This window comes from Balaenoptera musculus, chromosome 11 (genome assembly GCF_009873245.2).
Source record: "Balaenoptera musculus isolate JJ_BM4_2016_0621 chromosome 11, mBalMus1.pri.v3, whole genome shotgun sequence".
In the NCBI taxonomy this organism is placed as follows: domain Eukaryota; kingdom Metazoa; phylum Chordata; class Mammalia; order Artiodactyla; family Balaenopteridae; genus Balaenoptera; species Balaenoptera musculus.
Window position 1 is genome coordinate 10639533 of NC_045795.1, and position 144179 is coordinate 10783711.

General features: G+C 45.1%; 1 long non-coding RNA gene across 1 annotated transcript; it reads left to right on the forward strand.

Annotated features, from left to right (window-relative positions):
* Positions 1–4151: 4151 nt before the first annotated feature.
* Positions 4152–106151, forward strand: LOC118903041. Its single transcript, XR_005021699.1, has 3 exons — positions 4152–4269; positions 6334–6524; positions 106056–106151. It is a non-coding gene; the product is annotated as an uncharacterized LOC118903041 (long non-coding RNA).
* Positions 106152–144179: the final 38028 nt, after the last annotated feature.

Here is a 144179-nt window from a genome sequence, read left to right on the forward strand (position 1 = left end):
GACAGTTAAGTATAGCAAGTCTCCGAGGCTGATGTTTTTATTTATTTTTACCTTAAATGTTTTGCCATTCCAAGACCAACAAGGAGTTTTTATTTTGTTTGTTTTGTTTTTTTTAAAGCCATTACAGTGAGAGTCAAACTGTACCAATTTGTGTGGACTGTGAGATTAACCTAAAAGAGCTGCCTGTAGACAGGATCATGGCATTAGAGGTCACAAAGAAGGCAGATCATGTGCATCAGTTGGGTACCATATTGTTTACTGCTTGGGACAAAAATCCCCTCTGCTCCCACTTTTAGGCACAGCTTCATACCTATTACTCAGGTCCAAAGTTTACTTCTGATTCCAGCCTTAACAGACCAGTGCTGAGCCCATCAAGTTTTATTGCAGTCAATACACCTCCCTTCTAGAAGCAACTGGTCACAGCCATTTCCGACACAAAGCTGCTTGGGCCACCCTTTCTTCTTTTTATAGTCTGTTTCCAGACACTCGGTGACCCATAAAGTTAACTTATAACCAAGTCACAGCCCTGACCAGAGCTGTTGTTCTTGTGTCCACCCCTGAGGTTCCCTGGCTTCCCAAGGCAGGGCCTGTTGCCTTTTCCCAGGACGTGCATGCTTGGAGGCAATGAATCAGACTGCTTGTCTCTTGTGGGGTCCTTCCTCTTGGTCCAAGCCCAGGTCCTGGATACTTAACCCAGACTGTTTCCTTGAAACATTCCCCAAACCCTGGGATTTTCTGGTTTGCCCTCATGAACGCCCATACTGCATCCAGTGCCTAGCAGGACCCTTATTAACGGAGACGTGGATCCCGCTTGGTGAGTTGAGGTCGAGGCACGTTGTGAGCTCCAACCACCTGGGCGAACACAGCAGTGGTTCAGTGGATATTTCTAGCTCGATGTCCTGATGGTGTCATTTACAACCTAATTTGTCTTCTTTCCCACCCGCCTCCCCTTCCTCTCCAAATAGAGTGAGTGTATATACCAAGGAGCATGTGATGGAGAGACTTGGCCTGTAGGCAGGGTGGAATGTGAACGTTATTGAATTTAGAGAAACTCATTAGGGCATGGAGTCCAGAAATGATCAGGAGCAATCCTATGATTACTAAGTCACCCAGCTTCTTAATTTTATTGATTTGGCTGGGTTAGTAAGTTTCCTTGACTTGACCGAGGGTGGGGAGCTAGTTAAAGGCAAGGCCAGGGTTAGCACACACATCTTGTCACTCCCAGTCTGGGGTTCTTCTCATTACAGGATACGATGTTTCATCAAAATCTAATTTCGTTTTGTGACAGAAAGATTGACTTCACAGATAGGAAGAGAGTAATGAAATGTATTTTGGTTTTAGTAAAGTTGGTGCCTATCTCCCACAACATATTAATTAATGAAGGAAGAAAATGGGGGTTAAATCTTATCATAGAAACACACGATATTGGAACATTCTGATTTGTAGAATTTTAGGACTGGAAGGTACTTTAAACATAATCATCTAACACAGCAGGTTTCACACTGTGCTCAGTGGAACCCTAGGGTCCCACACAGGTGCCTCAAGGGCCTTCTAAGGATGGGGGAAGAGAGTATGTAGGACTCTGCGCCTTCTCCCTTAGGGCCACTAGAGCAAGCCTGTCTTCATCAGTTTTATATGTTGGGGTTTTAGGTTAGATTTTATCTCAAAAGGGGAATCCACTTCTAAAGAAAGTATGCAAGCTTTAAATCTACGTCAAACCCCTCAATTTACAGATGAGAAAACCGACGCCTCGAATCTTGACCCTGTGGAGTTGCAAAGCAAGAATCATCCCATTCTAGGGATGTGGGAACCAAGATTCAAAGCTTAAGAGATTTGTAGAGACGTATGGATTTCATCAAGTGACAGAACCAGGGCTGGAACCAGGTAGAGTTGTTTTTTATTCCCAGCCCGTGACTTTTCCTATTGTGTCACATTGTTTAATAATATTGAACATGTGGGTGACCTAATTACTCCATGATTCAAGAAGTCCCCCCAAAGAATGTGGGGCTGAAACAGAGGAGTTTGAGGGAGCAGAATAAAAGGGAGCAACAGTCAGCTAGCGTGGGGCAGGGGACTGACTCCTGGACCATGGAAACGGGTGCCTCCATCCTTACTTCCTTTCCTCATGAGTCTATTTCTTTATGCAAGTTCCTTGCTGCAATGCTGTATCCCCAGTACCTAAACGAAGGCCTGGCACTTAGTTAGAGCTCAATAAATATTCGTTGAATCTTCTTGACATCTTCAAAACCCTTTCCTGGCCAAGGACTTGAGAGTATGATACATTAAAAAACCAAATACTGTATCAAATTTGCATAAATATAACCATCAAGTACAGTAGATTTATTTCCACACACAGTAATGCACAAGGGCTGTTCACTGAGTGAATCAATGAACTCAGCTGGCAGCGTTGGACTAAAAGAAGAAAATATGACTCAGAGTGGATCTCCTTCTCAGAGCTGCCCTGGCAAATCCCCACAGGGCCTGGGCACCAGGCAAGGTTCCCGGTGGCAGCTGGCACCACTGATCTCTGTTCCTGACAGAGGGAAGTGCACATCCTGCCCATAAGCTGCTGGGCAGATGTTCGACTGCCCTCTGGGGTAGCCTGACCCTGAATGAGCTTAAATAGAAACAAATAAAACCTGGGATCAGAAAGTTCTTATTATATCTTACCCAAAGTGGTTAGCATTTGTAGTAGGTTATTAAAGAGTACCGTACAACATCTTTCCTTAAGTTACTTTAAGAATAGGAATGGCTAGATCCTGCGGGTTTTGAGATATTTTTGTCTCTACAATAACACTTTACAACAGTATCACAGTTTATAGTCTTTCAAAGTGCCTTGAGGCAGGGCAATGGATTAGATGCCCTTCTGAGGCCATCTACGCCCTGTATTCATTTCAGAGGAAGAAAACACGAGGTGAACTCCCAAACAACAAAAATGAAGTAAAAGAGCTTCCAGGAGAACATTATAAGGCAATAAGAGAGAGACACACACACAGAGAAAGAGAAATGCCCTGTTACCGAGATCAAGTGTGTGCTTGACCATGAAACCAGAAGAGCGAGAATCTGATGGAAAACATGCTTGTCTCTGTTGGTCCTGGGTTCGCCCATGCTCTGGAATACACCTCTGACATTTTGTGTTATGGTCTTCTCTGCGTTTAGGGGTGGGCTGGTTTATGTCGACATGGTGGGATTACGGTAAAAGTCATTAGATGTACTTTTGGATGTGGCTTTTCCATTTATAATAATTAAAACCAACTACTAAGCTGACATTTTCTTTTGACCCCATTCCCGACTTTCTTCTGCTTCGGCCTCTTGGGGCTAAGTCTTCGGTTCCGTGAGGGCTTCAAGACCGTGCGTGTCTTCCCTACCTGTTACAGGCAGGGCGAAGTTGCCAACAGGGACAGGGCACTGCCAGGAACCTCATTATTCTTTTTGTTTTAATCCCCTTATGTGGATCCAAGTGGCAATTCCAGCCCCAAGGCTTTGGCAAGACAAGTGGCTGATGCAGGGGGTGCACCCGGACCCAGGCTCGGGGCGGGGTTTCTGCTGCTCTTCCTCTGCTTCCCACCCCGCCGCCGCCCACCGCCCTCCAGGGTCACTGTTTTGGGTCCTACGAGTGGGAAAGTCCTATTTTAAAGCTCTCTGCTATTTTCAGTCTCTCGCCCGCCCCTCCACCGCCAGGGGCTCCCCGCCCGAGAGGCGCACCCTTTTAGGAAGCCTTTTCCCGGCCCAACTCAGCCCCGGGCGCACGGAAGCCTCCACTCCCGCCTGGCCTCTCCGGCGGCGGCGGACGCACGCACCACCTGACTCGTGCTCCCATTGGCTGCTGCCTGTTGCTAACCCACGTGACCGGCGCCGGCGCGCCCCGCCCCCGGCCCCGCCCCCGCGGGCTCCCGCGGCTCCGGCTCCGCGGCGCGTTCCTGCGGGCGCCGGACGCGCGGGGCTCCCAGCCGTCGCCCGCCCGCCCCGCCAACTGCAGCCTGCGCTCGGCGCCCGGCGCCCGGGCGGCCGGCGCCCACAAGGTGGCAGTGCCGCGCTGCTGGTGCCCTGGCCGGGATCTGCGCGGGGCGCGAGGGGAGGCCGGAGCCCGCGTATCCCTCCTGCAAAAGTTTTAATGAACATAGACACACCCGGGCCTGGGGCGCTCCCAGGCCGGCTGCCCGCGCCGCTCCGATTTCGGGATTCCTCTGGGAGAGTTGCACGCCTCGATGGCGTCTCTCTTTGTCCCCCACTCGGAGAATCAGGATTCGGGGCCTGTAACTGAAGCAGGTATATTGATGTTTTCAGCTGTGTTTTGTTGTTGTTGTTTTTTGTTTTGTTTCAGAGCCCCTCTACTGGGAATTGATTCTGAAAGAGGCATATTAACACAAACACATCGACAATTATTCTCTGTCTCTCTTCTTGAGAGCCTCCCCCCTCCAGAGAAGCAATCTGCAGCCTCCTTTTGGGGGGTAAAAGACCTATACCACCACCGTTTCGGAGGATTCTTCCCTGCACCCGAGTCCTGGGATCCTAACCCGCTAGGTGGAGGAGGACCCGGGGAACCTCCCGGCCCGCAGCTGTCCTGGGATGCCCTTAATTCCAGGCGCGCACAGAGAGCAAAGCTCCTCTGACCTCGTTTGACCCCGCTGCACGCCCGGCGTCCTCATTTAGTGTGTGAGGGTTGGAGGGCCGACTTTTCTCTCTGCTCACTGGAATTTTTTCTCTGCCTTCACTTTTCTCCTTGGCTCGTGGCTGGTCTCACGTCCCCCACCGCAGTCCAACCCCCCACTACACTCACACACACACACAAGCACGTGCTTGCCACTCCTTTTCGATTTTAAACAAAATGTTCTGAGGGTTCCCTGGGGCCACCTGACTCCGGGAAAGAGAAAGATCAGAGGATGTGAGGGCAAGATGGTGACTTGGGGCACTTTCCTACAACGGAGAGGGAGAGAGAAACACCCCTAGGCTTCCCATTGTCTACACCACCAAGCCCAAATTCCATTCCCTGGTAGTCAAGCCCTTCCCTTGGGCCCCCTAAGCTGCCCTCCGGGGAATTTCCCACAGTGCTTCTAGGCTGCTCCAACCTAGCATTCATCCACCTGTGACAGGACGATAGAGGGGGGGACTCCTACGCACACGTGCTGGAGTTTCTGCTCAGACTCAAACACGGAACAATCTAAGAGCCCGCTAACTGCTGCCCACGTTCTCCAGTGAGGTGCAGGCCATCTCTGTGGGATTGCTGGAGGGACAGTGCCACCCCTCAACTCCAGGCTGTGCGATGGGAGGCTAAGGACCCAGGTAAGGCCAGCAGGGAACATTTTATTAGAAAAGTGTCGACCTGTTGTGCTTTCGCACCTATCTTCAGATAGGTAAGGAGGGCTCCAGAGAACCACCTGGAGACCTTGCAGGTGTCTCCTGGAGTCTGGGGGACACGGGGACCAAGGTGACTTCAGAGTAGAGAGAACCATTTGCAGCGGCTAGAGAAGGAGGTATTTGGACCAGACTCTCTTCCAAGAGCTGGCAAGGCACACATCACCAGCTAGTCTTCCTGTTGGCAAAGTGGACCTATTTCCCCAGGCAGGGCCGGGGCCACAGTGAGAAGTAGGAACAAGGACCCGTGCGGGCAGGGTGGCCTGCCAGCCGAGGCTGCCCATGGGAGGGAACCTCCAACCGTGGAAAAAACCCCACAGAAGGACCCCACAAGAGAAAGAGCCAACATCTGAATGTCTGCCACCAACCCCTAATTACAACTGAGCCTTCCCTGAAGAACTTTGTTCTTTGGGCCCTGAGAGACCTGAACCACCAGCCAGTGATTGGAGGATCCGAGAGGAAGAAACAAACACTGACTACGTTCCCCGACCCCCAACCACAAGTCCCCAAACCTAAGCCAGCTTCCAGTTGGCAGAAGGAGAGAGGGCTGATTTAAATGAAAGGGTCAGGTTTTTTATGTTGATTGGACTAAACTTTTTAATATCGGGGACTAATAATACTGACAACAGCACACATTTACGTCATATTTAGTGTTTTACCTGTATTAACTCATTTAATCCTCAACAACAGCCTTGAGAGGTAGTCTTATTATTCCCATTTCATAGATGAGGAGGTTGAGGTCCGGAGAGGTTAAGTAAATAGTGCACAGTCCACAGCTAGTAAATGGCAAAACCAGGATTTGAATGGAGATTTCAGAGTCCAGGTGTAGAATTAAAGTGCTTCTCCATCTCTGAATCTTTATTCCTGTTCTTAATCAAACCTCACCCGAATTCAAGGCCCACCTCTACCCGTTACAGTCTGAGACCCCTCCTGGGTTGGGCCAGCTGAAGAGGCTTCCCTGCTCTGTCATGTTTTCAGGAGTCCGGCCATGGCTGCGGAGATGCCATCACCCTAAGGAAAGAGGGAGGCATCTTCTGAGGAATCGCCTTCAGAACCCGAGGCACGTCTGTTCATACCTTCAATCCTGACAAGCTGTTTTTGAAGGCGAATATGATGTTTGGAACCATCCAGAAGTCATTTGGAGTCCAGTGAAAAAGCCAGCGATCAAGGTAAGAGAAACTGCTTTTGGTAAAAGGAAATAGGAGACACTCTAACTGAAAGAGTCTGGTTTTCTTCTGTGGCTTGAAAACTGGATCTAAATGTAATTCCAAAAGAGAAAATTCCCCCAGGAGGTGAGTCCTGGCCGCCGTATTGGAGAGCATGTACTCCCAGGGACGCAGGCAGGGTAAAACTCATTTGGAAGTACACATTGTTTTTCTAAATATATATATTCTAACCATGCTCATCACCTTATCCTCAACTTTCATTTATATTCTTTCTGTACAACCAGATTATGAAATGTGAGGAAAGAGACTGTGTCTTTTACTTCTATGTTCCCTTTCACACCAAGTGTGTTACATGCAAAATGATTGTGTTAGGCTGACAAGGAGCCTTGTATGTTGGGGAAACTTTCTGTGTGAGGAGAATTAAGAGGGGAGTCCTGGTCTGCACATGAGCTGGGGGGCAAAGTTGAAGGAAAGGGAAAAGGGTGGAATAACTTGAGAAATACTTGCCTCCATCTCCTGGGGGCAGAGTTTATTTAATAAAATCATGGGAGATATAATTAGAAAGGGATGTCTTATGGGTCGATAGGTCTTTATCTTTTAGGCTTTTATCTTTTTTTATTAGAGATTTTCTCCTGCTCCCTCCTATAAAGGCCCCACAAACAGAAATGCAATACAGGCATAACTCTTTTTTTCCCCCCGCTCTACACTTTATTACCCTTCTCAGGTGTTGTGTTTTTTACGAATTGAAGGTATGTGGCAATCCTACCAGCAAGGCTATCAGTGCCATTTTTCCAACAGCATTTGTTCACTCCATGTCTCTGTGTCGTATTTTGGTAATTTTTGCAGTATTTCAAACGTTTTCATAATTATTATATTTGTAACGGTGATCTGTGATCAGTGATCTTTGACACTACTCTTGCAAAGCTTACAACTCGCTGAAGGCTCAGATGATGGTTAGTATGTTTTAGCAATAATGTATTTTAAAATTAAGGTACATACGCTGCTTTTTTAGGCATAATGCTTTTGCACACTTAATAGACTACAGTAGTATAAACATAACTTTTATATGCACTGGAAAACCAAAAAGTTCCTGTGACTTGTTTTATTGCAAGACTCGCTTTATTGCAGTGGTTTGGAGCTGAACCCGCAATATCTCTGAGGTGTGCCTGTATGTAGAACAGATAAAAGTAAGAGGTCTCTGGCCAGAGTTGCGGAGGCAGGGGCCTGCGGCTGGCTGCCTCACTGTGGTCCCTTGTGTACATGCCCCAGGCACCTCTGAGGAATCCTAGGGCTCTTCCAAAGCAGTTTGAACCACTGGTGTAGACAACGGGGGCGGGGGGGCCTTGAAAGTGTGCACCTGCCCATCTCTGCATCAGTGTAACCTCTAGCTTCCTGACAGTTCCATCCTGCTCCTCACGTCTTCAGATTTGTCCTGTTCCCCAGAGTCTTATAGGACCACTATCCCTGAGGCATAGCTTGCCTAACACCCATTCTCCTTTTTTCCTTGCTAATGGAAGCCAACTTTCATCTGGGTGACCATGTACTCAAGTGACACCCACCAATGAATCATGATTGGTCCAAGGGAGGACTTGTCCAAATCCAGCTGCTGACTCTTTTGATAAAATTTTATTGGAACACAGACACTCATTTGTCTACCTCCTGTCTACAGATGCTTTCATGCTTCAACAGCAGAATTGACTACTTGTGGCAGAGACCATATAGTTTGCAAAGACTAAATTATTTACTATCTGACCCTTTATAGAAAAAGTTTGTATGCAGCCATGGCAATCCCATTCTCCTTTGCCAGACATATGATCACCTTTGACCAAGGATATATAATGTAAAGTCTGCAGGAAGCAACTGAAAAAGGTTTTCCTTCCTGATAAGAGAGAAGAATATGAGGAGAACGTTGTTTTTGTCCTTTTCCTTTCCATTCTATCACATGAAGATGTGATGTCTGGAGCTGTGGCAGCCATAATGAGCCTGATTCCCCGATGGTATCATTAAATCACCAAACCTACCTTAGGACCATCTACTTTCAAACTTCTTGTTGAGCAAAGAATAAAAATCCCTATGGTTTATGTAACTCTTCATTGGGTTTTTGTTACTTTCTACTACATATAGACTAACTAAGGTATTTTGTTTAAAGCCTAACAGCAAAAGGCCGAGTGTTCTTGTGGAAGTTGTGCACTGGAGTGGTATATAGCAAATCTAGTGGATACTAATAACGATAGCTTATAATTATTGAAAACTTCCAGCACGCCAGTCACCCTACCAAGTACTTTACCTTTATTTTCTCATTATCACAAAACCCTGTCGAGACACTTTTATCATTATCTCCATTTTACACATCAGGAAAGTGAGGCTTAGAGAAATTTAATGATTTGCCAAAAGTGACACAGTTAAGTGGCAAAGTTCAAATTTGCACCTAGCTCTGCTGACTTCAAAAGCCAAGCTCTTAACCATGACTTTACATGGCTACTTCTGTCCTCAGACCTGAATTCAAATTCCAGCTCAGCTACTTGGCAGGCAGGTTACTTAATATAAGGGGATAATATGTTCCTTAAGGAGAATGTTCCTGCCACAGTGCCCGAGACACGGTGTTTCACTGTATTTTCTCGCGTGCTCGTTTCCTTAGGGGTAAGTGGATGGCAGTCAGTGAGCTGGGTGAGTAACCAGGAGGCAGAAAAGAGAATAGCCAGGGAAGGGAAAAGACACACCCGTTCCTGGAAAATTAAAGGAGGCTGGCCTCGGGCCCGGAGCGGGTTCTATGAGGAGGGGGGGAGGGGAGGGAGAGAAAGAAAACCTGGAGACTCCCACCTCATGGCCACACCTTGTGTTTGACCAAGGACTTGGCGACCTTATGGTCAGCTGTGACCTGAGAGCAAGTTCTAGCCCATTGTCCTGTCTCAAGGTGCTTTGAAAAATTGTAAGGAACTAAACAAAAAAGAAATTCCTTGAGGTGTAGGTATCATTCCCCTTTGTGTAAAACTGAGCCACTGGGCAGAAGCAAGTGTTCCTCAGAGTGGAGGTCATTGGCGGCTTCGGCCATTGGCACGTTTTTATCTTCCTTACTGTTCTGAGCTGCTTGCCCGTGAGGAACGGACCTCTGAAGACGCTGCGGAAGGATCAGAGGTTCCCTTCTTGGTTCTCAGCTTTATTTTAGAGGTTTCCGCTCGGAGCATTACTGTACGGGTTTTTAATGGACAAGAATAATCAAGACCAGTCCACTCAAAGAGCTTATGGAAAATATATGAAATTTTGAGTTTAAAAACCAGATTTAATTGTTAGGCCTATTTTTAAAAAGCGAGCAAAGGAAAGCAAGAAAAACGACCCCAGTGGCTTATTATGTAACACCAGATGTTTGGCAAAGAACAGAGCAGATGAGGGGGTGATGTTTTTCGCTGTTCGTCTGGTTGCTTTGGCCTCACTGTAGAGGCAGTGAGAGAGGCTTATATAAGAAGCTCTCTGGAGCGGCCTCGGCCATGCTCTCTGCTTGCCCTTCAAGAGACCCGTGAGCCTTCAGCTGCATTTTTAAGCTCCAATGGGGCAGATTCTTTTTTTTTTTTTTTTTTTAATTTATTTTTGACTGTGTTGGGTCTTCGTTTCTGTGCGAGGGCTTTCTCTAGTTGCGGCAAGCGGGGGCCACTCTTCATCGCGGTGCGCGGGCCTCTCACTATCGCGGCCTCTCTTGTTGCGGAGCACAGGCTCCAGACACGCAGGCTCAGTAATTGTGGCTCACGGGCCCAGTCGCTCCGCGGCATGTGGGATCTTCCCAGATCAGGGCTCGAACCCGTGTCCCCTGCATTGGCAGTCAGATTCTCAACCACTGCGCCACCAGGGAAGCCCGGGGCGGATTCTTAATGAACACATTCCTTTGACCCAGCACGGGCTTGAGAAGCTTCTGGAAATCATCTAATGATGACTCCAGGTAGACAAAGCAGTGGGGGGGAAGGTATTTTCCCTTCTCATTCAGGTCTCCTAGGCTCGGGGAGACCTAAAGTCGTTTCATCTTAAATGTACGTATCTAACATAATATTAACACATGCCCGTGGGCTTTGAAAAAGTGACAGCTGCTCTTCAGTGTGATAGAGAGACGTCCACACTTCGGCTTGCTTTGTTTGTCAGCGTGGATGTTTGTTCTTGCCAGAAATGCCAGCGAAGGGCAGCAAGCACGTTCTGCTAGAATGCGAAAACCAGGACCTGATTAGTAGGCGCATTTGTTGCAAAAGCATTTTCGCTGCACGCTAATCTCTGCATATCCCGTGGGGAAATCCTCTCAATCCCATACCTGAGAAGTGAATCTGGGAAGTGAATAAACACTCTGGAAGTCTCTTACTGATACATAATTCCACGTGTTATGTGGGTTCTGCCAGCCTCTGAGCTGGGGCAGCCTGGTGTACCTTTCAGACTGACCTGGAACAAAGCTTGTCGAGGAGAAGATGTCTGTGCTTCCGCCCTGCCCAGCACTGAGCACTTGGCTTCAGCCTTTCACAGGAACCAAGGGGGTGTTCAGGGCTGATGCTGACATCCTGGATTACAGTTTTTATTGTCTGGTGCTTTTGTTGAACTTGAATACTCCACCAGGCGTTGTGTAATACTGCAGATCAGAAACACCACGCTCTGTGTTCTTCTGGTTTTCCACTCAGGGCCAGGATAGGGGGATCCTGAAGCTGCTACAAAAATCCTTTTCAAAAGTTAGAATTGAGTCTGCGCAAACATTCTCTCTTCTTGAAAGCCCACGCGGTCTCCCTACCCTCCTCCAGGGGTCTTGGAATGCTACTCCAAAATGGTTGTACATGACTATGTAATAGTGATTTTCCTGAAGGTTCTTGAGGGCACAGGCCATGCCTTTTCATCTTTGTAAAGATTGGTGCCTGGTGCGTCCATTAGTAATTAACTCGTTATCAGTAATTAATTAATGCTGAGTGAATGAACTGCAGCCCTTGGTAAGTTTGTGGGCCCGTGTATGTGAGACATTGCCAGAGAATGACAGTTAGGTCTTGTTAAATTAGGGATTTATTTAAAAGTGAATGAGGGAGATTTTCTGAAGTCCTTGATAGGACCTTCAAAGATGAAAAAGTGTCTGCTGGCGAAATGTAGTAACAGGGCTACTACACCAGCACCATCCCAAGGCATGTCTGCGTATCAGAAGGAAGACTGTACAAAGAGAACGTCCTAGATGTACCCCCAGGTCTCTGGGCAGTACACATGCACAAGTCGAAAATACCTTTATAAACTCCAAAGGATTCAGGTTCACTGCCTGCTATGTATAATCAGTCATATATGCATGACGTTGAAACATGTTTCAAGATGCTGCTGGTGAAAGAATCAGAGTGTTTGTTTGATGTCTTATCAACAAAAGAGCTTTACTGTTTTTTACTGCTGCATAACAAATTACCTCTAAACTTAGGGATTTAAGACAACAAACATTACTCTTAGTTTCTGAGGGTCAGGATTCTGGGCATGGCTTAGCTGAGTGGTCTGGCTCAGAGTCTCTCTTGAGGCTGCAGTCAGGATGCTACAGGGGCTGTATTCATCTGAAGGTTTGCTGGGGCTGGAAGATCTGCGTTCAAGATGGTGCTCTCACACAGCTGTGGGCAGGAGGCCTCAGTTTCTCCCTCTGTGGGTCTCTCCATAGGCTGCTTGAGTGTCCTCACGATGTGGCCATTTATTTCCCCCAGAGTGAGTGACCCAAGAGAAGGAACAGGGAGGACCTTGCAGTGCCTTTTATGATGTAGTCTCCAAAGTTACACACCGTCACTTCTGCTTTATTCTATTCATTAGAAAAATCCCTAAATCCAGCCAGTACCCCAGGGGAAGAGAATTAGCCTTCACTTCTGGAAGGGAGGTGCATCAAAGACTTTCTGAACACATTTAAAATCCATCACAGAGCTGTTGCTTTCATTCGACAGGTATATTTTGAGCACTAGCTGGCCTTTCCATACGTGCGTGTTAAATATGTAAATCCTGCTTGGTCTGGAGGAAGTCCTCATCGAGTTGCCCGCTGTGAAAGACAGGTTGTCTGAAGATCAGGACCTGTGGTTCTGAGTGCTTGACCTTGTAACTTCCCTTGGAAACCATTTTTGTTTTCCCTGTCTGCAGCATGGAGAGGCTTTTCACTGAAATCCACTTGCAACCTCTTAAACAAGAATAACAATAGCGCTCACTATTAGCCATGCTAAGAGTTCCACAAATACAATTTCATTAAATTCTCTGTGAGCTAGATGTTCTTATCATCATGCCTGTTTTACCGATGGGGCCACAGAGGGCTGGCGTGATTTGTCTGAAGTCACCTAGCCAGTAAATGGTAACACCGGGATTTGAACCCAGGCAGTCTGGCTCCAGAGTCTGGGCTCTTACTTTCTCCACTGTGTTAGAGTGTCACCTCCTTCAGCTGGCCTCTCTCTTTCTCCACCCAAGACCCCTAAAGTTAAGTTTATTTGTATGTTGTGTAGCTTCTACTTTAAATGAGCCCATCTCAAAAACACTCTGCAAAGTAGGAAGGGATTGGGTCTGGTATTTATTACCATCACGGGTCCCCGTTTAGACCTCCCCACCACCATAACTCATTCTGGGTTTGGGAAACCATTCCCTTTTCTTCCCCTTCGGGTCTGGGAGTAATAATAGCTCCTACATTGCAGCAGGCAGAAAAATGAGTCCCTCACCCCACCCCAAGATGTGTGTCCTAATGCCTGGGACCTGTGCATGTGGTAGAAGGAATTATGTGGTTGTAATTAAGTTGAGGATCTTGAGATGGGGAGATGATCCTAGATTATCCAGATGTGACCCATATACCAGGTTCCGTATGCATGAGAGTCAGAATTGGATGTGGATTTGAGGAAGCTATGCTGCTGGCTTTGAAGATGGAAAAAGGGGCCATGAGCCAAGGAAAGTGGGCAGCGTCCAGCAACTGGAAAGGGCCAGGAAACAGATTCTCCCCTAGAGATTCCAGGAGTGCCAACACCTTGATTTTAGCCCAGTAAGAACCATTTCAGACCTCTGACTTCCAGAACTCTACGGTAATAAATTCATGTTGTTTTACACTCTCCACTGCCCAGAAAAAAAATTCCATGGAGTGGCTGAAAATCCACCCTGCTGTTTTTACATAATACAATAACAGAGGAAGAAATTACAAAACGACATCTTATTAGAGATTATATGATTATATAAACTGAGCACATACTTAAGTTCCAGGCTGTGGGATACAAGAAATTCACTGTGGGAACTTAGAAATTCATTCAGAAGAAAAGGCATACACACATCAAGCAAGCAGCAAATCTTTATTTAAGGGAAAATGTGTGCAGGACCAATAGTGAGCCCTGGAAAAGTACGGAACCAGGTGGGGTCAAGGACGCTGCTGCAGATAAGCATCTTCTGGAACTCTACCGTTATCTTACCATGTCTAAAAGACCACGTAGGGAGCAAGAAAATAATCTTACTGATAGGCGCTCTCAGACACACAGCGTTCTAGAAGGTGTGAGACAGTTCTCTGCTTTCCCCATTGGTCACCCTCTGATTGACTTAGAGCAGCCTCAGATGAGCCCCCACTTTCTCTGCTCTCCCCACCTCTCTTTTTTATGCCCCCAGTCTCTCCTCAGGGTCTGTGCCATCCTGCCAGTACCTAGAATGGTCCAGAGGTGGAGATGCTGCAAGCTCTATGTGGATGGGCAGCAGGGGTTCTGACACCCACTGGTCCCCCACTGAGCATCTTTGCATTTGACGTAGGCTCACCAGTCTTCAGAGACGAGCATCCACGAGACAACAAAGCTCTCTCTTTTTAATCACAGTCACCTCCCACAACCCAGGGGTGAGAGGGGGTGAGTGGGATGAGGACAGACAGGCAAGCAGATTCCAGGGTCCGATGGGCTCTGAAGAAGGGCTGGGGTGTGAGTATAGGGGGAGGGGTTAAGAGCATTCCAGGCCTGGAGAAAGCATTTGCAGAGGCCAGGAGGGAGGAAAACACGGGCGGACGTGTGCTATAGAAGTAGGTGCAGATATATGTTCTTGGGGCGGAGTGTCCCTCTAGGGTAGATGGAAGAAAACTGCATGGGGCGAGAGGGGCGAGATTGTGGTGTGCTGGGACAACTGTAGAGATGGGTGTATGTTTGGGGAGCCCTTCAAGGGAGTGAGTGAATCATTCCATTTTCAGCCCTGTTTTGGACGTTATTTACCTGTGGCTAAAGAAATGAGGGGTGGCTGCTGGGGGGAACCCTGGGGCCACACGTGGGAAAATTCCCACAGCTCCGCATGCCTCGTCTTGCAGAGCTCAGAGCGCTGCCCTGGATAGTCTGCTACGGAAACCCTAAGAGTTATTGCCAGGCCTTGGAAATAATTAATACACGCACTAGTCAGAGTCACATCTCCGTGTACACGGGTATGTCCCAGGGTGGGCCGCCCGGCTATGTGTCACATTTTCCGGGAGGCTGCCAGGAGCCCCGTGCGGGCTGTGATTCTCGCGGCCGATCGCGCAGGTGTCTGACCCCGTTAGCGTCGATCCCGGGCCTGGCTGTCGCATCGCACTCCCCCCAAGCAACATGTTTCTGTTTCTCTAGTGTTTAGAGCTGAGTTCTGTGCTCTCCGCTATGTGGATATCAAATATAAATGATTTCAAGCCTGGGCTATGGGTGTGTGGAGACTGCCTTTTTCTAGGCGAGTATTTCATGAGGTCTTTTCTGACGTGCTGTTTCCACGCTGTTCCCCTCCAATATATCACGGCATTTCTTTGGTTCCCGATACTGATAGGGAGAAGATTCTCTGCCTTGGTGGCAATATCTCATCCAGAATTTCTATCACTTTTGTAAGTGGGAAGAGGGATATTCACACCTACTATAAATATTCTAGGTCCTTACTAAAATGTTTTTTTCATTTAGAGTAGAATTTGGTATTCGAAGTTTCCTTCTTGGATTCCAGCCAGTGAGTTTTAGGGGATTACCCAAAGGATTTCATTATGAGGCTGAGCCACTTACAGATTGCTCCTATGGATAGGGGCTCCTGTGACGTAATGTGGCTGCAGAGTAACTGAGAAATGAGAAAAGAACTTTGGGAGCTTGTCCCAGTTTATATTGCAGTGAGAGGGGGAGATCCTGCTAGGTAGGACTGGGTTTATTAGGTAAAATGGTTTACTGCTTAAATGGTGAATTTTCTGCTCTTTTGCTTTCTGTTCTGCCACGTGGTTTCCATAGCGAGACAACACCGGTGTCTATCTAAAAGCTTGGGCCCTGGAGTCAGGTGACTGGGATTTGAAACTCAAGCACAAGTTATTTAAATCACAAAGCCTTGATTTCATAATCTGGAAAATGGTAATAATAATAATAATAACAGCAACATGACAGCAATCATATCTAACTCAAAGGGCTATTTTAAAAATTATATCATAAAATTCACATGAATCATTTAGTATCTGGCACATAGCATAACAAGCAGTCAGAATGCTGTCTTTTGTTGTTAGTGATAGTAATATTTTTCTATTGTTTGTAATGAATTGGAAGGTTCAGAGTACATAAAATTGAGATAATGCCGAGGATGGCAAAATTTTAGAAAAGAGTACAAGACATCTCAAGTTTTGGATAATAATCAGGAATGAAGTATTTGCTTAGTCCCTTACAGGCATTATCACTGTATTTCTCTGTATAGAGGTTTATTGCCAGCTCACAGAAGAAGCCCTTCCATTCTTTGGCTTGCATACACATGGGAGTGTGTGTGTATGTGTGTATGTGTGTGTATGTGTGTATGTGTAAGTACATATGCATATTGCTTCATGGGATACCCCCTTGCAAAATGTAGACAGAAGCATTGTGGGCTGTAAAGGAGACCATCACAGAAAAAAAGAGATTTATCTTCTGTCCTTTCAAATGGACCACTGCCCACTGAAGCATTTTTTCTTTTCTCTAAAGCCAAGTAAAGGCATTGGGGCCGATCGTCTTTCAACAGCACTCTTTTTTCTTCTTCTGTTTGGATTTCTCTAAGCACGGTTCCCCAGGCGTCTGGAAAATTAAATGAAAGAAATAAAATAGTTCATCTTTTTTTCCCCCTTGGAGTGAGGACCTGCAGAAATAAAGGAAACCAAGATACTTATAATAGGATCCATGTAGGTGTTAGGGAACAAAGAGTGACAACAATCATATGGATGGCTTAAAATAGCTACACTTCAGGGTAGACCTATTATGCAAGAGAAACTATGCTGGTGGTAATTCCAGCCACTTAAAGGAAGATACGATCATCTTACAAAGGAAGATACTCACCACCGTAAAAAGATTTGCTTTTTGGTTGCAGATCTCTCATTTTGGTGATATAGACAGTACTAGACAGCAATATGGGGGAAAACTGAATTGGGAAGGGCCAGAAAAGGTGGAAAACAAAGAGGGGTATTAGTGATATTAATCGGAGCTGGCACCTCCGATTCATGAGGTGGTTTGCATCGGCATCGGTCAGGCCTTTTCAGAGCAGGCGTGGTGGTAACCTACAGGCAAGGGTTTGAGAAAACCTGAGCGAGGGTGGAGAGGGCTTCCCCGACCCTCTTCTCTGCTTTACTGTCTATCCTGAGAGCTGATAAGCATGTGAGCTGCTGAGAGCCTGATGTTCAGAATGCCCTTCCTCAGGAGAGCCCCAGCTATTCAGGCAGGGTCTTCTATGCTTTGGAAAATCAAACAAGAGAAGGATCAGGAAAGTTCTAAGAGGAAGAAACAGCAATTGCATAGTCTGTAACATAGGAAAGATTTCCATGTGTTTGGGAAACTGAAAGGAAACCAGTAGGGATGGAGAAGAGAGAACAAAGGAGGAGAAAGGCTGGCCGTGGGGGAGAGAGCCAGGCAGGGGCCAGTTTATGCCGAACCTTGCAGGTTGTGGGAAGGAATTTAGATTGTTATTATCAGTGCATTGGTAAACCACTGGGGACCTTTAAGCTGGGGAATTACAAAGTATGTGATGTGTATTCACCTTTAGGAAGATCTCTAAGTAACTCCAGGACACTCTCTGAAATGATAAGCTATTGAAAGTCCTCATCAGTATTCAGCCCAGGATCTGGGAGGCAAGCTGGGATACTTGAGATCAGCCCATCTCCCCTAGCGTCACTCAGTCTGCTGGCAGGCACAGCATTCCAGAAATCTCTCTTCACCACCTTCTTGTGTCAACAGGTTGTTATTCAAAACTGAGCTTACTATTTTCAAGAGGATGGGGAAATAGTCTGTATTCCTGCCCCAGGTTAAGATTTTGAAGAGGAAGGTCACAAATGAGATTTCACCTCGGAGATTTTCTGGATTAGAAAAATCCCCAAAGTGTCACAAAAACTGGAGAGAACATAGTGATCACCTGAGATCTTAAGAAATCTTCAAAATGCCAATAAAGTTTTCTTCAGGTCCTTTATGCAAGTCCAAGTCAGGCTATAGTGATTTGTGAGAAAGAAATGACCCTACTCTAAGGCTCCACCTATTTGAAGTGGGTAAAATACAGGTATATACTTGTAGCAGTCAGCTGAGGTTTAGTTATGCTGCAGTAACAAAGAACTCCAACTCAGCGTCTTCACAAAAACAAGGTCTTTTTCTCCCTAAGTTACAGTTTGCAGGCCACCTGGGCTCTGCTCTGTGCTGTTTTTATTCCAGAACGTAGGCTAAAGGAGCAGCCCCCTCTGGGACACGTCAACCTCACGGCAGAGGGAAAGAGCAGTGGTGAGACCCTGTATTAGCTTTGAAAGCTCCTGGCAGAGATGACACTGGCCACATTCATTCACATTTCATTGGCTAAAGGAAATCAAATGGTCAAGCCCAGCGTTAGTAGGAGGAGAAGAATTATTGTTCTGCAGGAACTGGTCTGCGGAGAGGGGCACTGAATATTATAAACAAATAATACAATGTGTAACAATGCCATATTTTGCTCTCTCCATTTTTTAAAAACTGATTTCAAGGTGAAAATTCAGTAGCAGTCTTTTGTTAATCGAGATGAAAACTTTCAGATACTGTAATTCAGGATATGATCCAATCCCTGAAAATTAGCATCACAAGCATTCTTTTGAAGGCTAACTTGTGAAAGTCTGAAATATGCAGTTTGGAAGTGATTAAGCCCAATTCTACTAGAAGAAAAGAACATTTAATAAAACAGAGTTCTCAATTCCTCATCTCATCTTGTACCAATTCCCCAAACATTTGAGACCAACTGCTAGGAGGACTTGTATGCAGAGAAAAGAAAAAAAGAATCTTGTATTTCTTCTGTCAAGTTGGGGTGAAAGGGATGAAAAGAATATATTGGTAACATAATTTTAGTTAATGTTAGGTTCCATTTAAGAAAGTCTGTATCATGTGGTTAGCTATGGAGTAAGAAACTTTATTTTCACCAAGGAGGACAAAAATCCCAGTTTATGTAAGCCAAGGAGAATATAAGCCAAACATCAAATATGTTACTTCTGGTAGAGGATCCACCCATTCTCGCCTGGACTATTGCAATGGCCCCAACTGACCTCTGGTTTCTGCCCTGGCCCACACTGACATCTGTTCTCCACGCAGCAGTCAGAGTGGGTCTTCTAGAACTTAGAGTATATCATGTTCTGCTCAGAACCTGCACAGAACCCTCTAAGGAGACTCCCAGCTCACTCTGAACCGTATCCAAAGTTCTATCCATGGTCTGTGGGATCCTGCAGGATGCAGCCTCTGACGGCCTTTCTGACCTCATTTCCCACCACTCACCTCCCCCCTCACTCCACTGCAACCACACTGACCTCCTCGCTCTTCCTCTTCCTCTAACCTGCCAAGCCTCTGCTGTCTTAGAACCTTTGCACTGACTGTTCCTCTACCTGGGACACTCTTGACTTCAAAAATCCACATTCCAAATATGTTTGCTTTATTAGGAGGCCTTCCCTGACCACTTTACCTAAAATAGCACCCAGGCCTTCTCTGCCTACTTCTCCTGCTTTATTTTTCCTTCTTCACATGTGTCACCCCCTGACATCATATCCATGCTCATTCTCCACCTCCTTTTACTAGATTATAATCGCCAAGAGAGTGGGGTCTTCATTTCACTCACTGTTTTATCCCTGGTACTAAGAACAGTGACTGGCACTTAGTAGGTGCTTAATAAAATTTGTTGGATAAATGAAAGAAACTATTGCTATTATTCCTGATTTCATCAGATTAGTGTAAATACTAATGTGCCATTAATACAGAAACTAATAGAAATGTGTTTCCATGCATAGAAGATTCATTCCATAAAACTCTGATGAAAAACCCTACACACTAAATGTTTTAAAACAGAAGACCACAATCCCATAATTTTCTCTGCTTTTTGTCAATTTTCTTCTGCGAAGTCTCAGAGTTTATAGTACCGGGAAGCACAGCAGGCGATCACAGAATCCTGCATAATGGACTAGGTGAAAAAGTCATCAGATACATTTCCACATGAATGATGAACTGTCCTTTGTAAACTGAACATGGTGGATTATAGTTACAGCAGCAGTGATGAGAGTAAAATGAGAGCACATATCGGGGTGATGGGAAAACAAAAGCAAACACGGAGCCTAAATGGGCTGATAAGACAAGTATCAGGATGACTAAACAGAAGTATTGGGTTGGCCAAAAAGTTCGTTCGGATTTTTCCGTAAGATGTTATGGAAAACTCCGAACGGAACGAACTTTTTGGCTAACCCAATAATAAACAAACCACCTGGCTCAGAACAGCCTGGTTTCTAGTCAGCCCACACGCTAGTGATCAGGACTTCTGTAATCTTGGAAAACCATGTCCCAAGTTCCCCTATTCTTCTGTTTCCATGAAGACAGCTGGGGCCACCGTGATGACACACAGTAAGTCCTCATGTACTCTTTGAAAGAATGCATGATGGAAAGAGTGAGTTGGATTTTCTTTGGAGACTGAATGAACCCTCTGCAATGATGATGAGTGATTAAGATGCTTTAATGGTTGAGAGTGGAGATGGCTGATTATGACCCCAGAGCCCGAAGCTTAGTGAAGTACCACCCCAAAAGGGAGGCCTTGCCCAGCAGGATGAGTGTGGATTCTCAAAATTCGGCCTCAAGGAAGAGATCCCAGGTCCCGCAGGCCTTTGTGGCCTTCCTTGCTAAGTTAGAACACACGCCTGCCAGCTTTATCCTTGGCTGGAGATGGTTGCCCAAGTCTGTATCACACCCACGAAGCACCTGCTTCTCCTCTAGCTGTGAGCTGATAAAAGCATCTTCTTCCAAGGCCACCCAGGCTGCCAGGTTGGGAAGCTCGGTAGCTCAGGGAACCTGGACCCTGGCGATGGGCTGCAAGTTCATCATGGCCCTCATCCCTTTCAGAAAGCCCAGGGGCAAGGTGTTTGTCGTCAAAGGCAGAGAAAAGGAATTCACACGTGTAAAATTTGTAACTAGCTCCAGGCAAGCAGTAGGTGCCCCATAGACATCACATTAGATTGTTGCCTTGGAAGAACCTTGCCCACTAGTATCATCATCCTCATTTTAGAGGTGAAGGAGTCACCACTCAGACAACTGTCCCATCAGTCAGGACCTGCGCGGGAAACTCAGACCCACTCAAAAGGCTTTAACAGAAGAGAATTTAAGGAAGGGTGCTATTTACTGAGGCGCGAGCAGGGCTGCAGCAGGGGGCTGGGAACGGCAGCTCTGGGGATGGACGGCCGTGGGAAGCCATGGCTGGTCCTCGGCCTGAAGGGCCAGAGGGGGTTGGTGCTACCAGAGGCTGTGAGTTTGGGGGCAGCGGATGGGAGCTGGCCCTGTCCGGGTATGCCACGCGGCCCCTCTGACCATGTCCCCACTGCCGAAGCAGGGAGACAGCGAGGGGAGTGAACACTTCTGCTTCTCTGAATTCCTGTCCTCCTGTCACCGCCCTTCATCCTCCTCCCTCCCTCCTTCTCTCTGGTCCTCCTTTCTCCATCCCTCCCCTCCCCCACCCTTCCTTCCCCTTCTCTTCCTCCTCCTTTTCCTCTCCTTCTCCTCTTCTCTTCCTCCTCCTCCTCTTTCATCTTCCTTTGTCTCTCTCCTTCTCTCGCCTTCTCTCTCTCTCCCTCTCTCTTTTCCCTCCACTCTTCTTTCCTTCCATCCTTCCTCCCTCCCTCCCTCCCTTCCTCTGCCACAGACCCACCAGGCATTAGGACATCACTAAATAAGACCCGAATCCCTCCCCGAGGTACTTACTGCAGCGTCAGGCTATTAGGGAGTTTGTTCCATTAAGGACACTCTGTGTTTTCAAGCCCTAAGCACAATGTACTTTGGAATTTTATTTTTTAAAAAGGCTCCATCTGTGAAGTCCTTGGAGATCCCCCAGGCAGGAGGGCAACCTAAGTTTACAGCCTTTTTCCTAGGGCCCTGCACATCCGAAGCTGCCCCCATTCAGCTGACCAAGCCCCAAGCTTTTGCTGCTGTGCTTGTTCATTTATTTTTAAATATATTTTCCACTATGCCTCAGACCAAAAAGGACCTATGTCTTTCTGCTGTCTCGTTTTGAAGGCTCCTACACCTGTGAATTTTCTTGGGAAACTGGGGTGCCTGGGACCAAGCCCTGTGACCAGTGCCCCCTGTTTGGGCCAGGAAGACCCTCCCCACGTGGGAGCTGGGGGGCGTCAGGCCCCCATCTGGGCTTCCCTGCCTCCTTGTGCTGTGGACTGGGGCAAAGCACTGGTGCCTTCTCTGCGCCTCTATTTACAAAATGGACATAATGACCCCTTTTCCTTTAAATGGGAGTGCCGAGGGAGGCTTTTGTGCATTTTGAAAGGACTTGGAGCCCCCCATTTGGCGAGCGGAGAGTGCAGGGTGCGCTGTGGTTCTCATTATTCACAGAGAGATGCCTTCACTTCAGCTCGCCCTGCGCTCTCGCTGTCTTCCCTGGTGTTATTGACTAAAGTACTCTTCAAGAAGAATTTCTCTGAGGCTTCCATGTTGACATCCTACTAGTGTTTCAAGAGCCAGGCTTGCTAGCTGTTTAGCTGTTTGTTCCTTTGGATGAAGGCCTGCGATCGCTCTATTAAACACTCTCCATTCAACAGGAAGAAGGAGGAGAGGTGGGGGGCAGGGGAGGGGAGCAGAAATCCAGTAACTGCTCACAAAAAATAGGTGCTTCTCAGCGTTCCCCCTGCCATCTCCCCACCCTAGACCTCCGCCCTCGTATGCTTTGAGAAAATAAATCTGGGGCATATATATCTGCTGCAAGGGGGATTGGGGTTTTCCACAGGATGGGTTGGTGTGAGAAGTATTCTAGTGCTGGGTGGGGCATGATGCTGGACTAACTCGTTGTCTGGGGTGGAGATGCTGGGTTGCAGTGACTCAGTCTCTCTCTCTTTCTCTCATCTTTCCAGCAAAAGCATTTGGCCTTAGGACTTTCCTTCTCTAACTCTCTGCCACTGTTTCCCCACATCAGTTCGTGCCTTGTTGCCAGAGAAACCAGCAAAAGAAGGAAACTCGCAGACCATGAACACATCTTATATGCTCTATAGGGAGGAGGGACCACTGTTTGTATGCAATGGAGCCTAGACTTCTGGGCAAATATCTTTGCCTAGGTATCAGGGCAAAACAAAGCAACAGCACCTTCTTCTGGCAGCTCTGGGGCATCCTTGGCAGGCAGCCCACGGAGGTGGAATGGGCACCCACTCAAGGATCAGAACTCACACTTTCTTTAATCTGGACTTCATCTTGAGCAGCCTCGTGACTTTGGACAAGTCACTAAACATCTCCAGACCCAAATATCAAAGTCATATGATTTTTGTAAATATTCATTCATTGGCTTAGCAAGTATGTGTTGAGTGCCTGTGTGCCAGGCACTGTGCAAATGCTAGGGCTGTCGGTCTTTGCTCTCAATGTTTCTGGTCTATGGGAGAAATGGACCTGAAATAGGCAAAAACAATAGTGTTTGATGAGTGAGTACAGTGTGCTACCGTAGGGGTGAGAAGAAAGACGAGTCACAGGAGGGACACCCAACCCCATCTTGGGTATTTAGGGAAGGCTGCCTGGAGGAGGCCACAACCAAAGAGAGAGCTGACCGGTGGAATAAGTTGGCAGGGAAAGGGGTACAGAGACCCAAGAGGGCATCACCCATCAATTCAGAACAGCTGCAGTGGAGAGAGAGAGGAAGAGCAATCAGGGTAAGCGGTGCGGGCAGTGGTGGGGTTGATGGGCGCGTGCCTGGAGATTTAGGCAGGAACAATGCAGAGATGGTGTTAAGAGGTTCAAGCATCATCCTGGGGCAATAAGGAGCTGTTGAATACGTTTAAGTGAAGGGATGACAAAATCAGATTTGTGCTAAAGGAAAGTCGCTTGCGCTGCAGTGTGGAACTGAATCAGAGAGGGTGTGCTCGATGTTTCCCATTTGCCCCTCCAGACCCGCTTGTTGCCTTTCTCCACCCTGCTCTGTGTCCCAGTAGGCTGACATTTTTTGGACTACAAGAGCAGGTTTCTCTGCCCTCTGACTTCCAGACAGGTTCAGCCCATAGGAGGCCAGGAGCAGGAGATGGGAGGGTGGAAGGAGTTAGAAACTGGGGTGTCTGTTCCCCAGCTCCCTCCCTGCTGTGGTCTCAGATTGGCAGGAGGTGTGTTCCCCTCCTGCAGCCCCAGACCCTGCCTGGCGGACCTTCCCCCCTGTGACTCTCTCTCTAGGTTATGTGTAGTAACAGCTGCCATCAGGTCCAGGCACCTAAGCCTCCCCTTGCTGCTAGCCCCAGGGGGCCTCTCCATCCTTTGTTGGTTTCTGTCAACCCTGCCAAGACCCTTTGTAAATAGGGATTCTTCAAGGACCGCACTGGCAGTGTGCCATCTGCTGGGCCCCGGCCCCAGTACAGGGGATTATGGCTGGAGCAGGGCAGTGTGAGGCCCCTTGCATCCATCCAGGCCACTGTGAGAGTGGGGAATGGCAGGGGGGAGTCAGTGGGTCCCAAAGACACCTGCAAGATAAAAACAACAGGGCTTAGATATAGGGGTGAGGGAGCGAAAGCTGCGGTTGACCTCTAGGTCCTGGCTTCTGACTGGGAGGATGGTGGTGGTATTCACTGAACTACCAGCAGGGTTGGGGTAGATAGGTTTGGGGTAGAAGGAGATACTAAGAGTCTTTGAAATAGAAATTCTCAATAAGCATTTGGATATTAAAATCTATGGTTCAGAAGAGGAATCTGGGCTGGACATTCATTAGCATAGAGATGGTAAATGCTGTAAAAGAAAGTCTAATGACCCAGGCAGAAAGCATAGAGTGAGAAGAGAAGGAAAACAAGGCAGCCGCCCTGAGGAAGAGACACTTGGAAGGGCTGGGCTGAGGCACTGCAGGCTGAGAATCTACTGTGTGGGGCAACAGAAGCGGAGGTAGAAAGCTACAGAGACCCCGAAACCCTTCATCAGAGGTTCTTCCAAGTGTATGAAAGGTGATGTGGTCAGCAGCCTCCTTGTCCAGTCAAAGGTCTCGTCTCCGGCCAGAGACCTTTTCCTTTATTGAAGCCCCTTTCTTGGAGAGAAGGGGAAGCACAAGATAGTCTTTCGACTCCATATATATCGGTTGACTATTTAGTATACGTGAGTCTCAGAAACTCCTCTAAAACCAAGTGGCCTCTGGGAGCACATGATGTGCAGGGCCCATGTTTCCTATTAAAGTTGCGGTAAAATGAACATAACGTAAAATTTACCACCATCATCATTTTTAAGGGTACAGTTTAGTGGTGTTAAGTATGTTCACATTGTTGTATAACCAATCTCCAGAACCCCTTTCATCTTGCAAAGCAGAAACCCTGTACCCGTTAAACTATAACTCCCTCTCTCCGCAGCCCCTGGAAAGTACCATTCTACCTTCTGTCTCTATGAATTTGACTACAGGCAGACCTCAGAGATATTGTGGGTTTGGTTCTAGACTCCCGCAATAAAGCAAGTCACATGAACTTTTTGCTTTCCTGGTTCATAGAAGAGTTATGTTTACACTATACTGTAGTCTATTATGTATGCAACAGCATTATGTCTAAAAAGCCAAAGTATACACCTTACTTTAAAAATACTTTATTGCTAAAAAATGCTAACCATCACTGAACCTTCAGCGATTTATAGTAGTAGCATCAAAGATCACTGATTACCAGAACAAATATAATAATGATAATGAAAAAGTTTGAAATTTTGTGAGAATTACCAAAATGTGACACAGAGAGCAAATACAGTAGGAAAAATGGCACCAATAGGCTTGCTGGATGCAGGGTTGCCACAGACCTTCAACTTGCAAAAAAACACAATAAAGAGCAATGAAACAAGGTGTGCCTATCTTCTAGGTACCTCCTATAAGTGGAATCGTACAATATTTGTACTTTGTGACTGGCTTATTTCACATAGCATAATGTCCCCAAAGTTCATTCCTGTCGTAGCATGTGTCAAAATTTCCTTTCTTTTTAAAGCTAAACAATGTCCCTTTGTATGGATAGACCACATGTTGGGTTTTTATTCATCTGTTGATGGACACTTGGTTTGCTTCCACGTTTCGGTTGTTGTGAATAACGCTGCTATGAAAATGGGTGTAAATATCTGTTAGAGTTCCTATTTTTAATTCTTTGGGGTTTATCCCCAGAAATGAAACATCAGAGGATTTTCTGCATTTAACAAAATACTAGGTTATCATAATGAAAGTTTAAATCTCAGTGATTGAAGAATAATAAGGAATGGGGGGGAGGTTTATTATGTTTTTAACTTACGCACCATGCATCACTTCTTTTCCATCCTGTATTACTTGGCATCTCTGAAACCTACAAGAGACTTCCATGAGAGCATTCTGGAATACTGGGGTATTCCTCTGGAATAATTGTCTCCTCATCCAGCCATGTACTTCCTTATTCATTGCCTGCATCGGTGGCCACAGGGAGCTACTACTGGCGTGACTGTCGTGTTTCGTTAGCGTAGTGTCAGGGTTCACGTGCGTTGTGATGTGAGTCAGGATTTCCTTCCTTTTTAAGGTTGCACGTCCGTCTCCTGTTGTACATCACAGAGTGTTTCTCAGTTCACGAAGGCCTTTCATACCCATTCTCCTTTTCACCCTCATTTCCCCCACATTGCCCCTGGGGAGTGGTTATTACTCCCGGGTTGCAGCTGAGGAAACAAGCTTTGCGGCATCGGGACCACACAGAAAGCCCAGGCTTGGGACCAGCACACAGGCTTTTGGTGTCTGGTCCATGGCGCTTTCTCTGGAGCACAGCTGCATGTGCACAGCCCACTGGGCGTGCACTGGGCAGAGCAGACTCTGGAGGAAGCAAGGGGGCAGGAGACACCCTGTGAGAGAGAACAGGTCCAGTGACAAGTCAGAAGTGGAGGCAAGGCCTGGAGTGGCGGAGGACCTGGCAACAGGCCTCCTCTCTGTGTGGGTGGAGGCTCACTTTCCCTCTGGGACACAGGAAAGGGGATTTTCCAGGCCAGCCCTAACAAGGTGACTCCTCAAAGTTAACATCAGTGATTAGAGTAGCCAGGCAGGAGAGAGGGTGATGAAGTAGGGGTGTGATATATGCAACACTGGCTGTGGGCATGCCGCCTCGTGGTGTTGCCACTGGTGTTAGAACTCCCTTTGATTTCAATAGCCGGGGCTTGGAAGCAACCCACATGTCCGTCAGCAGAAGAATGGATAAAGAAGATGTGGTACATATACACAGTGGAATATTACTCAGCCACAAAAAGGAACAAAATTGTGCAATTTGCAGAGACGTGGCTGGACCTAGAGACTGTCATACAGAGGGAAGTAAGTCAGAAAGAGAAAAACAAATATCGTATAATATCGCTTATATGTGGAATCTAGAAAAATGATACAGATGAACTTTTTTGCAAGGCAGAAGTAGAGACACAGACGTAGAGAACAGATGTATGGATACCGGGGGAGGGGGAACGGGTGGTGGGATGAGCTGGGAGATTGGGATTGACATATATACACTACTATGTATAAAGCAGATAACTAATGAGAACCTACTGTATAGCACAGGGAACTCTACTCAGTGCTCCGTGATGACCTAAATGGGAAGGAAATCCAAAAAAGAGGGGATATATGTATACATATAACTGATATGTATACACATAACTGATTCTGCTGTACAGCAGAAACTAACACAACATTGTAAAGCAGCTACACTCCAATAAAAATTAATTTAAAAAACCCCAAAAAACAAACAAACAAAAAACATGGTTCTATTTGAACTGGAGAAAAGAAAAGCTCCCTAAATAAAACGAGTGCACTGCTGTCCTCTGTGAGAGTTCTCATTGGGGCATCAGGCTGGGGCTGGTGGGGAGAATAATAGTCTCTCCCTTAGCGCTCACGTCCAGACCATCAGACAGTCCTGTGTGATTGTGTAAGAACAGACCTTTTGTGCTTGGAAAGCGCACGCATCGTGAGCACTAGCCGCTTCTTTGGATACTCCTGGCCTTCAGGCTTATGAGCAGTAGCTCTTCTATCCCTGAAGCAGCTGAAAAAACCCTGTGGCCAACAATAATCATCTCTGGGACCTGGGCTTGGCCAGTGGAGGAGATGTGCAGGGGGTTGCTGCCTCTGGGTTCCCACTAGGAAACTGCTTCATATACTATGCTGCTTAATTTCCCGTTCAGAGACTGTTCCAGAACATTTGCTGTTTGTCATGGTTAGGAGGTGGGTGATCCCGGTTAATCATATATTCTAGTTAAAGGTGAGCTATTAGTTCTCATTCATGGAACATGACTTTTCAAAAGCATTAGAATGCTACAAAATACTCTGAACAGTAAATTACAAAGAGCATAATCCAATCTATCTTTTAAAACACTGACGCTACTTGTTTTTCCTCAGGAACATAATTATGAACCCCATGCACCAAAGAATTGGTAAAACAGGCAAGAGAATGCTGGATAAACAGCTTCTAATGAACTTCGCAAGTCTTGATTCTGTCATATGTTAATTTTCTTAAAAGGAACTGAGTATGTTTGAAGGTGATTAAGATTCAATAAGCTAATAGAAGAGAGTGACCTTAGAGGCAACTTAAACCAGCTCTGCATCTAGCACAGGATGCCCCTCTCTAAACTTTCTGACAATTATTTTTTCCCGTTTTAAAAAAAAAAACAAAACCCTGGTACCAAGGAGCTCACAACTGCATTCCATTTATGAGTTTACTATTAAAAAATCCCTTTGATTCTCGTCTCTGAAGCCATGGAGGCTAAGTCCCATCTCTCTGGTTTACAACTCTTCAGATGATTAGGACATTCGTGTACCCCTTTCCCAGTTTCCTTTTAGCTAAGCCTGTCACCTCCATTTCCTGCAAACTTCCTCAATGTTTGCAGATCATCCTTTGAATATTCACTTGTTTGGGGGGCTCCAGAGAGAACTATGAGAGCAGATGTGGTGAGTCCAGCGCCAAATGCCGTGGGACTGTCCCCTCCCTCCTTCTGCGTTTTATACTTCCATGATCGTGCCCAGGAGCTCTGCCTCTCTCCATGGTCATACTCCCTGGGTTCAAATCCTGGCTCTGCCACTTACTACTTTGTGGCCCTGGGCAAGCAGATAACCTCTTTTTTTTTTTTTTTTTAAATTGGGGTATAGTTGCTTTACAATGTTGTGTTAGCTTCTGTGTTACAATGTTCTGTTCATGTACAGCAACGTGAATCAGCTATATGTGTACATATATCCCCTCCCTCATGGACCTCCCTCCTACCCCTCATCCCACCCATCTAGGTCACCACGGAGCACCATATTACTTAGCCATAAAAAGGAACGAAATTGGGTCATTTGTAGAGACATGGATGGACCTAGAGTCTGTCATGCAGAGTGAAGTCAGAAAGAGAAAAACAAATATTGTATATTAACACATATATGTGGAATCTAGAAAAATGGTACAGATGAATCTACTTGCAGGGCAGGAATAGAGACGCGGGCATAGAGAAAGGACATGTGGACATGGGTTTCGGGGGGAGGAGGGGGTGGGATGAATTGGGAGATTGGGATTGACATATATACACTACCAGGTGTAAAACAGGTAGCTTGTGGGAACCTGCAGATAACCACTTTAATGCTATTAAAGGGGACAAATTATAGTATCAACCTCACAGTCTCACAGGTTTATGGCAGTTGAGATCATGCATACATCATAAATACCTAGACCTGTAGCATAGTAAATACTCAATAAATGCATCTGCTTGGAGAGCAGTGACGGTGAACACAGATGATGAAGTCTGAAGGTCGGGTTCACACGCCAGCTCAGGTTCACATTTTGACCCCATCACCTCTGAACTGAACAGCCTTGGGAAAGTGGCTGTAACTCTCTGTGCCTCAATTTCCTTATATCCTTATTTCCTTATATCTCCTGCAAAAGGAGATTACATGTAAGGTGTTTATTACATGTAAGGTGCTTGCAACAGAGCCTGGAAAGTAAAAAGGGCCATATAAATGAGAGCTATTATTATTATCACAGCTTGAAAAGACATCTTATCTTTAAAAGGAGTCACATCAGAGGTTGGCCCATGTAGGAGCCATGGGTACCAACATGCTGGGTCCCATAGCCCTCACCATCTGATGGTCTGTGTATCCACAGTTCTCCCTACTTACATTTCTGTATCTCACACTACTCCCTTAGCAGATCATCTTGAAGACGGCAGGTGCTTCAAGAATTCCTGGTCTTTGCAACCACATCTACCTTTCCTCTGAACTATCTGAAATCTGCTTTCTTAGTTTCTGGATAGTTTAACTACATAATTTCTCTCCAAACGTGGCTTGAGGATTGCCTATTCTGAAAACTGCTCGGATTCTTCTAGGTGGGATCAACCCCGCACCACACTATACATGCAGTGTTGCAGAGGCAGGGCACTGCCCACGTGTGTACAATAGCCTTTACTCCCTGTGAGACTGTAAGGCCTTCAAGACAGGGCTGTGCTAATTGGTTTTTCTATATTTACTGGGTTCAGGCACATTTAGAGTAAAGCCCAACTTCTTCACGCCCTTGTCCTACTGCCAGTTGGCAAGAAAGCCTTCCCTTTTTAGAAGCACTTAGCAGAGGGTAGGTGCTTAAAAATGTTTCTGGAGTAATGATATGCTTAGCCTGGTCCGGCAGCCCCACCTGTGAGAAAAAGGACAACGTGGAGAAACTTGTTTAAACTGCAAAGTATTTCCAAATGCTTAGTACCATTACTTCTAAAGCAGCAAAATGACTTTTCCAAGACCTTTTTTTCTATATCCCAATTGGCCTTTCTCTGAGGAAAAATCAGAATTAAGTCTGGAAGAGAAAACATCCTTCTTTATTTTTTCTATCTTGTTACAATTTAGAGATTCAATTATTTATTAAAATAAAATACAAACTTGTACTTTGTTTTTAATAAAATGAGACTTACACCAGACGTACAGATACTTGAGAGATTTCCATTGCTTCTATATATTGCCTTTAGGCCAGTTTTATCCCTAAGGAAAAGCACTGAATTATTTCTTCCCCTTATCATACCTTCTGCCAATTCCCAACTCCAGCTTCTCCACATGATTATTTTAGCCTGATTTTACCTGCAGTGGAAATATTAAGCAAAGGCACCACAAACAAAATCAAAAGCAAGCAATTGGGAAAAATATCTGCAGGGTGTATTATATAGACAAAACGTTAGTGTCATTAAGTTAGTAAGACAAAGACCAACCCCCAGTATAGAAATGGGCAAAAAATATGAACAGGCAATTCACAGAAGAAGAAATATGAATGTTGAATACATATTTAAAGACTGCTTTACTTCACTAGTAATCAAAGAAGTTAAAATGTAAGATGTAATATATTTTTCACCTATCAGATTGACAAGATTGAAAAGAATGAAAATAACCAGTATTAGCATGGTGTTGTAGTAACAGAACTCTCAAGAAATATTAAAGGGAAGCCTTATGGAGCAATTTAGCAGTGTTCATTGAGAACTTTAAAATACTCGTACTGATCATGATAATCACTTTCGAAATGTATTCCAAAGGAATAAAACTGACAATTGTACAGAGATGTATGTAGAAGGACAGCCATTGTAGTACTTTATAATAGCAAAGAAAAATCTGAAGCAACATAGATTTCCATCAAGAAGAGACTAGATAAATGAATGGTGGAACACCCACACAATAGAGTAGTGTGCGCCCATTACAAAGGATGAGGGGGAGGTATGGGTCCCTGATATGCGTTTAAGTAAAAACGATATGTGTGGTATGGTATGATATAGTATGATGCATCCTTATTTTATAAGAAGCATAGAAAAGATTAGCTGAAAATACATTTATTTTCTGTTTTATACATTTCTGTACCTTTTGGATATTTTAACATATGTGTATTTAACAAAAAGCTCTCGTACCTGAATCCTTGATGTATACTGGGAATGATCTGGAGATTGGCAGATAGGCAGTAATATCCCCAAGTACTTTAAGTTTCAAAAGCTTTAGGGGAAGCTTAGGCCCACCACAGATGGGCCTAGCCCTTTATTCTTATGGGCACACGTGTCAAGGAGCTAAATCTCAATACAGAACAGTGTCTGGGCATTCACGCAACAAGTGTTTTAGAACATAGTAACGGGGGATTTTTGTTACCTCAAATCTGCCTTGACCAATCAATCTTCTCTACCTCCCCCACCCCAACCATCAATCCTGTGTCTTTAATTTCCTTCCGGCCATCTCTTGGGCATCCCACAAGACATGACATGGCAAAAGCTTATCAAATTCCTCTCCAAACAAGGGATCTTTTCCCACTCATCTCTCCTGACATCCTTCTAATCCTCTTGGGCTTTGCTGGGGGCCACCCGCCACGTGTGGTCACAGAACACTTGGAATGTGTTGCAGTATGCTGTAAGTGGAAAACACACACCAGATATGGAAGATTTAGTATGAAAAAAAAAACACCAGTAGGTAAAATATTAACTTTAAATGATGATATTGGGACATATGGGGTTAAATTTAAAAATTCTCAAAATAGTAATATTATTTATTCTTTTTTGCTTTTTTAATACAGCTCCTAGAAAATTTATAATTATATACGTAGATTGCATTACATTTCAATTGTATGAAACTACTCTAGGCTTTGCAACCCCGGAGTTATTCTTTATTTCTTGCTCTGTGGTTCCATACCAAATCTGTCAACAAGCCCTGGTACCCACCCGGTCTCTTGGCCCTTCATCCTTCCCCTTCCTTTCCTGAATCCTGAGTCCAGACAAGCCCTCTCCCTGTAACAGCGCCCCCTGCATCCGCCGGCTTCCAGAGACTCTACTCCAGGCCTAATTCAGCTGCCAGTGAACAAACTTGATAACCTGAATAACTGGAGTTAACCTCTTTAAAATCCCCCTGGGGGATTAAAAAGAAAACAAATAACAGAATAAACTCTGTGAATAACTGCTCTGTCTAAGAAGAACTCTGATGTGCTAGAGACGAAATAACCAGCCACTCAATTTTATATGCTGCCGTCAACATAAGCCAGCGCCTGCTGCCCGCAAATGAAAGGCTCGTTGAGAGTGGAGCAGGAAGCCCTTTTCAAGCTCCAGAGGAAAAAGATGGAGTCCCTGACCTTCTAAACCACAAACAGATACACAGTTTCTTTTCAGTTTGGTTTCAGCTCAGTCTTCCCAGACACAGACTTGGAGGGCCAGGCTTTCTTTTAAGAAGGCGTTACGGGTAACACACACGCGTTTCACACACGCGTTTCTGGTCCCGGACTCTGAGCTTTGGGGATCATGAACTGACAAAAAAATTTCTGGAAAATCCAACCCCTTCTCCGCCCAGAGAAAGAATCACTGGTGAGAAAGTAAGAACAGAAATGGCCATTCAGTGTATTAGATCTTGGGGATGACTAGGAATGACCGAGACGAGATTACTCAGCTCTTATTCTCTTCATCCATTTCTTGCCTATCCCAGGGCAGTGGCTGGCAGACGTGAGGGGCGCCCACCAGAAGCAGGCACACCTGGGCTTGGGCAGAGCCTGGAGACCCCAGCCCAGGTCAGAGCACCTGCCCTCCAGCCAGCAGTGCTCCTCTTCTTCTGTCCGATTCTCCTGAGGCCCTTGGCCTGCCCCTCAGTGAAGGCTGAAAGCCACTCAGGACCTGTGCAAACCCCAGGCCTACAGCCACTTTAGAAAGAAAGGCAAGCCTCCTAACTGTGGCCACTGTTCTCTGTAGCATCCCCGACTGATGACATAGAGTGACTAGATTTATTCCACAGGTTATGAACCCAAACTGATATTATTTCCGTTTTCAAGCTCACATCTCATAAACGTGTCCTTCTGACTGGTCCAACAGGCTAGGCTTGGAGAGCGAGGCTGTCGCCAGGACAGTAGATCTTCTTTCCGACAGTAAACACCAAATGCAGTAAGGACCTCGTGGGGCTCTAGAGGAGAGGGTGAAGGGATTCCCTTTGCCGCGTCGCAGATGTGGATTTCCTTCCACATACACACTGACGGGGACACTCCAGGTTTCCTCAGGCGGGAGGTTAAGCAGAAATGGAGGCACACAGCACCACCACCCCAGTTCATCTGTCCCATTTTTCCAGGTTCCACATATATGCATTAATATAAGATATTGGGATTGACATATATACACTAATATGTATAAAATGGATAGCTAATAAGAACCTGCTATATAAAAAAATAAATAAAATTAAATTTAAAAATTAAAAAAAAGAAATGGAGGCACAGGTCAGCCCGAGGGGGTGTGTGGTGATGAGGGAAGGATGTCCAGTGCTGGCCTTGGCGTTGCTAGCAGATTTCCAGGAGCCTTGTATTTTGTTCTTTTTCTCTTAAGCACCAGCTGGCAGAGCCAATTCCTCTCTCTTAAGGGCTGGCTCTGTGAGTCACTGCCCATCTGCCAGGAGTGAGAAGAAGGAGGGGAGCATCTCACAGAGCCCTGGGTGCCCGCCCCGATTTGCCATGAAGACGGCATGAGGTTTGCAGTGGCCCCCGGTAGGACAAGCAGTCCCAGGCCTGCCTCACACTCGTCCCCTCCTGCTGCCCCTGACAAAGGACAATTCATCCTCTGTGATGGGTCCCTCTTGAGACTGGCTTGAACTCCTCAGGCTGATGCAAATGTATTTCAGATGACATTGGATTTGCACTGATTGTATCACACTGACTATGGACCTGGTAGGCTTTTAGACTGTACTAGAATCAATCAGACCTGGAACTCTGGCTGCTGACGAATAAACAAATGCTTCTCCTAACAGAGTGGTTTTATATCCATTTCCCAGATGAAGGAACGGCAGCTCAGAGAGAACGTTAACCAGAAGCCAAGTTATGCCGTCATAACAACCTCAAAATCTCAGTGGCTCAAGACACCAGGCTGCAGGTCTGAGTGGTTCTCCTGGGCAGTTGTCCTCCATGTGGTGACTCAGAGACCCAGCTGCTTGGATACTATTGGATCTGTCATCTCAAAATGAGGCTCCTAAATGTGCCCAGCAGGGGCGGTGAGAGCCTGGGGTGTCTCAGAGGGGACTTTCACTGCCCCAGCCTGGGAAGCTACACATGTTACTTCTAGTCAGATGAACCTGCTTAAGTGCTGGGGCTAGAAAATGTCATCTTCTTGTTGTTGGAACAGGAGCAGAGGAGAGACATTGGTGAGCACTGTCATGCCCGCCAGAGCGAGATCAAGGAACTCTCCCTGTCCTCGTTCAATCTAGTATTTGTGCCCCCTTCTGCCTGCCTGTATAATTCTTCTCTCTCTTGTACACTGGCTTCCTTGAATTTTGTGGTCCATATGTTGAAAATGAGGAGACCAACAGCACTCATTGTTAGCGGTGTGGATTCAGCCACCTGAAGCATCTGATCTCTATCTCTCTCTCTAACCTCCCAAATGTCCCAGGGAGAGGACGAGTTGGCCCAGTGTGGGTTACCTGTCTTCTCTAGACACCTATGCCTGGGACAGAGGGGAGGAAGGCCATACGATAAGAATGTGGCAGTTCCTACTGCAACCTTGTAGATGGAACACAGGTAAAGGGTCACTAGAGATTGTTAAGGGACAGAATGAGGATTCTCACCCAAGTCTGTCTCCCTCTGAAGTTCTTTTACATTTACTACACACACAGCTTCCTGGATATATTAAAGGTCAAATAATTGGGAGAGCTAGTCCCTGTATATATAAAACCATGCATACTGCTGAAAACTCTGTATCTTCAGACTTACTATGGCATGCATACATTAGTCTAAAGCTAAAGGAGATAGTAATAGGTTTAACAGATTCTACAGTTCTCCGAATGTGGTGTAGCCATCCCAGTGCAATATGATAGAAATTATTTCTTTTCTCCTCGGGGGTCTAAGCATCCAGATCTACTCTCCAATACAGTAGCCACTAGCCCCGTGTACTTATTGGACTTTAAATTCATTAAAATTTAAATTTCAGTCCCTTAGTCACGTTAGCCGCATTTCAAGTGCTCAAGAGTCACATGTGGCCCGTGGCCACCGTAGGACAGTTCAGATGAACATTTCCATCACCGCAGCACATCCTGTGGGACAGCAGTGGTCTAGACCTCAAACTCAGGAGTCTCTATACAGAGGAAGCATATTCCGAGATACAGAAAAAAAAAAATTAAAACATACTGGAATGAATCAAGAAGTTTCACACTAAAGCAAATAAGCTGTCTTAATAAAAACTCGGCAGTGCTCTTGGCGGTCCCCCGGATCTGTCTCTTGCTTCAACAGTGTTTGGACAGAACAGACCCAGGGACGCCCTTTGCTCCAGACTCTGACGATGAGTGGGGTAAAACCCAGGACGCTATGGAAACCACCATTCTCACGGAGAAGGACCTGAACCAGGCCCTTTTGGATCTGCATGCCCTGGGTTCTGCCTGCACAGACCCCCACCTCTGAGACTTCCTGCAGAGCCACTTCCTAGATGAGGAGGTAAAACTCATCAAGAAGATGGGTCACCACCTGACCAACCTCCGCAGGCTGGCTGGTCCCCAGGCTGGGCTGAGCGAGTAGCTCTTTGAAAGACTCACCCTCAAGCATGACTAGGAGCCTCTGAAACCCAGCGGCCTTTGAGGAGCCCCTGTGGTCAGGGCTTCTGCCTGAATCCTTCTCTGCAGCCACTAGGCAGCTTTTTAACCACCCTGGAGCCCTCTCCCAAGCCTTGGACCAAATGGAAACAATAAAGCTTTTTGCAGCAAAAAAATAGATAAATAAATAAATGAAAAATAAAAACTCAACTAAACCAACCTAGGACCCCAAAAGAAGAGATGGCAGGAGAGGCAAAAGAAGAAATAGGATCTCACTGCCCATGATAGGAATGATTTGAACATAACAAAGTGAGGGTTAAACCACATTAATTACCTTCATAAAAACTGGTGGCTTCATCGTAGATAAAGTCCCACCTCATTCCTCAGGAGTGAACCACAAATGTAGGCTGCACAGTCTCCTGCAAAGGCAGTGTACCCTCTCTACAGCTCTTACGTGTATTCACCCTCTTCCCTTTTTTTCCTTTCTCCATCAATGCTTTCACCCTGACTGTACTTTCTGCTGCAAAACATTTACCCTCCTCCCACCCTCAACTTCCTTCAACTTTTAAGCCAAGTCAGAGATCTAAATGTGATCCTTTTCCAGAGGGTGCCCTACCAGCCAAATAGCTGTGAAGGCAAGGCCAGTTTGAAGGGTCCTGAAGGATGAATGTGATAATCCAGTGTTGAATGTTGCCCTGAGAGATGCTTGTTTCCCTTTCATAGGACGCAGAGTTGAGTGTATATAGGGTGCCAGTGAACATAGAAGGTAGAGTGTCAAAGTGTGGAATGAGAGTTAAAAGGTGTTAGTCAACAAGATCAAACCAAACCAATAGTTTCCATGTTCAAACAAATTGAAAGCCATACTAGGTTAAAGAGTATATATCAAGAGCTGTTGATATACAAATGTGTCTTGTGAATTTCCAGGAGGATGTAATAATATGTCACACTTCCTAAACTTATTTCACACCAGCTAGCTCCCTTTAGTTTGGCACGGTTTTGTCACTAGATGCAACACTCAGGCCTAAAGTAAGAAGGTTGGTTTTCATGAGTGACTTAGCCCTGAAGGTGGTTTCAAAGGAATGCTTGTTCCAGAATATTTTGAGATTTGAGAGTATCATTGTAATAAGAATGTTCCCAGGTTGATCATGAAGACAAAGTCTAGTCTGAGCATCTGTTCTTTTGTAGTCAGCAACAAAAGTTGCTTTCTAGATACTTGGTATGTTTGGTTGACAGAAAAGTTTGGAAGTAAAGAAAACAAGGAAAAGGGAAAGAGAGGTATAAAGTATGAAGCCACAGAGAGAAAAAACTAACTCTTAATCTGGACCAGGCTTGGCTTCAAGCATTTAAATTGTCATGTCTAATGATATGATGGATATCTCCTTTAGAGATTGAGTGACAGTTGTTAAGGGAATAGTATAAGAAGTGTTTAGCAATCCTCGGGGATGAGGTACTTATTTTTCCTAGCCAGATCTAGGCTGGCAAGGTTATAACTTTTTTTTCCAAACTGCTCCCTCATGCATGTGGTTTGGTCAGGTTGATCCATAGATAACATGGTAGTTGGCTGCTGGACGGCACATCTCAGTGCTTCATTTCCTTTCCAATCTTTCTTGGCTGCATTGCTTTTGATACAGTGGGAGGGCCTGTAATATTTCCGCATTTCTTTTTCGGATTGTGAATTGATTCTGATCAACAAGCCAAGTTCTGAGGCTTCTGGCTACATTTGTCTCAAGAAATGTGGTAGGTGAAGAAAAACTCTGTAGTAACTATTTCTAATAGTTCAATATGTAATTCTAGAATGATTTGGCTCAAAATTAAAAACACTCTACAATGAACAGCATTTGAGTGAAAACAGAAGCTACCACACAAAGGTACAACAGTTAGGAAATACCAGGTTTCAGTCACGTTGTGTGAAGGCAGCTTCATGCTGTGTTGGAGTTAGCAAAATTGCCTAGAAGACCACACAGATCAGAACACAAGGAGATAAACAGCAAATAGCTGGCAGAAGTATTTGAAACCTAAGTTTAAATAAAAATAAAAATAGGTAATGAGATGAAAAAAGGCATTTGACAAAATTCAACAGCCATTTGTAGATAAAAATCTCTTATCAAAACAAAAACAAAAACAAAACACTTCTTAAACCTGGAAAAGGGCAAAGACAAAAATTCTACTGCTAACTTAATACTTAATGAAGAACTATTGAACACATTCTATTTAAGATAAGAAATAGGACAAAAGCACCTGCTTTCATTGCTTGTATTCAACAGTGTCCTGAAGGTCCTAGCCACTGTAATAAGGCAAGAAAAAGAAACAAAAGGCATAAAGATTGGAAAAGAAGAAATGACTGGGCCTTAGATACAAATGACATGATTGTACACATAGAAAATCCTAAAAAATCTACAAAATAATGCTAGAAATACCAACTAAATTTATCAAGTTTGCAAGATATAGGTCAATTATATAAAAATCAATTTTATTTTAAATACTCATAGCAAACAAATTAAAATGAAATTTAAAAAATAATTTACAATAGCACCAACACATAAAATACTTGGGAATAGAGTAAACAAAATTATAAAATAATGTTAAGAGATATTTAAGAAGACTTAAATTATGAAGAGGTATATCATATTCAAAGACTTTATTTCCTGAATCAGGAATTAAATATTCGGGTGGGATAGGGAGGGTGGGAGGGAGACGCAAGAGTGAGGAGATATGGGGATATATGTATATGTATAGCTGATTCACTTTGTTGTAAAGCAGAAACTAACACACCATTGTAAAGCAATTATACTCCAATAAAGATGTTAAAAAAAAAAAGGATTAAATATTAAGAGGTCAGTTGTCTACACATAGATTCAGTGCATTCCCAGTCAAAATCCCAGAAGACTTTTTGTTTGATAGAAATTGACAAACTGGTTCTAAAATTTATATGTAAATGCAAATGACCTAGAATAGCCAAAAAAACCCAAACACTTTAAAAAAGAACAAAGTTGGAAGACTAATACCATCTGATTTCAAGATACAGTGTAAAGCTACAGTAATCAGGATATTGGCATTATAATAGACAAATAGATCAATGGACTAGAATGGAGTACAGAAAATAGACCCACACATATACTGCAAACTAATCTATGGTGTTAGAAATTAGAATAATGGTTGCCTGAAGAGTAGGAAAACGGAAATTTCTTAGGTGATAAAAATATTCTGTATCTTGACTGGGTGGTGGTTATACAGGTGTATAGTTTTGCCAAAACTCACTGACGCACACTTATGATCTGTACCTTTTACTATGTATAAAATGTACCTTAAAAAAAAGAATAGCTGTTGACTCTAAACACATACTTTCTACCTCTTGCTTAAATACTTCATATTGGATTTTTGCTATTGGTGCTGGTGGTGGTCTTGTGGCTTGAGAAGGAAACTCTGAGGAACAAACACCAAGTTGTATGTAAAACTGAACATCCCATTATGCAGAGGAATCACTTGTGCAAACCAATCTCGGTTTATTATGGACACATCTCATAATGCATAGAGGGAACACAGTGACCTGATAATTACACTGCCATCAGAGCTAGTCAAGAACTAAGGCTTTGGGTTCAAGCAGATTTGGGTTTGAACCCTGGCTCCAGTGTTCCCTGGCCATTTGACTTTGGGTAAATTACTGGGCTTCTTGTCCCCTTATTTCCTCACCTGTAGATAAGTGGCATAATGCTTACCTCATAGAGTTATTAGGAGCCCGGATAGGAAAATACATGCAGATTGATAGCACATGTACTGTACACTGCTAACAATATTAAGAATAAAATGAGGGTTGCTTCCGTATTAGATAATACAGCAGAGAATTTTGGAATTTTACTTAAGAAATTTGTCTGAAAGTTCCCAGAAACATTTCCTTCGATGCTTTTCCCACTAAATAAATAAGTTAGTTTATGATAAAGAAAAAGAAATGGGTCCCCTGGACTCACATCTCTCACCCTTCCAAAAGATTATTTTCACCTCCCACTCCCATCTTTAGCTCCCATTCTCACCTCTATTCTTACCTCCCTAATAGAGGAGAGGTTCTCAGATTCCAATTTCACACAATCGAGATGCAGCACTTTATTTATTTTACATATCACTGAGATCTGGGTTACTTCACGATAGCTTCAGGCCTTAAATGGGAAAGCTTGGAACTTTAGCACCCACTCACCGAGCAGGTGAAATGTGCCCATCTCAAGTGGTTTTGGGTGTCAGAGTCTGTGCCAATCTGATGATACTCAAGGTGCACAAATACAGCCAAAGAAGTTCCTACAAAGGAGATACACTTCCAGAATTTGAGTTGTATCCTGAACGATACTGTGTCCTTCTCTGACCCTCTCCCTGAGACAAGAGTTGGACAGCATTGTTTAATTACCACCTTTCACAGCTAAGGGATCTGTGTGACATTGCAAATGTTGCTTACCGTTTCAGATCTCAGTCGGACAGATCTGGGAATGGAGCTGCCTGGAACTTACAGCTCTCCCACATCACCCAGACCAGAGCCCAGCTGCCAGACTTTTCTCTTTACCTTGGTCCCAATTCAGGCCAGGTTTGGGGCATTGCTGGCACAGTGCGGTGCACCTGTTACCCTGTGGCCTTCTTTAACTGTCTTCTCTGAATGACCACAACACATCCTCTCTGGTCCTCTCATTGATGCATGTGCAGAACTGGTGTGAGCGTGAGAGCTCTGAGGTCAAGCAGACCTGAGTTCAAGTCCTACCTTTCTTACCACATGACCTCAGGCCAGTGCAAACCTCTCAATCTCTGTTTCAATCGAATCGGTCTAATAACAGCATTTGTCTGTCTTCCTAAAGATTCAATGAGATAACATATGTAAAATGTTTATCAAAGGGCCTGGGACTTAATGCATGTCAGCCACTATACTTATTGTATTTACTAATTATAAGAATTCTTTGTATTGTTCTCCGATTGCTCTCTATAGGTAAAAACTTGGGTGCCCATTTATGTGAGGGTGAAGGCAGTTTGCATATTCTTTTTATTTTCATATACCCCACTGTACCTCAGGTGGTAGGGGTTAGAAGCAGCATCAATAACAGCTGAATGAGTGACTATAGGTGACTTGGTTGGCTTCCTGATATGATACGACTTACTATGCTTTTCCACATACAGTTTATATGTCCACAGTGAACAGGTGATCTGACCTAATTGCTCTTACATTGCAATGCTCTTCCCCAAAATCCTTACTTTGGAGACACGTTCTCTTCCTGCAGATGAAATATTGATACGTATGGCTGGTTCATACTACACTTTTATTTTCTTTAAAATGTGGCTTTTCAGTAAGCCCAGGTGAAACCCGGTGGGGTATTAGTTGCTTTTCTCCTTTCTGAAAGAGGACGAGGGATCGAGGCATTACTTAGCAGATTACAAAGGTTTTTTAAAAAAATCCTCCTAACTAGTTCACTTACAGTGTATTCGTTACAGTGAAAATGATGGCCATCTCCCCCGGAGGGAACGCAGAGAACTGGGTGACACAAAGGTGCAGGCCAGCCAGATCAGTGCAAGAAGCGTCCTCAGGTGACCCGGGCTTTTTCATGAGAAAACAAGAGTGTCCTCACTCTTGAAAACAGCAGAAGGTGACATGATTCATGTCAGGTTATGAAATGACTTCAGCGGGTGCCTCAAGGGAGAGTCCCCTGGGCCTGCTGGTCGATAGTGTTGCTTATCCTGCGCAGGACCTCCTGTGAACCTGCTCAGGCACAAGGAGAAGGGCTCCTGTGAGCAGAGGTCGAGGTGGGCCACTGCGCCTGGGCGTTGGCTTCCTGCTTCACCCCTGTCAAGACTAGAACAATGCCAATGACTCGACAGCCTTCAAGACCAGCCAGCGCTGCTTGTAACCCTGAGGAGAGATGCTTGGAACCATTCTTGCGTGCTTTTCAGATCCTTTTGTAAGAGGCTGGCATGAGGGTGAGAGGACGGAGAGTATAGCCACTTCTCTGCGGGTCTCTTCCACATCTCAAGCCCCGAGGACATGCAAGAGACCAGGGCAGAGATTCCCAAGATACAAATGGAATGTCAAGGAATTCCCAGAATCTGTTTTCTTCTGTCCGACCATTGCCCGCCTCTCGAAGACAGAATGGTTCCCGAGGACCTTTGTCTGCATCCTCCAGGATTTCAGTTGTTACTTTTCACTTGAGCCTCTTGTTTTAGGTATGAAGCTAAATCAAAGAGTGAGCTATGCAAAAAAATATATCGTTTTTTCATTTCTTTTTTTTTGTCTTTGGTAACAATTTAATTTCTATTTTGAGCCCCCATTCAGCCAAGTGGTAAAACCCTACTCTTAGCCAAATCAGGATCCTTCTCCTCAAGGCTACATCCATTCTCTAAGAGGCATACAATGCTGAAATTAGGGGTCTGGGAGCAGGAGGGTCATCTTAGCCTGGGAATTCTCATTTCTGGCCTCTGCTGAGATGCCCTTCTTCCTCATCCGTGTCTCTGCTGGGACTCCTTCGTATCTGATTACAAAACCTCTTAGGGTTCTCTCTCCCTCTGTCTCTCTCTCCCTCTCCCTCCCTCCCCCTCCCCTCCCCCCTCCCCTAGCCCCCCTCCCTCTCCCCTCTCTCCCCCCTCCCCTCCCCCCTCTCCTTCTCTGTCTCTGCCACGTCTGCACCACTCTTGAAAGCACAGAAAACACATCAGTGGTGCAGTCCACACTGAAGGAGGGCTTCTGAGAGCTGTCTACCCACATAGACACATTTCACAGACATTTCTTCCGCTCCTCACCTTGCCAGGCATGGCGGAGTCAGGTGGAGGAAGAGGTGGGAATTACTACAGGTCGTGGCTGGGGGCACAATCCTCTCTGGAACTCAGGGGTTCTGTCACTCCTTCCCCTCACTTTCTTACTTGACTGAGGGGAACTCAGGACCCAGTCGCATCTCAGCTTTCTTTCCCTCCCTTTCAACTTTTCTCTTCCTCACGCCTCCAGCCCAGAGAATCTTTATCTAGTCCCAGGGTGGGGAATCCTTGCTTTTCTATCATGTATTTTTAATGCCCCGAGTCTCCAAGCTTGTATTGAGTTCTTGACCTCTGTGGTCTGGTGCAGTACTGTCCTTGACTTGGGTAAATGGGACCCCTGCCCCAGGCCCTGTGCCTCAGGGAAACCTGCTCTTTGAAGTGTCTCCTTTGAACCTTTCTAAATCCTCCTCTGGTCCCCAAAAGGTGTATGGGCCCCATTCCCATTTATCTCCTGTGAAACACTGTCTGACCCTTTTCTGCACGTGAGGGTCTACCAGATGCTGAGGGGCCCTAGATCTTGAACCTATAGGATCATCCAAGGGCCCTAGTGCTGCCCTCTTTTCTAGAAGGGTAGCTTGGCGATAAGATCACTTCCACTGGTTGGAGCAGTGATTCCTTGTCAGGATTGTATGAGACTGGGCCACCATTCCAGTGCTACTGACAGGATAATTTGGAGTGACTTCAACTGTTTATATGGACAGTTCCCCACCCCTTGCAAAACTATCTGCCTGGCACCCCGAATACCCTAGGGGTGACTTTGTTTTTATATCTCTTTCCTTCACCCAGGCAGTAAGCATAAAATATCAAGTTAATTCTAGAATAAAGGGAATAGACACAGGGTAATAGAAAACATAGGGAAGAAGCACCTCAACAAATCTACTTAAATATTATGCTGCCATTCTCATGAAAAGTAGCCTAGTAGGTCGTCTGTATTGAGATTTAGGAGATGAGTTCTATTTTTAGTTCTAGTCCTGACTCTGCTACTAACTAGCTGTGTGATCTTGGGCAAGGCACTTCACTTCTCTGGACCTATTTCTTCATCTTTGAAATGAGGTGAATGGGTGGATGGATGAGTGGATGGCTGGGTAGGTGGATGGATGGATGGATGGATGGATGGATGGATGAATGGGTGGGTGGGTGGGTCCAAGGATGGATGGATGGGTGGATGGGTGGATGGATGGATGGATGGGTGGATGGATGGATGGATGGATGGATGAGTAGGTGAGGATGCCTGCCAGACAGACGGAAGAGAAGGAGGAAGGCGAGCTGGTGGCTGTCAGCTGTGCAGACACTCTAGCCCTATCTAGCTGCTGCAGATTTACCATTTTCCTGGTCATCTTGCCTGACCCTGCTTTGTTTCACGAGCGGTTTGGTGAGGTAGTTGAAAAGATTGCTCCAGGAGTCAGAAAACCTGAATTTTTCTTCTACAGTGTTTGTTGTGCACTGGCTGACCCTTGGGCAATTCAGAAACTCTGTCAATTTCCTAATCAGTAAAGTGGAGTTAATGACACCCGTCCTGTCTGTCCTGCGTGGTTGTGTGGGAATCGAATGCGATAATGGATGTGGAAGATACTCTGCAGCCAGGAAGCCATCATGCCAGGTCATGTTTTGTGAGGTATTTACTGGGGCTGCTTTCCCCTCCTTACTCCCCGTTACAGCTGCCCACAGGACTCATACATGGCGTACAGGAAACTGTTCCAGGGGATTTCACAGCTCCTGGAAGAAACACAGTGACAGAAACCACAAGCTAAGGCTGTGGTGCCATGTGCTCATCACATCTCAGGGGAAAGGACTTTTCTTGTTGTTCTTTTATTTTTGTTAAGGCGCTGCAGCCAGAGGCGTACAGGGAGAGTAAAACCCAGGGGTTATTTGTGTATGTGCGGTTATCCACCTGAACTAAATGAGGCGGTGGAAAATTTCCAGCGATAGGCTGAGCCGACACCTAAGCATTTGTGGGATAAATCAGCTTATCTACGACAGTGCTGAAAGGTGAAGGCTGAAGTCATCCTCCTGTTAAACATCCATATTAAGTTTCTAAGAGAACCACCGTATCTCATCCCTTTACCCAGAGCCAGTCACTCTTGGTCACTTCTTAATAATTCTTATTCTGTAACATCGTAAAATCTTAGCCTCCAAAGAAAGCTTTAAGTGATCTAATCTGGCCTTCCCCTTAGTTTATGGTTCTCAAAGCATGTCCTTGGACATGCAGCTTTCACCTGGGAACTCATTAGAAATGCAATCTCTTGGGCTCCCCCTCAGACTTAATGAATTAGCAGCTCTGGGGGTGGGACCCCAGTGGTCTGCGAACAAGCCTTCCAAGTGATTCCGATGGACCTGAAATTTGAGAACCAAGGTCCTAATTCATTACTTCCCTAAACAGCATACCTGAAGGATGAGCTCTGTGGCCTCTACCTGAATATTTCTGGCTACAGGGAGCTCGCTGATTCACAAAGCATTTGGTGAGAAGCCCTAACAATTAGATATTTTCTCCTTGTAATGAGATAATTCTGACTTTTTGTCCCTTCCACCTGCTGGCCTTGTCTCTGTCTGCTAAATGCAATGCAGAGTTAGAGCTGACTGGAGATCACTGGTAACTGGGCTAATTATTCACGTAGTAGGAGCCTGAGAAAGTGAATACAAGAGGATAAACTGGGAGGGGGGCCAGTGCTTCGAATTTTCAGCCAGATAAAACAGCAAGATTAAGGGCTGGGGCTTCCCTGGTGGCGCAGTGGTTGGGAATCTGCCTGCCGGTGCAGGGGACACGGGTTTGAGCCCTGGTCTGGGAGGATCCCACATGCCGCGGAGCGACTGGGCCCGTGAGCCACAATTGCTGAGCCTGCGCGTCTGGAGCCTGTGCTCCGCAACAAGAGAGGCCGCGATGGTGGGGCCCGCGCATCGCGATGAAGAGTGGCCTCCGCTTGCCGCAACTGGAGAAAGCCCTCGCACAGAAACGAAGACCCAACACAGCCATAAATAAATACATAAATTAAAAAAATTTAAAAACAGGAGCTGTTGTTAAAAAAAAAAAAAAAAAAAAAAAAGATTAAGGGCTGTCCCCTGCATTTGTGAGATTATGATAAATATCAGTATTAATAACAATAGTGACAGTAATAATTGCCCTCGGCTCTATTTGGATGCAGGTCAAGAAACCATCCAAATCAAATTACATGTAAAAAAAATATGTGTGTTCAGTACTGGGAGCATTTTCAAAGAGGAAGAAAAATTGTTGCTATGAAAAACATTTCACCTTCTAGTGGGGACAACTGCTCCTTTCCATTCAGAGGAAGCTGTAAAAGAAAGGAATCTCCCAGCAGGATAGAGATATTTTATGGTGAGGTCCCAGCCCCCTCTGACTAAAGGTGTGTACAGTCATTGAGGCTGGAGGGGGAAAACGAGCCTTTGCCTGGTTGCCCCTAAACCTGGAATGTTTTGAGTTAAATACACTTGTTTGACCAGATTTTGTTAGTGATAGTCTTTTCTGTTTGTTTCTGGTGGGCACTTGGCAGAGGGGCCTGGGAGAGAGTGTGATATTCTCATATTGGAATCCTCCGGGAGGCAGGGAGGCTGGGAGGGTGGAGGCTCCTTGCCCAGAGCGTGAGGCCACTCTTCACAGCCTCATCTCCCCTTATCCAGTGTAGGTCTCTTCTTACTCCAGTGCCTTCTGTCTTTGGACTGAAAGCACTACAGCTCTAAGCCCTTCCAGGACACTCTCACAAATGATTTTTCCTCTCCCCAGTTTGAGCCTGGAGACTGTTTACTTCCTGTCAACCCCCAGGGACCTGCTGATTTTTCCCATTACTGCAAATTGCTGCTCTCGGTGCTTTGCATTTGTTATTAAGATGCAATCAGGGTTTCCTAACTGATTAACAGCCTCACCCTACAACCCCCCGACCCTCACACCTGACTTGGAGGCAACGACAGTGGAAAACAGGATCCCTTGGCTGCTGGGTGTCTGTTCTCTCGGGGGGCTCATGGGTTTGGGGTCAGGCAGCTGGCGGGAGCTGGGAGGACACCAGGGAGGGATGAAGAGGCTCCTCCGTGAATCCTGGGTGTGCCGGGAAGGAACTTGGTGCCTCTCAAGTTCCTGGGCATTGTGGTGGGTGTCGGGCCGTGTGACAGGCCTCTGGGATGATGACGGCTGATGGCTGCTATGGCCTACCCAATGAGGCAGAGGCGGCCTGAGCTGGGCCTTCCAGACCGATAAACACAGAGCGTCTCTTAAGGCTGAGTGGCAAGATGATGAGCATGCGGGTAATGGCCTGCCCAGAATCATATGCCGGTCAGCCGGCTCCGGAACCGCTCCCAGCGCTGCCACCCAGATGCCCCCCACCTCTGCTTCCCCACCCAAGGACCCCTTTTCCTTCCCCACCCACCGCGTCAAACCCACTCAGCCCCTTCCTTGGTCCTGTCCGTGCTCAGAGCCAATGAAATGCACATAAACTCTTGTCCACACACATGCAGTGGCTTCTGAGCACATGTACAAAACCAACTCATGGTGCAAAGCTCGCTTTCTTAACAACATCTGTGACCCTTTCTCCACCCTCCTTGTACTGGTGTGTTTTTTTTTTAAAGTGTCTCCATTTTCATTAAACAAGTGTCTTAGCCCTTGCCCTCACTGAAGTTTCATCGTTGTCTGAGAAAAAAGAAAAGCCCTCGAAGACCAGAAATCTTATTGAATCCCTGAGAAGTGAAAGGGTGAGAGGATTGGGGGAGAAGCCCTGCGTCGCAGCTGTCACGGAGCCAAGCAAAACCTTCAAAACTTGATTACAGGGTGAGCAGAGCTAGAGTTCTTTATGCGCTGCTCGACGCAAGGCAGAGCTGCGTGGGCAATCTTGGGGCCGATGGGACACTGGTCCTGCACCACCTGGTTTTTCATTAGATCTACTGAATGTGTTTTGGGGAGAAACAGAGAGTAGGAGGGTAAGGGAAAAGATAGGGAGGAGGGATTTTTGTCCCACTTCTCATGCCCAGACTTGAAAAGAGATGGACAATCCCAAGTTCAATCCCTGCTTGTTCCATTTACTGCCTCTGTTATCTGAGCCTGTTTCCCGCTCTAAAGTGAAGATAATAAATCTTCATCGGGTTGTCATGAGTCAAACACAAGGGGTTACATACAAAGTACATGGGATTTACTTTTCTCTTTCTTTTTTCTTTTGTTTGGGGAAGTGGGTAGTTAAGGCAACATTTAAAAACATAAAATTATTATTGGCGTCATTTAAAGACTAAGATGAAATCTTAAGGTTCAGGTATTAAATTCCAGAGTTACATTATCTCATCCTCTCTATTAATTATATTACCTTTTCCTGCATACTGCTTAGACAACCCAAAGCTGACAAAGGTGAAGACTTGACCCAGGTTCCTCCCTGACTGTTCAGGAAACCCTCCTGGACACAGCTTTCAAAGCAGGTTGTGGGGCCAAGGAAAGAGAGATCAGAATGGGCACTGTGTTTGGCACAAGGAGGCAGCTCCGAATATGTTTAAGGAGAAGGATAGAGGCTGTGAATCCCTTTCATGAATGTAGATTTAAAATTCTTAATTAAAATATTTGCAAGTCAAATCCAGTGATATATAAAAAGTAAAAATCAAAACCGATTTGGGTTAATTTCAGAAATATAGGAATGGTTTAATAATCAAAAGACAGCAATTATAATTTAACACATTAATAGAATAAAGGAGGAATATAACTTGAATGTAGAATAATATACACAATATAGACTAATAATAATAGAATAAAGGAGATGTGGCCATCTCAATAGATGTAGAAGAAGCATTTGATAAAATTCAATATGCATTCTTGACAAAATTCTTACTCATCAAAACAAACATAGAAGTCATTTCCTTAATCTGATAAAGGACATCTACAAAAAAATCTACTGCAAATATCCTACAGGTAAAATAGTGAAAGCCATCCCTTGAGATTAGGAATGAGAAAAGATACCTGAATCACCTTTCTTCAGTGTTGTACTAGAATTACTAGCAAGAAAAAAGAAATAATAGCAACAAGGTTTCAAAAGGAAGATATAATATTACTGATACTTGTGGATGACATGATTGTACATTTAGAAAAAGACAAAAGAATTTATAGAAAAACTATTAGAATTATTAAGTAAATGCAGCGATGCCACTGAACATATCAGTATAAAACAATCAATTTATTCCTACATACAGTATTTCCTCCTTATCTGCAGCAGATATGTTCCAAGACCCCCAGTGGATGCCTGAACCTTGGATAGTACCAAACCGTATATAGACCATATTTTTTTCTGATACAGGTACTAATGAGATGGGTAGCATATACAGTGTGGATACACTGGACAAAGGGATGATTCAAGGTCCTGGGCAGGATGGAGAAGGTCCTGGGCAGGATGGAGAGGAACAGTGAGAGATTGCATCATGCTACGCAGAACAGCACACAATTTAAAACTTATGAATTGTTTATTTCTGGAATTTACCATTTAATATTTTCAGAACATGGTTGACTGCAGGTTACTGAAACCACAGAAGTTAAACTTTGGGTAAGGGAAGGACTATTGTACAAGCAACAATTGCAAAGGAAATAAAATCCATACCATTTACAAGAGAATCCCTCAAATTTATTCAACTATCTAGAATAAATACAATGAAATATGTGCCAGAAAACATTATGAGAGAAATTAAATAAGGTTTAAATAAAGGAGGAATAGACTATATTCATGGATTAGAAGATTCCATATTGTAAAGAAGTGAACTGATCTAAATATTCAGGATTTAGGATATTTAGGATGTTTGTTTTGCTTTTTTTCTTTTTGGGTAAAGCAACAGGCTGATTATAAAATTTATATGAAAATGCAAAGGATAATAGCCAAGTACTCCTTGAATAAGAAGAATAAAATTGTAGGGTTTATTATATTAAGAGGTATTATAAAGCTGCAGCCAATTAAGAGAGCTTACTATTCATATAAAATAGAAATATCAAGCAATGTATCAGAAGAAAGTATTAAAAACAGACTCATTCATATAAATTCATACTTGATTTATGACAAAGTTAACACAGCAGTGCATTAGTTAAAAGATTTTCTTTTTCACAATGGTCTGAGTCAATTAGAGATCTGTATGTCAAAATCTTGATTCCTCTCTTATACAGTATAAAAGACATCAGGAAAATTACAAATCTAAATGTGGAAGCTAAAATAATTCAGCTTCTAAAAGTGCAGACCAATGCCTGCAGGCAATTTGTAACACTAGTTCATCAGATACCCAGGTTCTAGCTCCTGCTTTAGGCCTCTGGGGACCCCTGCTACATGGTGTGTGAGTTAGAGATGCTTTAGGCTGCAAGTAACAGAAATCCCAAATGGCACCTTAAACCCACAGGCATTTTCTTTTTCTTTTTCTTTTTTTTTTAAATAAATTTATTTTATTTATTTATTTATTTTTGGCTGTGTTGGGTCTTCGTTTCTGTGCAAGGGCTTTCTCTAGTTGCGGCGAGCGGGGGCCACTCTTCATCGCAGTGTGTGGGCCTCTCACTATCGCGGCCTCTCTTGTTGCAGAGCACAGGCTCCAGACTCGTAGGCTCAGTAACTGTGACTCACAGGCCCAGTTGCTCCGCGGCATGTGGGATCTTCCCAGACCAGGGCGCGAACCCGCGTCCCCTGCATTGGCAGGCGGACTCTCAACCACTGCACCACCAGGGAGGCCCTTGCTTTTTCACTTAAGAAATCTGATGGGAGGTGGAGGCTGTGTTGGTTCAACTGCTCAGGGAGCAATGTGGTTTCTCTCTGTTCACTCTGACATCCTGCGTTGTTGACTTTTGTCCCCTGTCCTTGCCATCTTGAGGCTGTAAAATGGCTTTTGCAGCTCATAGCATCAAAACCATGTACAGGGCAGAAACAAGGGGAAGAGATCGGAGAGCTTACTCTTTTCCCTTACCTGTGTCTTATCAGAGGAAAGGCTTCCCATAACACAACCCTCATCCTCAGCAAACTTCCTTGTGTCTCCTTGGCCAAGACCAAGTCACACTGGCACCCCTAGATACAGAGGACCCTGGAAAGTGAGTAGTATTTGGTTCAGAATAGCTTTTGCATAGCCAACCAACAGTGGCAGAAGACAAGTCATTCAGAATGACAAACAGAAGCAGAGGTGTTGTATAATCCACCTACAACTCTGAATAATCAAGAGTTGGATTTACCTGTTTGTCTTTCTTTGGGGACAGATGTGTACTTGACTAATCTTCTCCATGCAACCTTTGAAATTACTTGCTTGATTTTTCTGTGTTTGTGGTGAAAATGAGGTTTTTCCTTTGGTAAATATAATGATTTCCTAATAAAAGTGCTAAATTATTTCGTTGAGTGGTGACTCCAGACACCCCTCCCTGCTACTTGTTTGAACATCAGAGTCAATTCCCCCAGTGTCATCCTAGACAGTTTGATGGAGGAAAGGAATGGGAAGCCTCTGTTCAATCAAGTATCTGATTAATACAGGTGCGGTATGCAAATTGCTGACTTTCTAAAAATTCGAATAAGATAAAAACATGCTTACAACCGTCCTTACAGTCTCTGTTCTCTTTCTCTAAATCTCTTAACATCTTCTCCCAACACTACCTGCTATGTGTGGTAGGATGCTATATTTTCGAGACTGTTTTTATTTTCCCCTTCTTTTCTTCGCCCTAATTGCTCTCCCCCAGTCTTCTGTGCTTCTGTGCCACTCTTTGCTGACTGTCTAATGTGGGTGAAGCACAGATTCAGCTGAGAAAATGACAGGTTGCAAAATGTGTACACTAGTATTAAATCTAATCACAATATATGCCCTGATCTGGACATGGCACCTCCCCATGAGCAACAGATACTTATTTATATATAAGATGTTTTTACGACCTAGTTCTTCTGTCACTGCTGGGTATTTCCAGTCCTATTTCACAATGCCTTTACAGCAAATGCAGCGTGTCAGAAATTCTAGATTATCCTTCCCAATGTAGTTGGAGGAGATAAATTGACAAGCTGTTTCTGTTTTTGTGTCTACCTGTATTTCATGTGTACAAATATACAGTGTGTATTGTAAATTGTTGCTATTTTAATGATTCCTTCCTTCAAAACAGTCCATGACCCTGCTTGCAGCTCTCGGCATGTTAAAGGTGTGATGTAGTGAAAAGCTAAAGGTTTAAGGGAAAACCAAGGATAGAAGAGATGGTTTAGAAAATGCAGGATGTGCTAAGTAAGAGAGGAAAGGCAAAGAGCCTGCACATGGGGTTTTAGGGCACAGCGAAGAAAGAAAACTTGACTTTTAAGGTCAAGGTCTGAGAGGTGGACAGACTGACTGATGAATCAGGTGGCCAGGGAATCAGAACTCCAAAACCATGGGGTTCTGCCTGCAGCCAAGCACCGTCTCCTGCATGGAACAGTCACCCAAAGCTGAGCTCAAATCTCAAAGGTGTAAACCAAGTGCAGGTAAACCAAGTGCAAAAAGAATCACAGGGCTAAGTGGGAGTGTTTGCTGGTGGTTCATAGGAAAGTGAGGGCAGAGAGAAAGGGCAGGGTGTTTTAGGAGGGAGCGTTGAAGGTTCCGGAGGTTCTGATCTCCACTGCTTGGGTGAAGGCTGGTAGAAACCATGAGAGCAGAATAAGGTCTTTGCAACGAAGGGCACATACGTCAGGGAAGTCTATGGAATGAACTGTTTCTGTTCTTGCTTCTAAATGGATGGGTAGGATTCAGACCTGTACTTAGTACATTTAACCCATAAATGAAGGTCCCTGCCCCGACTGGCTTTCCCAAAGTGTGGGAGTTGGATGAAGGATGAGATAAAAAAACCAACATTTATTGAGCACCTAAAATGAGCCAGGGACTGTGCCAGGGATGTGTGTGTGTGTGTGTGTACATATATCATCTCGTGTCATCCTCACGGTGAGCGTCTGAAGCAGTTGTTGTCACTCATGAGGAAACTGAGGCTCAGAGAAGTTTAGGGATTTGCCCAAGGCCACACAGTCAAAGTCATGGGCCTAGATTCAAACCTGGCTCTGCTTTGCCCGAGGCTCGTTCATTCAGCATTTTCTGCAGGTTAACTCTCAGCCTGAGCTGGTTGTCTCCCTCACAGAGGAGGCAGCTGCCCTGCCTTCCTGGACGTTCTTTTCCTTTCCACTCTCCCCCTGGCTGGGTGTGGCCACGTTGACGGGCACCTGGGTTTTTCCCAGACTGCACGCTTGGGAAGATTCCACTCTGGCTTATGGTGACGCCACTGTCTTTCAAGCCTGTCACCTCCTGTGGCTTTGCTCCCTGCCCCTCCCGCGGGCAGCGTGCCTCCTTTGATCAGAGCTCCTGCGGGGATAGCCCCGGGCAGGGTGGTGCGCACTGATGCTCTCACGCAGGCCCAGCGGAGCGCTGGCCTCTTTGGAGCTCAGGTGCGCAGCGCATTCTGCCCACACTCGACTCGGTTCACAGCAGCTTCCTGCAGATCCGGCTCGCCCCGTCCTCAGGGTCTCGTGCAGAAGAAAGGGGAGAAGGAGATCCCCTCTGCAGCCTGGGCTCCCCACCACTCTCCTTGCCTAGCAAATTTGGAACAAGTTCTTTTGGGACAGTTTATTGGTAATCCTGCCAACCACCCATTCCTGCGATGGGAGCATGGCGTTAGGTCACAGTGTGACAAAACAGACACAGTGATTAGAGTAAGGCCGATACTGGACCAGAGGTGGGGCTAGTAACCAGGTTCTACACGGGACCTGTGGACCTTCTAAACTCTTGGATTTGACATTTACTGAACTGGTTTAAGAGCTTCACTCCTTCCCGTTGGCATAATAGGGTGTTTAGAGTTCAAGGCCCACTGTCTCAGCCACTTTATCACAAGGGGTGTTGGATAATAGGTCAAATTTTCAAATTATTCCGTGCAACCTCAATCATGAAACTAAAGGAAAGCTAGAAACTGGCAATAAACTGGATGTCTAGTTCTTAGACATTTTTTTCCCACCCCCCTGCTTAGTAGGTTGTAAGGATCATTCAAAATCTTTGATAGAATTGTCCCCTGTTTAGCCAGAGGGCAGTTGTGATAAAGAGGGTGAGGCGGAAGAATTGAGAATTTTAGTAAGAATTGAGAATTAGGAAGAATTTAGGAAGAATTGAGAATTTTAGTAATTTTAGTAAGATTTGGGTGCTGAAATGTCATGACTCCTCCGCGCCTGACCTTGCTCATCTGGACACAGTGGTGACGACACTTCCTTCTCAGGGAGGTGGTGTCAGGCACAGCACCACCCTCTGGGCTCTGACCTCCTTGAGGATGGGGGCTCCCTTGCTCTCGCTGCATCCTCACCCAGCACCACAGGAGCCTGTCCAGTGGATCCTTCTAGACTACCATCCTTCCTCCCCCTGCATTCCTCCTTCACACCACAGGCGGTGCCCGTTATCTCCTGGATCAGGACGGGGATTTGCTTGGATCCTTCTAATCTCTTCCACGTCTCCCCATGCGGTGGAAATAGCCGTTTCCGAAGAACAATTGACTTTCACACAAAGCCACACCCATGTGGTAAAAAAGTCAGAAACCCAAATGAAAAGGGGAAGAAAATGAAAAGATGAAAAGGGTGGGAGGGGAGAGCCAGGGAGTGCAGGACCAGGAAAGAGACCCACCCTCAAAGGGATTAGCACACGTGCAGCCCGATTACTGACCTGCCAAATACCTCTTGCTGTGCCTCTGGAATGGAAAATGGGATAGAACAATAGGCGCTGGAATTTACAGCGCCTGCGAAAGCAATGCACTCCACTCCGAATATGCCAAGTTTTGCTTTCCGACCAGAGGAGCCTTTTCTGGCCCACATGGCCCCATGACAGCCGGCAGGAGACAGCAAACCCTCCATGGCCGTGACCTCTAGCTTGGCTCCTCTGTTCCTTCTGTGTGTATTCTCTGTGCTTAAAAAGGCCAAGCATGTTTCTACAAGGAAGATGAACACGAGGTGTATAGTTAATGAATTATATATCAATAGGGTCTTACATCCGATGGCCTGATTTAGCAAAAATGTATCTGTAGGTCTCCATCAAATCACTCAGCTAGATGACCGAGACGTTCCTGACTTTACACTGAGGGAGTCAGGCTCTACCACTGCTGAGACTTGAACGAAACACTAGGTGCACTTTCATCTGTTCTTAACACGTTCCTGATTTGGGTTAACGGTGCTGTCCTCCAGTCTCGAGCCAGAGAAACCTGGAACAATCCGTAGCTCTGTCCTCTCTCTCACCCCCCTCACCAATGTGGCCACCCCAGCCTGTCTTCTTTCCTCTGATTCAGGTCACACCTCTCCATCTTCCTCACTGCTCCCCTCACCTTGACGAAGGAAGTAGCCTCTTCTGTCTTCTCATCTTTCCTTGTTTTTGTTCAACTTCCTGGATTCTCCCAGATTTTGCTTCCTTTCTCCAAATCCAATCACATCGCTCCCATTTCTCCACCTCCCCTGGGTTCTGTTTGACACGGGAGAAAACTGCCAAGACCAGGGGGAGTGTGCGGGGTGGAGCCCGTCCTGGGGACGCTCACACTGGGCAAGTGCCCCAGGAGCTGGCTGGGCTATTGCTTTGAGACTTGCTGAGTCACTTTATTCCTTTATTTAAACAACAACTTTGATTAAGCCCCTATTATGTGCAGGCAACATTATAGGCCCTGGAGATACCGTGCTGAACACAAAACCCACCCTGGCCCTCCTGAACTTAGTTTGCTGTGGACCAGCTTCCACGAGAATCAAGCACACGAGCACAGGGATATGGGGCCAGGGTCCTCCCGGGAAAGGCTGACCCCACCAAAGAACCGAGCAGGAACCCCTGACGGGGGAGGCCCACGTGGGTGTCAGCGATGGGGTAAAGAAGGGTTCCCGCTGCTGTGAAACACAGGTGCCTCCTTGTTTGTCGAGGTTGGTTTTAGGGGCTGTCAGAGACCAAGAGTGAGGAATGGGGCACTAAAAATACCCAAGGATGTTCCCAGAAATCTCTGGGTGCCTTGGCTCCCACTCTGCATAGCTTGCCAGATGGCGTGGCCCAGATTCCACCTCTGAGCTCTCAACCCCACCTGTGTCAGGCTTGGATCAAAGTTGCTGCTAGGGCAACCGCTCAAGGACCAACCGAACAGCTTGGAAGGTATGACTGCTGGTCCCCTCATGAGAAGGCTGCGTTGCCATTAGACATCCAAATGCGATTGACCTCAGGACCCGACCGCTAAGGGGCACCTCCTTATTTCTGAGGGTCCCCTTTTGTCCCCTTTGGGCTCCTGCTCCCTGTTCTTTCAGGTGCACATGGAGTTCTCAGCCCAAGGATGCTCTTGGGTCTCTGGGAGCTCTGGAAATCTCCAGGCTTGGGCTCTTTCCTTATCCCGGCAGCAGCGAGCCTGGTGAGGCTGGAAGTCTGCAGTGAGGCCCAGCAGTGTCTCCGTCAGCGCCCGTGGGCAGCTGGTGTGAAACCGCACGGGCCGCACCGCAATACCAGACAGAGATGAGTGTGAGCCTGGGGGGCGGGGAATGAGGGGAAGATGTCTGCTCCCCCCATAAGCAGGGATGCGGCCGTGTGCCTGGGCTGGGGAGCTGTCTTAGGAGCCCAGTCTGGACTGGAAGGGCCCCCCACTGTGGGGGTAGAGTTGGGGACCAAGCAGGGAGAAGTTTCTCTTGGGGAAGTACAAGTCAGAGGTCGGACCGGTCATAGCACCTCGTCCTCAGTCTGAGCGGTGTCTTGGTGTTGGTCCCTCTGGAAGTGGACGCGGAGGCAAGACTTCAGGTGCTTAGTTAGGAGGTGATGCCGGGAAGCACGGCTTGGGGAGTGGGAGGGGGCAGAAGGGAAGGAAGACAAGGAGGGGGCTTTATTAAGCCATTTGCCACCGTGGGCAGCTGGGGCTTGATCTCACCAGGAAACCCTTTAGAACATGCCTCAGACAGACTCCAGCCGAGGGCGAGGGAGATGGGCATTGCTCGTCACTGATGGACAGATGTTTTCTGGGGCCTTGACCTTCTGGCCCTCTGGGTTGCCCTGCACGTGGCACAGAGGGCTCCTGTGGTCAGGAAAAAGCAGAGTCACAGGCTTTGCAGGAAGCAGGCTCCGGGCGTAGAGGGGGATGTGGAGGGGACGTGGGTGGAGTGCCAAGGACATCTCGGCAAAGTAAGAGAACCCAAACAGGGTGCCGCTGGCTAAGGGTGCCGAAGAGGGCGTGAATGGAAGGTGGAGCAAGAGGAATCCCTTGAGGTGAGAGAAGAAGACAGTTACTCACCTTTGTGACGGGGCACCTGAGCTGTGGGTGGGGCAGGTGCCTGGCTGCCATGTCCAGTCACTCTGGTCTGAAGGGGAGATGCTGGACTATCGCCCTTCCTCCCTGCTGTGGACCGAATTGTGTCCCCCAAACTCATAGATTGAAGCCCTAACCCCCAATGTCACTGTGTTTGGAGACAGGGCCTGTGAGGGGGTGATTATGGTTAAATGAGCTCATAAGGGTGGGGCCCTAATCTGATAGGGCTGGTGTCCTTCTAGGAAGAGGACAAGGCACCAGAGCTTGCTCTCCCTCTGCACAAGCACAGAGAAAAGTCCAGGTGAGGACACAGTGAGAAGGCTGCCGTCTGCAAGCCAAGGAGAGAGCTCTCACCAGAAACTGAATTTGCTGGCAGCTTGATCATGGACTTCCAGCCTCCAGAACTGTGGGAAAATAAATGTCTGCTGTTTAAGTTCTCCCATCTGTGGTGTTTTGTTACGGCAGCCCGAGCAGACTAACACACCCCTTCAATCCTCCTAAGCATCCCCGGGAATATCTGGAATATTGAAGATGTCCTCTTATCCATAGAGTTCTGGGATCGATTTTAATCAACAAGAAATGCTGTGGCGCATAGGATATATATCAAATGTTAAATCTGTAATTGATTAGAGACATTTTGAGGTTCTGGATGGTCCACGTCTGCAATTCCCTTTCCCCATCCTTGCAGCCACTCGTGGAGTCAGAGGCGAGAGCCAGGAGTGGTCCCGAGGCTGTGGGATCCCCTCTTCTTCCTCCTCCTCTTCCTCCTTCTTCAGGCCGGTTGCCATCTCTAAATTGTAATTTTGTAAATCATAAAATTGTAATTTTCTTAAACAAACCCAACAACAACAAAAACCCATAAATATATTTACAAGTAAACTAGTTGGGGAATGCAGCTTATTTTGGTTTGTCTTAGGTTCTGGATGCATGAGCCAGTGCTTATTTCCAGATCTGTCCATTCCCCTTTATGTGTCTTGTGATACATGCACTTAACTCACTCTCCTAAACAGATCTCTCCGTGAATAGGGAGGAGCCAGACTATGAAGGAAGTTAAGAGCTTTAGGGCAGCTAAGTGGACACTGTTTTTGGTTTTTTTTTTCCCAGCTTAAAATCTTTAAAACCTGATGTTACATTTTATTTTTATTAGGTGACTGGAAACATCCAGGAGGTGGGCATTCCACACCTGGCATTTCATGGGCACAGCTTCTCAAGCATTCTCCTTCAAATAATGGACCATTACTCTCTACCTCTGAGCTGTCCTCCTAGTGTAAGCCACCTTCATCTCTCACCCAGTCCATTGTCACAGCCTCCCTGTTCACTCTCCTTCCTTTGGTTTACTATCAGCCTAGCAGTGGGGGCAAATGGGTAGACCGTGCAAGATCAAGTTCCTCCTCTGCTCAAAATCCTCCATGACTTCGTGTCTCACAGGGGCTGCTTGTGGTATGCCCTTACAGCATCTCTCTGGCCTCCTCTCCTACTAGTTTCACTCACTCACTCACACCCCTCCTGCTGGCCTGGTCCCTTTGCTATGTATCCCAGGGCCTATGCACACACTGTTTCCTCTCTCTAGAATGCTCTTCCCTAGTTATCTACAGGTCTCACTCTTCCTACCTCCTCAGGTCCTTCCTAACATGTTGCCTTCTTACTGAAGCTTTCCCCAGTTCCGCTCTTCAAAAGAGGACCCCAAGTCATCCCCCCTGTTGTCCTTATCTTATTTTCTTCTCCTCTACAGCACTTCTAATAGACTATGCATTTTTCTTACTCATTTTGTTTACTGTCTACCTCTCCTCCGTGAACGTGGCCCGTAAAGGGCAGGTATTTGTCTGAGTTCTATCTGCCATGTGACCAGCACAGAATGATGCCTGACACATAGTCGATGTACAAAAATAGGTGTCAGATGAATCTGTGGAAGGCGTCAGGGTGGTAGGCAGGATGGGAACACCCGCTGGGCTTCCCTTAAACCAGAGGTGCAGCCTAGATGCTCATAGAGACATTTTCTTTGGTTTGCACAGTATATTTCAAAAACTTTATTAGTTATCAATTCATAAGAAATTGGTCACTCATATAAAATCCAGATACCTGGCATCATTTGAAAAGTATGGGAAGATCAACCGCGTCCCCCTCCCCATGGCAATGATGAGTGGGGCTGAGCGGTGGCCACGCACCAAGCACACGGTTGGGCATCCTCTCCTGCTGTGCTTGCTTCTCCAGGCCAGGCCGACGGCTGGAGAACAGGGAGGGTGCGGGGTGGGCAAGGTGGGCAGAGGCAGCAGCACACTTCAGTTAAGATCTTGCTTTATCAAGGAGGGAAATGTCCTAGGCGTTTAGCTGAGCACATTCCCATTGGTGGTTGCTCCCAGCTTCCTGGTCCCTGTGATCTCCGAGCCGCAGAGCCTTTGTCACATCCTGGCTCCCTACACATCCTCAGAGGCACGTGGTCAAGAATAGATGGATGAAGATGCAGCTTAAGAGAGAAAAGAAAATGTACCTGTTGGTCACGTGTATGTGGTTCTCCACGCACATGCCGGAAGGTTAAAGTGGCCATAAAGCACCATTTTTGCTAAATAGAGCAATTCCACTGTGTCGTTGGCAAAGTGCGCCTGAGCACATCTTACACGTGTCAACTGGGTGCTCACTGAACAGAACTAATTAAGGAAAGAGAGAAAGAAAGAAAAATAAGACCTCAAGACACAAGCTTTCAGCATCTAAGGAGTTACTGTAATTAACAAGCAGTAGAGAAAATGATATTACTTATTCCTCATCCTGTGTTCATTTAGCCTCTTATATCATGTTCCTTCTTTTACTCCTGATTCAGGGCACAGTTTTGCCTTTGGAGGAGCTGGGGCAGAAGTCCTCAGTCACAGCTTCTCTCAGTAGATTTAGAAATAACAAAAGACCTGTCAATTAGTTGTATCATTTATAAAATATTTCTCGTTCACCTTTTATGCTTACAACATTAAAAAGATCCAGAAATAATATAGTAATACATACAAGTTACTATATCCCTTACCCTTAAGTTTCTTCAGAATTTAAAAAGCACACATCCCTCCCATCTCCCCACCCCGCATGCCAAAAAGTTTTGATTTCAAACTTAAACCTTGAGACACAAAGACCTCAAATTATGAATAACGTAAGTTTCTGTAATTGATTTCTTCTCTCAGGTTATTCAGTGCCTACACTGGAAATACGATTAATTAGATTTACATGTATAATGACACATACCCATTTGAAAAAATCTAATACTGTGTTAAGCTACTTGGACCTTTGGTTCAGTTTTGAAAAGAAATTATTATTTCCCACTGCTCAGCATATCACGTTTCCCACAGTAGAAGCTGAAAATGGATTTACCGACTAATTGTTGGACCACTGTTTATGTGTAGGTGAGAGAGATTTCAGCCAGTCAGTCAGCAAGTTTGCTATCACCTCTTATGTAAGAATCATGGCTCCAGGCTCTCTGAGTCAGTTCAGGCTGCTATAATAAATTATCATAGACTCAATGGCTTAAACAACAATCATTTATTTCTCACAGTTTACAACAAACATTTATTTCTCACAGTAGAGGCTGGGAAGTCTGAGATCAGGGTGCCAGCTGATTTGGTTCCTGGTGAGAACCTTCTTCCTGGTTATGGTTTCACGTGGCCTTTCCTTGGTGAGTGTAGGCACAAAGAGAGGGTGAGACCTCCTGTCTCATCCTCTTTTTATAAAGGCACTAATCCTCATCATGGGGCACCCACCCGCATAACCCTAGATGACTGACCCTAATTATCTCCCAAAGACCTCACCTCCAAATGCTATCACACTGGGGGGTTAGGGCTTCAATATATGAATTTTGCAGGGTTAACTCAGGCCATGGGGAAGCAAAGATAAATGAGGCAGTTAGACCCTCTGGGACTCACAGTTCATAGAGAGATAAACATACAAGCAAATGCAGCATTTAGGAAACAAAAAGAACTATAAGCAAAGTGCTGTGGAGAATTGGGGAAGGAATAATGGCTCTTTATGAGCAAAGGAGCTAGAAGGACATGTCACATTCAGGGAATGGCACCAGCTGATGATAACAGTGGTGGCCGCTGCTCCTTTGGCTACCTTCTCTAAGGCTGCTGGACAGTTGCTGCTCCCATTTTTGCTGTCACACTTGGCCTCACTGGCCAGTCCTCTTGGGGTGTGGTGCCATCCAGTGAATTCAGCCTCTATAAGCTACACTTTTCCTGTTGCCTTCTTGGAGGAGCCAAAACAAGTTTCCCAGAGACCAGAAAGGAGGCTACATTGAGGTACCCGACCCAGTATGGCAGCCAACTTTGTTCTTCCTGGCTGTATTCCAACTGGTGTCTATGGGGGGTGCTCTCTCTGGCCACCTTCAGGATGCTTGGCAGTCCTTTGGGTGTGCCTGATAGAGACACGCTGGGGTGAAGGGGGAGCAGTGGGGTATGTCAGGGTATGGGGTGGAAGTGGTACTCTCACCTCTACTGGGTGGAAGCCACAGCTCAGTACAGACAAGCCCTAGGGATTCTGGCACTGCTGCAGCCCAAATTCTAGGCATGCATCAGGGGCCAATCTAAAGAGATAAGTCAGTGAATGGATTTGGGAGCATGGCGGAGATGGAATGCTCCATTTCAAGTCATCAAATGGGAACTGTGCCTTTATGTAAAATGCGAAAAGGGACGAGCAGAAATACCCCTCTGAAAATCTATCTTGCTGAAAACTCAAGTTAATGGGATAAAGCAAGGGTGATTACCCACGACTGTCTCTCCTTTCTGTACCTGGCAATTCCAGGGCCTGACTATCCATCTCCTTGTCCCCATTTCTTCAGAGAGCCTTGAAATCCTTCATCTAACAGGACACCTGCTGACACTTCCTGGTGTCCCAGATTTCCCTTGGGCTCACATGAAAATTAGGTCCTCACCACCATCCTTTCTTTACCGTGAGACCATCTCGTTTCTGCTGAGTTTTGGGTCACACCAAACCCTAAGCGCTAAGGACCCTCACCATTCTAATTGACCTGATGACCGTTAATGCTTCCAGAAGTTTCCTGCCACCTTCACTTAAAGAAGCTTTGTCAATAACTATGGCCCTTTGAGCAAATCACTGATTCCCAGTATCCACATCTATAGGACAAGGGGGTAGAATTAGATAATTTCTAAGAGTCCCACCAAGTAAAGAGAAGAATGCTAGCATCGACTCAGACTCCTCCTACACACATCGGATCCCGTGGAAAGTAAAATGAAAGGAAGTGGGAAAGAGAGACAGCACATATTGGATTTCTCATTAGTCCCACTGCCTGGTTCTCATTAGCGAGCCTTCTGGGTTATGGGCACAAGGGCCAGGACTTATTTTCATGGCTGAATAGCACATGTGAAATGTAGACTATTTCTAATCCATATTATATGAGCTCCACACTTTGCTATCTCATAAAGTAATGGGCAGTGCTCAAGGAAAACCCCACCAGAATGACGGGCTAATCCTTGAGGGGGAAAATATTGCTGTTCTGCATAAGCTTTTGCTCTCTGCTTAATTAATCCCTAAAACTTTCAGGCCTTAATGAGAATAATTAGACTTGACAGTACTGAGCTTAATGTACAACCACAGACAACAAAAAGCGCGTTCAGTGTATAAGCTTCCCAGAGCTTTGCTGAAAGACTGGCTAATGTTATTTACAGGGGCCCCAGTTAGGGGCCGGACGAGGGCTCAGACTTGAAATGTGGCTAGAGCTCCCCGGGGACCATTTCTCTGAGGAGCAGGGTACTGGTGCCCCCGCTTTGTGGTTTTCACTCCCTAACAAACCGTGGTCTAGACAGGACCTGGCTGGAAACTCCCTTATTACCTCCCTGGCCAGACCACGTTTATCATCACCTTGAGTGGGATGCTAGCGCAAACCTCCAGGCCTCTCCTGTTCACGTAATGAATCGAGGGAGCCCCACCACTGCACTCCCGTGTGTGCCAGCTTCTGGAAATCCCTCATTTTCCCGAAAACTATTCATTTGTCAACAGAGGGATAATGTTAAAGCCTTAAAGACAAATCAGACGGAAGGCAGGGGTGGGAGAAGCAGGCAGGGGTGGGAGAAGCAGGCAGGATACGGCCTGGGAGAGACGGCTGCTTCAGTTCAGGGCAGTTTCTCTTATTTGTTAGCCTTGCGCCAGCCTCTCTGGCTTCTTGAAGAAAAGGTTTAGGTCTCCTTTGAAACAGTTGGGGTTCACCCTTCCCAGATGGGGCGTCTGTAAGCATTCCTCTGGCACCACAGGGGTGACGGGGTTTATTTGTCTGCGTCTGTGCAGGGGCTGCACAGAGAGGGATGGGACGACCAGGCAGGTTCTTGGGGTTTTCGGTGGTGAAGCTGTCCGGGCTTTGGGGCACAGACTCGGAGAAGGGATGGCAGGCACTTCCCGCCTGGTGGGGTGACATCTGGGTCCCCAGGAGCGGGGGCGGATTTCTGCACATTCAGTCAGCGGTAATTAGGCAGGAGGCAGGAGGGTGGTGAGCGAAGCTTCCTAAACCACTCCCCAGGTTTACACCAAGAGTTGTCACGTCCATCTGGAGAAAGGTCTTTCTCTGACTCAAAAAACAACAGCTAAGCAAAATGCCCGGTGCTTCTCAGTTTTAAAATAATATAAACTTCAGGGTTCTTGTAGATCTAAAGAGATTAAAGCAAAGAGATGCAACATGTTATTAGAAAACCAACATGTGACCCTTTTAAAAACAGAAATTAGCACAATACCCACACACACACACACACCCCAATGTGAAGACAGGAACTTGGACCCTGTAAGTGGCACTAAGCTAGCGACTTTGTTTTTAATTTTCAATCAAGGATCTAAAACAGACTTCAAAGGGCATTTAAGCTGACAGTTTTATTTTCTCCTTGAGGAAGAGGAAAGATGAATAAGCGTAAAGCCAGATCGTTCTCAAAATAATTGCAGCCCTGACATATCTAAATGAGTTTGTAAAAGAAAATACAGTGGCAATTGATCTTATTAATTAGAGATGTACCAGGATCGTAATACCCACTTATCCACGGACTGCCTGCAGCTACAAAAATAAAATAAAATAAAATAAAATAAAATAAAATAAAATAAAATAAATAAAATAAAATAAAATAAAAAAATAAAATAAAATAATAAAATAATTAACCACTTTCTCCTGGGGAACACAATTTCTTTCCCTCCCTGCCATAGAAAGTCAGTTGTAAAAAACCCCCTCGTTACCACTTTTTTCCCTCCACAGTGGGTAACAGCCAGAGAGAACAGTTTGGATTGGTTTTCCTTCTGTCTGCAGAGCCCAGGGTTTACACTGGATTGCGCGATGCCTTGCAGAGCGCAGTGGCTTGTTACAATTAATTGAACGTGTAATCTGACAAACAAACAAACAAACAGAATGTGCTACAGGAAAATGGGAGAGTTGTTTTTCTCAGCCTGTACATGTCATTTACCTGTGAGAGATGGCAGCGGGAGCCCAGGGCAGGCAGGCCGACCTCTATCAATTGCTCATTCTGTCTCTGCACCCACCCGTGATCCTATTTCTACTAACAATCGCTTTACATATGGAACGGACTCAACGGAACGGCCCGGTGATAAAACGCTGAGTGACAGTTACCTCTGAGGGTGGCCCAGCCCTGAACTAGTGGAGGTGAATCATCAGGTTGACTGCATGTAAAACTTACATTGATATAAACGTTCACTGTGTTGTTGCGGAAGAGGAAGGATTGGAAAGAGAGAGGAGGAGAAAGAGGAGAGAAAGGAGAAGAGGGGAGAGAGGAGGGAGGGAAGAGGAGAAGAATAATGAATTGTTTAGCACTGGGAGGAACACCTGGTGCTACCCCAGTGATTTCATCGAGAGTCTGTGTGTGTGTGCGTGTGCGTGTGTGCGTCTGTGTCGTGTGTGCGTGTGCGTGCGTGTGTGTGCGTGCGTGTGTGTGTGCGTGTGCGTGCGTGCGTGTGTGTGTGTCTGGGGCAGATGTGGGCAGGGGACTCAAACCAGGAAGGCAGGCACACTGTGCCTACAGTTAGTTGCAAGGTGAATGGGAGCTAAGACCTAGCGTTGGTGGCTCACCCAGATGGGCACCCCGCAGGGACTTGAATCTGCCCTTTTAAGGGCAGCCTCTCTTTAATTTACACAAAGATGCAGTGGGGGCCAGAGGCAGTCCTGCAGGGAGAAGTGTGGTGTCATTTGAAAACAAAGCGGGGGGCGAGAGTTTTGATACTAAAAGTGACCATGTTACCTTTCATCTTCCCACCCCTCTAGAATAGAAAAATGCGTGGCCCACAGACTCTGTGCCCATATTGGCATCACCTACACAAAGCTAAACCAACCAACCAAACAAATAAAGACAAAAATCTTTCAAAAGCAAAATACCCTCTAATATCACAATGGCTGTGATTTGACTTTATCAGAGTAAAAAGATTAAATTGATTATGAAATACTGAATAATTTAAAGGACGGCCTAGCAGCTTCCACTGGGTCTAGGGATGCCAAAGGCTATTGTCTTATGTCCTGGAAGCTGGGTTCTTATTGAGGTGTGAAGAACACATGTGGCCACGTGTCCCCTGGTGTAGGGACTCACCAGCTCTGACCTCCAGATTAACTAGGGTGAATGCAGATGCAAGAGATGCTGTTTGGATGCCAGGGATGGCCATGGAAAAGTACAGGCCCTGAGAGCAAGCCTCCAGCTCTGTCTGGAGTAGTCGACAGGCCCCAGTCAGGGAAAGAAAAAGAATGCTCCCAACAGATCAAAGCCCTCAGTCTCTTAAAATGGAAATGAACATTTTACAAAGGCCTTTCTCAAGGGAGAAATATGCAGTAAATCGGAGCTTTTGAAAGACAACTGGGGCCTGTGCTGGTTTTTGAATAACTTGCCATTTAATACATGTTCTATTTTTGACCCTTTAGGGAAATATACAACCCCATCTGAAATTTATGGGCCAAAATAATTTAACTTTTTAAAAAAAACCTCATTTTTATAAGTTTTTGTGTTGGAGACAAATGATCTGAAAGCTTTCTTTTTACGGTACGATGATGAGGCGAGGTCATTTAACAAGAGGGAAATGCTTTTCTCTGCATACCAAGACAGACTTGGTGAGTTTTTGGCAAGTTAAGTCCAGCGCCCTGGGTCTCAGGATCTGTGAAGAGAAGCCAGTGCATGGAGCACTGAGGATGTGTTCTTGGGTTTCCTTTGTAAGACCCCGAGGATGTACCAATATACCCATTACATATTGTCTCTTCCAAGACGTGTGTGTGTACAGACATAGAGAATTTGAAGCCCAAGACTGTATTTCATGCATCCCCAGTCCTGGTGAAAAGGAAGTACTCAGTGTATGTTTGAATTCAGTGGTTGCGTGTTTTTCTCATCCTTCCTAATCCCTACGGTCCTGGGTACACAGTCTGTCCACAGTACACTCTTGCTGTCTTGTAAAATCTTACCTGTCCTTGACCATCTTTGGATTGGAGCATAGAGGACCCGGGAAAGTAGCATCTTACTTACCAGAGCCTTGAACTGTTAAAAATCACGCAGGCTTACTTCACCTTTGTTTCGGGGGTAGAGTCTCATTTTCATGAGTGGTGCAGCAATTGTATTTACTCACATCACTCCGTCACCATCCCTTTCTGCTGACTCTTGAGAGCAAATGTCCCCACAGCATCCACCTGGGATTCCCACTAACCCGACTCAGATTCAAGGGTTGAGAGAATTCAGGATCTGAGGAATGACTCAAAGACCACATGGAGTTTGGTTTTGCATGTTTTCTTTGAGTGCTGGCCAGCAAAGACCGTGGCCTCACATAATTTTTCTGCCGAGTGTGGAAGAGTGCCACAGAAAGATGATTCATGAGAAGAAATTGTCGAGTTTCTGCCTGGAGCGGGGTGGAAAAAACTTGGTTGAAAAAAATCCCAGACATGCACACAAAAGACACATAGAACCAAATTTATATCTTTAGCTTTGGGAATCTACATTCATTATTTCTCTCACTTACTTGACTTGAAAAAGGGTGAAAATTGGGCCACAAAGCTCTTGTTGGGTTATAAATAAGATTTTTGATTATACGTAAGTGTCTGGGCCACAATAGTAGCCAATATTTGCTTTGTGTTCCTCAGTTCATAAAGTGCTTTTCGTATATATTTAACCTTCATAGTAGCCCGGAATATGGGCATTGTTCTTTTACCAACATTACCTGATGAGAAAATGGAATCTTTATGAGAGGCTACATGGACAGTAAGAGTACAAGCATTTTAGCCCAGGCCCTCTGCATCCTGGGACCTTTTGTTTCAGCCACAAGGTGACTTACTGCAGTCCAATGCCAATTCTGCAGCATCAACCGGCAGTCCACAACTGAATTCAGTTCTTACGTTTAACTAACCAGAGTTTGCATCAGATCCCACAAGTGAAAGGGCAAGGTGTCTAACAACACTGCCCTCACTTCACACACCAGCCACAGATGGGGTCCCCAGGCTACCCACACTTCTGCCCTCTGGGGTATAAATTCAGTGGTTTCCATAATTCCTTCTGATTCAAGAATTCACTAGAATGACTCACCAAACTCAGGAAAGCGCTATACTTACAATTACCATTTGATTACAAAGCAGACAAATGAACATCCAGGTGAAGAGATACATAGGGCAGAATCGTGGGGAGTGAGAGGGTGTGACTCAGCTTCCATGCCTTCTCCTCCTGGAATCCAGGTGTGTTGCCCTCCCAGCACATCAGTGTGTTCACCAACCAAGAAGCTCTCTGAGCCTCCTTGCTTTGTTTGTTATTATTATTATTTTTTAATCAAGTTTTCCTCATGTGGGCATGGTTGATTAAATCATTGACCAGTGACTGAACTCGATCTCCAGTCCCTCTCCCATTCCCAGAGGTCAGAGGAGGTAGCTGAAATTCCAACCCTCTAATCACATGGTTGATTCTTCTGGCACCAGTCTGGATGCTGAAGTTATCCCCGGGCCCTATCATGAGTCACCTCATTAGCATAAACTCAGGTATGGTAGAGAGGGGCTCATTATGAATTTAAAAAGACACTCCTAACATTCAGGATATTCCAAGGGCTTCTGAAGCTCTGTGCCAGAACCGGGAACAAAGACCACCTACATTCTTTATTAGATCACAGTGGTCTATAGTAGGTAGGTTCCAACTAGGGCCACCAACAATACCTACCTCCCATCCCCATAGTTGCAAGTGGCCCCCAGCCTTAAAAGGGGGCTATTTTTTCTCTTGTGGAAATTCCCTTTAGAGGTCAGCTGCCATGCTTTTAGAAAGTTCAGTTGTTTGGAAGACCAGAGACTACATTGAAAGGGACCTGGGAGGATGAGAGGCCCTGAAAGCAGATAAGGCTGGAGGTCCCTGGAGAAAGAGAACCAGTCATGGCTTCCTTGATGGAAGAGAAGCCATTTTTGGCCTAAGCCATTTGGTGATCTAAGCCTGGCCACAATGCTCGCCTTTAAACAGATCTCAGTAATTAATGACCTTAAGGGAACAAAAGAATGCAGAAACAAACAACTGTCGTCAGGTAAGAGAAGTAACAATACCAAAGGTAATATATCAGTTGTAAAGACTCCTAGTTCTGTTTCAATGGTAAAGATTAGCCTGAAGCACTCAACCACCAGATCAACTGGAACCTAAGGGAGGATGATATTGACCTTTTCTGACCCTCATGACTTCAGTCAACTAAAGCTTGGACTCTCAACTACCCAAACCCCTTCAATAATATGCATGTACCCTTAGCTTAAAACTTCCCCAATTTTGCTGTTTGGGGAGACACTGCTTTGGGAAAGATCCCCAGTGCCCTCCTTCCTTGCTGCAAGTAATAATAAATCCTTCCTTCTCCTGATCTTTGGGTTGCTTGTGTCTTTTGGCTCAACATCCATCTAGAGGGGAACCCAGATTGTGGGTAACAGCCCCGCTGAATGCAGCCATGTCAGTGACCCCAGCTATTCCACATGGAGCAGAAGAGCCTCCCAGCTGATCCAAGCCAACTTATGTCATTGGGAGAAATCATACATTTTTGTAGTTTTAAGCCATTACGTTTAGGGTAGTTTGTTACACAGCAGCAGATAACTGAAACATGGGCCTATTGAGATCCTTCTGATAGTTTGGTATTTTGACAACGGAACTTCACAAAATGTCTTTCCCAGAAGCATTTCAGTTATGCAGAACTCTGCTACATAGAGAAGAGTGTTAAAGGGAGCCTCCATAATAAGAAACATTTAGAGGACCATGTCTTGTATTAAAAAGTACAATATTGAGCCTGGTTAATTTTGATTGTCCTTTCTCCAGTGTTTCTTTTATTTGTCTTCCTGTCATCGCTTCTGTGCACTTTTCTGTGTCCTTCTGGTTTACTCCCTTGGTGAGCCTAATGCAAGGACTAACTCGAAACTCATGAAACTTCTTCCTAAATATCCATGCAAAGACTTACTTATCCAAGTAGGTTTGGTTACTCATTATAGTTACCATTTTCATTGCCTACATTTTGTAGAAGCTATAACCAAAGACCCCAAAATTGGTATTTTAAGAAGAAAAGAAGAAATTTATATTTATCTTAACAAATTCAAGAGGAGGGAACTGGTTGGCAGGGCAGAGCTACACCATGCGGTCATTCAGGGAGCCAGGTTCCTGCCACTATGCTGCCCTGCCATCTCCTAGGGCATGGTCAGGGCTGGATTCCTGTGGTTCCTGGAGGGTGGATAAAGTGATGGAGGAACAATGCACAATACTTTAAACTGAGGTCTGGGAATGACCCACAGTACTTCCATTTTCCACTGAGAACATTTTCATGTGGCCACACCTGGTAGTCACTGGCGGGGTACCCATGCGCCCAGGGGCCATTATTATGACAGCCACATACCCACCTTCTGCTTCTACAGAAGAAGAAAGAATGAGTTTTGGTAAATAATTAGAAATACGTACCATAGATGCCTTATAGTCTTTAAAAGCAATCTCAAAAAAGAAAAAGAAAAAGAAAAAAATCGGCATTTTGAAAAAAACATTAAACAGTAGCAGCATCATTTTAATAATTAGAGTGGCTACAAATCTAAAAGTATGGCAGTTGACTTCCAAAGGGAGTGTTCCAAAGAGAAAAAGTGGAAGCTACCAGTTCTTTTATTTATTTATTTTACATTTTATTTATTTATTTATTTATTTTTGACTGTGTTGGGTCTTCGTTTCTGTGTGAGGTCTTTCTCTAGTTGCGGCAAGCGGGGGCCACTCTTCATCGTGGTGCGCGGGCTTCTCACTATCGCGGCCTCTCTTGTTGCGGAGCACCGGCTCCAGACATGCAGGCTCAGTAGTTGTGGCTCACGGGCCCAGTTGCTCTGCGGCATGTGGGATCTTCCCAGACCAGGGCTCGAACCCATGTCCCCTGCATTGGCAGGCAGATTCTCAACCACTGCGCCACCAGGGAAGCCCTACCAGTTCTTTTAAGACCTGGGCTCAGAAGTTTTGGAATGTCATTTTCTTTGCATTCTGTTAGTCAAAGCAAGTCACATGGTCAGCCCACATTCAAGGGAGGGGAAACAGATACACCTCTTAAGGTTGGGGGCCACTTGCAACTATGGGGGTGGGAGGTAGGTATTGTTGGTGGCCCTAGTTGGAACCTACCTACTATAGACCACTGTGATCTAATAAAGAATGTAGGTGGTCTTTGTTCCCGGTTCTGGCACAGAGCTTCAGAAGCCCTTGGAATATCCTGAATGTTAGGAGTGTCTTTTTAAATTCATAATGAGCCCATCTCTACCATACCTGAGTTTATGCTAATGAGGTGACTCATGATAGGGCCCGGGGAAAACTTCAGCATCCAGACTGGTGCCAGAAGAATCAACCATGTGATTAAAGGGTTGGAATTTCAGCCCCATCCTCTGACCTCTGGGAATGGGAGAGGGACTGGAGATCGAGTTCAGTCACTGATCAATACTTCAAAGGCAACAATCTTTTTTTTTGTATGTAGGGAGTCTGAACTATTTGTTTACAAAGCCCATTAAATTATTTTTAGTCCTACCTGATATTCTCCCCTTTGCAGTACCTCTCTCTTTTCCTGAGAGCCAAACCAACAGTGGCAACAACTCAACAGCATCAGGCCCCAAGGAGCTGTGGAATAATTGGCAGACAGCAGCTCACATTCTGCCCGCTAGGTACCTCAAATGACTCCTCAAATAAGTATGCAGAGCCATTTCCTCATTCTCTTGACTTCTAACGGCCCTTTCTCAACCTTGTATTTTCACCAGTGTTAACTTGTGAGGGAAAGCTTGCACCTCATCTTCTCATTTTGTGTTACTTACGAATTGCCACACATCAAATGGACATATTTGATTCAGTAGCATACATTTAAATGTTTAAAATATGAGGAGTGTTCGAGGGATGCCATTTCACTTAGCAGTCAGTGCTAACATCATTTTTTGAAATGCTCTCCATTTCCGTGATGTAGCCAAAGCTTTATTTATCATCAGATTTGCATTTTGTGATGTATTCTTGAGCCAGCCAAACTCATCTAAAAGCGAGCTCATTTAATGCAAAGTAGATTTAAATGTGACTGCTTTAAAATGGACCACCCTGTTTAAATGCTCCTCCGGATGTAATTAGAACAAACTTGAGTTCCATAGGCAGGAAAAAAAGGCAAGCTAAATGATCTCCTTCCCCCTGAGTAATTTTTGACCATGCACCAATAAAACTGCTTATCAAGAAATGGTTTATTTTTAATGTAACTTTCCCACAAACAGTTTAACAGGAGGTAGTTTAGGAATGACACACCACATTCGAATAGACATCCAAAATGAACAAATCATGATGTTTCCAGCCTTCAGTAGCCCTTGTCTCTTCAGACAAGAGAGAAAAAGAGAAAAGAGATAGAAGGAGATAAAGAGGGAAAGAGAGAAAGAAACAGACAACAAACAAAAAGAAAAAAGGAAAAGAAAAAAATAGTAGCGCTATGAGACAGTCTAAACTCCAATTGTGACTTATATTCAGAAGCATCTTATTATCTCCTGAGTGAACTAAGATTCTGTCACTTAACTCCACTTGCGTCCCAGCCGCCATGACTGATGGAAATGTTATTTGGGAGCTATTCACATAAAACGACACCATCCAAATAGGATCTGGTAGTATGAGCATGCTTGTCAAATCTCCCATCCCCTACACAATGAACCTCAGAACAGAGCTGCTGCTTCCCGAGTCCTGGCGGATCCAAGCTTGGTGCCAGCCATTAAAAATAAAAGCCCGTTAAACTTTCAGGACATACTTGCACATTTTTGGGAGCCGCCAAGTTTTCAAGAGTTGAGCCAGTTCAGTGGTGATATCACCAGACCAGCGTCGCCTAGGCAATGAAAGTAGTTGCCATGGAAACCCCAGTGCTGCGCCCATCAACAGCTTTACAATTTTGACAGTTCAGAAAGTGACTATTTAGGAATTTCAATTAGAGCAGAAATATACACATTTAAGTGAACAAAATGCTTTAAAAGTCTATAGAAAATAATTTAGATTTTTTTTTTCAAATCAGAAGGCAGACCTCGAAATATATTCTATGTGTGGAAATGAATTTTGGGAATAATGTAAAAAGCACTCTGTAAAGAAAAATAGATGTTAAAGTTCTTTTATGCCCTTTCCTTCCTTGGAAAGGAAATAGGCACCAAGAATAAATAAGTTGTGAAAAATGATCAGTGGATTTTTTTTAACAGGGTAGCCACAATATGCCATGCTTGTTAAGTCAGAACTCGTGCATATTATTAAGAAATATTTTAGAATTTTATATCTGCCAATTCCTCGTATTTGTACAGTTCTGGCAGGGTATTCTTTTTCACAACTCTGCTGTGAGAGTTAGAACTCTTCTTTCCCTTTTATGTTAAGGGAAATTGAGGCTCACCAGGGTGGGATATGGGCAGCAAGTAGGGGAGTGCTTGAGATTCCAAATCAGGATGAGGCTCCAACAATTGCTTTGGGCTCTGGTTGCTCTTTAATTCATGGGCAATGAAAGCTGCCCAAATGAATACAGTGACGTTGAAACATCCTTCAAACAGAAAGCAATTTAAGAATAAAGCTCAAATCTATACAAAAGAAACAGGTCCTGTTATTAGAGATACCCAATGTTAATAACAATAATATTAATTTGCACTGGTTAATACTAATACCAAGATCATTACTAAGAACAGCTGTGCTAGTTATTCTTGGTTCGTCTCCTCCATCAAATGTTCCCCCAGAGGCTGACCCCATGGACAGCATCACCTGGACCTGCCCTCTGCTTCCGGTTGGTTTGGGCGATGGAGACATAGGCAGGAGATCAGAGGTGGGAGGAGCGAAAGGTTGGTGTATTCAGCCCTCCAATCCCTGCCTCTTTGACAGCTCCGGCCTTAGACTGTGGCCATCCTTAGCCATGTCTCCATCCCTCATTGACTCCTGTAGCCTGCCACCACCTCTGTAAATAGTACCGACATTCAATAACTCTTAGTTAAACCTGCTGTACCATCTGTGTCCTGCCCAGACCGGACTTTTAAAATAGCAAACATTTATATAAACGCTTACTCTGTCTTTGCTGCTATTCTAAATGCTTTATGTACATTGACTCTAATCTTTGCAATAACCCTATAAGGTAGGTGCTATTACTATACCCATTTTACAGATGAAAGGTTATGGGAGGAGCTGTTGAAATGCTTTTCAAATCTATTATTTCCTTGGTCCTCATGAGTCCCCTGTGGGGTGGGCGTGGGGAACCGTGATACGAGAGAGTGAAGTTAGAAGAGAACTCAAGGGCACTCAGCTACTCAAGGGCACTCATGCCTCCTTGCCCAGTGGATTTTCTCTCTTCTCTTCGTTCTGTCATTTATCTCTGGTTTTCTCCAATGGGAGGTGTAGGATTCGGTGATATTATTTTATTCCTCAGCTCTGGCTTTCTGCCAGATGCCCTCACTTCGAGAACAGGGCTTCTGGTGACAAAGAGAGGAAGGGCCTCCTGGCCTCCTTTGGCTGCTGGGTCCTCCCTCAGGGTTGTACTTAGAGTACAATATGTGAGTACAGGGGTGCTCCGTCCTGGTGTAGTGATTGTCAAGTGCCCTGTGATGTTTTTAATCAGGCAGCTAGAACTACTTTGGGGTGAGGGGAATGGGGAAAGGGGCAGGGGAGGTTCTACTTGAAAACCTGTTCAAAGGTTTGAAAAAGTTCCCATACTGAGCACTTTCCCTGCCAGCCCACCAAAAACATGCCCTCAACTCACCCCCACCCCATGTTCCCTCTACCTGCACCTCAGGCTGCAAGTTGCCCTTCTGGGACATTTCCTTCTGTTTCTCTCCCAAAGTTTTCTTGTTGTTCATTTAAATCAGATGTTACCTTTTGGAAGAAGTGAAGGGGGCAGAAAAGCACTCTCATAAGGTGTGATCTGTCCTGGGTCCATTGCTCCATGTGGGTGGCCCTGGCCACTTTCATTAGTAATAAGAGGGACACACTGCACAACCACTCAGGGTCAGGTACCACCCTGGGCACTGAAACAAATAAACAAAATTCCTGGCCTGGAAAGATCTTGAGGGTAAAGAGGCATCTTGTGCACTGTTGGTCTCCCAGAGTGTGGCCAGATACCTGTCATGTAGAACGTGCTTAATAGATATTCGATATATAAATGAGTGAATAAATGGACAAATCTTCTATTTATAAATACATGCCTGTGGACAGATATGAGCCATAAAATATTGAAGAGGAAGAAGCTGAGACAGGGGTCAACTGCCTGATCCGGAGCAGGTATTCCTGGCTGCCGAGGAAGGGCTGGGACTGGGCTAGGGCTTCCTTCTGTGTCTGCAGGGCTTCCTGGGGCTCAGAGGTGGGGACTTGCAGATCTGGCTGGGAGGTTGTAAAGGTGGGAAAAGGTCATTCACAACCCTCTGCTTCTCTCTCCAAATAACTTGGAGCTGCCAGCCTGGGTGAGGATTCCAGAATCAAGGATATGGGACTGAAAGGGGGATAGGCCACCTCCAAAACAGAGGGATACAGTCTAGGGCATGTGGCAGCTTTGGGCTACAGTCATCAAGATATGTCCAAGGTCAAGCCACAAGTTACAGCTCTGAGCTCAGCCCTCCACTTCTTTTCACACCCTCATTTCTCCAGTGAAGCGGTCACATTAGCAACCTTACTTCTTGGCCAGCATCACCCTAGATCTGCCTCATTCATTTCGAAGACGGTAACAGGAAGCTAGAGGCTCAGTCTCTCCGAGGCTTGTCTTGCATGGTGATGACTTCAGCAGAACGCTATAGGCCACCTCCAGGCTCACCCATGGCTGATTAATGCCCAGGACGTCTTAGAGCCTCGGGGTGGGCACAGACCAGGGTAACGGCTTCAAAGCTCAGGCCAATCTGAAGGGTTGGAGGGCCTCTTCGTGTCATGGAGAGGGGTTATGTTGACCCAAGAGAATCCTGGTTAGGGAATGGGATAGGGGATCAACCCTGACTTATTCTTCTTTCTTCAGCAAGGGCTTTCCCTTAGAATCAGAGAGGAAGTTGGAGAACATATATGTAGTCAGAAAAAGGAGAGAAGAAAGATAGCGATACTTTTGTAATTCTTGCTGGTCATAGACCTCGAAACTGCCCATATCTCTGTCATTAGACTCTCCCTGCAATCGGAGAGTCTAATTCTCCAATGCAACTTTTGGAGTCTAATTTCTCCAATGCAACTTTCCAATATAGACTCTAACCTTTCTGTTTTAAACTGAGGTGGGAAGAAATTACCAATTAATCTTGACTTTTAAGCAGTTTTGAGGCTTTTGGACTTAAACAGCTATAGGACTTTTGGGTTAAAAAAATACCTTAGGACATTTGCTGCTTTTAAACAAATTGCTTACATTATGTAAAGCATCTGCACCATTCTTATGTTTATCCTCTCCGCTGTTTACAATTCCATAATGCATTTAAATGTACCTTTATTCCCATAGCACATTCAGATTCTGGTTCATGGTCACACCAGAGCCCCTGGGATGTAGCTCAGCAGAGGTACCAACCCCATCACTGAGATGCAGAGACCAGATCATAGACCTAGTGCCACCAGCCTCCCTAGTGGTGGAGCCGGATTTGAACATCAGCCTGTATGACTCCAGAGTGTGTGCTCTTTACTTCACACTGATGCATTGAGAATTTAGTTTCCTTTTGGAACATCTGGTAATCTGGTAAAATCTCATTCATTAGTGTCATTGTAACCCAAATCAACCAGCATTCCTTCTGCCACTACCAGGGAGCAGGTCTTTGTTAGGTCAGGGGATATGGAGATGGATAGCTCAAGTTTACTCAAGGAAACAGACACTCAAAGAAGTAGTTAGCAATGAGTTGTCTTCATTCTTCACCCAATTTAGTTTTGCTGAGAACCTTCAGAGCCCATATTAGAAACATCCATGGGAAAACCCACAACACACACATACACACACACACACACACACACACACACACACACACACACACACATGCACACAAGTGGGAGAAGGTGAGGTCAAGCAAACTTATATGAAGCAGAAGCAAAGAATTTCCTGGGCCTTGTCTAGTCAATTCCATCAAGGTTTATAGTCCTCCTTCAGATATGATGCAACAAGGATTACAGATCTCTAAGGAAGATGATTACAGATCTCTAAGGAAGAGCTGTGACGTTAGCAAAATCATTATGGGAATTCCAATATTTGGAATTCCCAAAGCAGTTAATGGCCAAAGGATGGACCTTCAGCATCCTCTTTCATGAGTGTCTTCAGGGACTCCAGCCAGATGGATTTCCAGAGCCTTCCACCCTTCTTTCTGCAACCTCTATCTTAGTTCTAGAGTAAGACCTGCCTCAGGGCTGAAATATTTTTTTAACGTTTTTATCTTGGAAAAGTTTTTAATATACACATAAGTAAACAAAGAGAATAATGACCCCATGTACTCATCATTCATTACCCAGTTTCAATTTGGTACCACTCCTATTTCACTGCTCTCCCCGCCCCCACTTCGGTGTTTTTGTTTGTTTATTTGTTTAACATGATATCATTTTTCTCCTAAATACTTGGAGGAGGTTAACATTTCAGGCAGCGGTTAGACTCGGGGACAGAGGCCCGACCCTGCCTGCACTAGGTTCCCTGAGTCCTGAGTCTCGTTCTGCCTGAGCTTTAGGGGCCCTGGTTTCTAGGGAATTCTCATAATGGCCCTGCTCGTTTAGTTAAATGACGTCTATTAATCTTGAGTGTTGACTTTCACAATTCCTTCTCAATAGTCCTTATTATGTTTGCTTTGAGGATCTAGTTTTTGCACCTCCGCTTAAGGACAAGCCTGAATAGCTTCATTTGCTTTGAGAGAAAAGCAAAAGAAGCCAGTCAACGTCATGAATGAATGGAAGGAAAAAGCAGTCAGAAACGCGTAACTAAAAGTCATTGAGTAAAGATGGGCACAATTTGAAAAACAGAGGGAACGTTCCCAAACATTGAGATAAACAGATCCTGTTCACTGAACAGCGCGTACAGAGGTGCCTGCCAACCATTGTTAGTGTTGAATCACCAGTTTTTAGTACCAAAAATAACTAGAGAGACTGAACTAACACTCTCACCATTTTCTGCATCCAGAGACATGAAGTAATTTTCTTAAGGTCACACAGCTTGCTTTCAGATGCTAAAAACCTGAGCACTAACCACTGTCCCACACTGCCTCCAAATACCGATGACAATGGCAAGAGATGAAGACCGTTTAGAGAACTTGGCAAGGGGAGAGCCGGGCCCTAGCACCTTTAACTGCTGAAGTTTTCTTCAAGGAAAACAGTTGCTTTGTTTGTAACCAATGCATACCAGATCGGTACTAGATCATAGCACAGAACTCCCTGTAATATAAGGAAATTACTATTTTCAGGGAAAAGGCCCTCTCCGCGGCATGGTTAGCTCAGATGTGAGAGTGGAGCCCAGATGACAGTGAAAGTCTCTCTCTGCCCCGAAAAGAAGGCAGGCCTGGCAAACTGGCAGCTCCCCTCCCACTGGTGGAGAAATAATTCCAGGCATGTATCTACCTGATGGTAGGTAAATTGTAGCACCTGTAAAGGTGGGGAAAAAAATTAACTCAGTATAAACAACCTCAAGGATATGGGTGTGTGAAAGCCCTCAGCTGTAAGAAATCATCTCTGCAAACTATGCAGCCCTGACTCATTTCTTGTGCTTCCATGTTTGAACAGTGCCTGCATTAATGACGGGAACTAGTGGTGTCATCAAGACTTAACTTTTATTTATCCGTAAAGGTGTGGGAGGACCTGGGTGGCCCCTGCAGCAAATGCAAGAAAGGGAACCACCCTCTGCCCCTCCATGCATGGGGTCCTGGATGCCACGACTGGCAAAGAGAGATAAATAGCTCCCTGTAACATGGGTTGTTGAACATTATGGGCTACCTCGGAATGAGTTAAATTTTCTTCTGTGACTGACCATAATTCACTATTGCAACTCTTCTCCAAGGTCTCTATTTTTGAAATGACTAGAAATGCAGAGATGGGCCATCCTGGAGTCTGTCATGGAGTTCCTCCCTGAATTAGCTCAGGTCCCAAAGGGCCAAGGTGCTGTTTGTGACCTGTTCCAGGGAATACTGTTTATCCTAAAAAACAAGCCTCAAATATTCTTGGCTTGCTATCTCCTGGGTAATTAAAGGGAGAGAGTAAATCACACACTGGAAGCCAGCCCTGAGAGCTTAAGTACGTGTCAGTCACCGAGACTGGCATCTGCACAGTGGAAGGGACCTGGGGCTTGCATTACACACAGCACCCCATGAGATCATTAGGACTACTTCAAGTCCATGGCTTTCTGGGTAGCCACAGCCCCTCCCGTTTGCCCAAGTAAATGCAATCAGATTCAACTGGGAGCAAATTAGGGAGGCAAAATAAAGCGCGTTACTGAAAACCAGCAAGAAACTCTACTGTCTACTATTAGAAAAATTAGAGACCATTTAACAACACGAGACCATTTTGTGTTGGAAATAAAAGAGGCCCTGAATGGAGAAGGCCAGGCCAGAGCTGAGGGCCGGCGTCCAGGTGAGATCAAATGCGGATCAAGGGGCTGGCTCCGGACTAAGCCGGGTTCACGTACGTCCTTATTAGCTTATGAGCGGAGGGAGACTGCCCAGCAAACCAGCTGTGTGAAAATTGGCCAAGCACCAACTTTCCAAATCCATGACATATTTTCTTGGTAGACTTACTTGTATAATTTCCCATGTAAGAGGAAAAATAGCCCTGGCAGCATTTTCCAAAAGACCGGCACTATGTTGATTTCAGTCCTTTAAAACTTGGACTTCTAACAGGGCATTCATAACTGCAGTCGTGGCCAGCCTCTTTTTTTTTTTTTTTTTTTTGTATGTTTTTCTTCCCTACTTCCTTTTAGACCTCATAGTCACACCTCATATGTTAAGATTCTAATTTGTTTAACATCTAGGTGCTGAGCATCAAGGGAGTGGTAAATGGGGCTGGGGGACCGCGCAAAGGGAGAGAAAAGTACACAGATGATTTTCATTTCCTAATAGGCATTCTGCCTGGAAACCTGTACAAAGACCTGAAATAGTATTGCTCTGAAGACTGTGAATGTTTAAAATGTCATCTTCAATTAGTAAATGTCTTTAAATCTTCACTCTTTTGTCACGTTTTAGTAATGTTTATTACACACCATAAATCTTATTCATATCCACATAAATTGAGTCCTCCAGCCACAAGGGAGACAAGCACTTCTACTGGCTGATCTGAAATTCTAGAGCAGTGGATGACATCAAATATTATGACTGAAAAAAAGGAGTTCTCCAGAGCAAACTGGGTTGGGGAGAAGGAATAACCTTCTACCTCCACTGGTGAGGAAAATGGTAATATCTCTAAAATTCTGTTTAGTGATTTTAGGAGTTCAAAGAAATGCTCGTGTTTCTAATGCAAGTTTAAATAAGTTGTTTTAAATAAGCCTGCATACAGGTTGATTTCAGGAAGGACAATATAGTGAATTAAAGTTGTTTAAGTTGTTTTAAATAAGCCTGCATACAGGTTGATTTCAGGAAGGACAATACAGTGAATTAAATAAGTTGTTTTAAATAAGCCTGCATACAGGTTGATTTCAGGAAGGACAATATAGTGAATTAAATAAGTTGAATAGGAATAAAAATTTGTTAAGATATTACCCGCCCCCCCTCACCAAAAAGAGCAAATTTAAAAGGTTCAGGTTTATCTGCGGTGTAATTTGAGTGTATGTAAGGAGAAAGGGTGGAGGGGGAGAAAAAGACCTCTGTTTAGAAGATGAAGAGTGACTGTTCCCAGATTCCTGGGTTTCAGAGACCAATAAAACCTTTTGTAAATTTCAGGGACTGACATGTGATTGACAAGTTTTTATTTTTCCAAATAAGGAAATTTAAAATATTATTATTTTGCATACTCTAGATAGTAGAGATCCTCCTACTCAGAGTTTTAAAAATTGAGTTAAGTTTACCTTTAGGGAAAATGCACCTTTATTTTCTCATTTTACCATGAATTAGCAATGAAATGCAAACAATTATTTTGGAATTGCTGCAGGTTCCAGGGAGACCTGTGTCTAATCCCAGTGAGATCTCCAATATTTTAGAGAGCTATTGCCTACCGCTGCACCTTGGTCTCCTGAGCTCTGCCCCAAAAGGCTATAGTCTGCTGACTGCTCTGTTTCCTAATCAAAGGAATGTGCAGCTTGAAGGCTTAGGTGTTGGGTACACTGACCCACCAGCTTTTGTTTCACCAAGGAGGTCAGAGATGGCCTGGTGGAGATTTTATGGTGGGCCGAGGAACTCTGGACTAAGCTAAGTCCTCCCTGACTGCCTGGCAAGTCCTTCTTCAGCTTGCCAGTTTCAGTGTAAGAGACAAGGCCTCTTCTAAATCAATCCTGACCAGCCTCTTACCCCTGGGTAGAATAGAACAATGGTTGGCAAACTCGGCTGATCAGCAGAACAATGTAGAAAGCCTTTTAAAAATGCAACTTTGGGTCTCTGGAAATTCCAATTCAGTGGCTCTGGGGTGTGCTTTGGAAGCTGTACTTTTTAAAAATAAGACTCCCTGCATGATTCTGAAGCCCAGGTTGCAGACCACAGGTGGAGTGCTCACTCCTGCCTGTGCCCCTCCTACCCCAAGACAGACTTGGTATCATATCCCTTATAACACAGTGCAAGTACGAGATGGCTTTTCTCCCCTGGTAACTGTCCCTCCCAACCCCCATGCCCACCCCGGCACCAGCCCCAGCACACACACACACACACACACACACACACACACACACACACACACACGTATACCGTTCCCTGCCCCACAAATTATGAAAACTTTAGGCAGGGAAAAGACTTATGTTAGCTTCCAGAACATCTAATGTAATGCCTGGCACATAATAGGGGATAGCTAAATAAATATTTATGTGATGTCTATCAGTAAATAAGTCCTTTCCAACTCTAAAATTCTGCATTTCTCTCTTCCCCATTGATAAGCAGTAAGATAAGGTAATAGAAAGTTTAGACTCACAAAGAATGATAAGTGGGGAGCTAGAGGTCCTGGTGTAATGGAAATATCTGGGTGTGCGTACAGGCTGTACCACTGCAGCTACGGGACCATGAGCCACAGAGTTAATTCCTGAGCCCTCGGAAGGCTCAGCTGTCAAGCGTTCTGTCAAGGCCAAGTGATTTCTGTGATCCTTTTTCAGCCCTAAAATTCAATGATAAATAGATGAACATAATTTTCTTTTGAAAATTAGAAACTGGCTTACGTTTCTCAATACTTTTAAGTATTAAAGACACTTCTTAAGTATCTTATGTATTAAAATACTTCTTAATACGGAAATTATACAGTGTCAAGGAAAGCACGATTTCAGCCTGAAGGGCTGGCGCCTAATTTATCTCTTTATGATTACTGTTTTAAAACAAAAAGGTTTGGGGTTTTTTCCCCCTCTCTTCCCACTAGCACAATCCAGTCCCCCACTGATGAAACGGTTAATGGAGAAATCCTACATAAGACTTTACCTGAGTTCTTATTAAAGTTCTTTCTTTCTTTCTTTTTAAAAAATTATTATTATTTTAAAATTTTTGGCAGCGTCGTAGAGCATGTGGGATCTTAGTTCCCTGACCAGGGATCGAACCCGTGTCCCCTGCAGTGGACGCGCGGAGTCTTAACCACTGGACCGCCAAGGAAGTCCCAGTCTTTCTTTAAAAAGTGTATGTTGTCACTGGTGTTACCAGCTGTCACTAAATCAGCTGACAATCTAAAAAGAGACAAAGAAAATAGTAAAAACGTTAAGTCAAAAAATTAAAAGCCAAAATGCTCCTCATTTTAAAACGAGGAGACATTTTAAGACTCTCCCTAGCATGCAACATACACCCAGACCATCATCTGAACATTGCCTTCACTTAGTGGTATATTTTCAGCATAAACTGAAGTTAATGTAGATTGGTGTCAACTACTACCTGTCAGAAGATGCTGGAAAGCCATGTCACCATGAGAAATGGACCAGGAGAAATAAATAACCTCCAAAGTGGTAGTCTACAAATATTGACACACATGGCCAGGATTCTACATAAATGATAGCTAACACGGCACAGATATGAACTTCAAGGCCCGCACATTTATCCTGGTTGATCTGCTTTCCATAAATCTGCTTAGCACTAATGACGAGGATGCATTTTTAATAAATTAATTTTGAATAGATGGTGCTGTAGAGGGAAGCTGGGACTTTCCTGCATGTTATTAATAGTTAAGATGGAAGCATCCATTTAGGAGCACACCTGCAGCTGTAGAAATAGAGTCCCACCAAAATGACCCCCCTGACAGATGACCCGATCGCACTGCAGATCTGTGTAGCCCTTCAAACCCAGTGGGTTTTCACAGAAGTTGTCATTTTGGACAAATGACCCGTTGTGTTTAGAGTACACGTTTGGAGCTGTACTACAGTCGTGACAACCGCAACGGTCTTATCCACGCACCTTCTTCATGTGTTTACTATTGCGGGTGTGCAAGGCAGCCGGTGGGGCGGGGGCCCAGCACTGTCTGTGAGGACGTGATAGGAGGCTTTAACTGGCACAAAGAGGATCGGGGCCACGTGCCTGCTTTATCCAACTGACCTAAATAGAACCAAGTCTGCCTCAATGCCTGGAGGTTAATCCCTACGATCCCCAACGCTCAAATATAATGTTTACACGAAAGCTGACACTTTTCTAGGTCACCAGTGCCTAAAATTGGGTGGCCCAAGAGCCAGAAGTAGTAAAAGACTTGGTGGGTGCCTGCAAGGGCTCCATGACAGCAGGTGCTGCATTGAAGACCTCACGGGGTCTCCTGAGACCTAATTCCCTGTGGCCAAAAGAATGTAAACTCTCAGTGGGCAGGGAAGTTTCTGCTTTCTGGGCTACTGAACATGCAGCGCCGATCAGAGTGGCTGGCACTTAGTAGGTACACACTCGATACATTTGTGTTCAAGGAATGATCGAACGAATGGATTCTAGGGTTTCCACCATGAGCAAAATAGCTTCATTCTCTGCATTTTCTTTATCACCCAGCGTCTAACTGTCTGTCCCCTTCTTTGCAGTGACCTATCTTTGCAGTGACTTGGGCTGGTGAGGTAATTATCATTTGCCTTCCATAAATGAGAGAGAATTGTTTCCCCTACATTCACCAAACTCTTAGGGATATCCAGGGAACATTTTCTGCATAAACATGCGAGCCTCGTAATATCACCGTCAGCCTTGTATTGAAAATTAATGACTATTTCATAAAATATTGAGACCTAAGACTGGCACTTAAAACAAGACCATCCTTTTCTCTTCCCTTAAAACTGCTCCCACTTAGATAATTGCCAGACCTCAGCAATGTTGTGAAATAAACCTGCAAACACACTGCGATCAGAGTGACACTGCATGCCTGGCTCTCAGGCTGGCAGGCTGGTGGCTGGGTGGTTACAGCACCCATTAGCATGAGTTAATGAGTAAGCCTTCCCTTCACTGTCACATTCCTCTCCTGTTATTAGCCAAAACCTGAACTTTAGCTTAATTGCAGAAGCCAGCCCGCCCCAGCAGATGAGGGCACGCTCTCCAATGTTGTGATTGCGTTCAAAGTGCTAATTGGGGGGGACCCTGACAGATAACATGCCCGGCACCGGCACGGCAGAGAGCAGTAGGTGGGGTGCTGGGAATACTGATTCTGAGATGAAAAACTACATCTTCAAAAGCCCGGAGGATTTGCTTTTCCTCACACTGGCTCGGCCTTGCACACGGAACCAGATTTCCCAAGTACAAGAGGATCTCACATATCTAGCTTCTTGAATTTTACTTTAGTCTCTCATCAACTTCTCTGATTTTGGAATTGATCATTTCACTGACTCTGAATAACATCCCTTCCCTCTTGAATTCCAAACATCTCTCCTGAAGCTTCTGTTTGTCTCTCCAGAGATTTTACTTTCTTTAGCACCTAAACAACTGGAGAATCAGAATTATGTGACAATGAAAAGACATAGGTTTTTGTACCTGCGACTCTAGCTTCTGATTTTTGAATTTTGTTAAAACTCTTTTGTATTTGCAAGGTGCTTTGGTTCTGGAATATTTAGGATCTGCTCATTCCTTCTGTAGTTAATTTATACAGCTTCATTACTGACTGGGCGTTAGTTTTTTATGTGCGCATTTCTTCATCTTAGAAATGTATATAATCCTACCTGATGTCCACCTGCTACCTGCATCAATTAGGATTACTTTAGCTGCAAGTGATAGTAAACAGCCAACTGGGTTATGCTGAAAACAAATTCTTGACTTGTATAATTGAAAAGTCCAGGGAAAAGGCTGGTTTCAGACATACGACGATTCAAGAGCTTAAACGTCATGGGCACTTGTTTCTCTCCTACTCTCGGTTTTCAGCTGTGTTCTCCTCAGTAGGCTGTTTCATTCTTAGTCAGCATGTTCCTTGGGGTCAGCAGATTGAGACTGTAACCCCACAGTGCGTTTCTCTGTCCCTCATACCCTATGGAGAGAAGAGAAATTGTGCTTCCTACACTTGAGTCTCATTGACCTTCACTGGCCAGAAGTGGGTCATGTGCTCCCCCCTGAACCAATCACTATGGACAGGGTGTGACCAGAATATGCTGATTAGATGATCCTAGATCATCACGTGCTTCACTCCTGGAGTTCACATTATGAGAACAATGTGAACTAAGAGTCTTGGGGGTCAGGGATTCCCCAAGCAAAATCAGGGTACTGTTGCCTCAAGGTGGGAAAGTAAATACTGGGTGGCATAAACAAACATCCACTGAACTGTCACCGAAAAAGGACCACTAGTTGAAATTAGTAAAGCACTTTGAATCACTTGAATTCAAAAAGCAGTATGAATTCACAAGATGCAACAAATTTTCCTTTTTATATCCTGACATAGGGAGATAGAAGTAGCACACTGTATGAAGTAAATGTTATTTGGCATTTGTCTGAGTGAGAGTATCACGATTCAGTTGATATAATGTGACCTAAACTAAGTTCAAAACTGAGAATATGGTCCTGGCAGATTGAGGTCTTCCTTTGCAATCTCATATTTACCAGCATGGGCTCTTGTAAGAAACAAGTTTGCGGTGATCAACTGATCCACGTTTTCTAGTCTTCTGTTGTTCTTACCTACTGTGGACTTTGAGAAGGAGTCAATTAGAGAAGTCCTTCAGCCAGTATCATAATGAGTAATGGGAGCATTTACATGATTGCTAATGGCAGAGCTCAAAGCATCAGTGGTGATGTTTGGCAGCAGCACATTATGACTGTGATTATCACTATAAATTAAGTTTATGTTGATATAATTAGCAGTTAAAAGCTAAAGTAATATTTATACTGATACAAGTTCTATCAAAGCCATACTAGTGCAAACAGACGGCGAATGTTGATACAGTGGGAATAAGTTGATCTTGGAAGGCGGGGTATTTTTGAAACTGAGACGTCCTGCTGGTACATAGTTGACCAAACTGCTTTGCAGACTTAGGGTCCATGACTCAGTCAAGCGATCCCCGCTGAGGGGTTTCCTTTGGTAGCTCTGGCCTTGAACCACCCGAGAGAGAGGAAAGAGAGAGAGGAAGTGCTGAGATGGAAGGTGACGTCCAGGTGCAAGGTCAGCAGTGATGAGGACAGGGTCTTGCCAGTGTGGATCCTTTGTCCCAAGGGGCACCAGAGAGGAGGATCAACTGTTTCATGACAAGAACGTGATCTTCCTTGAGAAAGTCTGCTTGGGGCCGAGAGTCATGGATGTGTAGGCTTCCGGCTCTGCCTTAGGGGGTCCAAGGTGTGCACTGCCTCAAGGTCAGCAGCATCAAGATGACATTCCTCCCCTCCAGAGCGGGCGCCAGATGCTCCCGCCAGGTCCTCAGGCCCACTACCTAAGGGTGCCAGGCCACTCTGGTTTCTTCTCCGCATGTGACGTGTTTTACATGCACTGTCCCTAATCCATAAGACTCTCCCCAAAGTCGATGGGATTTTCTTTACTTTAGAAATAAGGCAACAGAATGGAGAAGGGTAAGTGACTTTCAAGATGCTCAGTGCCAGTAAGTGGTGAGATGGAAAGCAGGTCTGAGGCCGGTTGCCTTTGAAGCCATTCTGCCCCTGAAGTATTCATTCGCTCAGGAACTATATGTTCATTCAGCACGTATTTTTGAGGACTTCCATCTGCCAGGCACTTTTCTGGGAGCTGTATATACAGCAGTGACCTGTCCCGTGGAAGCCTGTATTTCAGGTCTCTCCTGGGAAGTATGTGATCTAGTGAGGAATAATCCTGGAAAGGCCAGCATATGCTTGCTCAGAGCCCTCGCCCGTCGGCCTGCTGGGGGCAACCTACTCTCCCGAGGTGTTCATGGTGGTCTCGCATCTCTCTTTGCCTGAAAAAATTGGATGGAGGTGCTGGTTACTTAGCACTTTGAATACTAAAAGGGAGACCGTTGGTGGCTCTTGCAAGTTGAGGGAAGCAAGAAATGGCAGTGGCAACTGGCTTTCGGTCTCTTCTTGAGACAAGAAAAATTGTTTGTTGTGCCTCTGGTGGAAAGAGAGAGAGAGAGAAAGAGAGATGAGTGGCGTCCTCAACCCTGAATCTGGTCGTGTCCCCTCCCCCTGCTCTAGGTGACCACTAGAACCAACATCTCCTGACAACCTATTAGGTACCAGGCGAGGTTTACAGGCCATCTTATTTAGTCCTCACAGCAGCCCCTGCGCAGTGGACATTATGCTTCTAATCTTATCAACGAGGAAGCTGCAGAGCAGCTAGTTAACCCGTCCACGTGGATCCTAGTTGCTGGGCTGGGATCCAGACCCTGGCCTGTCTCACACCCAGCCGTGGTGCCTTCCGACCCTCCTCACCCCGGCAGAGGGCACCCAGAGGAAGAAGGCTGAGCCACTGCCTGGCCTCCTCCTTCTCTGTGCTCCCTCCCCCCCGAGCTCCTCCCCCCCGCCCCAGCCGCCATGCTCCCTCAGGATGCAAGAGGGAACTCCTGTGCTATGCGGCTGCTTCCCACTAGCTAGCTATTTGACAGTTGGTAGTGTATATATGTCCATGCCACTCTCTCACTTCGTCCCAGCTCACCCTTCCCCCTCCCCGTGTCCTCAAGTCCATTCTCTACGTCTGCGTCTTTATTCCTGTCCTGCCCCTAGATTCTTCAGAACCTTTTTATCTTTTTTTAGATTTCATATATATGTGTTAGCATACAGTATTTATTTTTCTCTTTCTGACTTACTTCACTCTGTATGACAGGCTCTAAGTCCATCCACCTCACTACAAATAGCTCAATTTCATTTCTTTTTATGGCTGAGTAATATTCCATTGTATATATGTGCCACATCTTCTTTTTTTTTATATAAATTTATTTTATTTATTTACTTTTGGCTGCATTGGGTCTTCGTTGCTGCACGCGGGCTTTCTCTAGTTGTGGCGGGCTACTCTTCGTTGCGGTGCGCGGGCTTCTTCATTGCGGTGGCTTCTCTTGTTGCACAGCACGGGCTCTAGGCACACGGGCTTCAGTAGTTGTGGCACGTGGGCTCAGTAGTTGTGGCTCACAGGCTCTAGAGTGCAGGCTCAGTAGCTGTGGCGCACGGGCTTAGTTGCTCTGCGGCATGTGGGATCCTCCCGGACCAGGGATGGAAGCCGTGTCCCCTGCGTTGGCAGGCGGATTCTTAACCACTGCACCACCAGGGAAGTCCCTGTGCCACATCTTCTTTATCCACTCATCTGTCGATGGACACTTAGCTTGCTTCCATGTCCTGGCTATTGTAAATAGAGCTGCAATCATAGGGACGGTGGTAGGGAGACGCAAGAGGGAGGGGATATGGGGATATATGTATACATATAGCTGATTGACTTTGTTATACAGCAGAAACTAACACACCATTGTAAAGCAATTATACTCCAATAAAGATGTTAAAAAAAAAACCAAAAAAAACAAAGAGGGAACTCCTGCCAGGGAAGCAGTTCCTCTCAAAGGGACACTGGTGACAGGCTTTCCATAGGAAACAGAGAATGGAGAGGCAAAACCTGCAAGAAGGAGGTTTCCCTTTTCTGCTTTTAAAAAGCTGTGTGAGGACTAGTGGTCTCTAAAAGGATATGGAAAAGGTCCCCCCACCAAGACAGAGGGGGTTAAAAAGACGAGTCACGGCTGTTCAAGAATAACTAAGAAAATTAACTGGGGGAAGATGTTAACTCTTTATGTTTTGAGGTTTTATCCAAACCAGCAATATTTGAGGGAGGGCTTCGATGTTGGAGATTTGTGTGCCGAGGCTGAGAAGCTTCTCTGCTCCCTCTCCAGGGCAATCCCTGGGGGGGGGAGGGGGCGGTGGCAGAGGGCAGGTCTGTTCCTTCTTGGGCTCCAAGGAGCTGGGAAGGAGGGCGTCTTTCAGGCACCACTGGAGCACTGCCCAGGCAATGTTTGTTGACATCATTTTCTCCTAATTAGACCTTTTTTAAAGACAAGAATGTTTGTAAGTGAAAAACAAGGACCTCTCCAGAAAGGTGGGTGGTCCATCCTAGGGAATGACGGGGGGCTCAAGTCAAGTGAGACATGACGCCCCTTTTATGTTCCTGCAACTGCCAAAAGTAACAAGTGTGTTTCCTACATGAGGGTTAGAATTTGCTGGAAGACTGTGGACACTCCCAACTCCCGAGACTGGCAGCTAACGCTAATTCCCTCCCGGGCTGGTCTCATCTCGCCCTTCTGAACATGTCGACAAACTCTGTCTTCATTGTTCTTCTGTCAAAGCACACCTGTGCTTCTCCTCTGTGGCCAGAAGAGCTTGGGCTGAGGTGGCGAGGTGTGTACCAGGTCCTGCTGTGCCGCCAGCAGGCGCCGCGAGGCAGGCTGTGGACAGGCCACCTCGCGCTTCTGGACCAGATGCGTTCTCTCCAAAGTCCTTTCTCTGCAGTTCTAACAGCCGCAATGTTAAGCATGAGGTACAGGCAGGCACGTGGGCCCCCACATACTCACACACACCAACACGTATACACTTCCTTCTAGTGCCCAAGTAGTGACCGTTTTATTTTCAAGGTAAAAAGCAAAGGGTCAGACAATCCCTGCCTTAAAATCTGCTCAGGCTGCCCTTTGTTTTGGGCATCTCTGCGGCAATGAGGGGGAGCAGGTCAGGCTTGTTGGCTTGGAGTGTGATGCTGGGGCCCACCCCATGCTCTCTGCATCTTTGGGGCCCAGCCACTCCACGTCTCAGGGCCTCAGGCTCCTTTTCAGTGAAAGTGGGGTGGTGGCACCTCCTGACTCACAAAGCTTTGGTTGGGAGTCACTGCATCAATACGTATGAAGCCGCTAGGACAGGGCTTGGCACCTGCCGGTAGAAAGAGCTACTGTTAGCTGTTAGCACCTCACCAAGCCAGGTAAACCTCTGGCTTCATTTCTGTTGGGATTTCTTCCCTTCTCATCTCAGCTCTCGGTCCTGCCAACCTAGGCTAAGAAAGGTACTGACAACCATCTTTGGAAGTTCCTAGCAAAAGTCTCTTTCCAGTTCTGCCTTAGTAAAGTCATATTTTTCAGTTTCAACAACAAACAAAAAGCAGCCAGTCCAAACCTCCTGCCACTGAAATCATCTGGAAACACAGTCATTGAAAAGCATGTTCTCTGGTGCTGGGTCTGGGCCCTCTTCCCCAGTAGCAATACAGAAGGAAAGGGGTTATGGCTGGCAGGAGTTTCTGAGGAAGAAGTTTCTGCTAGCGGTGGTCTTGCTATTAGGGTGCTGCCCTGTCAGCAGAGCTGGGGGACATTAGGCCACCCCAGGAGACCTCCCAGAGAAAGTGCCTGGGACAGGAACCATCTGCCTGCAGCTTTGTCATTTGTATAATCAAGTGGTCAATTCATCAGAGCTGAGCCACAGAGAGAGCTTGGCTTTGATATTTGGGAAGAGGAAGGGTGCCCAGCAATGTCTTTCCAGGTTAGATTTGCCCTGCTTGACTGTCATTTGCTATTGTTTCTAGGGGGAAAAATGTATACTGACTGTGAAATCTTCCTTTGACGGTGTTTTCTGTTAGCTTACAAGTAAATCAGGATATATCTGAACCTCGTTTTACATTATACACACCACCCCCTCCAAAATAAAACCCCTCCAACAAATTGCTTACATGCTAAGGTCCTGTATTCCAGTAAGGCTTTAATTTATTTTAATGGACAAATAATAAATCCCTCCAAAGGCGGTGATTGGAATGGAAATGCTGACGGGTCCTTTCACAGTGACATGCTGCCTGGCGCCACTTTGACACGGAGAGATGGGGTGCCTGGGGGAGCGGGTGCCCCGAGTCAGGATGACGGAATGGGAAGAGGCTGCTGAGCTCAGATGCGGTGCCTGGGCCCACGGGTCTCACATTAGTGCCGGAATCAGCGGCACGAAGCCATGTGTCCCGAGCTCATCAGAAACAACATGTGAAAACGTGAACCATTGTCGTGGTGTTTGTGGCGTGATTTCCTGCCTCCCAGATGGGGTCTTACTCTGTTTTACTGTGCAGAGCACAGTGAATATCACTTAGAGTCATAGAGGGTTAGATGTGGGTTAGATGTTAAAGGTCATCTCATTTCTAAGAGCCTGACCACAGCGGGGACCCAGGGTCCGAGGGAACAGTGCAATAGCCCCGATTGCTTTGGCTCTTGTCCCACTCACTCACACTCACCAAGGAGCACTAAGTCTCACTCCCGTCAGATCCGGAAGCCCCCATCTGTCAGCTGCTCCTCAACTAGCACCTGCCGTTTTCTTCCTCGCTGGTGACCCCCATTGGTGACAGCCCCCAAAGTCGCCTGATGATCCCTCCCCACTGCCATTGCGGAGGCTCCCAGGAAATCACCCCCATGGCTCGATGCTCTCAGGGATCCGGGGCCTGCGTTGGGGAAGTAGAGCCTCCTTCCCCTGCCCCTCTCCTGTCATCTGGGAACGTGTGTGCAGGGCCCGTGCCTTGTGCCTCTTCTGGAGGACGGCCCCCTCTGTTTAGCTCACGGCCACGCGGACCCCGTGGGCGGGGCCGGCCAGGGCAGCAGCCACTCCCACTCTCACTCTGCTTCTCTAGCCCTTGGGCACCTCCTAACCTCCTTCCTCCTCCTTAGTTCAAAACAAAACCTATGCAAGTCAGATTCTGCAAACCAGATCATTTTGGCCATGCCTACAAGTAGTTTAGACATGTTACACTTTCCGTTTAGGTTAAAAAGAGTCTTCCTTGAAATACTTTATCAGTATGGAGTCCAAGGTCCAGAGACATTGAACTGTAATCTTAGATATCAGGAAAGGCAGGTTTTTTGGATGGGTCTCTGTATCCTTTTCCCCAAGGGAGTGCAGTGCAGAGGATGAGAATTAGGTACCTATGCCACCTCCTGGGTCTGCTCTCTCCCCTCTGGATCTCACGTTGACTGAAACGTGGCTTTGAGAATGGAACTCCTCAATCCCCTGCCCAGATGCCTCTTGGTGTACCGGCACGCACAGGAGCCATCTCCTAAATTCTCCGACTACTCCATTCCTCCCTGCATGTGGAGGAGTGGGCATCTGACATCTCTGAACTCCCTGAGTATCTATTACTGGATTCTCACCAGGTTCCAATCAACCCATAAATAGGAAAACATGTCACAAGTGATGATGAAGAAGAGAGATTGTCCTAAAGGACACCTGCTATCTAACAGAAGTTCTGATGCTGGGTGGACACAACACATGGGTTGAACTGAACCAGGGGATGGAGGTGGGGAGGATGGCAGATATGGCTTCACATCTCTGCATCACCACTCACTAGGAGAAGAGTCGTAGGCAGGTCAGTTCTCTGAGCATCAGTTTTACCACCTGTAAAATGGGGATGATACCTCTGCTCCAGCATCATCATAGGCATCAGAAGTGAGATAGATGGCGCACACTTGTACATCCACGTTCACAGCAGCGTTATTTGCAACAGTTAAAAGGTGGAGGAACCCAGATGTCCATCACTGGATGAATGGATAACAAAACGTGGTATATATCCATACAACGGAATATTATTCAGCCTTAGAAAAGAATGTCATTCTGACACACAATACAGCATGGATGAACCTTGAGGACATTATACCGAGTGAAATAAGCCGGTTGCCGAAAGACCCATGCTGTATGATTCCACTTACTTGAGGTTCTTAGAGTTGTCAAGTTGATAGAGACAGAAAGTAGAATGGTGGTTGCCAGGGGCTGGGGGAGGAAGACGGGGAGTTATTTAATGAGGATGAAGTTTCAGTTTTGCAAGATGAAAAGAATTCTGGAGATGGATGGTGAGGGATGCACAGTGTGAATATAGTAAATGCCACTGATTTGTACACTGAAAAATGTATACAAAAATGAAAATTTTATGGGATGTATATTTGACCACAATAGAAAAAAAAATAGGTAGCACTCTTAGCATGGTGCTTGGCACACGGGCAGATGCCCAGCAGATGTTTGCTAAGATCATCTTCAGGGGAGTGGACTCACGTCTGGCTCCACCGGGAAGCAGCTGGGACAATTTATGTCCCTCTTTGTGTGGCATTTGCTCCATTTGTAAAAGATGACTCACGTGTCTCCCTTCTTTCCTATGTGAGACCCAAAGGCAACTGATGGATATTTAGGGGATATTCAGGAAATATTTAGTGTAAGAGGAACGGGAATGGGAATGGAGCTAAGATACATTAAGCACTTTCTCAACGTGCTCTTTGGAAAGAGAGCTTTGTGTCCCCTCCGGCCCGCCCCCAGCTGGAGATCTTTGCTTTATCCAGACACCAAAAGCAAAAGGTAAAGTTTGGATCACCTGTTCGTTCTTGGCTTGGAATCTGCAGATGCCCCTCTGCTCATTGAGGACTTTTTCTTGCAGAAAGTCCCCTAAAAACAAGAAAACATTTTCTTCTGTCCAAAAAAAATGTAGCCCCAGCCTGATCCTCCCTCCAAATGGTCACTAAGAAAGCAAGAATGCCTCGAAGGCTAACAGAGCCTCAATTCATTGCTTCCAGAGCTTGTAGCGTTTTATACTCACTCCTCGAGCATAATCAGGGGAGTGATTCTGAACCTTGTTAATCAGAAAGGGCCCCTTAAAAATGTCATGCTGTCAATATAAAACTTGGCTAAATTGCATTATAAATGCCAGATTCAGTCAACTAACACATTTAACACTGTTTCTTAAGTACAGTTTAGATTTTATCCGTGCCAGGGAGAATGAGAAAAATACCTCAGGAGAGCCAACGCCCGTGGATGCCTTGTGCTAAGCTCACTGCCCCCAGAGAGGGATTATAAATATTTAATTCCAAATCCAAGCCACTCTTCTCCTAGCGCTATTGTCAATAAGGTGTCCCCACCAAAGTTGCTAGCTTTACGATTGGATGATGCTCACGGCTAAGAAGGTTACAAGGGGCGAGTGTCTTAGACCTGTTTTTCAGTCAGCAGAGAATTCCCATAGCTGTTGTTTTATACCAGAGAGGAAAGGTTTCTTGTGAGTCCCGGGCTGAGCATTGTATGCACACCTGCCATGGGAGGAAAAGCCTTCCTTATTGATATCTATAGAGTCCAAGATAGCCCTCCAACTGGAAACCACCTTGTTTTGGGGAAGATTCCTTGTCACATAGAAATGAACAGAGAACTAACCCCTGCATTCTCCTCTCCTCCCACCAAATAAAGCTATTTCTACACCCTTTTGACTAATTTGATGGTAACTTTTCCCTGTGATCCTGTTCAGACTTGGCCTGGTTTAACTGGAAACTTTGAGCTCTCAGTTTGACCAAACAGCAAGAGAAAGCACGTTAAGGATCTGAAAAACGGTCATCAAACATTGTGACTTCTGATTTAAAAAAAAAAAAAGGTTTGTCTCAGGATAACTAGATGACTTTTTCTATGGTCAATACATTGGCTTAATCCAAGATGAAAGGTTCTAAGTATACACGGCAGGATAATACTTTGAAATATTAACCAATTTTCATTTCTCCCCACCTCCTTCCTTTTCCCCATTTCCTTCTTTCAAGCTAGACTGTTCTACACTCATTATCTCAAGAAGCAATGACATAGGTGAAGCTTGGAGTGTTTTTCAGGCTTCTGAATTTCAAAAGTCTTGTCCTCAGAAAAAAATTTGAAGACCTTGTATACATTATAAAATAGCTAGCATTTACTGGAAACTTTCTATGTGCTGGGCATGATTTAAAGCATGTTTTTATGTATGTTAATTTTCATTACAACCCAGTAAGATAGGTATGACTATCATCTCTATTTTACAGATGAGAAAACTGAGGTAACAAGAAATGGAGTACTTTGCCCAGAATGGCACCTCTGATGCTATAGGCTGAATGTTTGTGTCTGCCTCAAATTCGTATGTTGAAATCCTAACCCCCAAGGTGATGGTATTAGGAGGTGGGCCTTTGGGAGGTCATGAGGGTGGGACCTTCATGAATGGGATTAGTGCCCTTATAAGAAACATCCAAGAGAGAGCTCTCACTCCTTCTGCCACGTGAGGTTACATCCAAAAGATGACCGTCTGGGAAACAGGCCCTCACCAAACACTGAAATGTGCGTGCACCATGCATTGGGCTTCCCAGCCTCCAGAACTGTGAGGGAGAAGCGTTTGTTGTTTGTGAGCCACCCGGTCTATTTTGTTAATAGCAGCCCGAACAAACTGAGACATCTGGCAAGTAGCAGAGCCGACTCCCTAATACGGTAGTGTGTCTCCAGAGCACACATTCCGGAGCCCTGCACCCACCCGCTCCTCCCTGTGCCGCAGGGTCACTGGAGAACGCATCCAGCATTACCACCTGGGAAAAGGAAGGGGCGTCAGCAGGACTGGGTAAAAGAGGAAGCTGGGCTGGGAGGCAGATTGTGAAGGCCTCAGCTGACCCCAGGAAGGGCTCTGGAGATGGAGGGGCCCTTCAGCATTGTCCCACGTTGTGGTAAGGCATTTGTGTTTATACGCCAGCATCGGCCAGCCAATGGATGAGGGCTGCCCCAAGAAGGCTTTGGGTTGAGCTCCCATGAGGGCTCCCAGCCAGGGCTGTCGGTGGCAGCACTCCCGGTCACTGGGGGATAAGACCTTCCGTCCTGGAGGGGGTCTGGGCGGCACACCACAGCGTCCACTACAGAAAGGAGGACGGCCAGAAAGAGTGTGATTGCCAGCCTCGGCCTGATCCTGCAGCATAAATTATGCCTCAGAGTTTGTGTCAACTCGAGATAAGAGAGCTGAGCTTTTATATTTCCTCACCCATCAGGCTTTGGCTAAAGACCTCCGTGGGAGGGGGAGGTTTGGATATAAACTCCTAGACCCTTCAGGCTCTCTGCATGTGTATGAGCTTTAGCTCACGGAAAGCAGTTCCAACAGCCCCATGGGGGACTCAGAAGAGAGTCACAGGTGCAGGACATTAAAAGCAAATGCACACAGAGGCAGGAGATGGGCATTAAAGGACTGTTGAAGGGTCCCCGTGATCTGGCTGAGGCACCCACGGTGTCTGCTACAGCTTCTGTAGATCTGAAAGGATTTCCCAGTTTGGAGGAAAGCGATGAGCCAGAGGAGAGAGATGGGGTCACTAGGAAAACGCCTTGCATCTGCTAGGAGAGCCCTGGGCCTCAGGGGTATCTGTGGGTCGGGAGATGGAATCTATGTTTCACACTCAGGGGGAGCCTTGCAGGGAAGGCAGACTCTGGAGTAGAGAGGGCTGTGCAGGGGGATTGAGACGGCGTGGTCTGCAGCCTCTAGAGTGGCAGCAGCCAAAGAACTCCATGGACCTGGGAGAGGCGGGGAGGCAGCTGGAGTTTTCTAGAGTTTTCAGCGTCCCTGCATGAGTAGGAGTAGAACAGCCTGTGATTGAGAGAAGATAGAATAATGGAGTAACATGGAGGCTGCAGCCAACTGTGTGGATGGGTATCTGGGGACCAGGCCAGCAATGGGCATCTCAGTGGATGCCAGTGTGAATACAGAGCAACAGGAACCTATACCCTGCCTGGCATCTTGGTAGAACATTGTCACCCTAGAGTTTACATGGAGAAAGGGGGGGGGGGGCATGAACTGACCAAGAATATGTCCCAAGTACCTGGACAGATGGAGACTCAGAATAGATATAGATTTGAAGAAAATGAAAGGAAATTAAATTTCTTATCTATATGCGTTTATGAGCTATTTGTTGCTGCCACATGTAGTAACTATGAACAAGGTCTCTTAGAAACCTCTGAACGATATAGTACATGGATGCTTCGGACGACAGGTGTTTGTAATGCCTGTTTTAGCTCAGCATAATTACTGTTTCGTTGACGGGTTCCTTTCCTTACGTGAAGAAGGAATTATGCTGTGATGCAAGGACTGAACCAGCTGATTGAGGGACATAAGATTACACAAGTAAAACCCGGGCCCCTAAGGCAGAGAACATACTTTATGTATATCACTTTGATTATTTGTCTGCAGTTTTGACATCATAACCCATGTGTCCAACACAGCACCACGTGGGCACACACACACGTGCATACACCTCTTCTGAGGCTATTTCTTTTTCTTTCTTCCTTCTTCATGCTACAGTGAATTGGAAGAACAAAAAAGCTAAATACATGCCAGCTTAGAGCCGCGAGGGTGTGTGTGTGTGTGTGTGTGTGTGCGCGCGCGTGTGTGTATGTGCGCTGCTTTTTTCACCCGAGGTCTCAGAGCTGGTTTCCTGCTTGGAGCTTTTCTTGTCTGTTTCAAAGCCCCCTTCACAAGCTTAACACTGACAAGGAGAACAATGGAAAGTGAGCTGGAGCTTGCAAATGAACAGAAAGAAGTGACTGACTTTGGGCTACTCTGGTGGGGTAAATGGACTATAAAATGCAATTTTAAATTAAATAGGTGCTTTATGTGCAACACAATATTGATTTTGTTTCCACAGGCAGAGGCTGAAGAATTGCGTGCGGTCCATTTCTGTGTGTGTGTGAGCGTGTGTGTGTGTCAGACAATTTAGGAAGTATATAAGGGTGAGTTTTAATTTAACTTAACTGCCCAGGAAGGACTTAATGATTAATATCTTTGGTTTTCAACTCTTCTTGGTCTTGAAATAATGACTCTTCCCCCTTCTGACCTGTATGCTTGTAAAGCCTTTGTCAACTCCTTTAAAAAAGTCCCTCCACTCTCCCCATGCTGGTGACGGCGACATCACCCACCAGCCGTACACGTCTGCTGTTTCGCTGTCATGCTTTCACTCTTTTCCTCACAAGGGAGTGACAAGACAGGCCACACCCGACATTCAGAAGCAGAAAGATATTGGTACCCTTCTACCATTTTACCACCCTTTCACATCTCCAGAAAACAAAAATAAGATGTACAAGGTCCCATATAGGGGACCCTGGGATTCTTTCTCCAAAATGCTGTTTGAAAAGTAGCTTCAGCAACATATGAAAGGAGAGTTTGAACTCTGACATCCTGAGCAAAGCTGGGAGAGGGAGGATGTTTGTCTTCACTGCCCTCGGTATTACCACCTGTGAAGACCTGTCTACCCTTTTAAACCCTTTTAGCAAGCCTTGCATAGCTTCAAACCCAGGGTCTAATATTTCCTAGAATGTTCTATGCAGCAGAAGAGTGATCAAATTAACGTATTTTCACTAAGAATTCAATGCATTTGAAGTTAAAAGAAAAGAATAATCCTTGGAAGAGATCTTTTAATCATTGGCAGGGAGGGGAGGGGAGACATCCTCTTATACCACCTGTGGGGAAGAATTTTGTGTATTAAAGTCTTAATCTCTACACCCCGTGATTTAGTCATTCCTTCTTCTAGGACTTTATCTTAATGAACTAATTGAGGATATGCACAAAAATGTATGCATCTGGAGTCACTGTAGTGTAATTGACAACAGAATGGCCACAAACTGAAAGGAACCTAAATTTGAAAAAAAAAAAATAGAGTGCACTAAGATTCTGTAGAGGCAAGAGGCAGAAGCCAAGACCAGCCAGCCTAAGCAAAGGAGGGGGGTTGGTGATACAAAGACAAACATGTCTCATAGGACTGAGGTTAGGAACACAACTGGGCAGCCCTGCCTTTGACATCTGGAACTTTCGGCAAGAGGACAAATGAAGGTCCCCATTCCAGTTGCCTCAGTATTTAAGGGTTATAACCAAGCTATAAATATAATATTTGAACAGTTAAATATAATGATCTAATTCCCTACCTTGACAAATATACCTTCACAACAATCTGGAGAACTAGACTTCTCAGAGTTTTGTGTCAGAAAATGCAGCATGCGGAAAGCCAGAATCTCATCCCAGGACCCCTGGTCCCCTGGCGCTGACTGGCCCTTTTTCTCTGTTCACCTCCTGGTCAGCTCTACATCTTGAGGGACCTTGCTGACCATCACATGTGTGGACTCACCAGCCCACCCATTCAAGTCCATTCTCACCCCCTGCAAATTACTGCACTAACCTAGTCTTTGGATCTAGGGGTACATGTACTAGCAAGGTGAAATGCCAAAACCCAGGGAAAGGGTCCCCAAATGGGCTTGGGCCATTTGGGCTGGGAGTTCAGGGATCCTGGTTTTTTGGAGTATGGTTCAAAGAAGAAAGTTTGGGTTTCAGTTGGGCACATCCCTTAGCCCCCATGGGGAGGGCTTGGCTAGAAGGAGGGTGCAGCAGGGATCCTAATATGGGGGCTCCAAGGCAAGGGGCTCAAGACAGGGGCCCCCCTCTTGCCTGAGTCAAAGACCGTAATGCAGCTGGTCCTTGGGAAGTGACTGGTATTTGTTTCCTCTGGCTCCCTTAACAAAGTACCACAAACCAGATGGCTTAAAACAACAGAGATTTATTCTCTCACAGTTCTGGAAGCCAGAAGTCTGAAACCAAGGTGTCAGTAGGGCCATGCTCCCTTCAGAGGCTCCAGTGGAGAATCATTCTTGCCCTTCCACCTTCTAGTGGCCCCAAGGTGTAGGTGTCCCTTGGCTTGTGACAGCATAAGTCTAATCTTTTCCTCTGTCCTCACATGGCTTTTTCCTCTGTCCCTGTGCCCCACCTCTTCTTATAAGGACACCACTCATTGGATTGAGGGCCCACCTTAAATCAAAAATAATTTCATCTTGAGATCCTTAATTAATTACAATTGCAAAGACTTTCTTGTAAGGCTATAATCCGAGGTTCCAAGTGGATAGGAATTTTAAAGAGACAACACTATTCAACCTACTATAGGACTAAAACCTGAACATGAAAAATCACAGACAACCCGTGGAGTTACTTCCCTTCCATCTCTTGTCCCTGATTTTTTCATCTGTATCTTAGTCAGCTGTTTATTTCTGCTCTCCTTTCCCATGGGAAGTTATGGCTGCCTCCCAGCTACCAAAAAATGTGCATAACAACACAAAAAACTGGGAGTCTATAGGCCCCAATTCCAAATTCCTGGGAAAGAGAATCTTCCTGGCTGAGGTTGGAAGCCTGGTCCACTCCAGGCTGATAAATGTTGACCAGAGGAAGAGAGTCAAAGCTATATTACAGCTTTGGAGCAAAGGCAATTAATTTCCTGGGTTGGCTTATGGACTGAAGGGACACCGAGTGTCTGATACATAGAGAATTGGTTAAATTACGGCACAGCCATAGGAAGGAAGACCGTGTGACTATTAAAAATTATGTTTTAGAATAAATGTTAATGGCAAGGTAACATGCTGATAATTAAGTGAGAAAAGCAAGTGCTGAAACAATGTATGTATAATATTGTACCCATGTGGTTAATATACACACACACACACAGACACACACACAAAGAACTGAGGACAGAAGAATGGACATCAAATATTTACAACACCGTCACTAGACAATAGATTATACACGGTGGGGGGGGGGGAGTTTCCTTTGTATTTCTTTTTTCCAACAATTTACTGTTAAATTGTTTAACATTTTATTAAATATGCCTGAAGAAGGATTTCTAAGAAAAAAATAAAGACTTAATAATAGTGGAATTTAAGACATAAATAAGAGAAAATTTGGGGTAATAAGCCTAGGGGATATCTACTGGGATATTTGCCTAATACACAAAGATTCCTCTTTTTTTTGGATTTTCACTGGCACCATCAACTATAAACTCTTGTCTCCAAAGGGGCAGACATATTCTCCCGCTTGGACCAGAGACGCAGAACAAGTCAGTCTGCAGAGAGGAGAGAAGAGAATGGGGCTGATGTCAGAATAGGGGCACAGATGACAGAGCAGCTGGGCACACTTCAGTCCGATTTAAACCCTCCCCAAGATCTGTTGACATTTCTGCTCTTGGGTTTTTTTCTGATGCTTCTTTATATTTATAGTAAATGTCTTTTTGTATTTAAACTAGCTTGAGTTGATTTCTGTTGCTCACAGAGTTTTGACCAATACAAGATCTTTCCCAGTTCCTCCAAAACATAACCCACAAGTGACCATGGCCTGGTACACTCAGTTCTAAGAAGAGTTCAGTAAGTAAAAGCTTCAGATCTGAGACCTGATCTTTTGGATAAAGTTAGGCCCTTGGGTGCCTAAGGCACAAGCAGATGAATCAGAAAAAAAGTAATAAAAATAAGAAGTTGATGAGAAACAAGGGACTGAGCAGGGGCCAGATCAAAGAGAAAGGCAGGGGAGGGTGAAAAGGAAGCCATATGATGAGAGTTCTAGAGTCTAGGATGCAGAAGTCACCCCCACCACTGACCTTCATTGATCTTCAATTCACAATCCCATGTGCAATCTGCTTGCCTTTTATGAAGGGCGGATGAATTCCAAAATTAGTTGAGTTGATCTTCATGGCCTTCAAGTTGGCCAGCATAGCATCCAACTCCTGTGTGTCCAAGTTCCTTCCACTGGTCACAGCAACCATCCAAAGGCCCCAAATATTGGCCCTCTGGGAGGGAGATTATTTCTTAACACCACCCACAATGAATAACTGCAGACTGGGCAGTTGTGTTGGCCCCAGGTCAGTTTTCTTTACTGACCACAATCCAAACCAACAACTCATGAACAGCAAGTTCCATTTCCCAGGACTCTTGAAGAAAATGTATCCCAGGGACCACTGAAAAAGTCAAGCAACACTTCTGTATGGCGCATCAGATCCCAGTGTATCACTGTCACTATTTAAAAATAAATTTCACATTAATAGATGATTATCCGTTAAATAAAGTAAGAATCCATGAGGCTAAACTGATATAAATAAATTTTTTTAAAAAAATAAGGGGGAAAGAGAGGTGGAATGCCAACTAATAAATGTAGAAGGAATGGCGAAATTAGAAAATTATCATTTGGCAAACATCACAATGACAATTGATTCAGGTAAGGAACATCAATGGATGCCACTAAACCTGGCCAGTGAAAGCTTGATGACAAACAGGATATTGACTTAATTGTAAAGTATCTCCCCACAAGATTATTTTTAATTACAAAGAGGAAAACAGTAACTTTTTAGTGGAGAAACCGAGAAGACTGAACTTTAGCTAAGTGATCAAAGTCAGCCTCACTGCTAATGGAACCAATCAAGTTCACTTGCCTCCTGATACAATGGGTGAGGGGGACACATCTTTTCTGTGACATTCCTGCCGAAAGTACATAATCTGAATCTAAACTTGGGAAACGTGAGACATATCCAAATGGAGGAACATTCTGCAAAAATTTCAAGTTCGTAAAAGACAAAGAAAGACTCTAGAGTGATTCTAGTTTAAAGGAGACTAAAGAGATGAGACAGTTAAATGCAGCACATGATCCTGGACTGAACCCTGAACCAGAAAAAAATTATTTTGCTATGAAGGACATTATTAGGAAAAGGTCTATCAACTAGATAATATTATCTGAATGATTTGGGCGCAAAAGGACATAATAACTGCAACTTACTTCAGAAAGAAAATTATATCAGTATATCCGTATCTATATCTATACATCTGCGTATCCATCCATCCAGAGAGAATGACAAAGCAAATGCGGTAAAGGCAAATGTTAACATTTGGGGAATCCGGGTGAAGCTATCATGGGAATTTTTTGTTCTATTTCAACTTTTCTCTAAGTCTGGAATTATTTAAAAATAAAAATAAATACCACTCAAATCCCTTAGGACCAAGCACTTGTGGCCCGTTTTCCCAATAGCTGATAAAATGTCATTTTGTGCCAGCAAAGTGTCAGCTTCGACTTTCTCCTGAAGCTTACTCCATTCCTTTCCCAAGTCCCACTTGTTCCTCTTCCAGCTGTTTGGCGTTTGTCAGCCCTAGCCTTGTCCCAGGCTGTGAAGGCCCCCCTGACCAGGCCTTCCCATGGTGCCCACGTGGACAGCCCCCTGGGACGCAGCCTCTGCTGGTCTGTGTGGGGCTGGGGCATCTGCAGTCTAGCTCAGGAAGCCAGGTGTTGTCCTGGCATCTTCTGGCACCATGGCGACAGGGGGCTGCCCTGGGCTGCTGAATGGGAGGAGGAACTCTGCTCCAGTAAGGATCTAAATATAACATTGAGGGAAGGAGGTGAGAGGGAAGTGGGGGGAACATCTTAGCTTTTCCTTCCTTTCCAGGAACAACCTTTAGAAATGTTTTAAAGAGCTTTTCTTCCTCATCATTACTATCAGATGTATGTTCTCCTGGGTTTCTTGGTAGTTCAAAAGAATTAATCTTTCCCTACTAGACTTCATAATATCCCCTGTCCCCTACACACACACACACACACACACACACACACACACACACACACACACACACACTCACACACTGAGAATGGCTCCCTACACAAGACTTCCCTGGGAGCCCATCTCAGCCTTATATTACTCAGCACCCAAATTCTTTAGCTTTATTGTTGCTCCCCTGGGGATTTGATCCCAGCAAATCCTTCACCTCCAGAAAGAGAGAAGGAAACTAAACAGCAACGGTTCAGTGTACATCTGGGTACAGTCACCGGTCAGCAGCACTTAGCAGGGCACCAGGTGTGGGCAGAACAATGCGGGTTTTCCGGGAAATTGTAAGTGCCCAGGGTAAAGTATCTGTGTCTGATTCTGTCAGACACATCGTAAAGCCTTGGAACTTACGTGCTGATGGTAAATGTCCTTCAGTTAGTTGTCTCTCCTTAGGGTTTTCAATAGGGCATTCATTGAAGGTAGGAAAAAATATACACTGACGTCCCTGAAGGGAAATAAATGGAACACTTCAGACGTGCTGCCAGACGGTGTGGTCATCATGCCACTGTCCTACATGGATTGATTTGGGCAGTGATGCAGAACCGCCAGGAGCCAGCCCTCGGATACCCATGATGAGAGCTTCAGCGGGTCACCGTCTGGACGAGGTTTGGCTTGAGATGGAATTGGGTGGCACCGAAGGGAGTTGGAGGGATGGTCGAGTCTGGGAACCAGCTAAGTCATGAGGTGAAGCCTATGGCTGGGGGCTGCTTGGTCTATAGCAGAGACGAGGGGCTCACACACCACGCACGTGACATGCCATCTACTTTGGAAACAAGAAGGAAGACACCAAGGGGCCAGAGATGTCACAGGGAATTTATGAGGGCCGTTGTTTTGAAGGGACCTTTCAAGAAAATGCTTTTCCTTGAAATGCTGAGCTCACTTAGAGCTGTGAGTGAGGACTAGCAGGGCCCTCTGCCCCGGAGGATGGCGGGGGATGGTGACGGACACCCCACTTGGAGGTAGCCAGCTGCAGTGGACTTGGGTGAAGAAATGCTGGGAAAGAATTTGGTTCCTCCTAAGGAGCAACAGGGTGGGACTGATGGATGATTAGTACTACATGACTTAGTGTGATGCGTTCTCAGGACGCTGTCCAAATCTCTTCTTGATTTGGGTTTGTGTGGATCTCTAGCCTGACCATTCATTACAGAAAGATGGGTTGTTTCAAAGCCTGACTCAGAAAGCTGCTGGGGTATGCATCTGAACCACTGGACATCATAAAATCCCATCTTGGTGCCAATAGAAGAAGACGCTTTCAGAGACTGCGATGAAGTTTCACTTTGAAACCTTGTTTTGAAATCCCTGGGGAATGATAGATCATCTCAGGGCAAAATGGAAAAACTGCTAGTGTAGCTAGCTAGTAAGCTACATTTTGTTCTCAAAGTTTGGGACCAAGGTTTTCCTGGTAAGCAACTTGGTTATCCCCAAAGAGAGGTCAAGCATTTATCCAAACTGCAAAAATATCAAGAAAGCAGGAAACAAAGTGAGTTTAACTTAAAAATATTTCACAATGTTCAAATAATCTGTCATATGTTTTCTCACGTCACCCTCACAACAGTCTTTAACAAATGTGTACTGTCTTTCAACAAATATTTCTGAATGCCTCATAGGCTTTGTAACTTGGGATAACATGGGGGAACAGACAGACATGGTCTCTGCTCTCACAAATTTAGCCTGTCCTAAAGAAGAATACAATAATTATAAATGCTACTTAATTCCAAGGTGGAATAGCAATCTCTTTCTTCAATTTTACTGAGGGAAAAACTGAGGCTTACTGAGGTTCAGGGATAATTCTTCATGTCCAGAACTAAAAGAAAAAGCTATTGCCTTTTCTATTCTGTCATTCTGTTTCTTAGGGCATATAGCTTCAATTTGACTATTTTATTAGATAACATTTCTTTGTCACACAAAAAGTAAGTTCAGGAGAAAATTTGCAGTGTAAAAATAACTAATATTATAGGAATTTATTAAATCTAGACAATTTTCTCCACCTATTCTATTTCTGGCCTATTTTTGTTGTATTAGTAATTTCTGATAAAATATCAAGAGTTCTCGTTTCCATTACATACAATTGCAGTGGCACTAAAACCTGCAGAAGCCACGGCTAAATATAACTTTGCAAATCTATCCCTTTCTACCACATGTTGCCAGTCCCCAGAGTATCCTTACAGAGAAGATTCACAAAAGTAGATTGTTTTACTCCTTTCTGGCTGCTCAGTGCCTAGAACGATGCCTGACACACAGTCGCTAGATAAATGTTGAATAAATGAATGATTGGTCTCTCTGTTGTTTTAAGAAAAGAAAGCCCTATGTTTTCCTTCTTTCTTCAGACAGAACATGATCTTGAATTTCAGGAACTGCCCTGATTATTCACTTGAACCTACACAACCTATAAAAACCAACGTCAAGGTGAAATTGTCTTAATCCTATACATAAAATTTCAATTAGCCAAGCTAATTAAGGAGGAATGATTTCCAAATAATTCCAGAAGTTAATAGTAACAGAACTGTTATAATAGGATATCCCAAAAGATCTTTCCCAAAAGGGATGGTCTAGTTGAGAATGAGTCCAATTGTATATAAACATACTTGGAATCATCTCAAAGCATGTTTCAACGTGCCTGTTGACTATGTGTTTTTAATATGGATTTTGTTTTCATTCAGAATATAGAGTCGATATTTTCTGTGATGACAAAATTACAATTTTGAACATTTTGTTTCTACTAGGGGAAAATAAAGGTCTGAGTGAAAAGGTAGCAACCAAACAAATAGGAGTGTGGAAGGGGAAGAGTTCCAACAGGAGTCAGACAAGATCACTTCGGGCAGAAGGTAATTGAGTATGTTTTGTGGCCTTTCCAAGGAGTCTGTGCTTCAAAGTTGTTTTGCGTCATTGTGTCATGAATGTTTGAGCATGTACATGGAACCCTAAATTATCACCACCTGGCTTCGGTCCACCCAGTGGCACATTCCTCTTGTCCAATGATGCCTTAGCTCATGGTGTACGGTTGAGTCACTAGGAAATCCAGAAAAAGGATGGGATCAAGTCCCATGCATACAGTGATTGGCCAGCCCTTGTAGCATCAGACTCTGGTTAGTTCCACTCCTGGATCCCTTTACTACATGGATGGTGACTTAAGACATTTGATGATGTTGAAGCATCATGTTGTCTGTTCCTTCTAAATCCAAGAATTTGTTCCACCATCAGAAGGGTATGCTTGATGAAAGATGGGTCAGAGTCATCTGAAATGACAGGCTGTATTTAGCAGAATAATCTTGTCTTCTTTTATTTATTGCCCAAAGAACTGAATGTCCATGGGAAAGAATTTTTAGGCATCCTAGTATTTGTTTTTGGAATGTATTTTTCTACATATGGTAGCATGCAGCATCTGCATGATGGATGGTAGACAGAAATTTTTTACTGCAATTCTTCATTACAAATAGGAGAAAACTAGAGGACAGAGAGCCTCAGTAACTTATTCAAGGTAATCAGATTTGTTAGTAGCCAAAGCTAAAACCCAGGACTCAAGATTCCCCGTATTTCACAGATGATTTCATAAGAACATGCAGACATTCCAAATCAGATTCCTTCCTCTCTCCCAAGCTCATTCTTGATTTGAGTATCATTTGTTTTTCTGGAACTAATTACAAATTTGCAGTTTAGGCACCAAGCCAAGCCCAACTATTATGGCTTCAGGCTCTGTCAGGGTAAATATAAGCAGAGATGTTCTGACTCTGCTCTGTGAAGCCTCTTCAAGGGTCACAATGCAGATGTGTGCTCATGTGAGCGTGTGGTTGTACGGATAGGGACAGGGCATCCTCTAACTATGACAAGATTACTTCCTTCTTTACCTACTTACCTATTGGTAAGATTTTGTTTAAAAAACAACAAAAAATGTCTGTGGTGTCAGACATTCCTGTCACACACATCAGCATGTCCCGTAGATACTTTCTCCTGAATCCCAGAAGAAAACATTATATTTTAATTGTAAATTATTCTTTATGGTATAGGGTCTATATTACTGAGACTTCAGTAACTTTGGGCTTTTTAGTCCACAGGCTCCATTACATTACGTAGTGGTGGGTTTTTATTTGTTCACTTACTTGCTTGTGCGTTGAATGATCAACAAGGCTAACAGACATTTTATATACAGATTCATTTTATCGTTTATGTGTTACCGAAAATCCAAACTTTATGACAGAGCGATATGTTAATGCAGAGAATTTATTAGTTGAGGCCACAAGCCTGGATCCTTCCGAAAGAACACATCAGATAAAGCCACATCAGGATATTACTTTTGATAATAAATGTACAGACCGGACCATCGCTATGCCCATCTGTAAAGCTGGGTGGGATATTGTGGGCATCCCCCCCTCCATCCTTCCACACCCTCAACACATTTTTTGGCCTGAAAGCACATCCTGACTTGGTGGAATAGAAAATATGGAAAGTGTTAGGACTGAAGCTGCACATTCAGATAAAAATGCCTTGGTGTGTGTAGCTTATTCTTAGGTAAATAATATACCTGAAGGTATCTGAAAATTATCTTTTTTTCATAAACATATGGTTTTGTTGGCTCTGCCTCAAGGCAAACAACCATGCGAGAGATAGTACAGAGTTCTTATTAGATGATTTGCCGTAACAAGATAGACTAATTAGCTCTTTCCTAAGAGTTCGGTTTGATGTTGGAGAGCCCGTGAGAGCCGTGGAAGCTGAGGGGAGAGAGGGATGTCACTGAGGATGGATGCCAAACAGAACTGGGTGGTGACACGAAGGGAGAGATGCTGAAGACAAACTAAGCCATGTTCTGCGTTATAAAGACAGATGGCCAAGAGGCGCATGAAGAGCTGCTCAACGTCACTAATTATTAGAGAAATGCAAGTCAAAACTACAATGCGGTATCACCTCATACTGGTTAGAATGGGCATCATCAGAATATCGACAAACGATAAATGCGGGAGAGGGTGTGGAGAAAAGGGAACCCTCTTGCACTATTGGTGGGAATGTAAATTGATACAGCCACCATGGAGAACAGTATGGAAGTTCCTTAAAAAACTAAAAATAGAACTACCATATGACCCAGCAATCCCACTACTGGGCATATACCCAGAGAAAACCATAATTCAAAAAGACACACGCACCCCAGTGTTCATTGCAGCACTATTTACAATAGCCAGGACATGGAAGCAACCTAAATGTCCAATGACAGATGAATGGATAAAGAAGACATGGTGCATATATACAATGGAATATTAGCCATAAAAAGGAACGAAATTGGGTCATTTGTAGAGACTGGATGGACCTAGAGACTGTCATACGGAGTGATGTAAGTCAGAAAGAGAAAAACAAATATCGTATATTAACGCATATATGTGGAATCTAGAAAAATGGTACAGATAAACCGGTTTGCAAGGCAGAAATAGAAACACAGATGTAGGGAACAAATGTATGGACACCAAGAGGGGAAAGCGGGGGCGGGGAGTGAGATGAATTGGGAGATTGGGATTGACATATATACACTACTATGTATAAAATAGATAACTAATAAGAAAAAAAAAGAGGCATAAAGAGCTAAAATTTGGAATCTGAAACCATTTCGTTCTTGACTTGCTCACTTGCAAATAACCCAATAAAAACGTATAGGCTTCTTAAAGGCAAAGATTGTGTCTTACCAATTTCTGCATGTCAAGTGCTTAATATAGAACCAAGCACATTGTTACCACTCCTTAAATGTTTATTGTTTTTAAGTAAATGAATGAATGCTTAATGTACGTATATATATGTTTCTCTACCAGAGAAAAAGATTTCCTTTTTTTTTTAGGTTGATGCATTCCATGGTATTACATATGAAATGAGATGCCCTTTTAATCTGCTCTGCATGAAACTGACCATTCTGAACAAAGAAATTGGCCTTCTCTGAATTCTGATGCTCTTAGAAATTGAGATAAATATTTAACCATCCCTCTCTGTGCCCTTGTGGATCTGTGTGGAATCCTTGAGCCAGCTAATTGAACATTAAATGTATAAGTTAAACTACTCATCTCTCAGTAACAGAGGAGGATAAAGTTAGTACAAAAAGAACATTCTTCTTCCTCACCTGTAAACATAAAGCAAAACAAAAATCTGCAAGCGTATTTTGAGATAGGTTTATGAGGAGCTTTGACATATGCATATGAATTTGATGATGAAGTTCTGACATTTGTACAACTACACACTCATAAAGTTGTATCAGAAACTCTTTAAAAAACCACCACCATACATACATTTTGCTGTTTTTCTGGAAAAAAAAGTAGGTACTCCTAATCCATGGAGTTTCCATTCACAGAAAAAGCTGTCAGGAAAGAAAAAGTCAGCCATAGAAAGGCATTCTATTAGGGAAATGAACCAAATCAGAAAAGGAGAACACTATTTGCAATTTAACCAGCCAAGTTAAACATGACACGATTAGAGCCAGTCTTTGGGGACCAAGTTAGTGGTAATTGTGCCTTATTTAACTTGGCCAATTAAAGGCTGAACTCTTTTCTAAATTGGCTATTTTCAAAGCAATCACACCTTTGCACTCAGAATTTTTTTCAGCTTGCCATTTTTAATTTAGCATTTGACTGCTTAATGGATGTATGTGTACATGGACCCATGACTAAATATTTGCACATAATACAAAATTAATATGCATTTGTATTGGGCAGAATGAAGGGTTTCTTATTATAATAGGCTTTTTTACCAGATCAGGGTCATATATGTTTTTACATGTCCAATAATTTCCAACATCTGAAGAAAGTATCTAAGCTGTGAAATATATTGCCTAAGGGAAGATTCCTAGAAAATAACTATTATAACTTGGGAAAAAAAATAACCTAAGGAATGAGGGTTTCAATATGTAGAAAAAGTAGAGACGAGGACAAAGTGTTGGTTTTTCTACCATCTATAAGTGCATCTTCATTTACTTTGTCACCATGAGTCAGTTAATATTTATTGAATGCTCATTCTGTGCAGAGAACTGCTCTTGACCAGATGATTCCAACCAAAGCCCCAGAAATTATCCCTGACTCAAGAAGCATCTACTCTTAAAAAAAAAAGGAAGAAATGACCCAAATTGTGTGGAAGCATAAATACAAAGACTGAAAGCTCGAATCAGCTTCTCAGCTTTCTATACTGGGATAAAAGTATTCATATACGTTAGTGTTAAGACTCAAGACTCAGAAAAGGAGAAAAGAAAACAGTTGAGGGGAGGAGGTCCTCATAGCTCTATGAATTGAGACTGACGGAATCAGTCAAAAAAAGTTTTTCTGGGGAAATCTAGTGGAATAAGCCCTGGAAGAAGAGTGAGAGGCTCTGAAACGAAAGTAAATGATGGAAAGTCAGCTTTGTAGAAAAAAACACGGTAGGTGCTCTACACTAAAACAAACCTATCTTCCCCATGCCTTTAGGAATTAACGACATATGTGTTTTTACATAAAGTGTGGATCCAAATACGTAGACTAGAGTAGACTTGACTTTTCAAGATCTAAAACCATTTTCTGCCTAACAGAATGAGTAGTTGCTGAAGAATTTCAATACCATGTTGGATGCATTATGGTTAATTTTACAGCCAGCTTTTCTACACACACTTTCCGTTCTTTGTGGAGATGGAAACCTTAACGCTGTCACCTGTTTTGATCAACAGAAGAAACTGATTACAAAGAGAGGTAATCAAGTGCAGGGTAAAGTTAGGGCAGAAGTAAAATGAAAACCCGTACCCTGAGGCCACGTGGTGGGGCTTGGTGAGGTGAGCTGGAAGGAGCCCTGGATCCTTGGCTTCTAGAAAAAAGAGCTCAAGGCTCTTTCCTTGCTTCCCTCGGGTTGGGGGTGGGGTGGAGAGAACTTCACCCCCCAAAGGAGGTGTTGCTGTCTTTGGTCACATTTTGTGACACTTGATTGGCTGACATGGTGGTGGGTGTAGTGGCTGGAGGCGTCACGTGTTAAAAGATGGGTCTGTCCCCCGTTCAGCTCCTCTGACATGATCCCTCTCCTACTATCGATTTTAGACGCTCTTTCTTCCCGCACGGAGTAGACTCCTGGCTGGCTTAAGAAAGCCTGGGGCCGAAGACCTAGGCGAGCATTGTTCAAGTGTTGGCCGGGGTTCCTGCTTACTCTCTGGCTCTCTCTGGACGTTTGAATTGGCCTTTCTTCTCTTCATAGTGATACAGTCTGAAGGCTTATGTTTGGGGAAAAGAACAAAGGACAGCAGGCCTCTGTCTGGTATGATCCTAGGTAGAGCTCACTGAGACAGGATCTGGTCCAGCCCTTAGAGGTGCATTGTAGTTTAGAGGCTGAAATCCCAGCTAAAAACAAAGTGTCAGGGGCTTCCCTGGTGGCGCAGTGGTTGAGAGTCTGCCTGCCGATGCAGGGGACACAGGTTCGAGCCCTGGTCTGGGAAGATCCCACATGCCGCAGAGCAACTGGGCCCGTGAGCCACAATTACTGAGCCTGCGCGTCTGGAGCCTGTGCTCCGCAACGGGAGAGGCCGCGATGGTGAGAGGCCCGTGCACCGTGATGCAGAGTGGCCCCCGCTTGCCGCAACTAGAGAAAGCCCTAGCACAGAAACGAAGACCCAACACAACCATAAAATAAAATAAATTAATTAATTAAAAAAAAAAAAAGTTAAGGATGTACCTCACATATCTTATTAAAAAAAAAAAAACAAAGTGTCGTTTAACTTTGCATATCATTTCTCTATGCACGTATTTATTTTGGGGGCCTTGTGGAGAGGTAAGTCTACTTGAGGACAGAATTTGCATATTCTAAAATGCAAACACTATCAACGTACTCCAGTAAATTATCATGATGATCATCTTTAATGTCACTCCAATCTATAATCTCTAACAGGCATGGGCTCTACAAGTGTCTCCTACACCCTGCTGTGCAATCTTGAGTGAGGTGTTTTTCCAAAAGATTTTATTTTCAAAGTTAAAGCTCAATGGTTGGTTTAAAAAGAACCTTGGCATGATACCATATGACATAGCACTTAACATTTATTTTTGGAGACATAGATTGAGCCCTGACTGCACGTAAGGTATTGTGAAGAGTGTTGAGTTACCAAAATCAACAAGTCATGGCTTCAGCCCTCAACCTGGGGAGAGGCAGATCAGTTTAAAAATGGTCCCTGGGACTTCCCTGATGGTCCAGCGGTTAAGACTTTGCCTTCCAGTGCAGGGGGTGCGGGTTCAATCCCCGGTCGGGGAGCTAAGGTCCCACATGCCTCGCGGCCAAAAACCCAAAACATAAAACAGAGACAATATTGTAACAAATTCAATAAAGACTTTAAAAATGGTCCAAAACAAAAAATGGTCCCTAAAAACAATCGTAAACAGATATACATGAGATAGTCAATACAAGAGACAGCATAGAGACGGAGATCATGAGTTGGTTGAAAAGAGATTCTCTATAAGAGAATGAACTTTGTGACCAGTAAAGGGAAACACTGAAGAAAGGAAAACACAGTGGAGAAAAGAAAAGATAATGGCACATAAAGGGAAATGATGTCAAATAACGAAAGTATTGCCCTTTAAATCTGTCCATTCCGTTAAGAATTTGAGTGGAGTAATCATAAGAAGAGTACAGTAATTTTGTCTTTTTATTCTGATGCATTGACATCTTGCGCCATGCTGATCCTGGAGAGCCTGCCCCTCCCAGGACTAGCTAATTCCTAGAGATAGTAAAGGACTTTCCTGCCAGCTCACCTTTCATATGCAAACCAGCCACACCCCACACCCCCAGCCATCTCCTTTATGGGGCTCTCACACTCTGGGGCGCTATCCCCTGCCTTAATCACCCCATGGCCAGTGCACTGGATGAAATGTTTGCGTCCCCCCAAAATTTATATGTTGAAATTCTAATCCCAATGTGATGGTATTTGGAGGGGCTTTTGCAAGGTAATTAGGTCATGTGTGTAGAGCTCTCATGAATGGCATGAGTGCCCTCATAAAAAGAGGCCACAGAGCTAGCTTCTTCTCTTCCTGTCAGGTGAGGACACAGTGAGAAGTTGCAGTCTGCCCTCACCAGCACCTGGCTGTGCTGGCATCCCTCATCTTAGACCTCCAGCGTCCAGAGCTGTGAGAAAGAAATGCTGTTGTTTAAGCCACCCAGTCTATGGAATTCTTTTATAGCAGCCTGAACTAAGACAGCCAGGTACTAGGCAACTAGGGACAGCCCCTATGCCTCAGAGCCCGCTGAAATCATGCAAACTAGACAATCCAAAGCTTGTTTACCCTGCCTCATGCATTCCTTCCCACAAAAACCACCATAGAGGCTTTGCCCACATTTCCCCTTGCTCTCTCTGCCTCCTGGCAGACCCTGGTGCTTCCCCGTGTGCCCCCTCCTGCCCCACCCTGTTTCTTGGGAACTGTGAATAACAAGCTGTCTTTTCAATGGCAGTTATCTCCTGATCCGTTGCCCTCAGCATACCTCAATAATAATAAAACCAGCTTTTTAAAGCAGTGAGTTCTATGTCAATGGAAGATTGTAAAAGGCCACCAGGAAAAGAAAACACAAAAAAACTAAAATCTCAGCAGAGAAGAAAGAGTTTAAAAGTGCAGCTGGAGAAAGTGTGGGACAGAGGCCAGGTGGGAGATGCCTGAACAACATGGCCCCGTGTCAGCCACGGTGAGTGGAGGGAAAGACATTTGAAAAATGCATCTTAGGCTTCAGAGGCAAATTCAGCTTGTATACTTCTTTTCCTGCCTTTGTTATATGCGATTTCATGTTAAGCACATTTCTGTCCCTAACCTTGCAGTCAGAATGCTGGCAAGAGACCTGGCAGGCATATTTGCACTGTATTTCAGATACCCCTGAGATTGCTAGGATAAAGAGAGGGTGGTGGTGGCCTGGAGAAGAGGACCCCAGCGGAGGGGAGAAGAATCTGCTGACAATGGAAGCTTCCTGCTACCTGCCCCTCCACTACACTAATGCTGTCTTCATCTACTGGAAAATTAAATCTAAGCACGCTACTCTCCTATTTTAAACACTCAGATGTCCACCGCTACAATGTTTGGCATATAAATGTGTCCACAATTGAGTTGGATCCTACCTTTCCAGTACTTTCACCCAGTGAACCTTATTGAATGTTCAGTGTCATGGAATTTCTCACCACTTCTTGAACAGACCATGCTTTTGTAACCAGTGGAGCGCTAACTCAAGACCAACAGAGAAATGGGAAAGTAATCCGTTATTAAGAGATGGACAAACCCCTGCTTATGAAAAAGGCAGGGCTGTCTGATAACAGCATGATTGGAAAACATGGTTTCCTTTCAGGGCTGAATCTGTCCTCCCTTTCATCCCAAATAGCTGACTTATGGCTTAAATACTCAGGGGCACTTGAGAGAGAGAAGGATGTGGCCGGACCTGCAGAGCAGATGACAGATCCCCTTAAGTAGCCAGCTGCCTGGGCACAGCTAGTGGCCTTCTCTACCTACTCACTGGCAGAAAGGGGAAGAGAGAGCTAGCAAGACGGCCAGCCTGCCTAAACTGTTGACATTTGCAACAAGGAGGCTGGACATGCAGGAGTCAGGACTTTCCTACATGCCTCTTCTAGCGCAGTCACCCTGCCCAGGGCTAAGGCACGGCTCAGGGAATGTCAAGTTCTGATTCATCGTGATGCAGGAGGCATTTGTATGTATAGTTCTCTTCCTCCAGTCCAAGTCTGGGAAGGATGGAAGTACTTCCTTTGAAACATGAGAAGAAAGAATCCAGAGTTTCTCCATTATCTTTAGTAAGTGCACTCTTCATTTTTTTAAATCTACTTTCCCCCTTGGTCTCCTTCAGGACGGGAACCACATTATCCATCAATGCTTAACACAGCACGTGGTTAGCAATAATAAATTTCCCTTTAGTGAGCAATAAACAAATGAATAAATGAGTGATGAACAAATCCCAGGCAGCGGGGAGAGAATGTACCTATATAAACTTTTATATTTTTATTATGAAGTCCAAAAAAATAAGCTGTAACAATAAAGATTTCACATATATAATGTTGTTAAATCCTCAAAACAATCCTGGGAAGGGAGATTATTCTCATTTTTTCCTATGAGAAAACTGAGGATCAGAGAGACCATATTAACTACCTAAATGCACACAACTAGTAAGTGACAGCACTGGGACTGAGACCCCAAACCTTCTGGTTCCAAGTAGACAATACCAGAGCTGTCCGGCAAGTCTCATGGAGAAACTCATCACAGGAAGATAAGAAGAGAGCTAGAGGGGGAAGAACAGGAGTGTGGTTTTCATATTTCACTGTACTTAAGAATGAATGGAGGTTCAATATTCAAAGATACAAGTAATGCCTACGAGTCACTAAGAAAGTGACACAGAATTCAAAAGAATGAGGGGAGAAGATATGAAGATCTAGTAATAGAGAAAGATTCTCAACCTTTCTAGGAATCAGGGAAATGAAAATTAGATGGATGAGATGTTCTTACACGCAATATTGGTAAAAATTAAGAAGTCTGATAATTTTAAGTGTTGGTGAGACTACGAGGAAATGAAATGGGTACCATTGTACACTCCTGATGGGAGTATAACATTGTGTAGCCACTTAGGAAGACCGTTGGCAGTTTCTATGAAAATTTAAAATGCATATTCTTTCTGACCCAGCCGTGGTCTAGAAGGTGGATTCTGTGTATCTCAGGGGATATGCCAGACTCATTCAGTATCAGGGACAATACGGTAACTTCTATTTGTGTTCAACTGTACACCATCCTTTTAAATTTCGTGTTGAGAATCTATTTTTTGCGGAGGGTGCGGTGGAGCACCGCCTCGATGCCCTTCCTAGCTGGTTCCCCAGCTGGCAGGAAGGGTGACTGCCAAAGGCTTATGGCTGAGCGACTCCTAGGGGATTGCCCTCGGCCCAGGGGAGCTGCTTTGCCCAACCTGGTCAGCCTGTGTCCGATGACTGGTCAAGTCGGGGGTAGAAAGACTAGCCCCTTACCTCAATTCTAAATAGCACCAAGGGGCCATCCAGCCCTGAACTCCAGGGACCAGCTGAGTGCTCGCTGGTAACTGCATTGAGCTCACCTTCTCTCCCCGGTAACGTCCCAGCGTGCACAGCTCAGAGCCTTGGTGTCTGTTTCCTGGGGAGCTGACCTAAGGAGGTTGTATAATGCACAAATGAGTACAAAAGCACACGCATATAATTTACACATATTTAAATGCACATATATTTTGGTGAATGCTCAAAGATGTGCTTTACTGATAGGGTTGCCCTGTCTACCGAATATTCGTATGTTGAAGTCCTACCCGCCCCTGCCCAGTCCCTCAGAATATAGTCTTGTTTAAAAATAGGGTAATTGTGGGGGCTTCCCTGGTGGCGCAGTGGTTGAGAATCTGCCTGCCAATGCAGGGGACACGGGTTCGAGCCCTGGTCTGGGAAGATCCCACATGCCGCGGAGCAGCTGGGCTCGTGAGCCACAACTACTGAGCCTGCGCATCTGGAGCCTGTGCTCCGCAACAAGAGAGGCCGCGATAGTGAGAGGCCCGCGCACCGTGATGAGGAGTGGCCCCTGCTCGCTGCAACTAGAGGAGGCCCTCGCACAGAAGCGAAGACCCAACACAGCTAAAAATAAATAAATAAAATTTAAAAAAAAAATAAAAATAAAAAATAAAAAATAAAAATAGGGTAATTGTGGATATGATTAGTTAAGATGAGGTCATACTGGAGTAGGGTGGACCCCCTAAGCCAATATGACTGGTGTCCTTATAAAAGAGAAATGTAGCCACTGAGACACACACACAGGCAGAAGGCCATGTGGAGGCTGAACTTGTGCAGTCACATGCTGAGGAGCTACCGGAGTCTAGGAGAGAGGCCTGGAAAAGGTCCTGCCCTGGCACCATCAGCAAGAGCACGGTCCTGCTGAGACCTAGATCTTGGACGTCTAGCCTCCAGAGACAATAGGTTCAGTTTTTTTAAGCCACTCGGTTTTTTTGTTGTTGTTGTTTTTGTTTTTTGTTACGGCAGCCCCCGTGAATGAATACAGTGCCTGAGAGAAACAGTCACAAATATGCACAGGGATATATTCTTTGCAAATTCATAATAGTGAAGCAGAAAAAAAAATAGTATAAACAATGTAAATGTTTATCAGTTAACTGATCACAATTAAAATATAGCGTATTCATGCTATGGATATTTAACCTCAGTTTAAAAGCGTGTGTTAGGCTTCATTATATTGACATAAAACCTTCAGCAGTCACTATTACTGAGTAAAAAAAGGGAGAAGTTGAATGACCTGTGCAGAACAAAACCATTTAATTTATGTTTAAGAAATGCAAAAGAATACTCTATCCTTTGATACATCTGTCTATGGATATGAATACACAGAACAATGACCAGAAGGATATGGTCTAAACTTTTGACACTGTTTGCCTCTGGGGGAAGGGTAAAGAACCGGGGGGTTGCTAAAGGGATTTTTCATCAGTAATATTTAACTTTTAATAAGAGAATATATTCACAAATTTTCTTTGTAATTAAAAATTAATAAAAACAAGCAAAAAATCATCAAAGGGAACGTAATGTGGCATCCTAGAACAGAAAAAGGACAATAGGTAGAAACTAAGGAAATCTAAATAAACTCTGAGCTTTACTTAATAACAATGTCTCTATACTGGTTCATTAATTATAATAAATGCACCATAGTAATGTAAGATACTAATACTAGTGGAAGCCGTGTGCAGAGGGTTATATGGAAACTTAGTACTATCTGTTCAGTTTTTCTGTAAAATCTAAAATATAAGGTCAATTCTAAAAAAACTCATCTAGGGCCCTTGAGTTAGAAGAATGTAGATTCCCAGGCCCCGCCTCCAGAGATTCTAATTCAGTAGGTCTAGGGGGAAGCCCAGTAATTTTTGTTCTTATTAAGCACCCCGAGGGGATTCTGATACTTTGAGTTACTACGGGCTAGAAAAAAAAAAAAATCAAAGAAAATCCAACCATACCCATTGGGTTAACAAAGCTGGTGCTGGAAGTCTTTTCACAGGTTGGACTGGGAGTTAGGAAGGGAGAGAGGTGATATGGAGCGTGTTTCTACTCTGGGGTGGCTGGTCCAGGAGAGCGGAACTCCCTGTCGTGAGGTCGGCCCCCAAGGGCCCCCGAGCACCTGACAGCCGATGGGCAGCCAGCCAACCGCACAAGGAGCAGCCTCTGCCTTCCCGTCACCACACTTTGGCATATGGTTAGTTCTCCGGCTTTTAACTGTATTTTGAGACTAGTGTTATAAATAATTGATCCTCCCAATTAAAATGTTTTTCTTCCAGTTAAAATTTTTATGAGTGACCTGGAAACATGGCGTATTTAGCCACCCTCCCACCTCCCCACTCAGGCACTCAGTTTATTGTTCCTAGTTCTTGTTCCCTTAAGATAGTACACAAACACGATCGTAACGGTTATTACAACAGATGGTAGGTGTGCGTTAACGTGGCCTCCACCACTGGCTTGAGAGGACGCCGAGCCTCCTCATCTTGGTAAGCAAGGGTGTTTGGCCCCATATTGAGCATGTTATTCACTCATTCATTCATTCATTCACTTATCCTCCCAGCGTTTGTGGAGAGGCTATCGTGTGCTCAGTATCCTGCTAGGTGCTGGTTAGCCAGCTGTGAAAAAGATGACAGATTTGTCCTTAATAAAACTGGTTATTGTTAGTTGGACTGAATTGTCCCTCCCAGTCTCTACAATCTGATGAATGAAGTCACAGTAAAGCTGATAAATTTTTTCAGTTGGAAAATAAGACACTTCTATGACAATGTTTAACACGGACGGACTCAATTACAAGAGTAGGCTTTTAGATATTCCTCAAAACATACTATCTTGAAGACAAAGATTTCGACTGTTCCTAATACCAGCATTAACCCTCCTGCTTCCAAGTCGGGTTAGTGCTATCAGAACCTCACCACCAGCCTCCAGAATGGCACAGCCGGATTTGGGGCCCTCATGGCCAGAAAGTGCCTGGGGGCACCGTTACCGACATCATCATACACGTGGCTTTGGAGACCTCCAGCCTCATTTTGGGAGAATACACTGAATACACAAGAACCTTTGCCTTTAAAGCACTTAGAATAAAAACATCATCTGTACTTTCACTCACCATGCCCTTAAAACTGGAGGAAGTTGGTAACCAAAAATAAAGCCAGAAAACTAAGGGAGGAGGAAGCATATTAGAATATTGACGTGAGGATCATTACAGGTGCAGGGCACAGCTGGAGTCTCTGTGAACTTTTCAGAAGCCTGGGTGTGGGAAGGAGAGAAGAGGAGGAAGAACAGAAGGAGGAAGGCAGAACAGGGGCAACAGGGCTGGAGTGGAAAGGGTTAAAGATGAACAAGGCGTAGCGGGGGGAAGGGAGTGATGGTTAGCACTTTTTGAGCACTGCAGTCACATGGCGGGTAATGTACACACATCTCCCGTTTAATCTATACAACAGGCTTTGAGAAGAGAACACCAGAGTGCCCTGGGATGCACACTCAGGTGGCCTCCCTACCCGAGGCCACGGCCTTAACCACTGCAGGCCCTGCCCTACCGAAAGGCAAAGAGGACAGCAGCTCAGCCCTCTTTCCATGGGGGCTGGGGCACCTGCAGGCAGGAGAACTCTGCAGTCCAAAGGGTCAGCTCCAGCCAGGTGTCTGCCAGGGACTTGTAGTCGTGCCCCCTGGAGTCTGTGCAGGGAGACTGCCTGGCCTTGTATTTTCCCAAAGGCTTTCACTTAGGAGAAGGGCCTCAGCTAGTCTGTGCAGCGAACCTTGTGCAAATTTGAAAAAGTCACCCCACTGGGTGGACCAGTTAGAAAAAGATGTCCCTTCCCTGGGGTCTGTGACTTCAGCCCCAGGCAGGACACAGGGTTCGGGGTACCCAGGGCTGGGCTCTGATGTTTATGCACAAACTGTGCAGCCGTCTTTGGGGCTGGTAGGGCTCTGAACGAGGGAGCGAGCAGGGCCCAGGCATCCGTCTGGGTGGAAGGGCAGCTCGTGTTTTCCCCACAATGTAGAAAGTAAACTGTGTCAGGCAGCAGCCGTCCTCTTTTAATATCAGGCATTGAATTACTCAAAAGAGCTTTGATTGGGAAGCTGGTTTGCCCCACTCCTAGTAATCGAATAGCCAAAGCATAAATTGGCTTTCAAAAGGTAGTTAGAAATGAATTTTATCCTTTAAAAGGAAGGAAAAAAAGATGAAGTGCCAACCACAAATCTTCACAATGGAATACCCAGGAAAGATAGACAGTAGCAATAAATAGTAAAACCTTTGTATTGATAATATGCTTCTCTGTGAGGGCTTCAAAGCCTCTTTCTGTATTTTTAAATATACTCACGCCTCTCAACCTGCCTGTGACATAGGGTGGGCAGGTATTATTATTCCCATTATTACAAGAACTGACGCAGAAAAACGGAATGCCTGGCATAAGCTCATATAACACATCAGCATCTGAGAGAGATTAGAAGGCAGCCGCCCAATGGCCATTCCAGACAAGACGGTATTGCTGGAAAATGACACAAAGTGGCAGAGTAGCAATCAGGGTTTAAGACCCACGTTGCTCACGAGTCTGTTTTGGACGACAATGCTTAGCAGCTGAAATGAACGATGCTCCATTTATTATTATTAATATACATCCCTGTGCCCACATCACGGAGACATACTTCACTGCCTAGCCCTGCACAGGACTGATCGGCTTCCAACAGAAGCAGGCAGGGCAGGGCTCAGAACCTCCAGGGTAAGCACACGACAAACGCCTGAATGACTGATTGGGTGTTTGCCCGTTAATAACAATAATCATTTCTTTAGGAGCTGACTGTTTGCGGGGAACTGCGCTAAGATTTCATCTTTCAAAACTCTCATGACAACCTTGTGAGGAAAGTGTCATTGCCCCCATTGCACACAGATGTCAGAGGACCCGTCCAAGTCCGTGCAGCTGGTTAAAGGGCAGAGCTGAGACTTGCACTCAAAGGCCCCGCTGCGCTCTAAAGACAGGGGTCTAAACTACTCTGCGATGCTCCCTCTGACCAAAGTGTGTCTCTACAATTTCAACACTGATCCTTCTCCGCATCCTGGCACATGCTAACAAAGTCTGCTGTGAATGAAATCAACTGGATCAGTCAGGGTCCTCTGGAGAAACAGAACCAACAGGATATATGTAGACACACAGAAGAATGTTGCCAAACCAGACCCGGGTCTGCCTGCCCCCTCGTGCCGTAAAGCCAATCTCCTGACACCAGATTGTGGTGAAGGAAAGCACAGCCTTTAGTGCAAGGTGCTCCACATGGGGCCAAGCAAGAAAACAGGCAGCTCATGCTCAAAAGACCCAAACTCCCCAGTGGCTTTCAGGGAAGGGGTTTTAAAGGCAAGCTTAGGGGTGTGTGTGGCAGGGAGCCTGGTCTGCTCGGCGCAGCTCTCTGTTCGGTTGATGGTGAGGTAACGGGGTGATGTTTTGGGAATCTCAGTTATGAGCTTTCTGGCTCCAATCATTCTGGGGTCTACGTGCTGGTGAGCAGCATGCAGTTAACTTCTTCCACCTGGTGGGGGGTTCAGTATCTACAAAACAGCTCAAGGATGTGGCTCAGAATATTATCTACAGCCCTCGAGGAGGAACTAAATGTCCTTGACTTTGTTTTATGGCCAAACTATTATTATTTTGTCTTGCTTAACTGTTTTACTTTGTTTCTGCATTTTCTCACTTCTCTGATTAAATTTGCACTTTGGAACTTGGGGAAGGCCTAGAAGGCTAAAGCTTTTCTACAGACAAGAGGCAGGGGACACGGGGGTCTGTCCCTAGGGAGGTCCTGCAGGGTCCTGCTTGGTTACAAGAGTTGATTTATCCAGGAATTGGCTCATGTGGTTATGGAGGCCAAGAAGTCCCACAGTCTGCCATCTACGAGCTGGAGAACCAAGAAAGCGGTCCTGTAATTCTGTCTGAGTCCAGAGGCATGAGAAACAGGAGAGCCAATGGTGTAAGTTCCAGGCTGAGTCCAAGAAACCCCCAAACCAAGAGCATTGATGTCCAAAGGCAGGAGAAGGTTGACGTCTCAGCTCAAGCAGAGAGAGGGAATTTGCCCATCCTCCACCTTTTGTTCTGAGCCCTCAGCAGGTGGGATGATGCCCACGCAAACTGGTGAGGCAACCTGCTGTACCCAGCCTACCCATTCGAATGCGAGATACCCTCATAGACACACGCAGAAATAATGTTTACCAGCTCTCTGGGCATCCCTTAGCCCCAGTCAAATTGATACAGAATATTAACCATCACATCAATTTAATACCTAGCCAAGATTTTTGGTGAAATAGACTAGACTAGACTAGATAATATCAGGATGCATCTCAGGCAATAAAGGTAGTTATTGTTTTGTGAAACAGTTGTTTCAAATGTGTGTGTGTGTGCACGTGCGTACTACTGGGTGGTGACATAAAGACTATTTATTGTGGGTCATTAAAGAAAAGCCCGAGAAGCACAGATTCAGGGTCCCCTCTGCCCCTCAGCTGCCTTGAGCTTCCCTTCTCCCCACTCACGGCCACTTCGAAAAGACCCCTGCATCTTGGAACGCACCTCGGTGGTATCGGTGATGTGTTTGCTAAAGATGGACAGCAAAAACCAGAAATCTTCCTTTCAGCTCCACTCGCCTCCTGGGTTTTTGTTTATTTCATCTTTTGAATTACACGTGGGCCTCACGTTGCAGGAGCTGGTGGTAGGGTCTCTGTGATCTGACGTTGATGAGGCAAACCTGGAGTCCACCAGCAGGTCCTGTAGGGTCAAGGAGGAGGAAGAGAGGCTAAATAATTAACAATTCAATAACGGAGGCTTGGAGCAAGCTTGGAACTTGCAAGAGTGGAAGGAGAACTTTTAAACCTCTCAACCAAGGCCATCAGGGGCACAGGCTTTGTTGAGTGAATTTATATCTGAGTTAAGCCAGCTGAGGGCATGAAACACGCTGTGAGTTTGATTCAGAGGTGTGTAGAGTGTGCCCCAAGGCTCTCTCCCCCGCTGTAGGCAAGTTTAGTGGTACATGGGGACCATCTGGCCCCTGGGCTGCAACAGAGAAAGAAGCAGAAGGTCCCACTGGGAGGAGGGTCTGTAAGAGGACACTCCTACCCCCCAATCCCATTTTCAGAGTCCCCGTGGTGGCAGTAGGGAAAGAAATGTGAATATACCGATAATGCACAGAGGCTGGGATGGGAAAACAGCTAGCTGAGCGCAGTACTTTCCCGCCCTCTGTCTTCGTCTGCTTGGGCTGCCATAATGAAACACCATGGACTGTGTAGCTTAAACGACAGACATCGATTTTCTCACAGTTCTGGAGGCTGGGAGTCCGAGATCAGGGAGCCAGTGTGGTCAGGTTCTGGTGAGAGCGCGCTTCCTGGCTTGCAGACGGCTGCCTTCTCCCCGGGGGCCCATGTGGTGGAGAGAGAGTGAGCTCGCTCTGGTGTCTCTTCTTACAAGGACACCAGTCCTGTCAGATCAAAGCCCCACCCTTATGACCTCCTGCAGCCTTAATTCCTTCTATAAAGGCCATATCTCCAAACATAGTCACATCAGTGTTAGGGCTTCAACATATGAATCTGGGGGTGGGGCAGTTCTATCCATAGCACCCCCATTTCAGCACATACCCTGACACTACACTGACCATCTGTCCTTCCTTCCCACTAGCCAAGACTCGAGGAGCCCTGCCTTCGAAAGCAGGTGTGATCTAGGTGGAGAAAGTAGTTACGGAAGTCAGAACCATCCCCATTTGCAGGGAAAGAGGCTCAGCCTGGTGTGCTAAGGAGAATTACCTGATTCTGTTGTGAGTCTCCTGCCGATTTCCCATCCAACCAGCCATCCTTTTGTTTGCCCCGTAACTACTAACTACGATGGGAAATTAAAATAAACCCCTCCCATCATACAGATCTCCAGAGGATACGATTATAGGGGTCTTTCAGTCTCTAATTCACACGTTTCCTGAATGCTTGCATTTTTAACCAATGTCATGAATGACTTTGTAATTAAAAAAGTAACACTTTATAAAAACAGCACAAAAACACTTTATAAAAACACACAGTAAAAGCGCAAGCCACTCACTGAGTAAATATACAAGGGTGATGAAAGCTCTTGGCTCACATCCTATAAAGTGCTGTGAAAGGGTGGGATGTGGAGAAAGGGACACCTCGGAGGGGGGTCTTTTCCAGTCTTCTACATTCAGAGGGGAGAGTGAAAAGATTGTTTCTCTACACAAACAGAAAGCCTGAGAAACAAGTTAGCTGTGTGTTTAAAGGTAGTGATGCAGCCCACCTGCATCTAGAGTGGAGGCACTCTAGAAACTTCTAGAAGCTTCATGATTCCTGGGAAGTCCTGTCACCTGGTTAGGTCGGGAGCTACCGGCACCCAACTCCCTTTCCCACCCCACGCAGGGTGGCTGAAACCCGCGACTGCTCACAACCTCGTCCTAAGTACACATAAAGCATCCTTTCCGTTTCCAACGCCGGGGTGGGAACTGCAGCCCTGGAACGCTGAAAGGGCTTGATTAGAGCCCTAAGTGTGGGTGGAGGGAGGCCGCTGGGCCTGGGCTTTATTAAACCGTAGCTCTTCCCCGTTGGCACCTCGTTATTGCCAGGGCTGTTGTGAGGCTGAATGAGCAGCACATGAGGCTGAGGGGAGAGATTTCAGAAGGAAGGATGAGTCCAAGTACAGGAGGAGGAGCTTCTGCTCGTCACCACACAGAAAAGCTTAGGGCTAAGAGTCGCATAAAGTGCACACGGCACAGAGAGACTCGGGGACCGAGCCGGGGTCCCTGGGGATCTGGGCCACGCTCGGCTGCAGCCAGCACTAGAGCCCCATGTCTGGAAACAGGGCTCCCTTGTGGGTTTTGAGAAATGATGAAGCCCTGGCTTTAAGGGGCCTCCTTCCCACAGGGGTTTCCGGTGCTTCTCTGCCAGGAGCTGCGGATGCTTCCAGCAGGGATGCCACCAGCAACCCGGGCAGCCCCCTAGTTCCTGAGACGTTCTCCTGCAGGAGGCAAATCTTCACTTTGCTGCTGGGAACGCCCCACCAAGCAACAGAGGGGAATTCCACTTCATACTTTCTTAAGGTGTGAATGAGCCTAGGTCTGTGGAAGTGCTTTGTAAACTGTGAAAGGCCCAGCAGAGGAGGGAACACAGAGGCATTATGGTTTCTCGAATAAGGTGTGTGGATTTCCCAGCCCTGTGTGTGTCTGAACATGCATGAACCCTTCTGACCCGCTCTCAGTGTGGGCTCACTCATTGCTACAAAGTGCTCCCTCTGCTTTGGTTTTAAATTGCTTTTTCAAACCCAAGTTCCCAAACAGGGACATGATTTAAGCAGTTGCAGAAGGTGGCAGCTTGGGGAGGTGGGAGGGACGGGTTGTGGTGGGGTTGGTGGCTCGGGCATTACTCTGGTCTCACTGGGAAAGGGTACCGAGCCCCTCGGGGTTTGCCCCAGGGGGCCTGCCCTCTGAGCAGGGCCCTGCACTGCAGCCTTTGCCCTGAGCCTCTTCTGGCTTGGGTCCCTAGTGGAGACAAGTGGCTGTGAGAGCCTTGGGGAAGAGTGTCTCCTCTATCAAGACTGGACAGAGCCGTGACTGTCCCCCCAGGACTGCAACAGCCCTGGACCCCAGGGCCTTATCTCAGTTCCCTTAAGATGGGTGGTGAGTAAGGTGTATGTTAGGAGACCCAAGCAGATGGAGCCCTTAAAACCACAAACGAAATCATGATGAAAGTGAGAAGAGAAAGGAAAAGGAAGTGAGGGATGGCCAAGATCAGAAGCTGGGAGGAGTGGGGCGCTTCATATTAAGCCTGAGGACAGATGTGCAGGGTTTGCTTTGATGTGGAGTTGCATCCCCTCTTTGTCAGAATGTGATGCTGTAAGACAGGGCAACCTCTACGAACACCATTCTTTTAAACCCAGCAGGACACCTATTGCCACAATATCTTCTTCTCTCCTTGTCTCATTGATTATTTATGGAGCTCCTAGTCTGTGCCAGATACAGTGCCAAGCAGTTAATAAATATTATCATGTACAACCTTCATAAAACCTTGTGAAATAGACATTTTAATCCCATTTTATAGTTGAGAAAAACTAAGTTCAGAAAAGGTCATTGTCTTGGGCAGGTAGGTGGAAGAAGGCCAGGATTGGAACTGGCCTTTTCCTGAGTCCTGGAACTCCTTTTCCTGAGTCCCTGATCTTTCTACTTATGTATATTGTCCCTCCTTCTTTGTTCTCTTTCGTTGCTAATTGGCAAAAGGTCATGATGATCATCATTATCTTTTTTTTTTTTTTGGCCATGCCACGTGGCTTGTGGGATCTTAGTTCCCTGACCAGGGATTGAACCCGGGGCCCCAGCAGTGAAAGCACCAAGTCCTAACCACTGGACCACCAGGGAATTCGCCATCATTGTCTTTCTTAAACTAATACGATTTGAAAGTGCACACTCAAACTGTGTTCACTCAGTAAGGGCTTATTGAATTCCTACTGTGAGCCAGGCATCATACTGGCACGGAGACACGTGAGCCAGGAACCCAGAGGGAAAGCCCATCTCCCGGTAATGTCTTCTCCTGATATATTGCATCATCACCACGCCTGTTAGCGTTATAGGGTATAATCTGAACAAGTGCGGGCCAGGAAGACTTAGAGCTGAAATGCCTCTCCTGTACCATCAGAATCATGTGGATTTCTTAGGAAAATACCTGTAGATAAAATAGAGATTTCTGTAGTGGCCAGAAACCTGGGTCGTGGCACTAGCATTGCCACGTAAGTAAGCTGTGTGACTCCCTGGGCCTCAGTTTCCCCATCTGTCCAACCAGGGGGTCAGGCCACGTGATCACTATGTCCTTCTCAGCTCTAATATTTCACCAATTTAACCGAGTTTTCCACTTCCATCCACTGTCTAGGTGAATGAATCCTGAGGCCCATTTTGAAAATGTGAGCTGTTGGCATATTTTTCTCATCCCTAAGCCTTAGGTTCTCCTGGTGACATATGGCTTAATCAGTTGTTTTTGTTTCTGCACCTGAGTCATTTGTCATTTGCAGATGCTTTATCTTTGTCATGGTTAGTAATGTTCACTTCTGTAAGAGATAGGCACACACCCAAAATCTAGAGGTATACTTAATTATGAGCTATATATTTCCTTTGAAAAGCAACCAACAAATCAAGAAACTGCAAATTGAATCCTTCTTTCAATGTAGCAGAACTGCTTGCATTATTAAGAGAGAATAAAAAGTAGATGCAACATATTTTTGTTTGCTAACTATGCATTTTTGTATAACCAGATTATTTTCACGTGAGATGAAAGAACAGTATTTGAAAATCTACTCAAGTTGGTACAGTTTATTTAAGATAGGGGCCAGGCACAAAAAATTTTTTTTTCCTAGAAACTTCAAGAAAGTCATTTTTCTCTTCCTGGTGATTTGTTGATTGTCAATAGCTGTACTCATTCTGTGCCAACTCTACATATTATACAGTATCTAATCCTTAAACAATCCTTCAAGAACAGCTATTGCTGTGTCCATTTTGTGGATGGGGACAATGGAGTTCAGGGAAGGTATGTCACCTATGCAGGTTCATTTGGATGGAAGGTGGCAGATGTGGGGTTCAGGTTCTGTTCAGTGTAAACCCAAATGGTTACACCTTCTCTGCGTGGAAGGGAGAGTATCCATACACAGACACTGCCTGGAAGGGAGAAAAATGGACGAATGTCCAGATGGTTTCAAACATGCCCAGAAATAAGCAAGGAGAAAGTGGCTTCTGTAAGGCTTTCTCCACAAAATCAGGAGGAAGAGTGGGCTAATCTCAGCACAGTATGCCTTTATGTGAGTTAGTAAAAGGTACCCCTTCCTGGAGGGTGCACCCTCACATGCCAGTGGCTTGTTGTGTGCAGGAGGGCTGACCTCCGACCCCTCGTATAGGGAACCTTGGCCTAAGGAACACCTTGCACATCACTACCCTATGGATGGAGAAGGGGAGGTATCAGTAAGACGGGGCGGGGGGAACCAGGAGGGTCTTGGAATGTTGGAACGGCTGGAAACCAGAAAAGGATGGCAGTATTTATTTTATGATCTTCAAATATTTATACTTCTCACTCTTTCTTTCTTTTGCAAATAGTTTAGCGGGCAGAGGGAAACTCTTCTTATGGTTGAAGAGGTTTAGCTTGATTTCCAGATGCCAAGTCAGTTAGAGTGTGACCACACTTCCCAGAGCTGGTCTGGCTGAAAGCCAGGGAAGAAGTAATGCAGGGTTCTTATCGTTACTAGATTGTCCCAAAGAAAGTTCAAGGAGTCTTACCTCAGAGGTATTTGCTTCTAATAACTAGGCTGCCAGTCTGGTAACGTGTTCCTTGGACTGTCTGCTGTCTCTCCATTTCTCCATCTCCTCCGCTTTCTTTAGCTCTTCTGGGTCTCTGCACAATCAATCTGTGATGTTCGGGCTTTGATTAATCATAGTAATAATACTGTAATAATAATCCAATGATAGAGATGAAGGAGATGAAGGAGGAGGGAGAGGAGGAAAGGAACTCAATCACATGGACTAAACCTAGGTCTGTTGCAAATGGGGAGGATGAAGGAAGAAGGGGATGCGACTAAAGAGGAGAAAGTTATTTTCACAAATAGGAGGCCACTTTGAACGTCAAGGGACTGACCAGAAAACTCAAACCGTGAAGTGTTTCCTCTGGAAATTATCTTAATGATTCAATCATAGTACCTAACATTCGTAAAGATGTTGCATTTCTCACATGCCATCGCATTTACTAGTAAGAGCAACACATACTAGTCAGATCTGTCAGATATGGGATAACAGATGCCCATTTTACAGGTGAGCAGACTGAGGTTAGAGAGGTTGAGTAACCTGGACTTGGCTAGGGACAACTCTGTCTTACCACTCGTAGAGTTTTAGCAACTTGGGGGCCGGGCCCAGCCTAGGATTTGACGCTGAGAGGTGTTTCATAAGTGTTTGCTTTAGCAATAGGTGAATTAAGTTATACATTGGAAAAATAAATGAATCTTGTTGCAAACATAAGGGAAAAGTGTGTGCGCGCGTGTGTGTGTGTGTGCGTGCACACTCACACTGTGACAAGGTTGTGGGGAGGGGAGCAGGAGGTGAGAGTTATGGAATCTGGGGAAGTGGGCCCATCTGTCTGCTGCTTGGAGCACCTCTTATAGATCAGAGAGAGGAAATCACTGGTGACTTTTGGCATCAAAATGGGATGTGTGGAAAACTTCTCAAAGCCATTCAGGCTGAGATGGCGGCACAGCCCTGTCCACTGTAAGAAAAACTCCCCCCCAAAATTTGGAGGGAGCACGTCAATTTACTCCTTCTCTTCCCTTCCCCTCTGTGAAGCCTCTTGCCTCCCTCTGTGGGTCCAGATCACCAGACAAATAAACTGGGGGTGGGGGGGGGCAGTGGTCAGTGGAGCCGGGATGTGAAAGCCCTCTTTCTCCATCTTCCAGCTTTCCTTACCATTAAGTTGTGGGTTGAGACCGGTTTAAAAAAATTCACGTAACAATTAAAATAAGATACTTTAAAAAACAAATTCCAGCATATGGAGTATTGGCTCTCTCTCTCTCTCATTCTCTCTCTCCTTTCTCTCCCCACTTCCTTTCTCTCCTTCTCTCCCCTTCCTGTACCCCACCTCGTGTATTCCTTTTATTCCGATTTATCTGTGTTCCCAATGAGCCGTTCCCACCGAAGCTGGAGCCCTTCCTCCTGAACGTACACCTCAGGTGCTGCAGGGCACGCCCACTGTGCGGATTAATCAGCCCACAGCACCATCTGTCATGATTTAGGCTTAATTGGAAGGTGGACCTCACAAAAGGAGACTTCAGATGGAAGGAGGGGGTGGGAGGAGCAGCTGAGGGACCAGCACCCCGACAGCAAAGGCAGGAGCTGCGGGCCTCGCCCTTCAGGAAGGAAGCAAGCAGGCCCTCAGGTGCGAGCCCGGCTCCAGGTCAAAGGGGAAAAGAGGCCTGCACCTGGGTGTAAGGGGCAGGGCGGCTCTGAGGAGCACCGCGCCTGGCCACGCTGGTGGCAGGGAGAGGGTGAGCCATCGCGGGAGGGCTCTGAGAGGGACAGATTAAATGGGAGTAAAGTCAGCATGACCGTGTGAATTTCAGCTGACTTCCAGATTACTCTCCAGGACACTCTTCAATAGCTCGGGGAGGGGGGAAAAGGAACAGAGAACTAGGTCCTGCCCGCCCCCCCTCATTATACCCACGGCCCCTCCCGTCACCTTTAGAAAAACAAGCAAACTAGGTTGGCCAGCAAATTCAGTTAAATTAGGCACATTTCGTTCTTGCAAAATTGAAAATTCAAAAAATTGGCTTTGGATCCACAGACCCTGCAAACCAAGGGCAAGGTCATCTGGTTACAGAAGCCTGATTTTCCCATCCTTGGTGTTTCTCCTCTAAATTGGGTGCTGGAGAGATGCTGTGACAGCTCTAAGCCACTCTGTTACCTTTCTTCCAGTAGAAAGTTTATCCGCCTACCAAAGCACTCAACTTGCTCTCCAGGGGTGGATGGGAATTGTGAGTGCATGTTGGATTTATCACACACACACACATTATTTATTGGTGTGAGAGCCATGTCATACCCTCCAGCACGTGTGCACCTTAGTGACTGGGTCATGCTCATATTTATGGGGACCTGGTCACATGGTAGGCACTCAGTGACCAGTATATAAAAAGCTAAGTAGTTGCAGGGCAATTACAGGGCTTCTGACACAATACAAGATATACATGCTAAATCTCTCCCTCTGTTTTGAGTGGCTTCGAACATTTTTTAAATACTACTACTCAGAGCTCTTTCTTAATATAAGTACAGAATTACAACAACCCGCCTCATGATTTGCCATACAGTAAAATTTCCTTAATTGGGCCCAGCATTTTGGAATTTATATTAGTTAAGACACGATCTTATTGGGTAAGAAGTTTGAATGAAGGGTTGTAATTTTGAAATCTGTAAGTTTATGAGATCTACACTTATTAAACAATGTTTGTATAAATGTAATCCTAGATTCATTTAGCTAATTTTCCTTATTAGTACCCCATTCATTTCTGAAGTGATAGCAAAAAAGAAAAAAAAAAGAAAGAAATACTGTAACATAATTATCAGTATTTCTTTAAACAAATCCTCGAGTAAGAATGTTTTTTTAAAGATTAATTCAAATGAGCCTCACAATCTCCCATTTCTCAAAATAATAAGATTTTACTCTATTTAATTCCAGTTCCTTAGCAGCCTTCTTTATCCAGGGGAGAAATAAGTTAGCGGAAGCCTTGGGAAGGAGACGTGGTGGTTCAAAGTAACAAAGCTGAAGTTACGTGTTTCTAGATGCCGCTTGGTAGATGCTATTTCTTCTTTCAGACCTACTGTGGCCAGGAATCACTTCACCTTTTCTACTGAGTACAGCTGCCCCTTGATTATTGCATGTGTTCCCTTCCCGGTCCGGTTATTACTTTTCCTACAGCAACCAAAAAAATGTGGGATTGTCACCTTCCTTTCCCCACAGCTCAGGAGTCTGGGCACATTTTGATGAGGCTTTGTCTAAGGAGGTGGGTAGAAGGAGGTGTCATAAAGGAAAACTTCTCCCTCCTCTGGGGAGGGAGAATCTCCCCTCCTGCTCACCTCTTCTGGGAAGCCTTCCTGGAACCCTCACTAGGTCTGGGTGAGTTGTCTTTGATCTCTTAGTGCACTTAGGGGCAACATGCAAAGAATGGGAGTTTTAGAGCCTCATACCCCAAGTTTGGATCCCAGTGCTAATATTTATAGCAATGTAACTTTAGGCAAGTCTCTGAGCCTCTTTCAGCCTATTTCCTTAAACAAAGGGGAAAATAAAACTTATTGGAGGGTAATGGGAGGATTAGAGATAATATGCTTTAACATAAGTAGTACCAGAATAGTAAATACTCAAAAACTGGTAGCTCTTTTTATTATGATAGCACTTCCCACACTGTTCTGTGATCATGTTTACCTGTCTGGCATCTCCTCAGGACTGTGAGGTTTTTTAGAGGATATTTCTCTATCCCTGGACCTTGGAACAGAATCTGGCACAGAGGGGACATTATGTGAATGTTTTTTTTGGAAGAGTGCATCAGTGAGTCCACGAGAATGCCTGGATTCATCTTTAAGCAGGCTGACTTGGTTCGTGCATCATGCAGCAAATTTATTTCTGGAGACATATTTGAGATTAGAGACTATTGTAAACAATGAGGAAATCAGAAAAAGGAAAAGAACAAAGAAATTGGATTCAATATTTTGGTCCTTAAAATGTAGCATACCCATGAATCAGGATAAGACTCACTATATGAAAACAAGAGGTAACTGGCTATATCACAGGCCAGATCATGCACATTTTGTGCATTCAAATGATGGGTGCGAAATGAAAAACTGAAACACAGAAGGCTTTTTCTCTCCCTCAGCCCCCGGCATTTCTCATTTATTGGCAGGACAATCACTATTTTCCTTCTAGGTACCGTTCATGGGAAGCACTGAGATCTTAGAGAAACTTGCAGAATGAACGGTTGTTGGCATCTCCTTGGGAAGAACAGAAAAAACCCAAAGCTTTGATAGATTTTAAACTGCAACCCTCCTGGGATGCTCTAAATGGCTCATAAATACAGCTGATGGAATATTGCCTACGTGTATTTTCTACTTACACTCACCTTTGAGTTCTTTTCTGGCCCCTTGAGAATCAATACATACAATAACAGAATTGCTGATGTATTAATCTTTTCTGCTGATCTAAGCATTGTTTTTCCTACCAAAGTGGGAATAGGGCTGGGGGAGGAAGTGATATCTAGACCACTCTGAAAAAAATGGGGGGAAAATTTAATTTCCAGACTTCAGGAAATACACTAAGTATTTCTCTTTTTTCTAACCTCACTAAGGCATCCTGATGGAGTGCCCCGGCTGGCCCAGAGCCATGGATTTCAGATTATCACCAGCATCCCCTATCTTGGTTTTGTGACCTTCCTAAGACAAAGTTTTAACTCCAGGTAAAGCCTGGGCCAGAAGTTCCATTAGAACAATAAGCCTCGTTCTCTAGAGCCATGGCCCCTGCCCAAAGGTTTGCATTACCATTCTGCAGCCTAGCATGGCCGAGGGACAGTTTTAAGGTTTTGAGAACTTTCACCTGTGAGTATATTTTATTGGGGAAACTGATGGTGAACATCCACAGGTGGGGAAGGAAGGAAGAAGATCTCCACTGGAGATGAGTCCGAGAAGGAGAGCCCCATTACCTAAATTCTCAGCGTGAAATTAGCAATGCCATATTGTGCTAAGAGGCGACAGGGGAAGAAGCAAAGGAAGAGGTGGTGAACTGGTTCTGTTGTACCTTTGATTCTCTACTCCAGCTTCTCTTAGAGATGAAGAGATTGATAGCAAATGGAGGGGGAGAAAATCAACTCCTTTATTTTTGTTTTGTTTTGTTTTGGTTTCTCTTCCTGCTCCTGCTTAGAAAACTAGTAAGACTCTGATCCAAAAGATACACAGCTGAATGGCATGTGACTTCCTCCACCTCAGGGTGAGGCATGAAGTCAAAGGGCAGGGGACAGGGTGCATGGTTTCGGGGTAAGAGGGTGCTGGGCTTAAGTGGCAGGACCTTGGCTTCCTGGGTAAATTGCTTCACCGCTAGGACTCAAGATCCTCCTCCTGAAAATGGCAGCAGTCACATCAGCTTCTGCCATGGAGGGACACCTGCAGCATTAACAGGAGAAAAGCAGCCATGTTTAATACAAGTTTTACACCACGTGGGGTCCTTCATAAGGAAATGAAGCCTGGAAGAAACGGTTGAATCTGGGTGCTTTTATCCTAAGTTTGATGAAGAGTGGACAGTCGTGATAGGACAAAGAGTACAAGGTAAGTCTAACAGACTGGGGGAAACTTAGCAAAGCCTGTGTGTCCCTCTCTGTGTCCCTTCGTCTTAGGAGACAAGGATGCTCCTCTCCTCCGGGTTTAGGGAGGGCACTTCTCACATGAGGGTTTTATGACCTACTTCAGGGGAAAGTCAGAAAGTCCCTCCTGCACGTGCCATTTCCCAAATCCTTCAGCTTAAAGTCTTCAGTAAGCCAAGGTGCCATATTTGGGGGTAGCGTGTCCTGAACCCCGTCACCAATTTGTTGTGAGGATTAAACAAGATAATGAAAAGCAGCGGACTCTGTTTTGTTTTGTGACGACCCTGGGGGAATCCCTCATTGTGTGAGTCCTGATGGGGAGGCAGGATTCTGGCCCCATGGGCAAACTGAACCTTTCAGTATTCTGGGGACAGTGGCAAAGTCACTCCTGGTGGCTGCATCATGGGTCCAGAGTTTGACAGCGGCAAGGTCCCAGCCAGAGGGATCCCGTGGCAAGATCCACTCTGTGTCCCCACTGCTCAGCCTTCCTTGATTTCTGCCCATTTTCAGAGTTTTCGGAGCTCAGTTCTCTAGCCTTCCATTCAGTGAACTTCTGACACTGTTTCCGTACTTTCCTTTTCTGCTCACAGTTAATAAGCTGGTATCTTCTGTTTGAATCTAGGAACGCTGACCACTGCAAACGTGAAGTGTATGATACCGCCAGAGCACACAGCGGGGTGTTCACCCAAGCAGACACTCAATACCTGGTACCTATTGCAATTATTAGCCTAATGGCATATGACTACCCTCGGCATTCCAGGAATTCATATTTGATGCTTCAACTATTCAGATGTCCATGGTGTGTCATATTTTGCTGGGATACCAATTTAAATTGCCTTTGGAATACACATTAGATTATTTCTTAATTGTTTGATTTTTTTTTACAGGGAACATATATCATCTGTAATCCTCAAAAATAATAAATATATTCCCATTAAAAAACACACGACTTTGATTTGAATTATATAGACTCATAAGCAACAAAGCTTTGGTGATTTACTGACCTCAAATTAATGACTAGCTGGCCTAGGTTATAAGAGAGGGAAATGTATTCTGTAATTATATTCTAGAATGGTACCCCATGGATGATCAGGATCTTCTGGTAGGACTGACCAACTCTAAAGAAACTTCAGTGGCTAAAGAAAGAAAGTCTAAGAAAATAAAGTGTAATATTCTGAAGGAAGGCCTGGGTTATAATCTATATTCAACGAATAATCTACTAATACGGACACTTGGCCCATTATCAAGTTTGGGCATGTATGGACCAGCACCAGAGCATCTTGTCAGTCAGCCAAGTCCTTGCTCCTCAAAGAGTGGTCCCCAGGACAGTAGCACCAGCATCGCCAGGGAGTTTATTAGAAATGCAGGCTCTCAGGCCCCATCCACACCTACTGCATCAGAATCTGTATTTTACAAGATGCCCTGGTGATTCATAAGCATATTAAAGTTTGAGAAGTATTGATAAGTAACTTAGTCATTAACAGCTGGGAGAAATGTCAGGGCTAGTTTCCCCAAACTAGATGGCGATCAAATTTACAACCCGTTTTCAGGCATCAGTGATTTACTCTGGGGTTGCTAACCTAAGTGAGTACTATACTCTTTAAGGAGGTAACTCAAGGAAATTTCTGTCTTACCTCCTATAAAATCATCATTTTTCCATATTTTTTTCCCCTTCAGATTGACAGGTTGAGGGGAGTAGAAACCTCTTTTCTGCTTTATCTGCCTCTGGCTTGAAGTGAGAATGTAAAGGGCAACAGAGAAAATCATCTTAAATTGTCTACATCGCTGAAAAGTAGTGATTTCATCTTTTGGGGTGGGACTGGGTCAGCTCGAATCTTGCTTATGCCATTTGTTCAGGATGAGAGGTTTCTGCACAAGAAATAGCTGAGTATAATGGGGAGAATGGATTAGATCCCGAGGAAGCCATTATCATGGAGTGTCAGTGAATAAAATTAACATGTATTTTTAATAAGTCTGTAATTACTAATTCTACAATAGACCATATGGTCTGTTCACTTTCGTGGACTCAAACACTTAAGCCCTCAAATGCTGTTTAGTTTTAAACACACACACACATCCACACACCTCTTCCCCTCAAAGAAAACAAAAGAATTGCATTTTGAGCTCCATGACATTTCCTTAAGGAATAAATATTCAAATTACTATCGAAGCCATGACTTTTACACTCGTGTCTAGAAAGCACAGTGACGCGTTTTTGCCGTGCCTTGTACCCTGGACCTTCTCTCTTTGTGACTTGTTGACTCAATAGTGTGGGCTGAAGGCAGCCTCACTGTGCTAAGTTTTCAGCTATAAGCGCTGATTTCCTTGTTTTTGTGAATTTTTGAGTCAGACCTGGCATTGTTATTTAAATGGATCATTGGATGTTTTTCATATTAGAATTCCATTAAATTGAGAAACAAAGAACCCTCTGCTGCTTTCAAGGAGAAAATGCCTTCATTTTCCCACTTCTAGACTGTAAGTATTTTTTAGTCAGGTCTTTTTATAATAGTCTCGTGAACATATTTTCAGAGACATGCCTGCATTTTATGACTTCATTTGGGTTTTTTAAAACTTCCGATTAAGCAATGCCCCTAAAAATTTTTTCTCTACTCTAAAAGGCTGCAGGAAGTCTCATGTTGCTATCATTGCCTTAGAAGGGTTCCACAAAAAATTGCTATCTTGCAACACATTCTTAAGAATGGGGTAATAAATGTCAGCATGAGGGGGACAAATCAGTCAATTTAAGATGACGGTGTATTTTGTAAATTCATTAACTGAATTTTTAAAAGTCAATCTGATCACTATGGACAATTTCACCTTTTAAATAAGCAAGAGATGTAGCGTTGATGAATGGGACGTGGATCACCCAGGCTCACAGCTTGTTCACGTCAGTCCTTGAGTTGGAAATTTAGAAGAATTCTCTGCAATTTGGAAAGACCCATTCCAGAGAAGACCTGGTAGACAAGGCCTCCATTTACCTTTCTTAAGTTTCTAACCCAATGTTTTCAGCAATCAAGAAAGGGCGATCAGACTTAGGGCTTAGGCTGTCCTGTTATAATCTTTTCCTTTTCATGGGATTGCACACAATCACAGGGTAGGAAGAGGTGCTAAAGATACCTGTGCCAAGCCCGGTATGGGGAGCCCCTGGGGACCCCGATTCTTGGGTTTCGTCTCTTTGTCCGCAGCACATGGGCAAGTCCAGGACTCAATGTATCTCTTATCTATGGAGCAGCTAGAGAGTCAAAGCTGCAACTTTACATTAGCGCCTCCCTCTTAGAACCACCTCTCTCTAACTGGAGCTTCTAACTAGACGTCTGATTCTTCCTTCATACTTGAGAGAGGAGCTTCAGTAAACCACTAGAGAGCTGGACACATATCCTCTGCAGCTAGGAACTCATGGAGGATTTATACCAGATTCATCCCTGGGAAGAGCTTCAGTGACTTGTGGTCACCAGAAGGAGAGCTGAGTCATGGCGCTCCCCGCAATGGCAGGCAAAGCTACCTGAATCCTAGGGACCCGAGATGCAGCCCAGTTTGGTACTGTTGGTCTGGGACTGTTGTAGATGGCATCCTGCAAGCATTTAAGAGTCGAGAAGAGAGAACACATAAGAGTGCCCACAAGAAAAAGTCAACTTGAAACGTCTGTACGGTCCAGAGATCACGATGCCATTGCACGACAGTGTCATTCAGTTAAGAACTTTACTATCTGTTTCCTTTCCTTTCTACCCCAAAGGGTAGAAATTGTAGCCAGTGGATGGTGGGAAGGTTGACCAGAAAAGGTGAGAGTCATACCCTCTCCCCAAAGAAAGGCAGTACAGTTGCTGGAGAAGGAGGTGTAGTATCTCAATGGGGTTCAGGATGCACTAACCCCAAATATGGCACCTTGGCATAGTGAATATTTCCAGCTGAAGGAATTTGAGAAACCAGCAGTAGTGGGAAGGTCACTCTGACCTTTCCCCACCCTTCTCCCGTGAAATAGGTCATAAAGCTCTCAGGTGAGAGGAGCCCTCCCCGTACCTGGAGGAGAGGAGCCTATCTCCGAAGACAAAGGGACGCCGAGAAAAGTCTGAACCCCCAGGCCTGGCCAAGTCTCCCCCAGTTCACTACCCTTACCTCATACCCTTTAACCTATCTTATTCCTCCACGACTGTCTACTCTTCATCAAAACTAGAACAATACTCAGGGCTGTTTCTTCAGGGCTTCATTTCCTCATGAAGGCTCTGTGTCATGTAAAACTTATAGTAAATAAATTTGCTCACTTTTCTGCTGTTAACCTGTCAGTTTCATGTTCAGACTCAGACAGGGACTCTAAGAGGACCCTGCAATCTTCTCCTCTCCTGCCATCTTCTCCTCTCCTGCAGTCTTCTCCTCTCCTGCAATCTTACCGTGAATACTGAAGTTGCTCGGTGTACTGGGCTGCACACCATTTGTTACTAAATTAACGGAGAGACATGGCTGAGATTTCAAAGGAACGTGTGATTTTTTTCCATTGCCTGAGAGTAAACAGAAAAGCCATGGGTCGTGGAGTGTCCTCACTTTTATTCCCAGACAAGGTGAAGTTTCCCTGCTGGGTGGTTTAAAAGAATAAAGGTGTCAAAAATATTACACCCCTCGAGAACTGGGTGATTGGTAAAGTGGTTGCATGCTCTGTTTCCACTAAACAGAAACCCTTGGGCTGAGAGCAGATATTCATGGAATCCTTTAACAAGTAGTTGTTGGCACGTGGCACTTGGATAGCACCGGAGAGTAAAGATCGACAAACCTTACTCTTTGCCCTCAAGGAGCTGATGATCTACTGGGGAATGAGGACAATTGAAAATGAAGATGACTTTTCCGTGTGCCAAGTGCTGCTACAGGGTACCCAGAAGCACCTGACCTCTCTCAGAGGATGACAGACAGCCTTCCACTGGAAGTTAAGCTGAATTTGAGACTCGAGGGACCAGCAGGTATTAACTGGCAACAAAGAAGAAGAAAAGAAAGAAGGTACAGGGAGGATAATCAGGTTCTGGGCAGAAACAACAGCAGAGGGTGAAGCCCACAGGTAGATGAGCAGGAGCGAGAAACTTGGGAGCTGTTTATTTGCTTGGAGTGTGGAATTCAAGGTGAGGAATAGCAAGAAATGAGGATTGCGAGACAGGCAGCATCACATCCGGAAGAGCCTCATAAACCACACTCAGCTGGGATTTTCATCTTGGGTCCATGTCGATTTTTAGCAAGGGAAGGATCAGACTTGCACTGTTCAGTAATTTCTCCAAAGCAGAATAATAAGAAGAAAATATTAGATCCTTTAATCACATTGTTTAAAATTGCGCCCTTTAAACTTTTCTCGTTCTGTATGCTGTTTACACATGCGCTTCATATGGTAGCAATAGTACGTGCCTGTCATTTATAAATATATGCACATTTGAGGATGCAGGGACAATTGCTTTAGAAAGGTCTCCCCTGCTGCAGTAGATGACAGTGTGGAACGTGGGTTGGAGGGCAGCAAGGGTGGAGGCAAGGAGACTAGTTAGGAAGCTGTTGTGCTTATTGAAGTAGGAATGACAATGGCATTGAGGATGCAAGGAAGTGGCTAAGTATGAAGCCGGCTCTAATGTCACTTCAGGCTTGCACGTGTGACTGTTCCATCAGAAACCTCGGTACCCACAAGCGAGCTGACAGATGAGGCGTATAAAGAGCACAGGATGTCAGAAAATCCAGGTGTCAAGTCCTGGTTTCCTCACTTAATATGTGATTTGGGCAAATCATTTACTTTCTCAGCCTTTGTTTCCCCAACCATAAAAATCGGGCTGTTGAAACATGGCCTCACTACTTCCTGGAGTGATTGTGTTGACTCACTGGAATAATGAATAAGAGGTGATTCTGAAATCGGTGAAGCACTAGACACACAATAGATGTTATTCCGTATCTATCATTCTTCCATCACAGAAAGATTCCACAGGTTCTGTATTTCCGCGTGTACGGTGTCAGGCTCCACCTCTAATTCTAACAAGGGAAACAATTACCCTGGTACTTAGTAAAAGCCAGCATCGTGTGTCAAAAATAGAAATAAATGGGTCCGGAGACCTAGTTATGCCCTTTCCTCCCTGGGAAGGGCTGAGACTCAGTTTCCTTATCTGTGAATGGGGGAGAATGGCAATCTCTCCTGCCTACCTCTCCGTTGAACTCAGAGGGAGTTGTGAACACACACTGAGCTGAGGCCAGGAACTCTCTTCGGCTCTGCCTTTCCCACAACTTCCCTGGGTGACCTCTAACAAGTTACTTTCCTCATCTGCAAAATGGGCAGACGATTTGTATGACCTTTCAGTTATGAGATATCATTATTCTATTAAAGATGAACGACGAGATGAGATGAAATACAGAGCACGTTCATGACAATTGTGCATTAATTTTTCTCTGTTTTGCCTGGTTCGGTGGGGAGGAAAGGACGAATATGTTGAAAGGGGAATAAAAAGTTTACCACTAGAATTATCTGCACATTAACCAAGGCATGGAAAATGGAAGAAGCTGTGAAGATCTTCTCAATATGCAGAGCCACCAGGCAATCAGTGACAATAAAATTGTGAATTCAGCAATTCCATGCTGGGTTTTAATTTTCTGGCACTGGCGCGCCCATTATTTAAGCATGCATTTGGGTTGGTGCCAGCCTGCCCCTCTTCCCCACGGCGAGGGAGGGGTGCTGAGAAGCTTCCCCCATCACACACCAGCGGGCTCGGGATTCCCACAAACCCGCTACTCTTGAAAGGTCAGGAAAGGGAGGTGGCACAGCAGACTTTATAAATGACAAAGAGAAGCTGGGGGAGAATTGGTGAAAAATGAAGAGTGTGGAAAAGGAGGGAAGAACTAGAAGAAACAGAGGAATAGAATTAAGGGGAGGAAGAAGACAAGACCATGATGGTCAATGCTGTTTCACGGACAACAAGAAAGGGAGAAATTAGGTGTCAGCATAAGGTATGAGAAGAGGATGGAAGATGGGGATGTACAAGGACTGCATGGTCCAGATCCCTTTCTCTTCCCTGGTCAAGGATGCAGTCAGGTGACACCTCCAGCTGCAGAAACTTTGCACCTGCCCGTGTCAGCGCTGAGCCTCTTCCTGGGCACCTTCCAGCCAGTGGTGAGGGTCTAGGGCTTTTGCCTAATGTGAACCCTGCCCTAGAGCTCCCCGCTGGGCTAGCTGAGGCTTTCTCAGAGCTGCCTTTACACGGAGACTCTTCCTACCCAATCTGCCTTCCTTCTCCCCGATGGTGGTTTGTTTTATATGTCAACCTGGCCGGTTGACATATAAATAGTCCCCAGTTATATAATTACACTAATCTAGGTGGTCCTGTGAAGGTACTTGGTACATGTGGCTAACAATCTCTAATGAGATGATTTTAAGTAAAGGAGATGAACTTCCACAACGTGGTTTGGGTCTCATCCAATCAGTTGAGTGCCTTCAGAGAAAAAACTGAGGTTTCCTGGAAAAGAAGGAATTCTGCCTCAAGGCTGCAGCATCGACTCCTCCTAGAGTTTCCAGCTTGCCGGCCTGTCCTACAGATTTCAGACTTGTCAACCCCCCCCCAAATCACATGAATCAATGCCTTAAAAATAAATCTCTTTATATATATATATATATATATATATATATATATATAAATATATATATATATAAATAAATAAATATATATATGGAGATATATATAATATATAGCTCTCCTATTTGTTCTGTTCCTCTGGAGAACCCTGACTCTCTTCTTTTACAAGCATCAGACCTGTAGTCTGAAGGCTCTCCCTACTTGCTCCTGCGCCCCTCCTCTTTACCTTCCATGTTGTTACCCCAATAAATCTCTTGCACTCTAACTCCATCGGGCCCTCTACTTGCTGAAGAAGCCAAATGCTGAAGAAGCCAAATGCAGCCAAATGCAGTCTGGACTTTCCAGACTATGTCCTCATTTTTATTTTAGAAAATCTGGGCATAATTAGCCACAGGATCTTATAACACTTGAGTGGGAGGAAAAGAAATGGAAGAAATATAGTGTAAAAAGAGAAATGAGAGGAAAGTCAAAGGCTAAGAGAAACATGGGGTCGCAGCTAGGAGATGCATAAAGGAAATTGCCTTTCCCCCAAAAAATGTGGCAATGTCAGATTTGGATGTTGTTTTTAAAGCCCAGGGGCTTTTTGCAAACAGTGGATTGGGAAGACACCAGGCAGGAAAGGAGAGGAACAAACACACACTGGTGTTTGTCTCTTGTTTGCTTTTGCTTATTGGAGAATCAATTGAAAATGTATATTTCCCCTTTGCCAATTGCTATCTCTTAAATTACCTTACTTAAGAACACACACAAAAACAGTATTCATCGCATCTGCTTCAATTTTCTCCTCAACTTTTATGGATTCCTCTGCGTGGCTTCTTAACAAAATGAGACTGAATCGTAGAACCGTCTGCTATTGCACAGATCATCTTTTCCCTTAGTTGCTTTACTTGTGGTTTATATAGAGAGTAACCTGGATGGGTTGATTCCAGGGACCATCTGTGATACAGTGATGAGGTGAAGACAATATGACCGGAGCAGTCCGCTGTACAAGGTTGGGAAGGAAACGGCAAGTGCTAATTAAAGCCGCTGGACCTGTATCCTGGCACAGCATTACCTGACAGCCTCTGAAGCTGGATTTTCATTTCTGAACTTGTGCTGACTTCCCTTAAATCTGAAGAGCTCCCATTCATTCATTCTTTCATCCATTTATTTGACAATAGTTAACTCAGGGCCCAGCAGGTGCTGGGCACGGTGCTGGATGCTGGGCAAGAAAAACAGCATCCTTGCCTGCTCACAAGGCTTCCGGTTCTATTGGTTGGTGAATGCTTACGAGGCCGACCGTGTTTCTGGGTTGCTTCTTTCACAAAGGTGTAGCTAAAGCCAATTTTAAAACCTTCCGTGTCCTTCCCCCAAGGGTTGTTGTGTGACAGCCACGCAGAGAAGGCATATCGAGGATGTCCCTTGGTCCACATGGTCAGGGAAGAAACCACAGGCCTTACTGGCACCACAATCTTTTTTGTTGAAAGCCAGTTGGCATTAGCCTCTGGTCTCTCCTCAAATGGATGGAGCACTTGTGGGTGGAGCAGGGTGTACTGCTCTCCTACCAGCCATCGCAACTCCTGCCATATCTCAGTCACCAAGATGCTGTCCCGAGGGCACCCGAATTTCTTATGCAAATGACCTTTGCATTACCCTGGTATATTAGAGAAACAGGACCAGTAGGGTGTGGGACTGGCAAGTCCAAAATCTATAGGGCAGGCTGGCAGACTGGAAATTTTGGCAAGAGGAGAAGGTGCAGTCTTGATTCCAAAGGCAGTCTGGAGACAGAATCCTGTCCTTTTTGGGGGACCTGAGTTTTTTCTCTTAAGGCCTTCAATTGATTGGATGAGTCCCATTTAGGAAAAGGATACTCTGCTTTACTCAAAGTCTGCTGATTTAAATGTTAATCGTATCTTTAAAACACCTTTACAGCTGCACATGGACTGGCATTTCACCAAACAACTGGGCTCCACAGTCTAGCCATGTTGACACATAAAACTAGCCATCACTCCAGTGAACTCCGGTTGTAATATTTACCAGCCCCCTTCTTGGATAGAGTGGGGGTAGGTTTCAATTTTTATTTCATCGATTGTTTCTTTTGCTTTTTAATTTGATGAAGTCCTGCTTGTTGATTTTTGCTTTTGTTGCTTGTGCTTTTGGTGTCATATCCAAAGAATCATTACCAAGACCAATATCAAGGAGCTTTCTCTTTATGTTTCCTTCTAGGACTTTTATGGTTTCAGGTCTTACATGTAAGTCCTTAATCCATTTTGAGTTAATTTTGTGAATGGTATAATTTAGGGATTCAAATTCATTCTTTTGTTTGTGACTATTCAGTTTTCCCAGCACCATTTATTGAAGAGACTATTCTTTCCCCTTAGTATTCTTGGCTCTCTTGTCAAATATTACTTGGCCATATGTGCACTC